Consider the following 126,805-nt stretch of genomic DNA (forward strand, 5'->3'; position numbering starts at 1 on the left):
TCTGCCCGGCCGCCCTGTCTGGGAGGTGAGGAGCGCCTCTGCCCGGCCGCCACCCCGTCTGGGAGGAAGTGAGGAGCGTCTCTGCCCGGCTGCCCCATCTGGGAAGTGAGGAGCGCCTCTGCCCGGCCGCCCCATCTGGGAGGTGAGGAGCGCCTCTGCCCGGCTGCCACCCGGTCTGGGAGGAAGTGAGGAGCGCCTCTGCCCGGGCGGCCCGGTCTGGGAAGCGAGGAGCGCCTCTGCCCGGGCGGCCCCGTCTGGGAAGCGAGGAGCGCCTCTGCCCGGGCGGCCCCGTCTGGGAAGCGAGGAGCGCCTCTGCCCGGCCGCCCTGTCTGGGAGGTGTACCCAACAGCTCCGAAGAGACAGCGACCATCGGGAGCCGGCCATGAGGACGATGGCGGTTTTGTTGAAAGGAAGGGGGGGGGGAAGTGTGGGGAAAGGAAGGAGAGATCAGATTGTTGCTGTGTCTGTGTAGAAAGGGGTGGGCATAGGAGATTCCATTTTGTTCTGACTAGGAGAAATTCTTCTGCCTTGGGATGCTGTTGATCTATGGCCTTTCCCCCAGCCCCATGCTCTCTGAAACATATGCTGTGTCAACTCAGGGTTAAATGGATTAAGGGCGGTGCAAGATGTACTTTGTTAAACAGATGCTTGAAGGCAGCATGCTCTTTAAGAGTCATCACCACTCCCTAATCTCCAGTACCCAGGGGCACAAACACTGCAGAAGGCCGCAGGGTCCTCTGCCTAGGAAAACCAGAGACCTTTGTTCATGTGTTTATCTCCTGACCTTCTCTCCACTATTATCCTATGACCCTCCCATATCCCCCTCTCCGAGAAACACCCAAGAATCATCAATAAATACTTCATAAATTTAAAAAATAATAATAATAAAAAAAAAAAAAAAAAAAAAAAGTATGGTCAGGTTACTTACCCTGCAATCTAAAAATGTCCCAGTGATCTGTGTGAGTAAACTACTTAATTATGTATTAGATGCCTAGATTTTCAGAGCACCACAGACATTTACATTAGTTCTACTTACCTCCTGGCTTCTTAGAGCCGTAATTTTAAAATCAGGATTTCACCAAACGTCAAAGTTTTTAGTTTATTGCTAAACAACTTTATAGAAAACCATAAACTTACACTTCCACCAGCACTATACAAAAGGTCTCACTGAAAAATTGCCAACTTGACAGACATACTATTTAAATTTGCTTTTTAAAGCTCAACAGTTATTCACTTTTGTTGCCTATTTACTTTAGGACATTTTCCTCCCTCAACTGTATGAGCTCTATTAAGTACATTATATACTGGTTGTAAATACTGGTACATATTGAACTTTTTATAATTACTGCACTGTAATTTTTTTACTTATTCTTGCCCTTATTTGGGGGCTTATCATGCACTTCAATTATGCCGTGTCCCTTACTATTAGGAAGAAACCCCCTGGATGTACACATCAGCACATCAAGTGTGTGACACTCCTTACTTAACCAACCTTATTCAAATGTACATTTTAGTTGTTTTCAGTTCCTTAAACAATTCTGCAAGAATCAACCTTGTACACAGAGGCAGCACAGTACAGAGTCTGGGAGAAACCCTCTGAAGCCACAAACCTCTGTATTCAAGAATCTCAGCTTTACAAATAATCAGCTGTGTTATCCTGGGCAATTTACTTATTAAGTGCTTCAGTTTCCTTATCTATAAAATTGTAAAGTGGTGCTAACAGTATCTACCCTTATGGTCATTATCAGAATTGATCCAATACTTGCAAACTGATTATAACAGGGCTTGGCACAAACACTACTTATCTGTGCCTACTCAGGTGCATTAATTTTAGTCATTAGCAAATCTCTAAAATGAAATTGTTTCTCCTTTATCTTATCAAACTAGTATTTCCTAGTATGGTACACTGCTAGGTGTCACCCCAAGTCGTCTTTCCTGTTTCTACTCTAAGTTTTTTCTTGAGCACGTGACCACACAGTTATGGAAGACAAACTGGCTTTCCCTGCAGCTAAACATAGCCTCAACACACAAACTAACCAATGGGATATTAGAAGTAATAAAATGTTAACATCATATATTAGCTTCAGTATCTCAGCATGTTTCCCAGACCCCCCTTCTCCTATTTCCTCAATTGGAGAATGAGCACCAGAGCAAGGAACTTTGGACTAGAAATGGAAGCTACCTTCTAAGTATGGCAGAATGCCTGCCTCTGAACAGCTACCCAAAATAAAGTACATGTTTTTTAGGGGTTCTTGTTTGCAGCACTTAATAGTCTGCAGCCTAATATACCTAGTAAATAACTTAACATGAGTACCAGAAACATAAAATAGAACATATGTTACAAAAAGTAGGGGGTGGGGGTGGGGGATCAATATCTAGTTTTTGTTTTTTGAGACTGCGTTTCGCGATCTCAGCTCACTGCAACCTCTGCCTCCCAAGTTCAACTGATTCTCCTGACAGCCTCCCGAGTAGCTGGAATTACAGGTGCCCCACACCATGCCTGGCTAATTTTTGTATTTTTAGTAGAGACGGGATTTCGCCATGTTGGCCAGGCTGGTCTTGAACTCCTGACCTCAGATGATCTGCCCACCTCAGCCTCCCAAAAGTGTTGGTATTACAGGCGTGAGCCACTGCATCTGCCCAATATCTAGTTTGAAACCATATTTTAAAGACAGCTAGAAATATAACTATATTTTTAAGCAGAAAAAACTTCCTTCTGATAGCATCATTAGTACAAGAAAACATTTCTAGTTCAGAATATTGAGTTGAAAATTAAGAATGTATATTATGGAATTTAAAAAATCTAAAAGCACAGGACACATTTTCAGAAGAGGAATTTTACTTTTACCCACTTATGGTAATATTTGCAATATTAGAATATAATTAGGTTAAATAAATCAAATAAAGAATCCAGAAGAAACTATTCTTGAGTTAAGCCAAGTACACACTGGCAATTTTGAGAAAGGAGAACTCTACACATTAACAAAAAGAACACACAAGCTCAAATGCAAGTTTATATGGTGAGTGTTTTTAAAGGATTTAAAAAGCATGCTCCATCAGCATAATAGCTTTTTCTCATTTATGTAACAGATGCACTTCTGTCTGCTTGTGTACAGCAAAGGGTTAGAACCTGAATAAACTTATGATTTCAGAAATGTGCTATTTTAGAAATGTACTCCATAGAATTTACTTCACTGCTCCTACCACTGATTCTTCAAATAAGCAAAGTACGGAAGGTCTTATCCCTTGAAAATGTTTTTAAACACTAGCACTTTAAATTGAAACATTGGTAGAAACGTAGCAATGTCAGGTACAATGCCTATACTTAGTCTTATTTAAAATAAGAATTGAAGGCACAACAGAAAATTTATCATTTTCTTTATCATTGGAGGGGAGGGAAAGAAAGCAAGCAGAGGTGGAGATATGGTTACACTATTTAAGAGCTGAATACAAAGACAATGAGTCTTTCATAGTCTCAACAACTCCACAATGAATAACTGTGGATTATCTCATTTATAATTCACACTGGATAAAAAAAAATTGGTTCCCCTCTGTGTATATCAATTTAATTCAAACCTTATCTTCAGAATACAAAGATGAATACTACAAGATAAACTAACTGCAATAGGTATTTTCTAAGTAGAAGACCAAACACCAAAGGGAATCCCTCTTTCCAATGTCTTCTAATACGCAAGATTTTGCCAGAATGGAAGTCTAACACTTAAATAAGCATTCTCTTGGCCAAGTAAGAAACTACAGTTGTTGTGGGTATTACCCTACAATTACCATATGTATTACATATTAAATTAAACTCAGCATTAAATATGCTTGTATAATTATGCTGTTAATGATAATAGCAGTGATGATGCTGGTGGAAGAAGCCTGTCTTTAGCCCAAGAAAAGTAAGGGAGACAAATGTAGCAAGCAGAAAGCAAACACAGAGTTGGGCAATTTTTCACTAGGAAAGAGAATTTTAAGCATAGAAATATAAAAAGAAAAGTACTACCTTATTTCCCTTACGTGGAAATAATATGAAATACTTATTAGATATACTGGACAACAAGAGAACTAAGTACTCCAACTCTACTGCAGCATTACAAAAAAAAATCATCCCTTCACCACAGTGTAAGATTTAAGGGCAACCTGCCCAAGGATGCATGTTATATCAAACACAGCAAGATTGCTGCTGCCCTGCAAAGTACTTCCAATCCCTACCCAGGTCCTACTGAAATACGGGTGGTCCCAATTAGTTTTATTGAAATAAATCTTTAAAGAAAAAAAGCATTTAAAAAGACAAGTCAAAATGCATCAGGAACCACATATCCAACACAAACTTTATCCTCAAATGAGTTATGTTTGCCTCACACTAATAACTTTTATTTCACTCAGAGCAGTAATCTTCCATACATAAGTATATTCCCTGCCCAATAATTCAAAGAAAAAAAATCCAAAATGATTAGTAAAGAAAAATATAAGAATTAACAGACCCTTTAAATTTGTTTTAAATATTTTGAAGATTTAAAAAGTGTTTAAAGTTTGTAATTCCTAGTAGGAAAACATTATCTGAATGAATACCCTAATGGCAAACCACTGTAAAATGCTTCAGCTGCATTTGGGGGAGAGGGGTAGGGATTATCTTCAAAGCACCCCAGCTCTCTTGATGAGAAGGTCAGAGGTACACTGGTTTGTATTATTGCGACATCCATAAGGTGATCTAGGTTGCTTTTCCTTCAGCAAGGGCTTTATTTATCAGAAGGGCATTACGCTTGACCTCCAAATTTGGCTGACAATTTACTGATGAGATTCATAACCTTTGGGTTGCTCTGGTATTTTGACATATTTGCTGGGTTCTGAGCCACATCCTGGAAAGCCACCATAACTTCTGGATCCTGAAAAGAAAGGGTTCGTTAGTATTTAAAAAGTGTCCTACTGGGTCAATAAGTTTATTATCCTAAATTCCATCTCTTATTTAGACCTGTAATTTGGTGATAGTTAAGTTAAATGGGGTTTAGACGAGTGCTTGAAGTATCAAAATCAAGCTGAATTATGTCATTTGAACTGTATGATGAAAAAAGCACAATTTTGATACAAAGAAAAGGACAACTGGATATAATTGCCAATTGTTACTAAGTATTTCTTAGTTTTAAAAATTTAAGTTATTCACTCTGCATAAAGAAAATAAATGTCATTCCTGCATAATTAGCTATTTGGTAACTGTGATAAATAAAAAATAGCTACGAGAGTAACCTTTGTCTCCACACAGAATTATGAAAGAATTGCCTTAATGATACAAAGTCCATAGTTTTTCTTCCAAGTCTTACCTGCATGGCTGCAAGAACCTCTGGATCACTAAGAATTTCATTGAGTCCAGGCATTCCGGCCATTCCAGGCATGCCCCCTCCCATTCCAGGCATTCCTCCGGGCAAATTACCAGGCATTCCCCCAGGAAAGCCACCTGTAATAAAAAATGAATAGACACTAATCATACTCCCAAATATTCCGACACAGTAATTCATCCACAAAAAGTAAAGGTTCAAAGAATAAGGGTGCCACTAAGCACAAAGTAGTCTGAAGAGTCTGAAAATTCTAACCAGACTGCAACAAGACACAAGTTATAGCTTCTAATTATCTCTTTAAAAACAAGTCTGTAAATCAGACTTTGTTACCTCCTGGATTAACTTTTTTCTAGTAATAACACTGTTTTTTATTTTTGTTTGTTTTGAGACAGAGTCTTGCTCTGTTGCCCAGGCTAGAGTGCAGTGGTGCCATCTCGGCTGACTGCAACCTCTGCCTCCCGGGTTTAAGCAATTCTCCTGCCTCAACCTTCTGAGTAGCTGAGACTACAGGCACGCACCACCATGCCTACTTTTTATATTTTTAGTAGAGACAGGGTTTCATCACGTTGGCCAGGCCGCTTTCCAACTCCTGACCCCAGGTGACCTGCCTGCCTCAACCTCCCAAAGTGCTGGGATTACCAGTGTGAGCCACCGTGCTCAGCAACTTTTTTCTAGTAATAACACTGTTAAAAAAGACTAATCTCACCTTAAAAACAAAGAGTCATCTAACAGTTCCTTAGATTATAAAGCTAGTCATTTTGATCATCTTTCAACTCTCCATTCTTGAATATTTGTCTGTTTCAATTTAAAATTAATTCATGAGTTTAGTTTAGGTTTTTGTTTCAACTATACTCATCTAGCACAGATCTTCCTTCAGTTAAGGACTACCTTAAAAGGCTTGTTTATCTATTGATTTTTCATTTCCATTTCAAATAAAATAAAAATTCTCTGAAAGTGTAACTGGAAACCTGGATTTTTAACAAGAATTCCTGGTGCTTCTTTACAGAAAATAATGCTCTAGCAAAAAGGATTTTATTCTCCCAGTATAATTTGTTAGATTATAAACCTAAATAATCTACTCTGTTCTTCAATATCATAAACCTGTATGTCTACTGGATATATTCTAAAATTACAATTAATAATATAGAGAAAGATGGCTGGGCGCGGTGGCTCAAGCCTGTAATCCCAGCACTTTGGGAGGCCAAGGCAGGCGGATCATGAGGTCAGGAGATCGAGACCATCCTGGCTAACACGGTGAAACCCCGTCTCTACTAAAAATACAAAAAAAAAAATTAGCCAGGCGTGGTGGCGGGTGCCTGTAGTCCCAGCTACTCAGGAGGCTGAGGCAGGAGAATGGCGTAAACCCGGTAGGCAGAGCTTGCAGTGAGCCAAGATCGCACCACTGCACTCCAGTCTGGGCGACAGAGCGAGACTCCGTCTCAAAAAAACATAATAATATAGAGAAAGATAACATTAATGTATTCGACAAAGGGTCACTGTAAGTAAAGCCATTTTAAAGAAGGAAACACATGATAAAGTCATTTCTACCTGCTTCAACAGTTAATTAAAATATGGCCATTAATAACTAACAATCACAGATGAAGAAATCTAAGGGGACCATAAAACAAACTTCTAGCTTCTCTTGCTGCCCCTACTTATCCCAATGCTACAAAATTACTGACCCAAAGCTTGTCAAATCTAAATAAAATGTACATAACAGAAAATTATCTCTAGTACTAGCCCAACATTAGCAGTCACTTTCTAAAACAAAGGTATCTGACAATAAGATTATTTATATTTTAAATAGGAAGTAAACTATGAGCTAAATTTAATTTCTTGCTTTTTCTTCAAACAGCAGGTCATCCTCAATATTTGTTCTGTTTTCTGTTGTGCACATACTCTTTCAGAATAAAGGCTAGATTTTCTAGCGTCAGATCATGACGCTAACCAATGACATATAACCAATGACATATAAGCATATGTAGCCTCTAAAAACTTTCCTTAAGAGAAAGCTAGTTACCATTAAACAACTGGAGACAGTTGTTTAAAAAACAAAAAATTAAGTCTTGTGCTGGTCTTTATACAAATTCCACACTGTCGTAATCAGGAAGTACTCAATAAATCTTCTACGTGCCTTTTCCGTCTCTTCTATCTCCATGTTAGTCCTGTCGTCTGTTATTCAAAGATTTGCCTCACTAGCAATTTCTGATCACATTTGAAAGAAAAATATGCTATTTTTACACTGGACAAAAAACATCATTTTTATGTCTAATAATTCCATCATTTCTTTTACCTAGGTTCTTCATGAATATCACTGTATAAGAAAACAAAATCAGCATATCACTTTATAATAAATATTAAGTATTATATTAAAATATCACTGTATAATAGAACAAAACAGTTTTAACTTTTCTTTAAACATACCTGGAAAAGAGCCATACTGAGCTCCTGACTGTCGTCTGGCTTCTTCCTCCTTTAATACAAAAGGAAATAAATTATATAATAGAAGAAGAATTGCTGTCCCCGCAACCTGTCCAAGCAAGACCATGAAAAAACTGTAAAATAACCTAGTAGATGGCAGTACTGAACTAAAGGATATACTCCATACCCCCTTCAAACATTTTTTCCAACTGGATTCTCAGTGGGCATTATTCTCGGTAATAATTTCAAGTAAAGTGTTTTACTTCTACTCTGCAAACAAGCAAACCTGGAAAACAATTTACAGTACTAATATGAAAACTCTAAATTCATCCTGGTTTTAAAACACCCATAGGGAAGGACATGGCTAGATTACCAAGACTACCATGACTTTTGTTTCCTAGGTACATCTTTTACATTGCTCTCCCTACATAATACAAATGTAGATTTATTGATTTGTTTTTGCTGCTTTTTAAAAGAGAAAATGAACAAAAAATAAATATCCCTCATATGTAGGTTTAAAATTATCGAGGAGATATATTGCTTTTAAATATCAAGGAGATAAATTACTTTTAAAGATTATAAACTATAACCTTAAAATCAAGTATGATGCTTAACATTAAATGGACAAAAAATTAGAATGTAACATATTATATAATACAGCCTTAGGTTCTTTCATGTTCTTTCATTCAACAATGTTAGAAATAAGTAGGTGAATTATTGTTATTTTTTAAAGAGATAGCATCACACTATGTTGCCCAGGCTAGTCTTGAACTCCTGGGCTCAAGTGAACCTCCCACCGCAGCCTCCCAAAGAGCTGGGACTATAGGCACTTGCCACCTTGCCCTGCTAGAATCAATTTTAAATAGCAACACATCCACTGCTGGAAGAGAGGAGGAATCATACATTTAATTAATCTGGCCAAGCATCCTCAAAAGATCAAACAATAATACTGTCACATTTCAATTACTTGACCTGGAAAAACTCCTGATTTTATAAAAACACAAACAAGAATATAAAATGGTGAAATAAAAGCTCACTGAATAATTTAAGACTAAAAATGTCCCCAAAATTAGACACAGTGAAAGGAGACTCCTTATAAGTAGTATCATTACTCTATAGAACTGTAGCCAGCATTAAATAAAAGAGCCAGGAATGACAATTTTAGTGTCCTAAAGCCTCTATAGAATTTGCTGTATTTCCCTTTCATGGCTTAGCTACAGGGAATTTACCCTCTGTGCTCTCTCATGCTCTTCTCGAGCCTTCTTAACTCGTTCTATTCTTTCTTTGATCTCTCGCTCTTCACGTTTTCGCTCATACTTTCTCCGATGTTCTGCAATTTTCTGTGCCTAGAAAAAAGAGCCATAGCAAAATAAGCTTGCTCCAAAAGCTGAATAACATCAACACAAATATTCTTTGTGGAGAGATGTTTAATTCAACATACAGTTCAGAAAAATGACAGACTTGTCTTATAGAAAAAGACCTAACACAAGCTAAGCCTTTAAAAAAACCAACCTCAACTGCATGAGGCACTGTAAAACAGAGTAAAGAGGCCTGGGGTTTGAAGTTAGAAATGTTATAATCTCAAAAATTAAGCTCAAAGATTAACAAATAGGTTTCTAAGTGCATGACAATTCTTGCCTGCTAGTTTCTATCAAATACACAGTGTTTATGTTTCAGAAGGACAGCTGAATTCAGTAGGAAGAGTATTATTACGGATGTCTGCCGTGGGACGGCAGAGACTGGGAACACATACCCCAAGTATATGCCACAGTATATTTAAGTTTCTGTATCCATAAAATAGGAGAGGAAGAAATATTTAGTATTATCAAATTGCTATAGGGATTAAGAGGGAAAAATGTAAATATGTGTACCAGACACTAGTAAGTAGTATCAAATAAATGCTCTGGATCTATTATTTCCTCAGAGAATAAAATACATTTAAGAGATTCATATTCAACTGTCACTTTAGCTTGTTTACACTTTGCTGACAAAGTTACAACTTTGCCCTATTTTAAGAAGAAAACAGAAAACCAAATGAACTCTCTGGCAGTAAATAATTAAATTCAATACAATTTCCACTATCTTAAAATCTCTGAGAGTAAATTCTTTACAGCTGAACTTCCCACAAAATGAAGGATTTACCATGTAAACACATTAAAATTATTTTAACCAACAATTTTAGAGAAAAATCATCCTTAAAAGCTGCGATGTTCTACTTTTGGGATTCAATATTATTATTTTTAAAAAATTGAAACTTCTTTGTTTTATTACGACAGCCTCGCTCTGTCACCCAGGCTGGAGTGCTGTGGCGTGATCTTGGCTCACTGCAACCTTCCACCTCCCAGGTTCAAGTGATTCTCCTGCCTCAGCCTCCCGAGTAGCTGGGACTACCTAAGTGCATGCCACCACACCTGGCTAATTTTTTGTATTTTTAGTAGAGACAGGGTTTCGCTATGTTGGCCAGGCTGGTCTTGAACTCCTGACCTCGTGATCCACCTGCCTCGGCCTCCCAAAGTGCTGGGATTACAGGCATGAGCCACCGCGCCCGGCCAGAAAGACTGAAACTTCTTAACTTCCACAAGGCCTTCTTGCTTTATAAAGTGGTTGTACACACCTATGATATATAAGAACACATCAGATTCAATCTTGGGTAATGCTAATTACAGATTTTCTATTTGTTTCCTTGTTGTAAACCTGATACCCCCTTTTCTAATTTTCTGGTTATAATTCCACTGCAGGCTTCCAAACAAAGTAACAGAGTTTGCTCTAATAATGCATGAGAAATGAAAGCATGAAAACCTAATGAGATCTCCAGAGTTGAGCACAAACTTCAGCAATTACAGGTTATATCTTCCAATGGTTTGATTCTTTGCCTGTTTTTCAGATGAATTATGGCTGTCGGGGGCTAAGCACTACAGCGAGGGAGTATTTAACTAATGACTTTCCCTTTCTCTACTTTGACATACCCTAGGTTGAACTTCTTTCAGCATTGCACTAGCATCTTCATCATAATCCAATTTACAGGCAAGGGCAAGATCATGGGCTGCTTCTTCCCAGTGGCCTAGAAGTCTGAAACAGATTCACACTCATTTTAGAAGCCTTTTATACATATTCACTTATGTGGCATGATATCTTTCCTCCTTACAAAAAAGGATTGTTCTAAAACAGGCTTCAGTTAAATATTAACTATAAACTTTCACCAACCAATTCAATTACTATATCCCACTTTAGTTAACTATAAAAACCTGAAAACATTTACATTTCCTCTATTTAAAGCTGCTTTTCTACTAAAAGCTAAAAAACAAACAAAATCTTTCTTAATTCAGAATATCGTAATTTTCTAAGAAGTATGTAGAGCAGTAACTTTCAACTCACCCAAACCAGGACTAACATAATGTGTTAGCTTTTAGCTACCTTCTATGTAAGACAAAAGAGAAAATAATACATGTGTACGGGCTTTACGAAAAACACAGAACAAGTAAACCAGAAACTAAAGGTTGGTGAGAGTAGGTGAGAATGGGGCAGAAGAGACAGCAACGAAAACTGAGAATTCTCTGGGTATACCTTTTAACTCAGGTGTAACTCTTTGAACATTTAAATGTTTTACATACTCAAAAAATAAAATCGGAAAAATGGAAATAAAGCAAATCTTAAACCTGAATACAAACAGAAATAAGAAGCTGTGTGGCTGGGCACGGTGGCTCACGTCTGTAATCCCAGCACTTTGGGAGGCCGAGGCGGGCAGATCGCGAGGTAAGGAGATCGAGACCATCCTGGCTAACACGGTGAAACCCCATCTCTACTAAAAATACAAAAAATTAACCAGGTGTGGTGGCAGGCGCCTGTAGTCCCATCTACTCGGGAGGCTGAGGCAGGAGAATGGCGTGAACCCAGGAGGTGGAGCTTGCAGTGAGCCAAGATCGCGCCACTGCACTCTGGCCTGGGTGACAGAGGAAGACGGAAGACTCCATCTCAAAAAAAAAAAAAAAAAAAAGAAAAAAGAAAAAAAAGAAATAAGCTGTGGCTAGGTGCGATGGCTCATGCCTGTTATCTTAGCACTTTGGGAGGCTGAGGCTGGTGGATCACCAGAGGTCAAGAGTTCAAGACCAGCCTGGCCAATGTGGCAAAACCCCATCTCTAAAATAAAAAATTTGCCAGACATGGTAGCCACACCTATAATCCCAGCTACTTGGGAGGCTAAGGCAGGAGAACCACTTGAGCCCAGGGCGGGTGCAGTGAGCCAAGATCGCACCACTTCACTCCAGCCTAGGTGAAGGAGCAAAATGCCTTAAAACAAAACAAAACAAAAAAAAAACTGTGTATTGCATTAACAACATAAGCTACACAGAAAAAAATGAATTCAGGTAACTTTTCATACAGTTATCTTGACTGTATATTTCAAGTGTTCTTATTCTTATTCTAAGAATAAGAACATCCTTGGGTCACACCTGTAATCCCAATGCTTTGGGAGGGGAAGGAGGGCAGATCACTTGAGGCCAGGAGTTTGAGAATAGCCTGGCTAAAAGGCGAAACCCCCTCTCTACCAAAAATACAAAACATTAGCTGGGCATGGTGGGGCGCGACTGTAAGTAATCCCAGCTACTCAGGAGGCTGACTGAAGCAGGATAATCACTTGAACCTGGGAGGTGAAGGTTGCAGTGAGCCAAGATCGCATCACCACACTCCAGCCTGGGCAACAGAGCGAGACTGTGTAGAAACAAAAGACAAAGCAAAACAAAAACTTCCCAAAAAACCTTCAAACTTTACTTAGAGTGTATACTGTTTTTAAGGTATTATAATTCTGAAAGAGTTTTATGTATATCACAGCATTGTAAGTAAATGTAAAACTAGTACAAAAATTTTGACCACACAAGTGTCAAAAATACAAACCAAAAGATAAAACAAAACATTTAATGTTAAATTTTAATAGAAAATATCGGTATACACTCATAATTTCAGGAATTTTTTTCCTTAAATTCATGATTTTTAAAATGTTTTTTTCTAGCTGTTCATTGAAACGACAGTACATACCAAAAGCAATGAACACACACAGTGATCAAATCTTAGTTTCCACTATAATGAACCATGATTTCCCACAGAAATAGCTTATTTTCAGTCTGAGACAAGCAAAGCACAAGATGGGACAACGCTGTCTTGTATTAGAAGGCAAAGAAATACTTGGACTAATGGGATTTCAAAAGGATCAACAGCAATGCATGGACTTTTCCTGTGCTGACACAGCATTAATAAATTTTATTTCAACTTTTAATGTTTATCTTTAACATGTGTCATAAAATCCACTAGAGCTACTCTGAGTCAGCTAATACAGTTGTCCTAAAAACATATCCATCTTTATCTCCATCCACATTTGAGCCCTTTCAACCCATGTAACATGTCAAAGTCACTGAACGCTTCATCCCCAAGATACAAATATTCCTAAGTTTTGCTGCAAGGTATAATTACTAATCTGGGTTAAATTCACCTCTTTATGCCCCCCCTCCTTTTCCTAATTTTTCAGGTGGCCTAGCAGTGACTTGAAGTAGTTTCAGGCTGGCATACTCCTTCTTCTGTAATACATTGGTGGTTCAATGCTAACTTACAGAGTCTGAAAGTAAGAGAAAATTTGTAAGGACACTGATAAAAGATCATTCTTTCTTTTCCTGGAATTAATTTTAAGTAAAAATCCTTACCTTATATTTGGCCATATGTAGTCAAAAACTGGTAAGAGTAGCTTTATTTGAATGAAAAAAATGAAAATACTTTTTATTTCTTCCTTCCTGTATTCTCACTTCTTTTTTTAAATTTTTTTTTCTTTTGCCTTTTAAGCAGCTGTCTACAAGCTATCTCACTTCTTGATACTAAGTACATACTAATTTGAAAATAAAGTCATTAGGAACTTTTGTGTTTTTGTTTAAACAAAGCATCTTAAAACATCAGATTTAAATGTAAAGAGTTCTGAAAATAATTAAATTCAATTACTTACCTGTGTGCTTTCCCCCGCCACTTGTAAGGCTGAGCTGAATCAGGATTTATTTCAATGGCTCTGTCACAGTCTCGGATGGCAGCATTTGGCTTCTGTAATTTGACGAAGACACTGAAAAATAAGGGTGTTATTAAAAAGTATTCATTTCAGTAAAAGTTTTGGGATCAACACAGAAGCAACTCTATTTAAACAAACGTGCAGAAATTATTTGCCACGGGATGCTTTTCTGTTTAGCGTTCTCACCTGGCCCTCTTGGCATACAAAATGGCCAAGCGAGGATTCAGCTTGATGGCATCTGTGAATAAGTCAATGGCTTTCTGGAGTTCACCTAAAGTGAAACAAAAGTTATCGAGAAATACTCAGAGGATAAAAATATTAATAAAAAGTTTTGATCTGTTATCCAGTTAAGTCTTTTACATTTTTCTTTTAATCAAGTAAAAATAAAAAAGACAACTAAGTTACACTAAAACTGGGTCTTGAAAGCAAATCTTACCACATCTATACTGTAACTCACGAGGTAAGACAATTTCTGGGTACGTAAGCCCCTAACTAACAACAGAATAGCACATTCTTAGTATGACCCATATTGATCTTGTTTAAGGAAAAAGTAGACGGGCACAGTGGCTCACGCCTGTAATCCCGGCACTTTGGGAGGCTGAGGCAGGCAGATCATGAGGTCAGGAGATCAAGACCATCCTGGCTAACACGGTGAAACCCCGTCTCTACTAAAAAATACAAAAAATTAGCTGGGCATGGGGGCGGGCACCTGTAGTCCCAGCTACTTGGGAGGCTGAGCAATGGCGCAAACCTGGGAGGCAGAGCTTGCAGTGAGGCGAGATCACGCCACTGCACTCCAGACTGGGTGACAGAGCGCGACTCTGTCTCAAAACAAATAAAAATAAAAGTAAAAAGATAAAATCAATTTAAAGGATAAGGTAAATTAATTTTATTCCATTGATTTTCTTTTAACCATTAAATTAAAAAGATAAAATTAAGCTTAGAAAGGAAAAGGAACCCATGCTAACTTCACAGGGCTGATTTTAAAAGAAAACAACAATATGCTTATTATTTGAATTCAAATAAATGGTACAAAAATTCAGGAAAACTAGAATTCATAAAAGACCATAACCTATACTTTAATTCATTTTGTCCTATTCTCATAGTTAGCTTCTTTACTAATCCCTTAAGTCATTCGACAAATAAAACACCCTATAGAATCAGAACAGTTCTTTGCACAAAGTCTAAATCTTGGGGAGGCAAGACAAATACAGAAATGTTTTTAAGAGACAGGGTCTAACTGTCACATAGGCTAGAGTATAGTGGCATGATCATAGCTCACAAGCTGAAGTGATCATCCCACCTCAGCTTCCTGAGTAGCTGGGAATACAAGCCCACAACACTAAACCTGGCTAATTAAAAAAAATTTTTTAGAGACTGGGCCTCACTGTGTCACCTAGGCTGCTCTCGAACTCCTGGGCTCCAGTGATCCCCCCAACTCAGTAGCTGGGATTCTGAGTAGCTGGGATTACCACTGTGCCAGGCTGAACACAGAAATTTTTAAATAAATGTCACAATTCACTGTGAAAGATACTTAGCCAGTTAGCAAATGAGTAAAGGACTTGAAAAGAACTCACGAAAACAACACAGAAAAATGCTCAGTCTTATTAATTACTACTACAGGTATCTATTATAGGTAATTACATTTAAATGTCTAATAAACAACTCAGACCTACCATGTTCGAAACCTAAATTTTTTTTATGACAGGGTCTTGGCCAGGCACAGTGGCTCACGCCTGTAATCTCAGCACTTTGGGAGGCCGAGGCAGGTGGATCACCTGAGGTCGGGAGTTCAAGACCAGCCTGACTAACATGGAGAAAACCCCGTCTCTACTAAAAATATAAAATTAGCCACGTATGGTGGCGCATGCCTGTAATCCCAGCTACTCTGGAAGCTGAGGCAGGAGAATCACTTGAACCCGGGAGGCGGAGGTTGTGGTGAGCCAAGATTGCACCATTGCACTCCAGTCTGGGCAACAAGACTGGAACTCCATCTCGAAAAAAAAAAAAGGTCTTGCTCTGTCACCCAGGTTGGAGTGCAGTGACACCATCACAGCTCACTGCACCCTCAACTTCCTGGGCTCAAAGGATCCTCCCAGCCTCAAGGGAACCTCCCATCTCAGCCTCTCAAGTAGCTCATATTACAGAAACGTACTACCACATCCAGCTAATTTTTTGTTTTTTTTTTTAAGAGATGGAGTCTCACTGTGTTGACCAGGCTATCTTGGACTCCTGGACTCAAGAGATCCTTTCACTTCGGCCCCTCAAAGTGCTGGGATTATAAGTGTGAACCACCACGCCCAGCCAAAATCGAAAAACTGAATTCCCATTTCTTACCCCATTTCCAAATCTATTCCCAATCTGTATCTTCCCAACTAAACAAATGGCTCCTCCATACATTTAGTTCAGGAGTTGGTAAACGTTTTCTGGAAAGGGCCAAATGAGAATTATTTTAATCTCTGCAGACCATACAATCTTTCATAACTACTCAATGATGCTGTTGTAGTGGGAAAGCAGCCACAGTTAAGTGCCAGACGTGGGATTCAAACCATACCACTCTGGCTCCATACTCCAGGTTTTAATTACATTCTCCAAACAAAATTGCCTTCACCAATCTTGGTGGGGCTTGGATTCACAGCCCCTGCTTTAGAATACTAATCTTTTATCCTTTGGAATACACTATAAAATTGCATAAATTCTAAAATCAGAACTAGATTAAATTTACAAAGGCACATGAACAGAGAGTTCAGGAAAAAAATGAGAAAACAAAAACATGATTAGGTGATAGCCTCATTTTCCTTTTGTTACATATTGCTGAGACAGTAAATTTTAAAATGGGCCAGGCACAGTGCCTCACACCTGTAATCCTAGCACTTTCGGAGGCTGAGCTTGGGAGGCCTGCTTGAGGCCAGGAATTCAAGACGAGCCTGGGCAACAGGATGAAACTCTATCTGTGCCACAAAAAAAAAAAAAAAAAAAAGAGATAATAATTAGCCAGGCATGGTGGCACGCACCTGTACTGCCAGCTACTCAGGAAGATTGCTTGAGCCTAGGAAACTTGAGGCTGCAGTGAGCCATGACCATGCCACTGCACTCCAAACTGAGTGGCAGAGTGAGACTCTCTCTCTTAAAATTTAGGTGGTAGGGAAATTAGCAAAAGTTTCATGTGAAGAAAAGGAATGGTACAGAAGAGCAATGGCTGGGAACAACTGATAAGTATCAATTAAAAGTTGAAATACGTGAAGAAAAGCTTTCCAGAGAAACAGTATAGCATAAATTAAAAAAATATTCTAGAACAGTAAAGTTTGACTGCAGAAAACAAGACTGGAGAGGTAAAATACGGGGTCTTAGTCTGGCAGGTCTATAATCCTCTGATGAAGATCTTAAATATATACGCAAAAGTTAGTCAAAGGTTACAAGCAAGAGTAGAATAAAAAACAGCTCTAAGAATAACCTAGGGAAAGTAAACAGAAAGCAATAAAGGAATAAATTTTTCAGGAAGGTAAACTATTAAGGCAACTGCAGTATAAAACAGTATAAACATGTTTTAAGGAGCTAAATTAATCAGGTGGTAGAATCACAAAATGTTTAAAATATGTACCAACTCGGAACATCAATACTGAACTCACTCTAAAAATAACTTCAGTCATCTTCTAAATCTAATAATGAAGTCCAAATGCACATGAGCACTATACAATAGCATCTAGTCAACTATGGCATTGTGACACACTATCACTGTTATAAAGAGTGAAATATTACTCAAGCAGCCACAGTACCCAAGTTTATACATGATTTGTTCTTACAAATTATAACCGATCAAACATTATATTTAATACTACCATGGGCGCAGTGGTTCGCGTCTGCAATCCCAGCACTTTGGGAGGCAGAGGCGGGCAGATCACTCGAGGTCAGGAATTTGAGACCAGCCTGGCCAACATGGTGAAACCCCCTCTCTACTAAAAATACAAAAATCAGCTAGAGATGGTAGCACACGCCTGTAATCCCAGCTACTAGGGAGGCTGAGGCAGGAGAATTGCTTGACTTGGGGTGGAGGTTGCGGAGAGCCGAGATCACACCACTGCATTCCAGCCTGGGCGACAAAGCACGACTCTGTCTCAAAAATAAAAAATAAAATAAAATACAACGGAAAAACAGAAAAAAGAAAAAAATTACCTATTGTTACCTTGGAGAGTTGAAAAAATAAATATATTAAAAAAAGAGGCTGGGCGCAGTGGCTCATGCCTGTTATCCCAGCACTTTGGGAGGCTGAGGCGGGCAGATCACGAGGTCATGAGTTCGAGAGCAGACTGGCCAGCATGGTGAAACCCCTTCTCTAACAAAAATACAAAAAATTAGCTGGGCATGGTGGTACGTGCTTGTAATCCCAGCTACTCGGGAGGCTGAGGCAGGAGGACTGCTTGAACCCGGGAGGCGGAGGTTGTAGTGAGCCGAGATCGTGCCACTGCACTCCAGCCTGGGCAACAGAGTGAGAATCCGTCTCAAAACAAACAAACAAACAAACAAAACAAAAAACAAAACCGAATACTATCACCACTTTCTCACTCTGAGGGGATTTTCTGAAGAGAATCTAACATGCTCTGACTAGGAATAAGATTGGTATGCCTATGAACATCATCTGTCAAGGGTATCAGTATGTAAAAAGTTAAGGGTCACTATTCTAATACTACTTTTTTTTTTTTTTTTAAAGGCTTTCACCTCTTTAAAGCCTCTTCTCAGTAGAAAAACACCACGATAGTGTCAGGAAATCAGAGGCACTGAATCAAATCAGGATCTGTCCTTGCAGAGAGAAGTGATTTCAGCCTCTTTTATCAATGAGGAAGGGGTGACTTGATAATAGGACACTATCTTCTCCAATACAGGACAGGTACATGTAACTTCTCTTCTACTTTACCACTATTTAAGTTACTGCAATAAATATTCTGACTATCATAGAAATGTAGCAAAAAGATTACTCACCATCATTTAGGGCTTCAATAGCAGCCACTTTTTTATCATTTGCCTGATCCATCATCTCCTCCGTTATCTAGGAAGAAAATAAAAATCATCTCAGAATTAGTAGAGAGAGAAGGAAGCAATTTGTACCTTCTTAGAGATGAAGTGCAGTCACAATACACATTTTCATTCATTCTTCTGTAGTCTCCAGAGAACAAAGAGACAATTATGATAACTCATTAGTGAGAAATTACATACGAGTTTTAACCTTTTATACTAAAACAAATTTCACTCCTACACTCTGCCCGAGACATAACCTTTGCTTAACCTTCCATCCCAACCAAAGCATACCAGCTCCTTCCCAGCTATCCATAAATATTAAACCCAATCTCCTCACAAAAAGATAACTAGCTCCTTTTAGGTTTGAATCCTCAGAAGAGAAAGGTCTCATTTCTTTGTTCCCACAAACAACTATTGAGCACCTATGCTATATAGATAGACCAAACACTGTACAAGATGCTGACAGTATAAAGATTAGTTAAGAACAAAAACATGTGCATCTGGGCAACAGAGGGAGATCCCACCCCTCCAAAAAAAAGAAAAAAAAAAAAAAAAAAAACAAGCTGGGCATGGTGGCACATGCATCTGGTCCCAGCTACTCAGAGGCTGAGTTAGGAGTATCACTTGAGCTCAGAAGTCAAGGCTGTAGTGAGTTGTGATTGTGTCACTGTACTCTAGCCTGGGTGACACAGAGCAAGACCATGTCTCACCCTACCCCTGCAAAAAAAGAACAAAACTTATAGCAAACATCCTCCTAAAATGGAAAGCTCAGGAGATCTTTAACCACAGGAAAAAAAATATACAACTCATGCCTCTAATCTCAGCACTTTGGGAGGCTGAGGCAGGTGGATCCCTGGAGCCCAGGAGTTCAAGACCAACCTGGGCAACATGGTGAAACCTCGTCTCTACAAAAAATAAACAGAAAAAATAAATATTAAATATAAAAATAATTTTTTCTTTATTTAAAGACAGGGTCTACCTCTGTCGCCCAAGCTCCGGTGCAGTGGTGCAATCACGGCTCACTGCAACCTCCATCTCCTGGGCTCAGCCTCTCCTCACGTGTAGCTGGAACTACATGCTCGCAACCCGCTAAATGTTTTGCATTTTTTTTATAGAGACGGGTTTTCGTCATGCTGCCTAGGCTGGTCTAGAACTCTTGGACTCAAGTGAGTTGCGTGCCTCAGTCTCCCAAAGTGCTGGGATTAGAAGCATGAGCCGCCACTCCTGGTTGCAATTTTATTTTGAAGGTAATGCAGGACACAGGATACAAAGTCTATATTCAGAGGAAGAGAATGTATGTGGTCTAACCAGACACCTTCCAAAATAAATCTGGAACTCCAAATGCTAATACCGGCAAGCATAATGGTATAAACCTGTCCTACAGAAACGGACAGTTGAGTAGTGAGATTAAAAGAACTTCCCCTGAAAATTCAGAGCCACAGCCAGCCTTTCATCTGGAATTCTGTATTACCAAAGTAATTGGAACAAACAAAAAAACACCATGCTGAGACTTTCAAGGGGTCCTTGAGTTGGTAGCACCAATTCAGAGACTTGATGGAAGCAATCACCTTCTTACCTAGGCCTCAAAATTTTTCTACAGATGAAGTTCCAAAGAACACATTTTCAAAATATCACACACAACACACAAACACACACATCATAAAGTAAACAAGGTACCTTAATGAGCAAGAGCCATGAAAAATAAGAGTAAGACCAGCAAAGAGTTCAACAAGGAATTTAATGTGTTTAATAAAAGTAAATTCTGAAAATGAGTAAAGAGCAAAAGACTTACAAATAACCAAGTAGACTTCAAAAAGATTTGAAGTACCAAAATGAAAAACACAAGCATTCCAATTCAAACATCAATGGAACAAAGAAAGCCTAGACTGCTTTTCAGCATACAGTGATAAAGAAATGAAACTTAATAACAAAAGTCTAACATTACCAGGGATCCAGAATTAGAGAATAAAGTAAACAAGAAGGAGGCAATATTTGAATGAAATAACAGCTGAAAATATTCTAGAGCTAAAGAAAGTTAACCCTAGAATTTGATGCTCAATGAATCCCAAGCAGGATAAATAAAAAATTATAAACCTAGACACATCATAAAAGAAGTAATACCATCAAGAAACATAACATTTAACCTTTTAAGTTTCCTTTGACGAATGGTGACAGAAAGTACTTACATTTGTTCTTAACAAAAATGCACAAGACTTAGGTCAGGTGCAGTGACTCATACCTGTAATCCTAGCACTCTGGAAAGCCAGGAGTTTGAAATTTTGTCTCTACTAAGAATTTTAAAAAATAAAAATAAAAAACTAGCTGGACATGGTGGTGCATGACTATAGTCCCAGCTGGTCGGAGGCTGAGGTGGGAGGATCACTTGAGCCCAGGGGGTCAAGGGCGCAGTGAGCTATGATTGTACCACTACACTCCAGCCTGGATGGAAGAGTGAGACACTGTCTCAAAAAAAACAAAGCACAAGACTTATGGGGAACACATTAGTAAGTTAATAAAATATTTTAAAAACACCTAAAAATTGGGCAGATAACATTATTTATGGATAGTTTATCTCAATGGTGAGGAGATATATTTTTTCCTGAACTTGATTTAGATTTAACACAATTCTAACAAAGGGGAAAAAAACCAGTGGGAGGGGGAAGACTTGATCAACCTATTTCTAAAATTTACTTGGAAAAACAAAAAGCCAAGAACAGCCAAAAGACTAAAAAGTTTTGGGGGTCCTTGTTCTACAAAATAACAAGACTTAGTATCAGACTATGTGGCATTAGTGAACAGAAAAAAAACAGACAAGCAGAACAATAGAGTCCTGAAACAGACCCACAATATTCAGAAAGTGTATTTTAGTATTGGTGGGACCGGTAGATTAAAGGTGAAAGGTGAGTGTATAAAATGTTCAGAAGTGAAAAGCAATGCACTACAGCAATTATAACCTTAAAGTAATAAGCAGAAAATATCTGCATTAAAAGATACTATTTTTGAAACAACATGAAGAAAGATGAGTGAAGATGAGTCACAAACTAGTAGAAAATATATGCAGCACTAGCAACAAATTATTAGCATCCAGAATATTGAAATGAAATACAAAGCAGTAAGAAAAAGATCCAGCAAAAAGTGGAAAAAGTTTAAACAGGAGTTCGCAAATGCCAGTGAACGGCAGGCCAATAAACATTTAAATATGCTCAGCCTCATTAGGAATCAGGAAAATGCATTTTTTTTTTTTTTAAAATAGAGTTTTGCTCTGTCGCTCAGGCTGGAGTGCAGGGGTGTGATCTCACCTCACTGCAACCTCTGCCTCCTGGGTTCAAGTGATTCTCCTGCCTCAGCCTCCCAAGTAGCTGGGATTACAGGCGTGCACCGCCATGCCTGGCTAATTTTTGTATTATTAGTAGAGACGGGGTTTCACCATGTTGGCCAGGCTAGTCTCAAACTCCTGACCTTAGATGATCCACCCACCTCAGCCTCCCAAAATGCTGGGATTACAGGCGTGAGCCACCCCGTCTGGCCAGGAAAATGCAAATTAAAAGCCACAAAAAGATACCATTTCCCACAATACTGGCAAAGATGAAATCTGATAATATCAAGTTCTGAGGATAAAAACCGATCTTTTAAAACTGCTATTACTATATTAGAGTGTTTCTCAAATCTTTTATCAGACACTAAGGAGCCTTTTTAGACATCTTTTCCTCATTTCCATATCCCCAATTTTAGTACCACAGATACACTACATATTAATATTCTATGAGTCTTTGGAGGACCACTAACCATTGTAATATGTAGAATTTTTTTCAAGCCCTCCTCCCAAGAACCAATTTTCACTCCCTTGAGGGCCCGTTATGACAAAACCATTTTGTAATACAATTTGGCATTAGATATTCCATCAAGAGCAATTCCACTAATAGGTATGTATTTTAAGTGAATTCTAGTAGATATGTATTTTAAGTGAATTCTACGTTACAGTGCAAGCAGTCACACCAGATGCAAACTTAAAAAACAGATAAAACAGAAAGTAACAGTATTTATTTTCACTAGTATTTTAAGTAGTAAAATACAATGCTTGCCTAAAATGCCTGAAGTCAGAGAAAGATTTACTATGCACTTTTCCTGGAAGAATCATGTCATAAAATCATTGCAACAGCAGGACCTTTCACATTTGTTAGAACAAGCAGGAAATCAAGTCACCGAACTTACCTCTGCATTTTCATCTCCCATTTCTTGAGGAGCATCAGTGTCTGGTTCAATCACACCTTCTTTATCAATTTCTGCCAAAGTCGAGAAAACGACAATAAGACCTGCACCGTACAATATAGTAGCCACTCCCAAGATTATTAAAAACTGACATACTATTACTACAATTAATTGAATATTTTAATTTTGATTTAAATATTGATGCATTTTAAAATATGTTCCCATTAAACATTTCATTACTTTGGTAACACTACACTTTACGTTAACTGTCACATCATGTAAGATATTTATTATCAGGTTGTAGTGGGGTTGTTGACATGTGCAGTTTCTAGTAGTACACCACTGATTTAGTCATTGTATATAAATACACCATTGTCAACAAACTGATTTAGTTCAAATAATTTTTTTCTACACACTGATGTACTATGTTTTTCAAAAATACTTTATGCAGGTAACACAAGCTACAGTGATACTTTAAGGTAAATCAAAATATTTTAATATAATTACATTCATTACTTTCCTTTTTTAAAATTAAAATAATTTTGGGGGGCACAGGATCTTACTATGTTGTCCAAGAAATCCTCCCACCTCGGCCTCCCAAAGCAGTAGGATTGCAAGCATGAGCCACTGCACCTGGTCCCTAATTATTTTCATTTTAAAAAGTAGCATGGACAAGTTTTAATTTTAAAATAAAGGCTTACTACTGATGCAAAATCAAGTAACAAGGCTAGATTTAAAAATAAATTTAGTTTCCATATGTACAGTAGTGACCAAAGCTAGTATTTACAACCAAAACAGTAAAGATTGAAAAGCACTATCTTGCAAGTTTCATGTTAAATGACAACTGTAATTTGTTCCAAGAGGAAAATGAGAGTTTTATATATATATACACACACACACCATTTAAAAAGAACACATTTGCAAATAGTTAATTTGATAAGAAGTTTCCTTAGTCAAAAAAAAAAAGAATTTAAAATCACCCACCTAAAATCAGAATTAGTATCCAGCAACAACAAAACGACGCATGGTGTACAATGCGATGTTTTAACATACAGGCATATCCTTTTTTGAGACGGAGTTTCGCTTTTGTTGCCGAGGTTGCAGTGCAGTGGCGCAACTGGCTCACCGTAACCTCTGCCTCCCAGGTTCAAGCGATTGTCCTGCCTCAGTCTCCCAAGTAGCTGGGATTACAAGCATGTGCCACCACGCCCGGCTAATTTTGTATTTTTAGTAGAGATGGGGTTTCTCCATGTTGGTCAGGCTGGTCTCGAACTCCCGACCTCAGGTGCTCCACCTGCCTCAGCCTCCCAAAGCGCTGGGATTACAGGCCTGAGTCACCACGCCCGACCTTAGGCATACCTCATTTTATTGTGTTTCACTTTACTGCACCTCACATAATGAAATGATTCTCACCCATCATATTAATAACCTATCCATCTCACATATTTGTTTATTTTTGGTGAGAACACTGAAGATCCAGTCTTTTAACAAATTTCAAGTATACAGTATTATAGTCATGCTGTATACTGGATCTCTGGAATTTATTCAGATTATAGCTCAAAGTTTATGCCCTTTAACACGGTAAAAAAATTTTAATCCATTTTTAACAGGAACTAAGCTTGTCTATCAAAGTTTGATTTGTACACAAAAAAGAAAACACTTTTAGGTAGAGAGTTGGATAAAAAATTTATTGTAGTTTCAGAAACTGGTAGAAAGTAAGACTAAAGAGGCATTTTATAAAAAGTAAAAGATCTTCAATTTAGCACTCGAACAACTGCCAATAGAATATAAGACCTCTAATGATATCAAAGATAATTTGATTTAGGCCAGGCCTGGTGGCTCACACCTGTAATCCCAGAACTCTGGGAGGCCAAGGTGGGCTGATCACTTGAGGTCAGAAGTTTGAGACCAGCCTGGCCAACATGGTGAAACTCTGTCTCTCCTGAAAATACAAAAAAATTAGCCAGGCATGGTGGCATACACCTGTAGTCCCAGCTACTAGGGAGGCTGAGGCAGGAGAATCGCTTGAACCAAGGAGGGAGAGGGTGCAGTGAGCCGAAACTGTGCCACCACACTCCAGCCTGGGTGGCAGAGCGAGACTCAAGTCTTCCAAAAAAAAAAAAAAAACAAAACTGATTCAACATTTGAAACATTTCAAGTACTTTTCTTCAGGTTCTGTGATATAACAGACTTCCAAATTCATGAAGAAACTTTGTCAATTTGTGGCCAAAAACCAACCAAACTCATAGCACAGATAACTGGTTCTAAATATGAACCAGTTTTCTCAACATGGTTGTAAGTACTAAAAAAATACTATTTTTTGGCACTCAATTCAGTTACGGGAAAACTTTTGGCTGCACGTGGTGGCTCACATATGTAATCCCAACACCTTGGGAGGCCAAGGTAGGTGGATCACCTGAGATCAGGAGTTCAAGACCAGCCTGACCAACACGGCAAAACCCTGTCTCTACAAAAAAAAAACACAAAAATTAGCCGTGCCTGGTGGCACACGCCTGTAGTCCCAGCTACTAGGGAGGCTGAGGCATGAGAATTGATTGAACCTGGGAGGCGGAGGTGGAGGCTGCAGTGAGCTGAGATCACGCCGCTGCACTCCAGCCTGGGCGACACAGTGAGACTCCGTCTCAAAAAAAGAAAAAAAAAAAAAAAAAAAGAAAACTTTTTAAGTATGCTTAGAACAACTTTAATATGTAACCCAACTTTTTCTAATACAAACATTATGAAGTCTGATTTATTATCAATGAAAATGTAAAACCTGAATTGAGGGGTGCCACATGTGTAAAATACCCTTTGGAGTTTGAATGCTATTTTAAAAAGAAGAAAAATAACTTATTAACAATATATCGAGGCCAGGTGCAGTGGCTCACACCTGTAATCTCAGCACTTTGGGAGGCTGAGGTGGGTGGATCACGAGGTCAGGAGTTCGAGGCCAGCCTGGCCAACATGGTGAAAGCCCGTCTTTACTAAAATTACAAAAATTAGCCGAGTGTGGTGGCAGGTGCCTGTAATGTAATCCCAGTTACTCGGGAGGCTCAGGCAGGAGAATGGCTTAAAACCGGGAGGCGGAGGTTGCAGTGAGCCGAGATTGTGCCAGTGCACTCCAGTCTGGGTGACAAGAGCACGACTCCATCTCAAAAAAAACAAAAAAAAATTGATTACACATGTCAATATTTCAACCAATATGCCATTAATATCTGAATTTATTTCATCTGTTTCCTTTTACTTTCTAAAATGTGACTACTAGAAGATTCTAAGTTTCATATGTGCCATTATATTTCTATTACACAGTGCTGATTTAAGTCACTTTAATAAAAATCAACAAAGTATTACATCATAGGTTTTCAAATACAAACCAACTACCGTCTCCTCACCTAGATCACTTTCCTCACTGGATGGTTCGTCTGCCTTTAAGTCTTCCTCCACCTTCTTACTATCAGGTTTTTCTTCCTAGCAAAGGGAAGACAAACAGTACTATCAGTATTTAATAACATACCCAATATTTATACTGGTTTCTACAAATCTATGTATAAACTGTCAAATATGTCCAGGCATGGTGGCTCATGCCTGGAATTCCAGCACTTTGGGAGGCTGGGGTGGGTGGATCATTTGAGGTTAGGAGTTCAAGACCAGCCTGCCCAACATGGTGAAACCATCTCTACTAAAAATACAAATTAGCTGGACATGGTGGTGCCTGCCTGTAATCCCAGCCACTTGGAAGGCTGAGGCAGGACAATCACTTGAACCTGGGAGGTGGAGGTTGCAGTCAGCTGAGATCATGCCACTGGACTCCAGCCTGGGCGACAGAGCAAGACTTTGTCTCAAAAACAACTGTTCAAAATAAAGTTTGAACATTGACAATAAACAGTTTAGAGATTATAAATAGCCTCATGTCCACTCACATTATATTTTATTGCCAAATTTAGTAAAAATCTTTATAAGGGTTTTTGAGTTTTAGAACTGCAAATAAGAACCTGTGGAATTACAATAACAAACAATGAAAACCCAAAGAATTTAAAAGTGCACGACATTATAGAAAGCAACATTTTCTTCCCATCCTGTAAGTAACCAGTATGGTTTCTTGTATATACGATTCCAGGATAGTCTCTCTATATATGAAACAACTCTATCCTTTGCCTTTTGCATTTAACAATGCTGTGTATCTTGTAAATTATATACCATTATCAGCCTACCTTCATCTATTCACTCAACCATATATAGTTAACCAGTTTTTTTAGGTTGCTTCCCTGGTACTTACAAAATTAGAACCAAGGCAGGGCGCGGTGGCTCATGCCTGTAATCCCAGCACTTTGGGAGTCCGTGGTGGGTGGATCACGACGTCAGGAGATTGAGACCATCCTGGCTAACACGGTGAAACCCCGTCTCCACTAAAAACACAAAAAAATTAGCCGGGCGTGGTGGTGGGCACCTGTAGTCCCAGCTACTCAGGAGGCTGAGGCAGGAGAAGGGCGTGAACCCGGGAGGCAGAGCTTGCAATGAGCCGAGATCGCACCACTGCACTCCAGCCTGGGCAACAGAGTGAGACTCTGTCTCAAAAAAAAAAAAGAACCAAAGACCTACCTTGTCACAAAATATTTATTGAGTCCCTATAAAATGTGCAAAGTCTAGGTATTCTAGAATATATTGAAAAGACAAGTCATAATTCTAATTTAGAATGTTTTTCTTACAAAAAATTTTCAGCTGACACATAGGTTAAATATAATTTTGCCTTCATACACATTTGCCAAATGGCAAAATATCTAGGGCTCAGAAAATACCACTCTGATAAATGACCCTTTTAAAAAAAAAGGTAACTACTTTTTGGGCTTTTGCTTACCTTTTCTCATTCTCCTTCTTAATAGACATAACTTCCACTTTAAGATCCAAATAGATAATAATGTTTAAGTTTATAAATAATAAAACAGCTATTTTCTTATCAATTTAAGACAGCTAATCAGAAAATTTGCTTAAAAAAAAAAAAAAAGCCTTTTAGATATGAAGGCAGAAGAGAGAAATAAAAATTTATGAAGAAAGCATTCTTGGCCAGGTGTGGTGGCTCATGCCTTAGTCCCAGCATTTTGGGAGGCTGAGGGATCACTTGAGGTCAGGAGTTCAAGACCCGCATGGCCAACATGGCGAAATCCCATTTCTACCAAAAATAGAAAAATTAGCCAGGCATGGTGGGATGCACCTGTAATCCCAGATACTCAGGAGAATGAAACAGGAGAATCGCTTGAACCCAGTAGGCTGACGTTGCAGTGAGCCGAGACTGTACCACTGCACTCGGACCTGGGTGACACAGTGAGACTTTGTCTCAGGAAAGAAAAAACAAACAAAAGAAAACATTCTTAAACATGTATTTTCCCCTTCATCTGTCTCTCAACTTCAGCTACTGGTAACCTTCTCCTAATCTTACACGTCCTTTAAGCAAATATGCTAACCCAACACCATGATTCACACTCAGAAATATCACTCAGGTAGTAGAGCAAAAAAATTAAATTACTGACCTGGGATACTTCTTCATTTACTCTGCAAATAATAAAGTACTTACAATGCATATGACACACTGTAAGGCAATGATGAAGCCTACAGATGCATACCATCACAGAGCTTACCACTTACAGGCCATACATGTAACTCTTATTGTCATGTATTCTAAAACAGTGAACATCCAACCCTAAATTCTCAGTTCTAAATCAGAATCCAGAGAATTCGGGTCTACAAAGTTATAAAGACAAAGAGGTCTTAAAAGATCTTATTTCCAACTGATCTTGGGGAAATCAGGAGTGATAACTGGAGAGCAGCAGTTTAAAAACAACCCCTAAGAAATCTTACAGTACTTTATCACGAAACATACAAATGAAATTAAAACTTACCTTGGTATTTTCTTCTGATTTAGCTTTCTGAGTAGCAGGTGGTACTTTACCTCCCATGCTTGAAGAAGATGAGAAAAAAGATATTTGTTTAGAAAATTAAAATTCACTGTCACGCAACATATTTATACTTAAAAAATAATGTTAGACATTTAGATGACTACCTTTTCAAAATTTAAAAGTAAACTCTCAATTAATCAGAATGCTGTGGTATTATTATGGTTAAATTTTTTCCAGCTTAAAATTTTATTTATTTTAAGGCTACTGGCTAATGAATCCCTTTCTTTGCCTCAATGAGTCTAATAAACAATGTATAGCTTCTCTGTGCCTCTTCCCAGAGGAAAAGAAGCAGATACGTCAACATGCAATGACAAAATCATTTGCACAAGCTGTTAACTTAGAATTCAACTCAGTAGGTATATCTGAATCCAAAATTTGAAACTTGAAATAAGAGTTCAATTAAATTCAAATATGCAGTTTATAAAATAACTATGCCGTCATGATATAATAATTCAAAATGTTTGTTTCCTGTGACTGAGACCTATGAGGATTTTTCTTGCTTATATTTGCATGCCCGTCACATTATAGATTTTCTCCTTATACACCCCTCCCAACCTCATCCGTTCATACTTCCTCCTGGCCCTACAAACCCTTCTTTCCCAAACAGTTCAGGGCAACACAATTCATTATAAGCAAATAACTAGAAGAAAAAAGACACAAAGAATTAGCGTTACATGCTCCATTTGGTGCAGACCCTATAGTATATGGGCTGCCTGCAACAATCCAGTGACTAAAATGGTTGATAGATTTAAGAGCACTCCACAACAGTTGGAAGCCACGTAGACATTATTAAAATTTGCCTTAAAAACAAACAACAAAAGCCATTAACTATGTAAAACAAGGGGATATATTAACTTTGAAAACAGAAAGGGTTGATTTTTTTTTTTTGAGACAGAGTCTCGCTCTGTCACCCAGGCTGTAGTGCAGTGGTGCGATCTTGGCTCACCGCAACCTCCACCTCCTGGGTTCAAGCGATTCTCCTGCCTCAGCCTCCCAAGTAGCTGGGACTACAGGTGCATGCCACCACGCCCGGCTAATTTTTTGTTTTAGTAGAGATGGGGTTTCACCGTGTTAGCCAGAATGGTCTTGATCTCCTGACCTCGTAATCCACCAGCCTTGGCCTCCCAAAGTGCTGGATTACAGGCGTGAGCCACTGCGCCCGGCCTGATTCTTTATAACTAGAGTTGTCATATCCACATTTACATTCATTTCAGTTGGGTGGAATCTGTGGTCATAAGGGTATGTGCAGGCTGAATTTAAATGGGCATCAGTTTTCCGAAGTTCTTTTATCAATTTACACTTTTATCAGCAACGTATGAGAATTCCAATTGTTTCATGCCTTGGCCAATGCTTAGCTATTGTCCATCTTAAAGATTTTTTAGCCATTCTGATAGGTGCCTACTGGCATCTCATTGCAGTTGAGTCCCTTTTCATATATTTACTGGTCATTTGAAAAGACTTTGTAAAGTTCAACTCTCATCCAGCTTTCTAATAGATTGTCCTTCTTTATTTGAAGGTGTTGTCTGTATTCTGCATATGAACCCTCTGTCAGCTTTATGTGTTGCAAATATTTTCTCCCACCCTGTGGCTTGCCTTTTTCACTCTCCTAGTATCATCTGAGGATCTCAATATGAAGCAAAAGTATAAATGCAAAGTAGCAGATGGAATGAAAAGAAACAGAATTTGGAATTTCTTATAAGCACCATTCAAACAAAGAAAATGTGCCTACTTTTTCCATTATGTTTAATATGATGGAAGAAAATGTTACTCAGTACCCTTAATATGGAATAGCTCCCATTTCAAACATAAAGATTATATGATCCAAAACATCCTCATCTGCAATTCGGCAAAGTAAAATGATTTAATAAGGAACAGGTATATAGACACCATAAAATTCTTTTCTATGGAAACACTACTTTGCAAAAGAGCACAGTAATCACCAGTTCTTTGTAGTTAAATTTTAATGAAGACACAGGGTTTCTTACACTGCGTTCTTCCTAAGTTTCAAAATGCAGCGTCAGGAATGTATTTAGGGTGACATCCCGACATAGTATAACTTACAGTACACTAACTTTGGGAAGTGATATTCCTGCCAAGAAATGTATTAAGCTAAATCCAATCCTGAGGGAAGGCCAGACAAACCCAAATTGAGAGAAAGTCTATAAAATAACTTGCCTGTAACATTCAAACTCTCAAGATCATGAAAGACTGAGGAACTGTTTCAGAATGGAGACTACGTGACATGGCAACTAAATGCAGCACATGAATCTGAGGATTAGATGGCATAAATGCATCAGCATTAGTTTCCTAAGTTTAATATTTGCATTGTAAAGACTTTGTAGAAAGTACACACTCACTGGTGTTGGGGTATAATGTTGGCAGCTTACTCTCAACTAGTTCAGAAAAAATTCCTTTGTACCATACCTGCAATTTTTCTGAGCTAGAAATTGTTGCAAAAAAAATAAAAACTTAAAAAAAAAAAAGGATTTACTCATAAGCTAGATTTAGTTTCTCCCATCCCAAATTCTAGTTAACTAATGGAGGAAAACACCAACTCGTAGGTACGAAATTTCGATTAATGCTTCCAAGGCTTAGAACAAGCTACTTTCTGGCCAAAAACTGCCACTTGGACTTTGGCACTACAGGCTTCCTTATGTTACACAATCAAGTAGGACCAGTGTAGAGACTTTTCTCACATAGGACCACACAAAACTTCATTCACAATTCTCTTAATTTGATAACCTTCTAATCTAATTTGTGCTATGGTTATTTGTACACATGTACAAAAAATTGGTTGCTACACTCTAAATTCTGTATTGAGGGTAGAAATGTATTCTGTTCATTTCCTTTACAACATTTAGGAAAAGCCATGTGCCACGTACTGTATTAGGGAGTAGAAAACAAAGACACTCTCTTCGATCTTAATTACCATCAAGTAAAGCCATGAAACCACATACAAGATACTAAATTGTTAAATGGGAGAAAATAGTGGGAGAATGCTTCTGTCTCTAAAAAGGGAAAAACAAAAATATCTCAAAACACAGTTCTTGAAAAGAACAGTCTCCCTGGATCCTCACTGACAACTAGTTCAGAAAGACTTTTTAGTATTTCTTTGTGCAATTTAAAAAGTTAAACTAATAAATCCTTATATCAAATAAAACTAAGCTATAAACAATGCTAGCAAGTATAGCAAATAGGCAGATGTACTGTTCTTCAACAGCTAAGCCTGTGAGAAACTGAGATGTTTTCAACTTGAGTAATCCTAATAGTAGCATCAGGCCTAGGAATACGTCTGGACCTAGAAGTCTCCACATTCAGCCCCATCTGCCACAATCTCGAACTGCAGACTGATGAAGGCAGAGAGAGAAACTGACAAAAACGCAAAGGCCTCAGTTTATAAAAATCTTAGTTTAAATACAGAAATAAAGAGAAAAAGCTTCTATATTAAATACCTCAATTTAAGTTCAGAATAAAGTCCCTACCTATGCCATGATGCTTCACCCCATACTTTAGCCAACTCAGGATGCCACAAGAATGTAAGTGGAATCAGAAAGAAAAATTGGAATTACCTATGTTAAAATAAGGTATATGACGATTTGTTGTTTTTGTTTGGGAGATAGTACTGCCTGACAAATATTTTGCAAACCTTAAAGTGGAATTCTCTACATAAGCACAATCACTCCAGCACAAGTCAGGAGGACACTGTTCTTACACGTGCTTTTAATTTCTTCTTCTGTGTCTCCTCTTCCTCACTAGTAAGAATGGAATAAAAACATTGTATCCACTTAATGTAAAGTGGAGCCAGCTCTTGGAGCCGGCTATTTTCTTCCTGTGATACTTGTCTACTTTACCTGGAATTTTAGGAAGAATTTATTAACTGCAGGTTCTTTCCTATAATTAAGATAAAAGCATACAAATATCTTACGGCTTTTGGATCATCAACCTGTTCAATAGAGAAAACGACTAAAATCTAGCCCTCAATTCCTAATCCTGACATTTCCCGGTTGAGGAGTTTGCAAAATACACTTCTTACCAATATTCATAAAGTTACTATTAACGTAGTAATATTAAATGGTCTCAGAATTTCACATATAAGTAAGTCTTCCAGTAGTTAGACAATTGGTGGGGAGCTAAAAATGGAAAAACTTCTGAGAGGAAAACAATACAATATACAACGCTGACAGATTGTAACGAGTTTTTTCCTTAGAATCAGCTTGTTGTTAAGAAATATTCTTTGAGCTATTTAGTAATCATGAGCTCATCTTCCCATATAAAAATATCAGGCTGGGTGAAGTGGCTCACGCCTGTAATACCACCACTTTGGGAGGCGTGGGAGTCCCTTGAGGCCAGGAGTTCAAGACAAGCCTGGGCAACTTAATGTGACCCCCACCTCTACAAAAAAATTAAATTAGCCAAGTATGGAGGCTCGATCCCGCACTGCTAGCCACCTGGGAGACTTAGGCAGGAGGATCGCTTGTGCCCAGGAATTGGAGGCTGCAGTGATCCCGCCACTGGATGCGGCCTGGACAATACCGCCAAACCCTGCCTCTAAAAGACAAAAATCACTGAACAAATAACGTTCACAGTAGCACTTCTTAGGAGTCGCAATGGTCTGCATAGTTGCTATTTATCCCTGTTTAGTGCAATTTGCATGTCATCTTTTCAGTTACCCATCAGTAATAATTTTTTAAAAAGTCATCTTAGGGAAGACTTCCCTCTCACTTTTTCTCTTCGGTGCTCCTTCAACACATAAAATGCTAATTACTATTATATAGTAAATATCAAAACGAACTTTTCTATTTAACCTTCTAAATAGACAGTACTTATACTGTTTCCTAGCACCAGGCACAATGCCTTGTCAACTCCTTGCAGGTAGCGAAGTACCCTACAGTTAAAGACAACAAGAATATATCCTGGAAACATGCCAGGCTTTAAGAAATTATTTTTCTCAGACGTGTTTGGAGTGATAACACTGCCAAGTAACGGAGGTATAAGAAGTGATTCTCAAGATAATTAATCCTACGCAGCTACAAGCGCTGTAAGGTAAAAACAATCATTTTTACAGTTATCATTTTTATTCTAACTTACTAGTTTTGTAACTTTTAACTCACTAGTGTTATATTATTATAACACCATGTAAAGGGATAGTGCGTAAACGAACTGCTATGTACCAATGAGACCTGAGCAGGGCACACAAGACTGAAAGAAAAACAACCCCACGCAAAAGCTGTCTTGCAGTTTTCACTCCTCGCGTCTCCAGTGTCCACGTATCCGCAGTCCTGTTTTTATATTTCGCCCAAGATACAACCCTGGGCAACCTCAGGGTGCGAGGAACCCAGCTCTGCCTCCTGCTCCCCGCGGCTCCCGTACTACCCAAGGCTCGCGATCTTCCATGACCCCTCGAAGTTGCCTCCCTTTCCCGGGCAAAGAAGGGGCGGCGACCCCGCCTCGCCCGCCGGCCCGAGCCAGGTCCGGCCCGGCTCCCCCGGGGGGCCGTGCTTCCCCCCACCCCCAACGGTCTTCAGGCCTGGGTCTCACCTCTCCACCCACTCCCTCAGGAAGCGCATTTCCTCGGTGTGCAGAACGCTCGGATCCTGCTTACACATTTTCACAAAGGCCCGAAGTTCGTTCACTTTGCGGGGGTCCATGGTAGAGAGGTGGTGGGCGAAACTGGGGGGCTACGGCCCGGTTCCAGGCCCAAGCGCTGGCTTGGCGTGACCGCGCAGAAGGGGGCGGCTGCCGCGAGACAGAACAGACTAGAACCTCCCCGGCCACTGGCTCCTCCCACCCAACGGTCTCGTGACCTCGGGTCCTCCGCCTGCTTATTCCCACTCCCTCTGCGCTGCTCCTGCGCGCTCCCTAGAATCTTCTAGAAGCGTGGCTGTTCGTGCTGTTGCCTGCCTCCCTGCTCATACATTCTCATATTCTTAACTAGGAACCAGCTCCCTGGATGGGGCAACCCCAGAAATGGGCGCCTTCAAGGAGGCGGGAGATAACATCTCCTCCAGGTAGAGACGTCCAAGAGCATATCGTGTGGGTGCGTGCACTGAGTAGAGCTCAACGCCCTGGACCTAAAAAAAGGGCGTGGAGCCGGAGGGGCGGTCCCAGCTCGGGGCATGACGTCACACCCTGCGTCGCCGCGCAAGGAAGGCCCGCTAGCCGCCTCCGCCGGAAGGGGAGGTGCGGCTGGCCTGGTTTCCTGGCGACGCGGCGCTGCAGGCGGTTGCATTCCCCATCGTTACCCTCTTTCTCTTCCCGACGCGTGAGTTAGGCCGTCATGCCTTGGCTGCTCTCAGCCCCCAAGCTGGTTCCCGCTGTAGCAAACGTCCGCGGCCTCTCAGGTTAGACTCTCCTCCCACGGTCTCCTCCCATGGTGTCCCCTGGAGGGACCCAAGTTGGTCTCAGGCGATCCCTGGTTCGGCTGACCCTTCTCCTGGTGGGGCCTCCGCTCCCCAACCCTCCGTGCTCTCCGCGGATTTCTTCTCTACCGGCTGCTCCTGGAAAGGGGTGGGCCCAGTGTGTTTTCTACCGTTGAGGTATTCTGTGAAGCCGAAATGACTGCAGAGAAAAAAGTGTGCCATCCCCCAGAGGGGCTGTCTTCCAAGTTACTCGGACTCCGAAGTTGTGGCAATTATCACACTTAAGTGACAAAGTGTCTCACATCAAGTAGCTCTTGTTTCTGTTAGGCATGAGAGCTTGCTCCAGAATATACACGAAGCATGTTTAGTAACACAAATTCTTTCAGCAGCTCGTCTTAGGAAAGGTAACTGTTTGGAAATACTTCTGGGGTATTCTGTTTCTGAAAGTCCTGTTTGTAAAGACAAGACGAAGGATAAGGAGAATAATTTTTTGTAAGGTGTCCTCTATTGCCAGCAATTAATTTGATGAACATAAAGCTTAAATCAGTGAAAACTGGATCACCTGCCTTGCAGGCGGATCTGCCATTGGATCGTGTTTCAGTTTTTTGGGCCAATATATGAACAATAAGAGAACCAGAACGTATGGTATTTGACATCAAAGCTATGTCTTGGCATATGTTTATGTTGATATACTTGAATTCATTTAAAATGGAATGTTAATTACGTCGACTTCTTACTATAAAAAAATAAAAAGTTATTGTCCAGTGCACAGAACTTGTTCTTCAGTTCTCATAGTAAAGCTGCAGAAAGACGTAACTCTCCGTGGGATTAGGTGAAAAGAAAGATGTGCAATTGTTCAGTCTTTTTTTGAGACAGGCTCTCATTCTGTCGCTCAGATTGGAGTGCAGTGGCAATCTCTGCTCATTTGCAACTTCTGCCTCCTGGGTTCAAGCAATTCTCGTGCCTCAGCCTCCCGAGGTAGCTGGGATTATAGGCGTGTGCCACCACGCCTGGCTAATTTTTGTAATTGTAGTAGAGACCAGATTTTGCCACGTTGGCCAAGCTGATCTCGAACTCCTGGCCTCAAGCAATCCACCCTCCTCTCTGAGCCACCGCACCCGGCCTGGAATTTGCTTTTATTTGAAAGGCTCTCACCAACCTGACTAAAGGAGCCATACTACCAGAAGGAACACTTGCAAAGGCACAGAACTCTGAAACGGGATGGCCAGCGCTAAGCGTTGCAATCGTTTAGTATGGCTGGAGAAGCTTTTTTTTTTTTGAGATAGAGTCTTGCTCTTGTTGCCCAGGCTGGAGTGCAGTGGCGCGATCTCTTGCCTCACTGCAACCTCCACCTCCCGAGTTCAAGCGATTCTCTTGCCTCAGCCTCCCGAGTAGCTAGGATTACAGGCCCCCGCCACCACGCCTGGCTAATTTATGTGTTTTTAGTAGAGATGGGATTTCACCATCTTGGCCAGGCTGGTTTTGAACTCCTGACCTCGTGATCCACCCGCCTAGGCCTCCCAAAGTGCTGGGATTACAGGCGTGAGCCACCGCGCCTGGCTTAGGAAAAGATTTTTTGAAAGATGCTCTCAGACAAAATAGTAGGCATTACACGAAAATGATTCTGTGATCAAATACTTTTGGGGAATGCTGCCTTTCATAATGTACATAATAGTTTAATTCTTTTTTTGGAGATGGGGTCTCGCCATGTTGCCCAAAGTAAACTTGAACTCTCACCTCAGCTTCTCAAAGTGTTGCGATTATAAGTGTGAGCCACTGCACCCAGCCCTTAATAGTCTAGGTTTCTAAGAGATGTGTTCCACAGTAATTTGCAAAATGTGTAAAAATGTATTTGACCATGAACCCCTTTTCTGTGATGAGTCTTGAACTGGTATCCCTGGAACAGATTTTGGGTAAAGTTGGGCTAGAGCATGAGTACAAGGAGCTGATAGGAAATCAAGTTGGGAAAAAAGCTGGTGGCTGGCTCGTGGAGGGCCTTGTGTATTATGTTAAGCAAACAATTAGCTTTTTCCTTTAGATGGTGGGAAAACTTTGAGGAATTTTAAGCTATTGAGTAAGATGATTAAATCTAAATTTTTGGTTTTCTGTTAAGAGGGAAGAAATGGACTACAGGCCATGTCATTACATTCTTAAATTTTCTGAGACACTGATTTTTGCTTTAGTTTTTGGAAAATTGCAATTTTTTTTTTCAACTTTACTACCACATACATGAAACAGATAAACTCTACTAAATATCATATGTTAGAAGCATTTAAAATACCCTGGGCTTTTATTATTTTATTTTCTGAAAATAAACTTTGAATACTAATTGTCCGCAGTCTCTTCTATAGAATAAATAACCTTTCCTTCTCCCATCTGCCCACTGAAAATCAAATACCAATACAAAACACAAGCTCTTGACTATAGCTGTCTTTTAAAAATAGCAGATATTATAATTTTTTTCTAATTTTGCATTTGTATTTGGCCAAAGGTGAATAAGTTTTAGTGCTGCTAGATGTAACTCAAACCATTTGCTCGAGATCTGATGTATTTGTAACCCAGCTGTTTTTCTTCCAACATGACTAAATTAAAATGGCTATAGGTGCTATTTTAGAGTAATGTATTTGTAGATTTTGTGTACAAACTCTAAACAAAAATAGAAAATTTCCTATCTGGAGTGATTCAGTGATGGCCTACCATACAGTCTGCTCTGAGGAATTCAGGGTAAGACTGGCCTTAAAAAAGTGTGGTAAAATATACTACATAAAATTTACCATGTTACCCGTTTTTTAATTTTTTTAATTTTCTATTTTTCTTTAGAGACAGGGTCACACTGTCAGCTGGAGTGCAATGGTAAGATCATAGCTCCCTACAACCTCAAACTCCTGGGCTCAAGCAATCCTCCCACCTCAGCCTCCTAAGTAGCTAGGACTACAGGCGTGTACCACCACACCCAGCTAAATTTTTTAAAAAGTTTTTTTATAGAGGACAGGTCTCATTATGTTACCTGGACTGTCGTGAAATTCTGACTTCAAGCAGCCCTCCTGCCTGGGCCTCCCAAGATGCTAGGATTACAGGTGTGAGCCACTGCACCCAGCTAAGTCTATTTTTAACTTAAAATACTTTATACTTTAATTTTTAATTTGTAGTACCTTTAAGTTATAATGCATCAAATGCTGTACCTCCATTGCAAAAAAGCCATTTCATGAATAATAGTGTAGTCTGAACCTGTGTGTCTTAATACATTCTTGTCTCCTAATGCTATGCATGTTTCAGAAGTTTGTATAGTGGTTTTAATTAGAAAAAAGAAAAATAGTCTGTAAACTCTACTAAAGAAAAATTCAAAAGTAAAAAACTCTTTGCAGTTTTCCAAATTCCTTTTTTTTTTTTTTTTAAGACAGGGTCTTACTTTGTCACCCAAGCTGGAGTGCAGTGGCGTGATCCCAGTACACTGCAACCTATGTCTCCCAGGCTCAAGCAGTCTTTCTACCAGCTTCCCGAGTAGCTGGGACTACAGGTGCGCACCATCACACTTGGCTAATTTTTAAATTTTTTGTAGAGAAAAGATCTCACTATACTGCCCAGGCAAATTCTTATTAGCACCAACTGTCACCACAAACTCATCCTTTTCTGACATACCCCATCAAAAAAGCTACTAACCAAATGTCCACAATCCTGCTAAAAGTGTTGAAAAGCTCTTAGTATAGTATTAAACAAGTGTTATCTACAAAATTTGTGATTAACCAAAACACACATAATTGTGTTCAAATGTTATATATATGAAGAGTCAATTTAACAATTCCTTTTGGTAGACTTCTTTTGCACCTCTTTACGCTTCTTTTTTTTCCTCTTACCACCCTCTTTGACTCCTGCTGAGAAAATAGGGGGATCCCGGTTGCTGGTAACACAAGATATACCTCCCTCATCATTGTCCACAAAAGTATATTGAGATACATGTTTGGAGCTGTGAGAATTTGGTGAATAGTTGTTGAATGACTGTCTTCTCCAGCTGCATTCTTCTGCAAAGCCCTCTTCATTGGCCACACTATTTACAAGAAAAAATGTCCACTCTCCATTATCTTCAGCTTCTCTTTCTTGATCACTTTCAATAATTTTCTTTGTATTAATATTTCTGCCATTAACAATTTTGTCTGAAGTTGTGACAGATATGTAGTTGTCCATCCCACTATCATCAAAAGCCAGGGAAGAGAAAGAAGTAAGGCCTTCATGCCCCAATGAACCCTGTGATGTATATCCTGTATCATATGAAGAAAATTTCTCAAAAATTGGATATTCACTGGCGGTAGAGAAAAAGGATCCTGCATCTTTGTTTCTGTTTCCATAGGAGCTTCTTGGACGATTTAACAGGTCCTCAAGCGAGTCTTCAAAGAAGTGAAAAGAGAATGGATCCCTTTCATGAAAAATTTCTTTAAAAACATCATCTGGCTTATGGAATGTGAAGTCATACTCACATTCGTCATCAAAATGACTTCCACCTCCGTTTAATCCTTCTGTGCCATATTTATCATAAATGTCCCGTTTTTCATCATTTGATAATACCTTGTATGCCTCAGCTACTTCTTTGAATTTTCTCTCTGCTTCTTCTTTATTTTCTGGATTTTTATCAGGGTGCCATTTAAGTGCCACTTTATGATAAGCTTTTTTAATGTCCTCAGGTGAAGCATATCTTTGCACTCCTAGAACTTCATAGTAATCCACCATGTTTTAACAGATAATTGGAAGTGGGTATGCTGGGTATTGAGAACCGTGGTTTCCTCAGCTCAGGCTCTGCTGGTGGTGGTGATAGAGGTAGTGACTGCAAATAGGTACATTTTTATGTTAAAGACGATGTTATTACCCTGTGCTAGGAGATGAGGATACTGATTATGTGGCAAGCAGGGTTACAAATATGTCAGAGAGGGCTGCATTATGGTGTCATTCTGGGGTCAGTGTAGGGACTGGACCTTCCAGATAGAGCTAGTCCAGAGTTGTAGCAGGCCATCCTGAATCCTCTGGACTGCTTCCCCTGTATATTTCCCTGGAAGCTTCAGGCAGTGCCTCATAAGCCAATGGAATCTGTTGCTAATAGCCACAGCATATCCCTTGCATAATATGACCTCTAGATTACTGGGCCTTAATTACTTCCCAGCTCTTCTATGCTTTGGTTTAGAAAAATGAAGTAGTGACTTACGGGTGAAGAAAGTATTCAAGCAGTTAACATATTTATTTCAGTCAAGAAACAGTTCAGTGGGAGATACAAACAAGTAACTTAGTTACAATATAATAGTTATGATGAGAGGAAGTACTGGATGCTAAACAATTATATGAGAGACAGCTCAGGCTGGGGGTGTCAATGAAAGCCTCTTGGAGGAAGTAGCCTGATACGTTAACTTTCTGCATGCCAGTGGTAAGTCATTTGAGATTATAGTATCTTTGTCCACCCAAGGTTTACTGCTATAAAACATGTAATTAAAGATTTGGAAAGTTGTGTGTTTATGTATTCACTGTATAATTATTGAATGTCTACTTTGTGCCAGGCACCGTTTTAGCCACTGGTGGTAACAGTATTGAACAAAAGACACCAGTTTTCCTGGTGCTTGCATTATAATAGAATACAAATAAGAGAACAAATAAAATAATTTGAGATAATGTGATATGTGCTCCAAAAAAAAATAAAGAGCAATGTGCTGGGGGCAGAGTGCTACTTTAGATTGGTTTTAGAAGGCTTCTTGAGGAGATGACATTATTGCTGAGACCTATATGACAGTCAGCCACATAGTGATCTAATATGGTAGCCACTGGCCATGTTGATGGACATTTTGGTTGTTGCCAGTTGGGGCTGTTGCACATAAAGCTAGCACTTATTTCAAGTACAGTGGGAAGCCTTTGTGGGGAGTGGGGAATATGCAAGTTTAATGATGTGATTTACATTTGTAATGGATCAGTGGCTACTATTTGGAAATTCAGTCATGTATGGGAAAGTAGAATTCGAGAGCCCAGTTAGGCCAAAGGTGATTTTCTTTGGGGATAAATTACCAGTAGTCTAGACCCGAATTTAAAGGTCTTATATTCTATACCTGGCTCATTTTATTGTCTCAGAAAATTCCCTATAATCTTTGTTTTTCCTCCTCTATGTTGTGTTTATTTTATTTTCCATCACATTTATAACCCCTCAGTTAAATGATACTCTAATGAAATCTAAAACTGTAGTGTATGTTTCCAGTCTTTCAAGACCATTCGTCAGGTCTGAATATTTTTTTGCTTTGCATTTTTTTATATACTCATTTTTGAGAGGTATTGTGAAATGCTTAAAACTCAATTTAAATTCTCTCCAGTATATGTGCTTACATGTACTTATGTGTGGCATACCCATGATTATAATTTGCCTACCACTGGAAATAATAACCAATAATGTCAAGAATTATTTGAGTACCCTCTGAGTCACACTGTAGCAAGTGCTCATTTAACTGACACAGCATTCTAGCAAAATAAATATTTTATGCCTGTAAGAAAACAGACGTTCTGAGAGAGAAAGTAATTTGTCTAAGGCTACATAGCTTGTTAGTGAAAAATCTGATTTTTAAACTTGAGTCTAATTTCAAGTTCTCCTCATTCCACTCTACTGCATTTCTCGGACTAGGACTTAAAGAGTTTAGGTTCTAGGCATTCCACAAACAGATACTGAGAACCTGCTGTTACCGGAAATGGGTCCCAATCCAGACCCCAAGAGGTGGTTCTTGGATCTCGTGCAAGAAAGAATTTGAGTGGAATCCACAGAGTAAAGTGAAAGCAAGTTTATTAAGAAAGTAAAGGAATAAAGAATGGCTAGTCCATAGGCAGAGCAGCCCCAAGGGCTGCTGGTTGCCCATTTTTATGGTTATTTCTTGATTATATCCTAAACAGGAAGTGGATTATTCATGCTTCCCCATTTCAGACCATATAGGATAACTTCCTGACATTGCCATGGCATCTGTAAACTCTTGGGGTGCTGGTGGGAGTGTAGCAGTGAGGACAATCACAGGTTACTGTCATTGCCATCTTAGTTTTAGTGGGGTTTGGCCAGCTCCTTTTTTTAAGAACATCACAGGTAAAGCGCACAGGAAGGTGACAGTCTAGGAGAAGATGTTTGCAATGTCTAAATTTGACAGGGACTTATTTTTATTTTATTTTATTATCATTATTATTGTTATTATTATTATTATTATTTGAGGTGGAGTTTCGCTCTTATTGCCCAGGCTGGAGTGCAATGGTGGGGTCTTGGCTCACTGCAACGTCTACCTCCCGGGTTCAAGCCATTCTCCTACCTCAGCCCGCTGAGTAGCTGGGATTACAGGCAAGCGCCATCACGCCCGGCTAATTTTGTATTTTTAGTAGAGAGGGGGTTTGTCCATGTTGGTCAGGCTGATCTCGAACTCCCAACCTCAGGTGATACGCCCGCCTCAGCCTCCCAAAGTGCTGGGATTACAGGCATGAGCCACCGCACCCAGCTGGCCAGCTTCTTTACTATAACCTATCTGTTTTATTAGCAGGGTTTTTATGTCCTGCATTTTGTGCTGACTTCCTATTTCATTCTGTGATTAAGACTGCCTTAACTTACTGGGAATGTAGCCCAGCAGGTCTTAGCCTTATTTTACCAAACCCCTAGTGAAGATGGAGTTGCTCTGGTTCAAACGCCTCTGACACTGATACAGAGAGAAGGTAGAAAATAGGAAATTCTGCTCTTAAGAAATTCATATAGTTTGAAAAAACTAATTTCAGTGGAGTGTAAAGTTATAATACGAGCACTTGTTTCTGCAGTTATACCCTTCTTTGTTGATTCTTTGCCTCCCAGCCATCTGCTGTGCCATTTTCTCTGCCTCTTCACAACAAAACTTATCCAGAGTATTGTCTCAGTGTCTTTGCTTTCTTACATCCTATTCCCTCCTTGGCACACTCCAATCTGTCTTCTGTCTTCTTTACTCTGTTAAAATTGCCAGGGTCTCCAGTGACTTTGATGTTACCATATCCAGTGGTTGTCCTTTTGGCTTCCTTATATTTTGAAGCACTTGCCACACTGTGAGCCCTCCCCTTTTTTTTTTTTTTTTTTTTTGAGATGGAGTTTCACTCTCGTTGCCCAGGCTAGAGTGCAGTGGTGTGATCTCGGCTCCCTACTGCAACCTCTACTTCCCAGGTTCAAGCCATTCTCCTGCCTCAGCCTCCCGAGTAGCTGGGATTACAGGCATGTGCCACCATGCCCAGCTAATTTTGTATTTTTAGTAGAGACAGGGTTTGTCCATGTTGGTCAGGCTGGTCTCGAACTCCCGACCTCAGGTGATCCACCCATCTCGGCCTCCCAAAGTGCTGGCATTACAGGTGTGAGCCACCACGCCTGGCATAGTCCTCCCCACTTCTTAAAACACTTGTTTTTTAACTTCTAAATACCACACTCTTTTTGTGGGGGGCGGCAGATAGAGACAGGGTTTAGCCATGTTGGCCAGGCTGGTCCTGAACTCCTGGCCTCAAGTGATCTGTCTGCCTGCCTCGGCCTCCCAAAGTGCTGGGATTACAAGTGTGAGCCACCACGCCTGGCCCTAAATACCATACTCTTCTAGTTTTCCTTCTTTCTCCTGTGCTCTTTCTCACTAAAATATTACAGTGCCAGGCTTTGTTCAGTCTTCCTGGGTAATACCCATTCCCAGGGCTTTAGATGCCATCTGTGTGCTTATAACACCCTAATTTATATATTTAGCCTAGCACTTTTCTCCCTGAAATTAAGGTTGCTCATTTGACCTCTCCATTAAATTTATTTCTAATAAATATCTCAGGCTTTCCTGTTTCATGTAATGGTTACAACCTTTTATTCACTTGTTCAAGTCAAAAACCAAGAATTATTCTTAATTCCTCTTTTTTCTTTATTTCTTATGTCCAATTAGAAGCCAGACTCATTGACTTTTAACTTCAAAATACATTCCAAATCAAGTCACTGGGAAAATAAAGTCAAATAACAAGTGATCTCTGCTTCCAAAGATTGTTCATAGTAGACTGGCAAACTAATTAGCAATTATGTGAAGTGTAGTAGGTATTAAAATAGAAATCATAGGAGCATTGAGGAAGACATCTGAAACAGAAGCAGAACAGAGGCAGTAGGTGTGAGAAGAGTAAGTCTCCTGCATAAGTGATGTTTGAGCCGATATTTTTTAGAATTTGTGTAATCATATAAGCAGGCAGTGTCCACTTTAGACTGAGAGAACTATATTTTTTAATGCAAATGCTATTATGATACAGAATGATTTAGCCGGGGTTCTTCAAGTAGCTTAGTGTGGCTGCAATAATGTTTTTTGAGGATTAGGTCAGATAAGGGAGCAGGATCCAAATCATGAAGTTTCCTAAGCAAAAGAGTTTGAAGCTTATGAACTGGATATTTTTGAAATAGGACTTAACACACCAGCTTTGCTGCTAATTATATGACTTCGGGCAAAAGATGTTTAATGTAAGTAAAAAGCTGTTGAGACCTTTTTTAAAAATTTACTGGGAATAAACATCTTAATTTATGTCTCCTGTTAAAGTGTTACTTGTTTGCTTTGAATTTATTAAAGTTAAGCTCCGTCTGCTTAAGAGTGGTTCAAAATAGAAGGATATGCTAGGATTATTTCATATGAGCATTGAAAAAGGAATCAGTTAACTTTTTATATTCTGAAATTTTACTCCCGAATGAGATTACAGAAGACACTATGTGTGCATGAGTATGTGTGTACAAGTGTGCATGTGGAGAAGGTGCAGGAGGAGAGAAAGAGAAATCACCAATGCAACAGCAGCCTACTCCACAGGGTTAGTGCTGCTGGAGGGAGATGAAAAGATTAGGAAGGTAAGAAAGCTTTGAAGTCTTTGTATTCTAAATTAAGGAATTAGATTTTTAACTGTCACGTGAGGTAGGCATTATCATCATTATTTTACAAACACAGAATCAGACTCAGAGAAGTAATCTGGACAAGGTTACAGTTAGTACCAGAGACGCTGAGATTCAAACTCAGGTTTATTTGACTTCATAATCTTTGCTCTTATCCCTCCCCCTTGCTGCTCACTAGGTCCTCTCTGTTTAATCTCAACAATCAATACTGTACAATCTCCTTGTGAACATACAAATTTCTGTAAGGACTATGAATTATGAATAATAATATATGTATTTGGGAGAGAAGAGTCTTAAAAGTTAATTCCAGTTAAGTTTGTAGAGGATTGTTAAGAAAAATCATAGCTTCTTCTAAAAAGATTTTAAAAAAAGAAAAATCATAGCTTCTAAGATGATTACAAAGAAATTGGTGTGGGTTTCCAACCTGGGCAACATAGTGAGACCTCATCTCTACCAAAAATAAAAAAAATTAACCAGGCTTGGTGGCACATACCTGTAGTCCCAGCTACTTGGGAGGCTGAGCCACTGACTCCAGCCTGGGCGACAGAGTGAAACTCTGTCTTAAAAATAAATAAATGAATAAATATTGAAGGAGAGAAGGAAGGAAATATTAGTTTGCATTTTTCTAAAGCATCCAAACTGCTGGAGATGGGTAAGTGCGTTTATACCATGAAGACTTTCTAGATGTATTGTTTCATTTCATTTATTGCCTAAGCCCAGAGGAACAAAGCTGCAGTGAGCTATGATCATGCCACTACACTCCAGCCTGGGCGACAGAGTGAGACCTGTCTCAAAAAAAAAACAAAAAAACCCAACAGACAAAACTCCTTATGTGTGAATCCACCATTGCATTCACCCTTTAAGATTGTAATGCTCTGTTTTGTCTCACCTCCACTAGACTGTGCATTCTTTAAAGACCACAGCATATAGCCTTGTCATTCATGTTTCTTTCTTTGCGCATGTTCCAATCATGTGCAAAGAGTTTTTTAATTAATGCTAATAACGGTAACATTTGTTGTACTCTATGATTAAGCATTTTTCATAAATTATTTTATCTAGCTCTAACATTCCAAGATTAAATGAGATAGCATGTGCATATTTTCTCATGCTTAACATAGTCTCAATAAAAAATGTTGATTATCTTTTCCTGAGTTTTAGGACACAGCTTTATGCTATCTCTGTGATATCCTTTCAGACTGCCTCTGTGATATCCTTCCCCTGCCTTTTTTGGTTCCTTTCTTCTGTTTTCATAGCTCCTTATTCATACCTTTATTTTATATGTGTGTGTGTGTGTGTGTGTGTGTGTGTGTGTGTATAAAATATTGTAGCAGACAAATGTCTCTGAGGGTAAAGATGATCTCATTTCTGTTTTCCTAGGGCCCGACACAGAGTCTGACACAGAGCAAAGGCCATATAGATATTGAAGGAGGGCCAGGTGCAGTGGCTCACGCCTGTAATCCAAACACTTTGGGAGGCCGAGGTGGGCTGATCACTTGAGGTCAAGAGTTCGAGACCAGCCTGGCCAACAGGATTAAACCCTATCTCTACAAAAATTAGCCAGGCATGGTGGCACGCACCTGTAATCCCAGCTATGTAGGAGGTTTGAGGCAGGAGAATCACTTGAACCCAGGAGGCGGAGGTTGCAGTGAGCTGAGATCACGCCACTGACTCCAGCCTGGGTGACAGAGTGAGACTCTGTCTTAAAAAAAAAATAAATGAATATTGAAGGAGAGAAGGAAGGAAATACTAGTTTGCGTTTTTCTAAAGCATCTAAACTGCTAGAGATAAGTGTGTTTATACCATGAAGACTTTCTAGATCTATTGTTTCATTTCATTCTCTTTATTCTTCATTCAGGATGTATGTTGTGTTCACAGCGAAGGTACTCCCTTCAGCCTGTCCCAGAAAGGAGGATTCCAAACAGATACTTAGGCCAGCCCAGCCCCTTTACACACCCACACCTCCTTAGACCAGGTAAGGCTTTTTAACTGTGCTATCTCCCCATTTAGGTTCTGTCTAGAGCAGTGCTATTCAGTAGAACTTCTTGCAGTAAGCTCTGGATCTGTGCTGTTGCATAAGGTAGCCACTAACCTCACATGGCCATTGTACACTAATAAGGTTGCTAGTAGAGCTGAGGAACTGAACTTTTTATTTTATTTAATTTTAATTAATTTAAATTTAAGCTTAACTACATTTAAATTTAAGCTTAACTACTGGTGCTTTATTGACAATACTAGTCTAGAACAAGGTTTAAATATGATAAACCTGATAATTCAGAATAATTAATGAAAGGTATGTATTTCAGGATGTTTTTAAAGCAAAGTTCTATTTTTAAGTCAGGTTTTAGGAATGTATACTATTGTGAATTACTGTGTTAAAGACATTTTAGAAAACATGTTTTTTCTTGAAATTATCAAATATTTACTTTAAAATTATAACTTATTTCTATGTAGATTAAGCAAGATTTCCAGATTTGTTTGTCACAGATTTGAGAGGTAGTATCCCATTTGATAAAGATGATGCAAAAAAATGATAAAGGTTTGTTTTACTAATTTTTTTTTCTGCGATAAGATCCCAGTGTTGCTGCCAGAAGATGTCTTATAACTGTTGCTCAAATTTAGACCTAAAGGTTTTTTGTTTTGATTTCTTGCACTTAAGGGGTGAACTATGACTAATGAATATCTCAAAGAGGAAGGTAGGGTAAAAGCAAACACATTGTAGAAAAAGCAATCAGGTTTTCAAGGAAAATTAATTGTTCTTTCTGCCATAAGAAATTAAATATGTATTTGCCATATAAGCATATATATTACTAATGTAAATTTACCTTTAGAAATATGTTCCTTTTTCACTATCCCTACTCAGTGAATGATATCAGTATGTTTCTCAGTGAGGGCTTCCTTTTGCTGATTTTTCATCAGACTCAAATTCCTGCTGGGAAGTCGGCTGAAGCTAAGGAAATGCAGCTCACCACTGAAACCCACAAGAAATCAGAGTTTTTCAAAGCTGTAAGGTAAGCTTAATAGCAACCCAGTTGGTATTAATTTTAGTATTTATCTACCCTATCAACCTACCTGTAGACTCGAGTTATTTTTTTAAGTGGAATTGATAGTTTTACCAGCTTTGAAAATTACTGATTTCTTGTGGTGAGATATTTTTACATGGTAAGCTGCATTTTCCAGGCCTTAAACCTAGTAATTATACTGTCAAGATAATGACCTCTGTATCTAGATTTTTTTGCTCTATACCTTAAGTGCATGTTAAGTATAAGTGAATGTAAATAAATATGCACACGTATATGTTCACATACATACATATGTGAATATCTGGGGGAAAAGGGATGCCTGTCCTAATTTTACTCTCCTAGACGTGGGATTTTGGGCATTGGGGTAAGTGAGAAGAGATGGAAGTAGATGGAATTTTAAAACAGAATTATTAGTATTTTAAACCTCAAACTATCAGATGTACCATTAGGTACAGATTTTTCTGCAGACAGAAGTATCAAAAGAATTAATCATTTGTGTTTCTCCTTCCAGAGATACAAAACTTGTGGAAGTGTTAAAATGATTGTAGGGTGAAGAAGAGTAAATTTTTAAGAAAAATTAAAGGGGCCGGGCGCAGTGGCTCACCTGTAATTCCAGCACTTTGGGAGGCCAAGGTGGGTGGATCACCTGAGGTCAGGAGTTTGAGACCAGCCTAACCAATATGGTGGAATCCTGTCTCTACTAAAAATACCCCCAAAAAAAAAAAATTAGCCAGGTGTGGTGGCATATGCCTATAATCTCAGCTACTGGGGAGGCTGAGGCAGGAGAATCACTTGAATCCGGGAGGCGGAGGTTGCAGTGAGCCAAAATTGTGCCACTGCACTCCAGCTTGGGGAACAGAGGGAGACTCTGTCTCCAAAAAAAAAAATAAAAGGAAAAAAATTAAAAGACATGTAATACTTAAAAAGTCTCTTTTAGGCCAGGTACAGTGTCTCATGCCTATAATCCCAACACTTTGGAAAGACAAGATGAGAGGATCACTTGAGGTTAGGAGTTCGAGATGAGCATAGGCAACATAGCAAGACCCTGTCTCTATAAGAAATAAAAAAAATTAGTGCTCATGCCTGTAGTCCCAGCTACTCGGGGGACTCGGGTGGGAGGATTGCATGAGCCCAGGAGGTCAAGGATGCAGTGAGCTGTGATCATGCCTCTGCACTCCATCTTGGGTGACAGAGTGAGACCGTGTCTCTCTCTCAAAAAAAAGTCTCTTACGCAGTTGGCTTGTTAGTTTAGGGTATAAAATTATGTAATGTGCTACTTGGTTTCTCCAAAAGGTTTCATGTTTTGCATATTTCTCTAGTACATGGCAGTATGTACTTAATACTTTTGGGAAACATCTCAATGCCTTTCCTAATTATTATGCAAGTTCTGTATGTACAGAAAAAGAGAATACAGGTAAGCATAGACTTTTTTTTTTTTTAACTACTAATAATCCCACAACTCAGAGAAAGCCACTGTTGAGAAGATTTTGGTATATGTTTCTTTTTGGTCCTATTTCTTACATAGGTGTGTGTGTAAGTGTACATGTGTACACACTCTTTGTATATTGCTCTATTATGTCCTTAAATTCTTAGAAGTGAAATTACTGAGGCCAGGCGCGGTGGCTCACACCTGTAATCCCAGCACTTTGGGAGGCTGAGGCGGATGGATCACGAGGTCAGGAGTTTGAGACCAGCCTGGCCAACATAGTGAAACCCCGTCTCTACTAAAAATAGAAAAATTAGCTGGGCATGGTGGCGCATGCCTGTAGTCCCAGCTACTCAGGAGGCTGAGGCAGGAGAATCACTTGAACCCAGGAGGCAGAGGTTGCAGTGAGCTGAGATCACGCCATTGCACTCCAGCTTGGGCAACAGAGTGAGACTTTGTCTCAAAAAAAAAAAAAAAACAAAAAGAAGTGAAATTACTGGGCCAGTTCCTCTGAATTCTTGGGAGCTATTTTTCCTAGATTTTTCTTTGCCATACCTACCTATCCAAGTTTCCTGAAGCATCAATAGCTTGGAAAATATTTAGCAGGATGACACTGGAAATAAAGAAATTCTGTTCTGGCTGTGCTACTGCTAGGTTCTAGTGATTTTCAAAACTTGTCATTTCCTTAAATCTGAGCACTGTAGACTATTTCTGCTTTTTATGACAGTGCCATCTCTGTGCTAAGGACTGTATCTGTAGAGATGGAAAATGTTGGTCAGTCTCTTTGATTACTACTGTGTCTCACACTTGACACTCAGGCATGAAAATGATTCCATATAGGAAGGCAAGTGGCATTCTGAACTGTGAGTCTACTTTTTTTTTTTTTGAAATGGAGTTTCACTCTTGTCACCCAGGCTGGAGTGCAATGACACAATCTCTGCTTACTGTAACCTCTGCCTCCCGGGTTAAAGCAGTTCTCCTGCCTCAGCCTCCCAAGTAGCTGGGATTACAGGCGCCTGCTACCACATCCGGCTAATTTTTGTATTTTTAGTAGAAATGGGGTTTCACCATGTTGGCCAGGCTAGTCTCGAACTCCTGACCTCAGGTGATCCACCCGCCTTGGCCTCCCAAAGTGCTGGGATTACAGGTGTGAGCCACCGTGCCCAGCGAGTCTACTTTTTATATTATCTGTACAAGAAAGATGCTTCCATGGTTCCCTGATTATTGCCAAAGGAGTAATGTTGTCATTAGCAGGACAGCAAGACATTCATCTCAAAAAAACACTGAAACATATCAGAGAATGACTGGGAAGAATCAGTGGGATGCCTAATGAAGCATTATTTCTAAAAATTTTTACATTCTTAAAATTAGTTTTAGAATATGTGGTATAGTTTGGAATGCTAGCTTTAAAAAGGGCTACTCAGGGAGTTGGGCTTGTCAGAATAACTTGTCTGACATATGTAGAACCACTTCATGGTTGTTGTTTTTTTCTTTTTTTTTTTTTTTGAGACAGAGTCTCGGTCTGTTGCCCAGGCTGGAGTGCAGTGGCATGATCCGGCTCACTGCAACCTCCACCTCCCAGATTCAAACAATTCTCCTGCCTCAGCCTCCCAAGTAGCTGGGACTACACGTGTGCGCCACCACGCCTGGCTAATTTTTGGATTTTTAGTAGAGACGGGGTTTCACCTGGCTGGTCTTGAACTCCTGACCTCGTGATCTGCCTGCCTTGGCCTCCCAAAGTGCTGGGATTACATGCGTGAGCCACCATGCCTGGCCCACTTCTTGGTTTTCAACTACAGCAGCAAACAGATTTTTAGGGAAATAATCAGAATGCAACTGTGTGGCATAAAATATAAGACAATGCTTTCACCATTTACCGTTTCATCTCTATCATCAACTATAATGGCAGAAGCCAGGTGCGGTGGCTCACGCCTGTAATCCCACCACTTTGGGAGGCCTGGGCAACATAGTGAGACCTTATCTCTACAAAAAAGTAAGCAAAATTAGCTGAGTGTGGTGACACATGCCTGTAGTCCTAGCTACGCCTATAATCCCAGCACTTTGGGAAGCTGAGGTAGGAGGATTGCTTGAGCCTGGGAAGTCAAGGCTGCAGTCAGCTGAGATTGTGCCACTCCACTTCAGCCTAGGCAACAGAGCAAGACCCTGTCTCAAAAATAAAACAAAATAGAAATAAAATAAATAAATAAATATGATGGCAGAGACAATACAGTTACAGTGAATATAATATTTAAAATGATGAAAATATTGATTCTAGAGTGGGTTATAGATAATAATCCCCAAATCTTTTTCCCTTAAGAGTTTCAAAATCAGCTGCCCATCTTTCAGTGATAATTTAATTGTAGCTGTCTGTTGAGCAAGGGATGCATTTTATTTTTAAAACTTGTTAAATATGGTTGATTTTAATAATATCTAAAAGACAAAGCTTATTTTGGTGGTGGTAAGATTTTTATACTATTTAAAAGATTAAAATGATGCTTGATAACAAGTTTGGGGAGTTAGGAAGAGAAATAAAAAATAAATAAAATGATGCTTGAGACCAGGAGGTCAAGGCCATAGTGAGCCATGATTGCGCCACTGCACTCCAGTATAAATAAAGAATAAAATAAATAAAATGATGCTTGAGCCCAGGAAGTCAAGGCCATAGTGAGCCATGATTGCACCACTGCACTCTAGCCTGGGTGACAGAGTGTTACCCTATCTCAGAAGAATTTTAAAAATTAAAAGGAATCAAGAAATAACAGAAATTGGAAGTGGTTTGAACCTGCCTAGACTGTTGGGTAAGCTTTTTCAAAATATACATACGTGCTAGGACTCTATAAAGAGCTGTTGAATGAAAATCTCAAAGGGAGGGCTTAGACCATGTGTTTTTGTTTTTGTTTTTTTGAGACAGGGTCTCACTCTGTCTCCAAGGTTGGAGTACAGTGCCGAGATCATGGCTCACTGGAGTCTTGACCTCCTGGGGTCAAACAATCTTCTTGTCTCAGCCTCCTGAATAGCCAGGACTACAGGCATGCGCCATCATGCCCAACTAATTTTTGTATTTTTTATAGAGATAGGGTCTCACTATGTTGCCCAGGCTGGTCTTGAACTCCTGGACTCAAGCAATTCTACCACCTTGGCCCCCCAAAGTGCTGGAATTATAGGCATGAGCCACCACACCCAACCGGAACATGTGTTTTGAAGAGCTCCCCGGGCGTTTCTCACATACACCACTGACCTAGTGGGTACTCATTTAGCTAGGTGCATGAGATACCTGATGACTTAAGGGGACAAGCCAGATCTGTGGCCATTGGCCATGTTTTAAAGCAGAGAATGTGCCTTCCGCATGCCTCTGTAGTCTCATCCCCAGTCACTCAGTCCTTAAATTCATTCACATCTTTATCATCATCACCACCACCAAATAAGTGATGATGTTACATTTATCTAACCATTTCAACACTTTTTTAATAGATTATACCTGATAGAATAGTAGACTAAAAGTTTTGTATCCTACAGGTTTTAAATTTAAGTTGAAGGTCTACTTTTTCTATACGTACTTCACCATGAAGCCCACCTGTTTTTATAAAGTAATATATTTTATTTTCTCATCCCAATGTACCTATGTAATTTTATTTGTTTTTGTTTTTGTTTTTGTTTTTTTCTGAGATAGGGTCTTGCTCTGTCTCCCAGGCTGAACTGCAGTGGCATGATCATATCTCACTGCAGTCTTGACCTCCCAAGCTATCCTCCCGCCTCAGTTTCCCAAGTAGCTAGGACTACAGGCATAAGCCACCATGCCTGGCTAATTTTTTAAATTTTTGTAGAGATGGGATCTCACTGTGTTGCTCAGGCTTACTTATATAATTTTTTTAAATCACTGTATTCATAGTGATTATATGTTTCCTCTTGTCTTCATCTCCTGATTCAATTTTAATGCAGAATAAATAATGTCTCTATGTAAATAAATTTATAGATGAATAAACCTGTTTTTTACTTACATGTCTAGTACATATTGGTAGACCATTTCAGGATGCCATTATACCAATAACCTGTAAACCGCCATCTAGTGAAGAATTATAGAGGATTTCCCTGTTTGTTTGTTTTTAAGCCCTAGGGAGAAATAGAAAATCTTGAAATATAATAAAGTTTTCATGTAGTATAAATACTAGAAAATTAAAAATAAATGACTTGGCTGGGCACGGTGTCTCACACCTATAATCCCAGCACTTTGGGAGGCCAAGGTGGGCCGATTGCTTGAGGCGTGGAGTTTGAGAACAGCCTGGCCAATGTAGCAAAACTCCGTCTCTACTAAAAAAAAAAAAAAAAAAAAAAAAATTAGCCGGGCATGGTGGTGCATGCCTGTAATCATGCATGATTACAATTACTCAGGAGACTAAGACATGAGAATCACTTGAACCCAGGAGGCAGAGGTTGTAGTGAGCTAAGATCACGCCACTGTGCTCCAGCCTAGGCAACAGAGCAAGACTCTGTCTCAAAAAATAAATAAATAAATGACATTTGTATTTCTCTTTTTTACCTTTGTGTGTAATCCTCATTAACACCGAGAAACTCTCTGAGATAAAGATTAGCAAGAATCAGCCCTAGACAAGAATCAGGAGCTACCTAAAGAAATGAATAATAATGAAAAGTTTCTAAATGGTCAATGGAGACTCATTCCTAACATGTGAAAAAGCCAAAGACTTCCAGGTCTTCTATGTAAATAATTATTTTGATTTCATTTGTTGTCATAATAGTGGTTGTCCATGTAAATTTTACCCTTCTAAGATCCTGCCTGGCTTTGGATTCCAGGATGACAACCAGTTGAAGTGTAAGTTTTTTATTTAGGTAATAATTATAGCTAATACTTATGTAGTGCTAAGTGTTATGTTTTCAGTGTTTTATTACTTAAATCCACTTAGGTGGATTATTGTATAATCCACATAACAACTTTGTGAAGTGAGTGCTATTGTTATTTCCATTTTACATGAGGAAACTGAGTCACAGAGAAGTTTGGTAGCTCTTTCCAAGTCACTCAGTGAATTGCTAAACCAGGATTCCAACTCACAAAAACCTAACTCAGAATCCACACTTTCAACGACAAAACAGTGCATAATACCTATGCCAAAAAATACTCTGGTAATATTTTTTAAAGTATTTTCTCATTACATTTTTTATAAGACATCCAACTGAGAGAAGTCTTAGTATAAAAGTTGTTTCAAGTTTGGAGAGTAGTATACTTTTTTTAAATCAGGTAAAATTTATATGCAGCGAATTTCACAGATCTTATATATGCAGTTCAGTGAACTTTAACAAAGGTAACCTACAGCTCAGTCAAGATACAGAACATTTCCATCGTCCTGGAAAGTTCCCTCATGCTCCTCCAGTCAGTCTCCACCTTCGTAGGCAGCCACTTTTTTGGTTTCTGTCATCATAGACTGTTTTGCCTTTTCTTGACTTCGTGTAAATAGAATCATACAGAATCATAATATGTATATGTAGCCTTTCTCTTTGTTTAGTTTTGCTCAATATATGCAAATCTATTTAGAGTATTTTTTATTCGGTCATTGCATTTTTTCTGAGAGGCCTGTTTTACATTATAAAGGAAACACTAGCTTTTTCTTTCACCCCATTCTCCAACTGCACAGTAATAGTTTATTAATTACATCCTTATATGCTGCGAAAACTACCTAATATTAAGCAGACTTCTTTTCAAAATCAGACCATGTTAAAATTCTAATCTAGTTAGTTTCAGGAAATAATTAAAAATACAAACCTAGATTGTAGCAAAGACCTGTATCATTTCATCCATTTTCAGTCTTTGTTATATCTTCCTTTCTGGGTGTTTTATGTAGCTGGTAAAATATGAAGAACATTATTGCTTTTCTCTTCGAGAGGCATGATCCTAAGTGTCCTGGAAGAGCTTTCCTTCTTGGTTGCAGAATCTCAGAACTGATAGTGAGACTTTGCAGAGTCCAGCTTCCAATATCTAGGCTTTTGATTGGCCCAATAAACTTATTAGAAGAGCCTTTCCATCTTAAGTGGTTCCACATCATAAAATGCTGACTTTGTTTTTTAATTCTTTACAGTTTTATCAAGTTGCCAGAGGATCTATTGAGATATAGTTTTATCAGAAGAAATTCAGGCCAGATTGACTATAAAGTTGAGTTCTGTGATCAAAGGCCGTAACACCTTCCAAGTTTACTCCTAGGGTTTAAAGGTCATTGCTTTAACACATTTTTTTTTCCTCCTTCACATGAAAAGGTTTCTTTTTTCTTGAGTAAATTTTTTGTTTCTGGGTACAGTGGCTCACGCCTGTAATCCCAGCATTTTGGGAGGCCAAGGCCGGTGGATCACCTGAGGTCGGGAGTTCAAGACCAGCCTGACCAACATGGTGAAACCCCGTCTCTACTAAAAATACAAAATTAGCTGGGCGTGGTGGCACATTCCTGTAATCCCAGCTACTTGGCAAGCTGGGGCAGGAGAATTGCTTGAACCTGGGAGGCGAAGGTTGCAGTGAGCCGAGATTGTGCCATTGCACTCCAGCCTGGGCAACAAAGAGTGAAGCTCTATCTCAAAAAAAAAAAAAAAAAAAAATTTGTTGTGATGGAGAGTGCTTTGTTGAGTTGAGATTTTAGAAGTTTAGAAGCATTTACTTAAAGATCACTAAATAGTGTTGATAATTAATAGGTTTGGGAAAATATAGCCAGTGTTTTAAATATTTCTCATGTAGTCAATTGTATGAAATTGGATTCAGCAAACATAGGAATACTTTGAAGGGTATAAAAGATGGTTTTTTTGATCCTGCTTTGATTTCCAAATAATTTTCTTGTTTTAGAAGTAACTTCCTGATATGTGTTAATGTATACTGTTACTAATGAAAATGAGAGATAACACATAAAGTTATTAAAATTATGGATTTTCTTATCTTCTGAAATTAAAAAAGAATTGATTTTTAAATTTCTTTCTTTCTTTCTTTTTTTTTGAGACGGAATCTCACTCTGTCACTCAGGCCGGAATGTAGTGGTGCGATCTCAGCTCACTGCAACCTCTGCCTCCTGGGTTCAAGCGATTCTCCTGCCTCACCCTCCCAAGTAGCTGGGACTACAGGTGTGTGCCACCATACCTGGCTAATTTTTTGTATTTTTAGTAGAGACAGGGTTTCATCGTGTTAGCCAGACTGGCCTTGAACTCCTGACCTCAGGTGATCTGCCTGCCTCGGCCTCTCAAAGTGCTAGGATTATAGGCGTGAGCTACCACACCCAGCCGATTTTTAAATTTCTTTTTGTTTTATGGACTATAGCTGTGAAATAGCCAAAAGCAAAGTTCAGGTAAGGAAGAAAATAAGATGAAAAAAAGGAGAGTTCAGATAATTAATCAGTTATAACCAGCCTCTGCTTTTGTAAGAGTATTTACTACTTGAGTAAATTAGGAAATTTTCAATGTTGAGTAACAGTGGCAGACTTAACATGAATAATTATCAAGGAAATAAATAGCTGTGGTACAAAGTTCAGTATTCTGCCTAAGAAACCTAGGAGACTCTCAGCCAGCTCAATCTTGAAAGAAAAAAATGTGATATGAGCTCTTCTTGGCCTCATTTTGTTGCTTCAGCTGCTTCACATTGGCCCATAAGGGCTCCACTTATCACTCTCTTTTATTTCTTGCCAACTTCATCAACAAAAACATAAATTTGTTTCTATTGTAGATGTCTGAAAAGTTAAATAAAAATATTTTATTAATGGAATACAAGTTACAGAATTTGCTGGTGAGATAAACTATATATAGGTAAAACAATTAGATCCTGGGCCATGGGACATGGGTCACACCTGTAAACCCAACACTTTGGGAGGCCAAGGCAGGCAGATTGCTTGAGGCTGGGAGTTCGAGACCAGGCTGGGCAACATGGTGAAACCCCGTCTCTACTAAAAATACAAAAATTAGGCCAGGCATGGTAGCTCATGCCTGTAATCCCAGCACTTTGGGAGGACTAGGCGGGCAGATCATTTGAGGTCAGGAGTTTGAAACCAGCCTGGACAACATGGTGAAATCTCGTCTCTACTGAAAATACAAAAATTAGCCAGGCCGTGTGGTACACACCTGTAATACTAGCTATAGAGAGGCTAAGGCAGGAGAATCGCTTGAACCGGGAAGTTGGAGGGTGCAGTGAGGTGAGATCGCGCCACTGCCCTCCAGCCTGGGTGACAGAGCAAGACTCTTTCTCAAAGAATAATAGCAATAAATAAATAAAAATACAAAAATAGTCAGGCCTGGTGGCTCACGCCTGTAATCCCAGCTATTTGGATAGCCGAGGCACAAGAATCACTTGAACCCAGGAGGTAGAGTTTCAGTGAGCCAGGATCATGCCACTGCTCTCCAGCCTGGGTGACAGAGCAGGACTCTGACTCCAAAAAAAAAAAAAAAAAAATTAGATCTGAGGTAATCATATACTGAACATGAGTACTAAGGAAATTCAAAGACCTTTGATCAAGCCATTTTTCTCCTGGGACTGTCCCCATAATAATTAAAGCACCGGTACATGGGACATAAAAGTACTAAGATATAAGTACAAAGATATTTATTATAGCAGCAAAAAGCTGAAAAGCAGTTTGAATTCCTACAGTATAGAAATGGCTGAATAAGTTATGGTCTATTCACCCCAAGAAATGTCTTGGAGACATCAAGCAGAATGAATTGAAGCTGTACCAAACGACTTGAAGGAAAAGAATTCCACGACATATTGTTCTGTTGGAAAAGGAAGATACTAAAAAGTGTGTGTAGTGTCCCATTTTGTAAAACAGTAGTGATCCAAAAAGTCCCAAATGCATGTATGTATGATTTTGTGAGAGTTGAGAAAACTCAGAAAAGATACATACTAGATTACAAACCTGGGCAAGGTGTTGATGTGAGTAGGAGAAGGGAATAGGAGTAAGGAGCCAAACAGTGAAGGAAAGAGGGAAAAACATTTATTGAAATAATTCAGTATTACATTTATCTACAACTGTACGGTGTGTGTATATAAGGAAGTGAAATTGTTACCTTTTTAAAATTAAGAGGGGGTCGGGCGCGGTGGCTTACACCTGTAACCCCAGCACTTTGGGAGGCTGAGGCAGGCCAAGATTGTGCCACTGCACTTCAGCCTGGGAGATAGCGAGACTCCCTCTCAAAAAAAAAAAAAAAAACAGTTGGCCAAGTCAGCAAAGGCCCTATATTGTATAGTTTCATTATATAAAATCTCTGCAATAGGCAAATCCATAGAGACAGATAATAGATTAGGAGTTGCCAAGGGCTGGGGGATTGTGAGAAAATGGGGAGTAACTGCTCATAAACATTTTTTTTTGTTATTGAAATGTTTTAAAATGCATTGTGGTGATGGTTGCACGATTCTGTGACTATACCAAAAACTCTTGAATTATGTGCTTTTACTTTTTTTAATTATTATTATTATTATTATTATTATTTTGAGATGGAGTCTTGCTTTGTCATGTAGGCTGGAGTGCAATGGCAGGATCTTGGCTCACTGCAACCTCCACCTCCCAGGTTCAAGCGATTCTCCTGCCTTAGCCTCCTGAGTAGCTGGGATTACAGGCATGCACCACCACACATGGCTAATTTTTGTGTTTTTTTAGTAGAGATGAGGTTTTACCATGTTGGCGGGGCTGGTCTTGAACTCCTGACCTCAGGTGATCTGCCTGCCTTGGCCTCCCAAAGTGCTGGGATTTCAGGCGTGAGCCACCTCAGCTAGTCGGGAGGCTGAGGTGGGAGAATTGCTTGAGCCTGGGAGGCAGAGGTTTCAGTGAGCCGAGATCATGCCACTGCACTCCAGCCTGGGCAACAAGAGCGAAACTCCATCTCAAAAAAAAAAAAAAATTATATTCAATGAATATAACTGAGTGAGTAAAAGAATGAGCCAAAGACCTGGAAGAGATCTAAGGGGTCCATGATTCCAGATTTCAGACGGGGCCACATTCAACTATCATTTCTTCCAAATTTTTGCAATGGAATAGAAATCTGAAACCTGGTTATCTCCTTAATTCTCCATGTGCTGTGAGGAGATTTGGCATAAATTGAACAATTGGACTTGAGTATTTCCATCTAATATTAAACTACCTTAAGTACTTTGGCACTGCAGAAATGTAAAGCATCCCTTTTATTTGTCATTTCTAGGGGAGGTAACTCCAGGACTATCTCAGGTGGAATATGCACTTCGCAGACACAAACTAATGTCTCTGATCCAGAAGGAAGCTCAAGGGCAGAGTGGGACAGACCAGACAGTGGTTGTGCTCTCCAACCCTACATACTACATGAGCAACGATATTCCCTATACTTTCCACCAAGACAACAATTTCCTGTACCTGTGTGGATTCCAAGAGCCTGATAGCATTCTTGTCCTTCAGAGCCTCCCTGGCAAACAATTACCATCACACAAAGCCATACTTTTTGTGCCTCGGCGAGATCCCAGTCGAGAACTTTGGGATGGTCCACGATCTGGCACTGATGGAGCAATAGCTCTAACTGGAGTAGACGAAGCCTATACGCTAGAAGAATTTCAACATCTTCTACCAAAAATGAAAGGTAACAAATGGGAGCAGAAGTCACATTACAAACCAGATTGGGATTAAAACCTTCCTTGCCTGTTGAGACAAGTCCTTAATTTCGTTATCGTAGTACCACCATGAAAAGACCATGAGCACCATGAAAGAAATGTAAAGTCTTTTTCAGAAGATTGAGCTTCTTTAAAGATTTCATTTATGCCTGGTGCATTGGCTCACACCTGTAATCCCAGCACTTTGAGAGGCTGAGGCAGACAGGTTCCTTGTGGCCAGGAGTTCAAGACCAACCTGGCCAACATGGCGAAACCCCGTCTCTACTAAAAATACAAAAATTAGCCAGGAATGGTGGCGGGTGCCTGTAATCCCAGCTACTCAGGTGGCTCAGGCAGGAGAATCACTTGAGCCTGGGAGGTGGAGGTTGCAGTGATCCGAGATCATGCCACTGCATTCCAGCCTGGGCAACAAAGCAAGACTGTCTTAAAAAAAAAAAAAAAAAAGATTCATTTATTCATTTGCAGGAGGTTACAGTGAGCCAAGATCCCGCCACTGCACTCCAGCCTAGGTGACAGAGCAAGACTCCATCTCAAAAAATAATAATAATAATAAAATGAAAGTATATAATTCAAGAGTTTTTGGTATAGTCATGGAATTGTGCAACCAGCACCACAATGAATTTTAGAACATTTCAATTAAAAAAAACTCCATGTTCACTAGGTTATTAATTAATCCAGTTAATGGATTAATGGAGACTGTTACCTATCCTAGTTTGAAATCTCAGAGAGAGAATTTTCTTTTAAAGCAAAGGATAAGCCAGACACAGTGGTGTACATCTGTAGTGGAGAGGCTGAGGTAGAAGGATCGCTTGAGGCCAGGAGTTCAGGTCCAGACTGCACAACGTAGTGAGACCCCATCTCCAAAAAATAAATAAAGGACGGGATGGGCATGCACCACTCTTCAAGATTACTGACCAGCTTCTTGATATTTGACTACTACTTCTTATCTTAGTGCTCTTGCCAACTCTTCAAAAGGAGGTACTGTTCTCCAAGAACGATCCATGCATCACAGCATCAGAATCACCTAGTAATGCATATTAAAATTAAAAATGCATAATACGTAATAGAAATTAAAATCTCAGGCCTCCACCCCCTATCTACTGAATCAGAATCTGCATTTTAACAAGATCTTTTGTGGTTCATATACAGTTGAGTTCTTTTTTTGTTTTTTTTTTTAGGCAGGGTCTCACTCTGTCACCCAGGTTGGGATGTAGGTATAGTGGCACACTCATGGCTCACTGCAACCTCGAATCCCAAAGCTCAAGCAGTCTTCCTGCCTCAGCCTCCAGAATACTGGGACTACCTGGGCACACCACCATGTCTGGCTAATTTTTTTAATTTTTTGTAGAGATGGAGTTTCACTTTGTTGCCTAGGCTGGTTTTGAACTCCTGGCCTCAAGTGAGCCTCCCACCTCAGCCTCCTGAAGTGCTGGGATTACAGGTGTGAGGCACCGTGCCTGACCACAGTTGAGTTCTTGTCCCTCAAAGAAATTACTTTCTCTACAGTTATTCTGGTGAAATTTTAATCAAGCCGAATGTTTTGAGATTTTTCTTCTGGGAATTTTTTCAGAACCTACACCACATTATAAACTATCTTTAGTAATTCTTAAAAAACTTTAGCTCTGGGAAGCATTTTATTTTTTGAAGTATCTTATTTGGAAAATAAGATAGATGCTCAAGTTTAAAAATACTGATTTTAGGCCAAGATAATGTATAATTATAAAGTTTTTGTTTGATTTTTCTTACATGGGTTACAAATCATTTCTGAAGTTAGCTTCTAAAAGAGAATTCCAAAAATGTTTTTCACAATCATGAAATATATTAGACTGTTTCCTGTAAAGCCTAATATGTAAGTTCTAATACATTTGATTAAATTCTTTTTATTACTTTATAGAAATGCTTTCCATTTTATAGATAATTAGCCTGTTGAATTCATTGAACTTTCTTATGTCTTCAAAATCCACATAAATGTGGGGCATAGAATCATTTTCTTTGTAGCTTTTTTATTTCTTACATTAGTTGCTACTTGTCATATTCTACTGTCTAAATTTTATTAATTCAGTATAGTTACAATCTCATGTAAAATACATTTCTCAAAAGTACTTTTCGGTCACCATTCCTTTTTTTTTTTTTTTGAGACAGAGTTTCACTCTTGCTCAGGCTGGAGTGCAGTGGCACGATCTCGGCTCACTGCAACTCCTGCCTCCCAGGTTCAAGCAATTCTCCTGCCTCAGCCTCCCGTGTAGCTGGGATTACAGGCACGCGCCACCACGCCCGGCTAATTTTTCTATTTTTTTAGTAGAGACAAGGTTTTACCATGTTAGTCAGGCTGGTCTCGAACTCCTGACCTCAGGTGATCCACACCCCTCCCCGGCCCGGCCTCCCAGGGTGCTGGGATTACAGGCGTTAGCCACCGCACCTGGCCGAAATCATATTTATTGAAAGGTTTAAAAACCTTTAAAAAGGTGAGCTATGATTTCATACACTTTGAACAGGTAGTAGGTGCGGTGGCTCACACCTGTAATCCCATCACTTTGGGAGGCCAAGGGAGGTGGATTGCCTGAGATCAGGAGTTCGAGACCAGTCTGGCCAACATGGTGAAACCCCATCTCTACTAAAAATACGAAAAAATTAGCTGGACGTTGTGGCATGCGCCTGTAATCCCAGCAACTTGGGAGGTTGAGGCAGGGGAATTGCTTGAACCAGGGAGGTGGAGGTTGCAGTGAGCCGAGATCGCACCACTGCACTCCAGCCTGGGTGACAGAGCAAGACTACGTCTCAAAAAAAAAAAAAATTACACGACAATTAAATTTCCATCTATCATAAGTAGGAAAGTGTTTCCCATGTAATATATATTTAGAACCATTTTTATTTTAAAAATGAAAATATGTAGGACATAGAATCACATAGGACATAGAATCAGTGCATATCCAATCAAAGTTTTCTGGATTTTTTCCCCTCTACTTTCCCCAAAGTATATGACTTTTTAGTCATATAAAATATTCAGACCTTCTCACTTGGATTGTTAGGAATACTGTTTGTAGCCTACTGTTAGAAAAAAAGAACAAATGCAGATCTGGTATTAAGTGCAAATCATTTTTATAATGAGCCTTTGTATCGTATATCTTAGGCAAATACAGACCATTTCCTTAGGTCTCTAAAGTTGAAAGCTGAACTGTGATTGTTTACAAAGAGAATGTATAGCAGATGCAAAGGGAGAAGTGAGGAACTATCAACTGTAGTTTTTCCATAGTAATTAATCATTGCTCCAGAATGGGAGGAGAACCTTTTCCTCTAGTACTGAGATCATTATGTGAAAGGATGGGACACTTTATCCATGAAGTCATGATCTGAGTATGTTTTTCTGTCCTTCTGTGTGCAATTATTCAACAAGTGCCTCTAGCTCAGTAAGTGGTGGTGAAGAACAGTTGTTTTAATTGTTTAATAATGAAGGCCGGGCATGGTGGTTCACCCCTGTAATCCCAGCACTTTGAGAGACTGAGGCAGGTGGATCACAAGTCAGGAGTTCGAGACCAGCCTGACCAATATGGTGAAACCTCATCTCTACTGAAAATACAAAAATTAGCTGGGCATGGTGGCGGGTGCCTGTAGTCCCAGCTACTTGGGAGGCTGAGGCAGAAGAATCGCTTGAATCTGGGAGGTGGAGGTTGCAGTGAGCCGAGATCGTGCCACTGCACTCCAGCCTGGGCAACAGAGCAAGACTCTGTCTCAAAAATAGAGAGAGAGAAAATCAAAGCTCGAATAAAGCTTTAGTCCCATGTATCGTCCTTTATAAAGAACACTGAGGTTTAGGGGCAGAAAAGCTGTATATTCAGTCTTAGAACATCTTGCCATTTCCAGGGAATGACCCTTCTAGTGATTTATAATCAAACCTTTATTGCTTCAGTCCTGAGAGAGTCTTAACTCTCAACACTTTAGAGTTCCACGTTACAGGTTTTATAGTTTTGACTCTTGTTCAAGTCGTTATGACAGTTGATATTTCTTGTTGCTGGTAGTTTTGTTTTAAATTTATTTTTTGGCTTCTCATTCTAAGCTGAGACGAACATGGTTTGGTATGACTGGATGAGGCCCTCACATGCACAGCTTCACTCTGACTATATGCAGCCCCTGACTGAGGCCAAAGCCAAGAGCAAGAACAAGGTTCGGGGTGTTCAGCAGCTGATACAGCGCCTCCGGCTGATCAAATCTCCTGCAGAAATTGAACGAATGCAGATTGCTGGGAAGCTGACATCACAGGTATGATTCCTATTGAAAAAGTTTTTTCCAGCCGGGCGCAGTGGCTCACGCCTGTAATCCAAGCACTTTGGGAGGCCGAGGTGGGTGGATCACAAGGTCAGGAGATTGAGACCATCCTGGCTAACATGGTGAAACCCCGTCTCTACTAAAAAAACATAAAAAATTAGCTGGGCATGGTGGCGGACGCCTGTAGTCCCAGCTACTCGGTAGGCTGAGGCAGGAGAATGGTGTGAACCCGGGAGGCGGAGCTTGCGGTGAGCTGAGATCGGGCCACTGCACTCCAGCCTGGGTGACAGAGCAAGACTCCGTCTCAGGAAAAAAAAAAAAAAGAAAAAGTTTTTTCCAGATTGGAAAAATTGTAAGCTCTTGAGGTCGTATACCCAATGCAGCAGTCTCCTCACCGCAGAAGGGCATCTAGCTTCTGCTCCAGTGTGTAGTGAACATACCTAGAGACTTGCTGAATACCTTGCAAGACAAAGTAAATCTGCCTTCTGTTAAGATGGTTCTTTTACCCATCAATCTTAATTATTTCTCCTTAGAATGACAGAAATTAATACTGTTGCTTTTCCTTATAGTTACACTAATAGTGTCAGTTAAACAGTTTGGTTCTAAGAAAGACTCAGGACCCAAAGTGACAATGCTTACAGATCTGCAGTTTATTATAGGGAAAGGGTAAAAAATAACCATAATACGAAAGTAAGGATATCTATCACAGCCAATGGCTGTCTCAAAGCAAGGAGTCTAGAGAAGCCAGGTGCAGGCTTCTATGGTCCTCCCTAGGTAAGGGCCAGGCAGGATGTATCTTTCTCTTACAGATTAGGAATCACCAGTGTTGTCATACTCTGCTCAGGCTGCCATTACAAAATATCACAGTCTGCATGGCTTAAACAAGAGAAATGTATTGTCTCATAATTTTGCAGTCTGGAAGTCCGAGATCAAGGTGCCATCACGGTCCATTTCTGGTGAGGGCTCTCCTGGCTTACAGAAGGCCGCTTTCTTGCTGTGTCCTTACATGACAGTGAAAGAGGGCCTTTTTACAAGGCCATAGTCCTATCAAATTAGAGCCCCACCCTTAGTTACCTAATTTAACTGTAACTACCTCCTAAAGACATAGAGATTAGAACTTCAACACATTAATTCTGGGGGAAACACAATTCAGTCCATGGCACATGCAACAGAATACCTCAGAATCAGAGACTCCAAAATGGAATCCCAGCTAGGGATTTTTGTTTTTTTGGTCACATAATCATATTCCTGCTACATAACAGTAAAGCCCCCCGAGAGTTTTCACAGAGACCAAGTGTAAACCATAAATCTCACTGGCAAACTGATAGAAACTACCCCAAAACTCCTTATTTCATTTATTCTCTCCAAGGTGTTGGCCATTGACTTAATTTAAAAAAATTTTTTTACTGTGGGGAAATATGCATAACATAAAATATATCATTTTAACCATTTTTAAGTATGCTATTCAATGACATTAAGTACATTCATATTGTTGTGCCCACTTTTTCCCAACTTTTTCCATCATTCCAAATAGAAACTATACAGATAAATAATAACTTCCCATTCTCCCCTCCTCCAGCCCCCAGTAACCTCTACTTTCTCTATGAATCTACCTATTCTAGCTACTTCATATAAATGGAATCATACAACATTTGGCTTTTTGTGACTGGCTTATCTCACTTAGCATAATGTTTTTAAGGATCTTCCATAAAAATTTCATTCTTTTTTTTTTAGATAGAGTCTCGCTTTGTTGCCCAGACTAGAGTGCAGTAGCATGATCATAGCTCACTGCAGTCTCGACCTCCTGGGTTCAAGTGATCCTCCCACCTTAGCCTCCCAAGTAGCTGGGACCATGGGTGCATGCCACCATGCCTGCTAATTTTTTAAATTTTTTGTAGAGACAGGGTTTCTCAGTGTTGGCCAGTCTAGTCTCGAACTCCTGAGCTCAAGCAGTCCGCCCACCTCGACCTCCCAAAGTGCTGGGATTACAGGTATGAGCTGCCGTGCCCAGCTTCATTCTTTTTAAAGACTGAATAATATTCCATTGTATGCGTATGCCATATTTTATTTGTTCATCCATTGATAAACATTTGGTTTCTTTGTGTTCAAGTCTCTTTTAATTCCATTTGGTATATACACACAACTGGAGTTGCTAGATCAAATGGTAATTTTATGTTTAATATTTTGAGGACCACCATACTGTTATCCATAGTGGCTGCACCATTTCAGATTCCCACTGGCAACGCACCAAGGGTTCCAATTTCTCCATTCTACACCAACATTTGTTCTGTTTTTGTGGTAATAGCCAGTCCTAATGTGTGTGAAGTGGTATCTTATCGTAGTTTGGATTTGTATTTCCCTAATGATTAGTGGTGTTGGGCATCTTTTTGTGTGCTTCCTGCCTTCCTAATGGTTTTGTTTTGTTTTGTTTTGTTTTGTTTTTTCTTTTTGAGACAGTGTCTCACTATCGCTCGGGTTGGAGTGCATGGTGAGATCATAGCTTACTGCAGCCTTGAATTCCTGGACTTAGGGGATACTCTTGCCTCAGCCTCCTGAGTAGCTTGGATTACAGGCACATACCACCATGCCTGGCTAATTTTTTAGGTTTTTGTAGAGATGGGGTCTCACTATATTACCCAGGCTGGTGTTGAACTCCTGGCCTCAAGAGATCTTCCATCCTCAGCCTCCCAAAACACTAAGATCACAGGCATGAGCCACCACGTCCAGCATCCTCTTAACACTTTCAGTCAGTATGTTTCCTGCCACACCTTGACCAAGGAAGGAACTTTAGCAAAATAGCTCTGGCTAATTCTAAGCCTGGAATTAGCACAACAGTTCACTCTACCCCCATAACCAATATTAACTCTATTTTTTGATAAAACAGTAATCCTGAGTTGACAACAGTTACTTCACTTCTCAATATCATATAGATAATCAAAATACATAGACAAGCAGGGCATAGTGGCTCACCCCTATAATCTCAGCACTGAGGCCAAGGTGGGAGGATCACGTGAGGCAGCGAGGAGTTAGAGACCAGCCTGGCAACGTGGCAAGACCTCACCTCTACAAAAAAATATATTTTAATTAGCCAGGCATTGTGGCATATGCCTGTAGTCCTAGCTACTCTGGAGGCTGAGGCAGAAGGATCACTTGAGCCCAAAAGTTTAAGGTTACAGTGAAGTATTATCACATCACTGCACTCCAGCCTGGGTGACAGAGCAAACCCTGTCTCTAAAAAAATGCATACACAGAATCCAAACATTTACAGTGATCAGTGAAGGGTTGGTACTGATTTAAACAGACAGCTGAATTATCCAATTATACTTTCTTGTGTTTTTGTACGAACTGTACGGTCCTTTGGCCTCCTTGATCCACAATTTTCTGCACTTTATGGTATATATCTGCTGAGTTATTAAAAATAATAATTAGGGCCGGGCATGGTGGCTCACGCCTGTAATCCCAGCACTTTGGGAGGCCGAGGCGGGCGGATCACCTGAGGTCAGGAGTTCGAGACCAGCCTCAACATGGAGAAACCCCATCTCTACTAAAAATACAAAATTAGCCGGGCGTGGTGGTGCATGCCTGTAATCCCAGCTACTCGGGAGGCTGAGGCAGGAGAATTGCTTGAACCTGGGAGGCGAAGGTTGCGGTGAGCCGAGATCGTGCCATTGCACTCCAGCCTCGGCAACAAGAGCAAAACTCTGTCTCAAAAAAATAATAATAATCTATCATTAATCAAGTCTAAATATTCATCAAGCCAATTCTCCTCCACAGGGATAACATCCCAACAGGACTTTAATTCAGTCTCTCAGTATATTTGATCATCATCATCAGTATTATACTAAATTTTATAAGCTCCTAAAATATTAATTTTACCTGACCCCTGTATTACATCATATAGCAGTACCATTGAAGTGAGAAGTCAGACAAAATTTAGCTGCTAAAGGCTTACATTAAAATAAAAATTAAGGCCAGGTGTGGTGGCTCACACCTGTAATCCCAGCACTTTGGGAGGCTGAGGCAGGAGAATCACTTAAGCTTAGGAGTTCAAGACTAGCCTGGGCAACATGTAGAGACCCCCATCTCTACAAAAAATTTTTAAAAATAGCCAGGTGTGGTGGTCCCAGCTGCTTGGGAGGCTGAGGTAGGAGGATCACTTGAACTGGGGCAGTTGAAGCTGCGATGAGATGTGATCGTGCCACTGCACTCCAGCCTGGGCAACAGAGTGAGACCACATCTCAAAAAAGAATAATAAAATTTTAAAAAATAAAATTAACAAATAAGACGGCTGGATGCAGTGGCTTACGCCTATAATCTCAACATTTTGGGAGGCCAAGGCGGGCAGATCACTTGAGCCCAGGAGTTCAAGATCAGCCTGGGCAACATGGTGAAACCCTGTCTCTGCAAAATACGAAAAAATTAGCTGGGCATGGTGGTACGCACCTGTAGTCCCATCTACTCAGGAGGCTGAAATGGGAGGATCACATGAGCCCAGGGAGGTCGAGGCTGCAGTGAGCTGAGATTGCACCACTGCACTCCAGTCTGGGTGACAGAGTGAGACCCTGTCTCAATAAAGAAATAAAGAAATAAAAGAAGACAAAATCATGGTGTAATTATTTTGTCCCTCCCTATGCAATTTACCTCTTCTCATATACTGTATATTATTTCTCATAGGAGTCTAGATCAGAGGTCATATCTCTGCTCTTTCAAGATTCAAAACATCTTGAAAACAGCCAGATTTCCTTCTCAAAAAGTTACATGATTTGGCCAGATGTGGTGACTCATACCTATAATCCTAGCACTTCGGGAGGCCAAGACGGGTGGATCACTTGAGCCCAGGAGATTGAAACCAACCTAGGCCTCATAGTAAGACCCCATTTCTACAAAAAAAAAAAAACCAAAGTTTTTAATTAGCTGGATGTGGTGGCACATGCCTGTAGTCCCAGCTACTTGGGAGGCTGACATGGGAAGATCACTTGAGCCCAGGAAGTCAAGGCTGCAGTAAGCCACGATCATGCCACTGCACTCTGGCATGGGTGACAGAGACCCTGCCTCAAAAAGTTACGTGGTTTAGCTGGGCGTGGTGGCTCACACCTGTAATCCCAGCACTTTGGGAGGCCAAGGCGGGTGGATCACAAGGTCAGGAGTTCGAGACCAGCCTGGCCTATATGGTGAAACCCCGTCTCTACTAAAAATACAAAAATTAGCTGGGCGTGGTGGCAGGCGCCTGTAGTCCCAGCTACTTGGGAGGCTGAGGCAGGGGAATCACTTGAACCCGGGAGGCGGAAGTTGCAGTGAGCAGAGATCGCACCTCTGCACTCCAGCCTGGGTGACAGAGTGAGACTCCGTCTCAAAAAAAAAAAAAAGTTACATGGTTTGACAGATGTTGATTCTCAGTGAGAAGGATCCTGCAACAGAACTCATTTATCTACCACAGAAAACACTAGTCCTGTTTAAAGTTTGTCCAGGATCCACAAACTGCACTACAGGAAAAGAATGCTTGGCACTCAGTTGCATTGTTGGAGCTGTTAAAAAGCACCTCAACAGGTTGCATCCTTTAGTTAGAATTTCCATAGACCAGAGGTTCCGTGAGTCTCCCATGCATGCACAACGTGGGTTTCTGCCATGGGAGTCACTGGCAGTCATGCTTGGGATACCTTGGACTCCATTTAAATTAAGATATCTGTAATGCAGCTTGTGTTAACATGCAAGCTTATTCCCGTTGTTGGGTTGGTTTGGGCATGCTGTCATAGTGCGTGCTGTAAATTGTTAAGACCCATTTTGATTGCACTGTCCATCATTTCAAACAGCTTGCCACTTTTATTCTTACTCCTGAAATAGGATGCCTTCAAGGCACACTATTGGCATTGGCAAATCTATTTCTTTTTTTTTTTTTTGAGACAGAATCTCGCTCTGTCACCAGGCTGGAGAGTAGTGGCACAATCTTGGCTCACTGCAACCTCCGCCTCCCAGGTTCAAGCGATTCTTCTGCCTTAGCCTCCCACATAGCTGGGACTACAGGCGTGCATGACCATGCCCAGCTAACGTTTTTGTATTTTTAGTAGAGACGGGGTTTCACCATGTTGGCCAGGATGGTCTCAATTTCTTGACCTTGTGATCCGCCCGCCTCGGCCTCCCAAAGTGCTGGGATTACAGGCGTGAGCCACCGCGCCTGGCTGGCAAATCTATTTCATCAGTATGTCTTTCCTCATTAAAAACAAATCCACCTGGCCAGTTGCTCCTAGCCTGGCTCCTAATTCCACTAAGGCTCTCTTATTTTGAGGGTGGGAACATGACATGTTGTCGCCATTAAATATTAGTACAACTAATATTTGTACAACTGTTTCATTTGTACAACTGCTTTACTACAACTAGAAAATAAATTTGGGACCCCAAAATATTGAGTCCCCCAGGTTTAGGTCATATGAGTGGTAGTCACACCTAAATAGACTCATTTGAATGTACTTTCCAGAGTCATCCACATTGAATTTTGAATTCTCAGGAATATAGGCCCACCAAGTTATACCTTATTTATTTTTGTCACTGAGCCAAGTGTCCCAGTTTTCTCTCCACCTCCTTATGCCTATTTACCCACAATAACAATGCAAATAACTCTTTTTACACATACTATAACAGATGGAACATGGCATGAGACAGCATTCTATCATCATATTCTGGTAACCTTTGTAAAACCGTTACCATCTTAATGGTTATATGTGTTACTGACATTATTATCCGTTGATTTTCAAATTTAACTGGCTAAATTTGAAATATTATTTATATTATATATTTATTTTATATATAAATATAAAATATTATATAATATATATTTATATATTATAATATTATAATATAATTAATATGCATAACAGGTTGCTTTCCCAACACAGATCCTTTTTAATAGATACATCCGGCCGGGCGCTTATGCCTGTAATCCCAGCACGTTGGGAGGCCAAGGCAGGCAGATCACCTGAGGCCGGGAGTTCGAAACCAGCCTGACTAATACGGAGAAACCCAGTCTCTACTAAAATACAAAATTAGCCGGGCATGGTGGTGCATCCCTGTAATCCCAGCTACTCGGGAGGCTGAGGCAGGAGAATCTTTGAACCCAGGAGGTGGAGGTTGCAGTCAGCCGAGATATTGCCCAGGCTGGAGTGCAATGGCACTAAGAGTGAAACTCTATCCCAAAAAAAAAAAAAAAAAAAAGATGCATCCTGTGAAACAGGAATCAAGATATAGCCTTATTTATATTATTCCACATAGTCATGGATAGCTGTCACATTTTCTTTTTTGTTTTTTGTGTTTTGAGATGGAGTTTCACTTTTGTTGCCCTGGCTGGAGTGCAATGGCATGATCTCAGCTCACCACAACCTCCACCTCCACCTCCCAGGTTCAGGTGATTCTCCTGCCTCTGCCTCCGGGTAGCTGGGATTACAGGCATGTGCCACTACGCCTGGCTGATTTTGTATTTTTAGTAGAGATGAGGTTTCTCCATATTGGTCAGGCTGATCTAGAACTCCCAACCTCAGGTGATCTGCCCACCTCGGCCTCCCAAAGTTCTGGGTTTACAGGTGTGAGCCACTGCGCCCAGCAGCTGTCCCATTTCTTCATCCATTTTGAGGACATACATCACTCCCGGAAGTGTGCTTGTTAGATGGGCTATTGCCTAGCTGTCTTTTTGGCTCTTCAAAAGAGGAGGAGAATGCCAGACATGGTGGTGATGCCAGTAGTCCCAACTACCCAGGAGGCTGAGGGCAGGAGGATCACTTGAGGCCAGGAGTTAGAAGCTATAGTAGACCATGATACAGGTGCTGCTATGATCGTTTCTGTGAGTAGCCACTGCACTCACAGGCAACACAGCAAGACTCCGTTTCTTAAAAAAGGGGATTTCATAAGTTCTTTACCCCAAGGGGTATCTGAGTTAAAGCAAAGAGAGAATATTATTCTCTTGCTTTAAGCATCTCTTGAGACTCCAGAAGCATCTGTTGAGCTTCTGTACCACTCATTTATTGACTTCTTTCCCCTTAGCAACAACCTTGCCTTTCTTAATCATTTTTTAATTTTTTTATTTATATATAAAGTGTACAACATATTTTGATATGCCTATGCATAATACAGTGGTTACTGCAGTCAAGCAAATGCATTTATATTAATTTGAATGCAAACCTTTCCCGCTGAAGGAAACTTCCTCAGACAGCTATTGAGCTAGTCTAATCATAGGGAGATAAATTGGATAAATACAGAAAATGGCACTATACTGTTGGCAGCCAGGACAATTTTTATTAATAGTTTAAGCTTCAGTGGAGCCCACTGGTATATGTCATTGTTCAGTGCGTCACTGGCTGGCTTGAGTTCCTCCACCCATTTCATAGACTTGGTTGCCATTTCAAGAGATCAAGTTAGGCCATCAACTGTTGGTTCCAATCACCTTAAAATTCTGGCACAGAGTTTCTTTGGGATCAGCATGCCCTACTTTGATTTTTCCTTTAGAATTTTCATAGAGATTTCCAAAGAGCAGCTCCTCACATGGAGGGCCCTTTTATTGTCCAGTTATTTGTGACCCACTTGTTAGACCAATTGCAAGTCCATTAGTGACAGCCCAAGAATCAATATTTACCCAAATAATAGGGCTTTTGTGTCCAGTTCTTCTATCAGGACTATGATTGTAGCCTATAATTCAGCCCTGTTGACCAACTTGTTCTTAACTTTTTCCATAGGATTTTACTTTCTGCTGGACTCTGAACATCTACTTTTCGTACAGAATTGCCCTCAGTTCTAGAATAGCCATCTGTGAACCAGTCCAATTGCCTGGCATCCATGGGCAAATAATTGAAAGGAGGGATCCTAGGAGGAAAAGACTACTTGCTCATGAATCTGATGATTCTTTCACGTAGATCCCCTGGTAGCATGCTGCATATAGTTCATTTCCATTTTATGACACAACTTCTTTGGACATTGTCCATCTTATTGAAATGCATTTCTTTTTTTCTTTTTTTTTCCAATAGAGATTAGTACTTTTCTTTTCTTTTTTTTTGAGACAGAGTTTTGATCTGTCGCCCAGGCTGGAGTGCAATGGCCCCATCCTGGCTCACTGCAACCTCTGCTTCCCGGGTTCAAGTGATTCTCCTGCCTCAGCCTCCCAAGTAGCTGGGATTACAGACGCCCACCACCACGCCTGGCTTATTTTTGTATTTTTAGTAGAGACAGGGTTTCACCATATTGCCCAGGCTAATCTTGAACTCCTGACCTCAGGTGATCCACCCACCTCAGCCTCCCAAAGTACTGGGATTACAAGCATGAGCCACCGTGCCTGGCCCAGACTTTTTTAAATTAAAAAATTTATAACTTTTTTAAAAAATTGAATTATAGACTTGAACCCTGGACTCTCACATTAAAAATCTGATGCTCGACCAACTGAGCTACACAGACTTCTAACCAGACTTTTTATCCCTTTCACAGCAGCATCCCCACATCCCCTGAGTTAATTCTGTTATTCTTAAGTGCTTCATTAAGAGGCCCAGACAGTATTGTACACTGTCCTACTCCATCCAGTAGATGTAAAAGAGTTTCTTCTCCACCTCCAGGCCATTTTACTGACACATTTGTGAAAGATCTTGTGTTCCCTGCCAGGAGTTGGGATTATGAGATCCTGGCCTATATATCAATGTTCTTCATCTATTACCATGCTGATATTAAAACACAGCATTTTGACATCTGATGTTAGAGACTCATTGGAACCTTTCTCTTTCTAAAATTCCTTTAAACTCAGATAATAAACATATCTGCCTTGGGATTTTTATAGTCTGAGGAGTTTAATGACAGGCAGTTGTGGATCCCAAACCTTCCTGTAAAATTCTATCAGGGTTGGCCCTCTGTCAATTTTTTTTATCATTATTTTTGGAGAAACAGGGTTTCACCATGTTGGCCGTGTGAGCTCCTGAGCTCGAGCACTCTGCCCACCTCGGCCTCCCAAAGTGCTGGGATTACAGGCAAGAGTCACCATGCCTGGCCTCTATGTGTTTTTTATTTAATCGTGGTGAGATGCATATAAAATGTTACCATTTTAGGCCTAGCACGGTGGCACATGCCTGTAATCCCAGCACTCTGGGAGGCTGAGGCAGGTGAATCACTTGAGGCCAGGAGTTTGAGACCAGCCTGGGCAACAAGGCGAAACCCCGTCTCTACTAAAAATACGTAAAATTAGCCAGGTGTGAGACACATGCCTGAATTCCAGCAACTTGGGAGGTGGAGGTTGCAGTGAGCCGAGATTATGCTATTGCGCTCCAGACTAGGCAACAGAGAGAGACTCTGCAAAAAAAAAATTTACCATTTTAGCCATTTTTAAGTGTATGTCTTAATTCATTCACACTGTGTGTGACTATTACTACTATCTTTTTTCAGACTTTTTTATCATCCCAAATAGAAATTGTACTCAATAAATAATAACTTCCCATTCTTCTCTCCTCCCAGCCCCTGGTAACTTTTACTTTTTCTGTGACTCTGCCTATTCTAGTTACTTCATGTAAGTAGAATCATACAGTATTTGTCTTTGTGACTGGCTTACTTCACTTAGTAAAATGTTTTCAAAGTTCATCCATGTTGTAGCATTTTTCAGAATGACATTCCTCTGCGGCTGAATGGTATTCCATTGTATGTATAGACAATGTTTACTTCATCTTTTTTTTTTTTTTTTTTTTTTTTTTTGAGACGGAGTCTCGCTGTCACCCAGGCTGGAGTGCAGTGGCGCAATCTCGGCTCACTGCAGGCTCCGCCTCCCGGGTTCACGTTTATTCTCCTGCCTCAGCCTCCCGAGTAGCTGGGACTAAAGGCGCCTGCCATCACACCCGGCTAATTTTTTTGTATTTTTAGTAGAGATGGGGTTTCACTGTGTTAGCCAGAATGGTCTCGATCTCCTGACCTCGTGATCCGCCCACCTCGGCCTCCCAAAGTGCTGGGATAACAGGCGTGAGCCACCGCGCCCGGCCTCCTTCATCTTTTCATCTGTTGTTGGACACTTGGGTTGTTTCCGTCTTTTGGGCTATGGTGACTAATGCTGCTATGTACCTGGGTTTACAAATAATTATTCAGGTCCCTGCTTTCAGTTCTTTGGGGTATATACCCAGAAGTAGAATTGTTAGATCTGTGGTGAGTCTGTGTTGTTGTTGTTTTTTTCTTTTTTTGAGACAGAGTCTCCATTTGTTCCCAGGCTGGAGTGCAGCAGCACCATCTTAGCTCACTGCAGCCTCGAACTCCTGGGCTCATGTGATCTTCCCACCTCAGCCTCCTGATTATATATTTAATTTTTTGAGAAACCACCATATAGTTTTCCACAGCAAATGGACCATTTCACATTTCTACCAGCAATGCACAAGGGTTCCAGTTTTTCTACATTCTTGCCAATCGATACTTGTTATTTTCTGCCTTTTGAGTACTAGCCATCTTAATGGGTGTGAAATGACATCTCATAGTTTTTATTTGCATTTCATTAATAGTTAGTGATATTGAGCATATTTTCATGTGTTTATTGGTTATTTGTATATCTTATTTGGAGAAATACCTGTTCAGTTCCTTTGCCCATTTTTTAAATTGGGTTGGATTTTTTTGTTGTTGAGTTGTGGGAATTCCTTATATGTTTTTGATATTAACTCTTAATCTGGTATATGGTTTGCACATATTCTCCCATTATGAGGGTTGGCTTTTTACTATTGATAGCGTCCTTTAATGCTCAAAATGTTTTAATTTTTATAAAGTCCAGTTTGTTTTTTTGTTGTTAACTGTGCTTTTGGTGTCATATCCAAGAAAATATTACCAAATCCAGTGTCATAAAGATATTCCCGTGTGTTTTCTTCTAAGAGTTTTATAGTTTTATGTTTAGGTCTTTGACGCATTTTGAGTTAATATTTATATATGGTGTAAACTAAGGGTCTAACCTTATTCTTTTTCATGCCCCGTTTCTTTCTTGATTTTATTTCTTTTATAAAGTCCTAAATTTACTATCTTTTTATTATCCAGGAAGTTGGGATAAAAGATCTTAAACTGCCTTTTTACATCTTCCTGAGATCTAACAGCAAAGTCACATATGAAGTTCATGCTGGTGGATGCCTTTTATCACAGTATCAGTCATAACCTGGGTGAGGGGTATCCCATAATGGAGTTCATTTATGTCCTCGTACAACCAGAACCGTACTGTCTGCATCCACAGCATTTCTGTAGCTTCAGGAGGCACTGATTATGTGACGAGGGAGGGGCAGGACAGTTGCCCATATCTAGATACGTATGATAGGCCCCTCCCTTCATCCATTTTAATAAACTAGGGGTTTCCCTGCGAACCTTTCTCTCTCACTCAGCAATATTCAAAATGAGAGATACTGTTCTTTGATCTAAAATTCTCAGGAACCATTTTTGAAGAGTTCCTCAGGGTATTGCATGTAATAATCTAGAAAATGGCTCATTTTCTCCACTGAATAGCCCCTTACGTCCATGGTTTTTTACCCATCGCTGTCAACTTGCCACTAGAATTATTTTAGCTGTGGTTGGTCTCAGTTAACTCATCAAAAATGATAGTAGCCCAGTTTCTTTGGGTTAGAGCTCCATCTGTTGATCAAAAGGAAGCTCTGCTAAAAGAGATTCTGAGCTTACTTTCAGCCAGCACTGAAGGCACTAACCAAACTAGTGAATATTTAGCAGACCTACCAGCGATTCAGAATTCCCTCCCAATCCATTTTGCTAGCTCGTGAAGTTCAGGGTCTATCATTTCCACATTCCATGATTTCAAAGCATGTGTCATATCAAACCAAGGATGAATTTTTTTAAAAATGAGTTATTTCTGCTGGGACAGATGGATATCCACATGCAAAAGAATGAAGTTGTGCCTGGGCACGGTGGCTCACACCTGTAATCCCAGCATTTTGGGAGGCCAAGGTGGGTGGATCACGAGGTTAAGAGATAAGACCATCCTGGCCAACCTGGTGAAACCTCATCTCTACTAAAAATACAAAAATTAGCTGGATGTGGTGGTGGGCGCCTGTAATCCCAGCTACTTGGGAGGCTGAGACAGGAGAATTGCTTGAACCTGGGAGGTGGAGGTTGCAGTGAGCCGAGATCACGCTACTGCACTTCAGCCTGGTGACGGAGCGAGACTCTATCTCAAAAACAAAAAAAGGAATGAAGTTGTACCCCTACTTCACACCTTATCTAAAAATTAACTTAATTAGCCAGCTGTGGTGGCATATGCCTGTAATCCGGAGTACGCGGGAGGCAGTCTCCCTTTGTTCCCAGGCTGCAGTGTGGCGATAGGAGAATCACTTGATCCTAGGAGGCGGAGATTGCAGTGAGCCAAGATTACACCACTGCATTCCAGCCTGGGCAACAGAGCAAGACTCGGTCTCACAAATTAAATAAATACATAAATAAAATGGATCAGTGACCTAAACTTAAGAGCTCAAATTATAAAACTATTAGGAAAAAACATAAGAGTGACTCTTCATGACCTTAGCTTTGCCAAAGGATTCTTAAATATGATACCGAAAGTACAGGCAACAAAAGAAAAAGTAGATAAATTAGAATTTATCAATGTTTAAAACTTCTGTACATCAAAGGGCACCTTTCTCACACTGAGAAACAGCCTTAGGGGAAAAAAAAAAAAAAAAAGGTCAGGCGCGGTGACCCACGCCTATAATCCCAGTACTTTGGGAGGCTGAGGCCGGTGGATCACCTGAGGTCAGGAGTTCGAGACCAGCCTGGCCAACATAGTGAAACCCCATCTCTATTAAAAATACAAAAAATTAGCCAAGCATGGTGGCGGGTGCCTGTAATCCCAGCTACTTGGGAGGCTGAGGCAGGAGAATTGCTTGAACCTGGTAGGCGGAGGTTGTCGTGAACCGAGATCGCACCACCGCGTTCCAGCCTGGGCAACAGAGCAAGACTCTGTCTCAAAAAACATTAATTAATTAAACTTAATTTAAGAATAAATTAAAAGGCTAAGCGCGGTGGCTCATGCCTGTAATCCCAACACTTTTGGAGGCCAAGGGGCGGATCTCTTGAGCCCAGGAGTTTGAGACCAGCCTGGGCAACATGGCAAAACCCCATCTCTATGAAAAATACAAAAATAAGTTAGCTGGGTGTGGTGGCATGTTCCTGTAGTTTCAGCTACTCACGAGGCTGAGGTGGGAGGATCACCCGAGGCTGAGGTGGGAGGATCACCAGAGCCTGGGTGGCAGAGGCTTCAGTGAGCCGAGATCGCAGCACTGCACTTCAGCTTGGGTAACAGAGTGAGACCCTGTCTCAAAACAATAATAATCTTAAAAAATAATAAAAAACAAAGGGACTGGGCGTGGGTGGCTCATACCTGTAATCCCTGCACTTTGGGAGGCCAAGGCAAGGAAGATCAGTTGAACTCAGGAGTTCAAGAGCAGCCTGGGCAACATAGTGAGACCTCCTCTCTTTTTATTAAAAAAAAGAATTTAAAATAAAAAACTTTAAAAAATTGTTTAAAAGGACACTATCAAGAAAGTGAAAAACGGAATGAGAGAAAATATTTGCAAATCATATATCTGATAAGGTTCTAGTATCTAGAATATTTGAAGAACTTTTTTTTTTTTTTTTTTTTTGAGATGGAGTTTCACTCTTGTCGCCCAGGCTGGAGTGCAATGGCCCAATCTCGGCTCACCTCAACCTCCACCTCCCAGGTTGAAGCAGTTCTCTTGCCTCAGCCTCCCAAGTAGCTGGGAATACAGGCATGCGCCACTACACCCGGCTAATTTTTGTATATTTAGTAGAGATGGGATTTCTCCATGTTGGTCAGGCTGGTCTCTAACTCCTGACCTCAGGTGATCCACTCGCCTCAGCCTTCCAAAGTGCTGGAATTACAGGCATGAGCCACCACGCCTGGCCTATTTAAAGAACTCTTACAGTTCAACAACAGGCCAGGAACAGTGGCTCATGCCTGTAGGCCCAGCTACTTGAGAGGCGGAGCTACTCGCGCTACCACGCCTGGCTAATTTTTGTATTTTTTGTAAAGACCGGGTTTCACCATGTTGCCAAGGCTGGGCGTTTCGAACTGCTGGACTCAAGCAATCCACCCACCGAAGTGCTGGGACTACAGGCGTGAGCCACTGCGTCCGGCTGTATGACTCCATTTATATGAAATATCTGGAATAGGTAAACCCGTAGAGACGAAAAGCAGATTAGAGGATATCAGGGAATAGGGTGAGAGGAGAATGAGAATTAACTGCTTAATGGGTAAGGGATTTTCTTTTCTGGTGACGAAAATGTTTTGGAACTAGAGAGAGGTGGTGGTTGCAAAACATTGTGAAAATACTAAATGTCACTAGTTTGTTCACTTTATTGGTTAATTTATATGATGTGAATTTTATCTCAGTAAAAAATCAAGAATGAATTAGGTGTCTTCTAAACATTCCTTACTTTTTTTTTTTTTTTTTTTTTTTTTTTGAGGTGGAGTCTCGCTCTGTTGCCCAGGCTAGAGTGTGGTGGCGCGATCTCGGCTCACTGCAACCTCCGCCTCCCGGGTTCAAGCGATTCTCCTGCCTCCTGCCTCAACCTCCCAAGCAGCTGGGATTACAGGCGCCCGCCACCACGCCTGGCTAATTTTTTTTTTTTTTTGAGGTGGAGTCTTGCTCTGTTGCCCAGGTGCCCAGGCTGGAGTGCAGTAGCGTGATCTTGGCTTACTGCAAGCTCCACCTCCGGGGTTCACACCATTCTCCTGCCTCAGCCTCCCGAATAGCTGGGACTACAGGCGCCTGCCACACGCCCGGCTAATTTTTTTGTATTTTTAGTAGAGATGGGGTTTCACCATGTTAGCCAGGATGGTCTCGATCTCCTGACCTCATGATCCGCCCACCTCGGCCTCCCAAAGTGCTGGGATTACAGGCGTGAGCCACCACGCCCGGCCAATTTTTGTATTTTTAGCAGAGATGGGGTTTCACCATGTTGGTCAGGCTGGTTTCAAACTCCTGACCTCGTGATCCGCCTGCCTCGGCCTCCCGAAGTGTTGGGATTACAGGCGTGAGCCACCATGCCTGGCCAACATTCCTACTTCTAAGCGGCAGTTAAATAGAGTTCAATTGTTAAAGAAGACCTAGAGATAGTGCTTGCAAATACACAGTCATTACAAGAAAAAGGTTTCATATAGCAACTGCATTAAAGTTAAAGATATATATCACAGCCTGTGGCTGTCTCACAGCAAGGAGTCTGGAGAAGCCAGGTGCAGGCTCCTGTTTTGCTCCCTACGTAAGGGCTTGGTGGTTCTCTCACAGACCAGGAACCAGTGATGAATGCCCAGAACACCTTAGAACCCAAGAGCCTAAAATGGAATCTCACTTAGGATTTTTGATTTTGGTCACATACGCATATCCCTGCTACATAATAGTAAAGCCCTCTGATGAGCTCATGGAGACCCAGTACAAAGCGTTGATCTGTTATCAGTACTGACAAGCTGATACAAACTGCTCTGAAACTCCCTGCAACACTGTTTATCAGTATGCTTCAGGCCTTGGCCCAAATCAGTGTCATACAGGAACTTTAGCAGAACAGCTCAGGCTAATTTCAGACCTGCTGGAATTAAGCCTCACAGCATAATAGCACACAAACATTTCAGGCCTGCTTCTCTATATTCTACCTTTAGTCTTCCAAAGTTAAATGTTCTGTTTTCCTTAACCATTCCTCATATGTTATATTTCCCCTCATTTTGGTAACCCTCTTCTGTTGTGCTCTCTAGTTTGTTAATATCCTTCAAGTACAGTGTTCACTGCTAGCCCCAGCCAGACCAGCAAAGACTACTTAATACTTAAACAAATGTGATGGATGTACATCTGTGTCTTTCTTCAAGTCATTGATTTTTTTTTTTTTTTTTTTTTAAGATGGAGTCTTACTCTGTCGCCCAGGCTGGAGTGCAGTGGTGCGATCTAGGCTCACTGCAACCTCTGCCTCCCGGGTTCAAGCAATTCTCTGCCTCAGCCTCCCAAGTAGCTGGAATTACAGGTGCCCGCCACCATGCCCGGCTAATTTTTGTATTTTTAGTAAAGACAGGATTTCACCATTTTGGCCAAGCAGGTCTTGAACTCCTCACCTCGTTATCTACCTGCCTCAGCCTCCCAAAGTGATGGGATTACAGGTGTGAGCCACTGTGCCCAGCCTCAGATCATTGATTTTTAAAATAAGGAAGCTAAGAAAAGATCCATGGGACAATGTTAAGGGATCCCTCCCCCCATCTCTCTCTCTGTCACACACACACACACAACTTTCATGAAATAGTTTGTGAAATGCTTTTTCTCTCTACTCTCCCTTCTCCATTAGCTTTACAGTGTTCATTTGTGATGTGTTCTGATTATGAGATGCAGGGTGAAATGCAAAGAAAGCCCATTTTACATTTTTTAACAGTCAAAATACAAACATTCAGGTAGCACTTAGTGAAGTAAGAGTGTTAAATCTTTATTGGGAGTATGGGCTACGTTGTGACAAGACAGTCCTAAGAAGTGCCAATCATAAAGTCTAACTCTTGATCTTTACTGAAAGGACATCAAGCATATAGTCAGGATAGGTAGCATTTGAACTGCGTATCATGTGTACCTGGAATGCTCTGTAAAGAAATTGACTCATAGGAGGCGCATTCATTGCAAAACGAAGTAAAGCAAGATTAGGCATTTGATCACCTAGGAAGGAGGAGGAACTTTTCTATCCTGTTGAGTCTGCATAACAGTTTGAAAGAGTCACGACTGTCCTGGCACAATGGTGTGCACCTACGGTCCCAGCTACTCAGGAGGCTGAAGCAGAAGGATCGCTTGAGCCCAGGAGTTCAAGGCAGTAGTGCACCATGATTGTGCCTGTGAATAGCCACTGCCCTCCAGTGTGGGCAACATAGCAAGACCCCATCTCTTAAAAAAAAAAAAATTTAAGCCATGACATCAACAATTATCTATGCCAGGCAATAAGGGTTCAAAGCAAAATTAATAAAAAGACAAATCCCTCTTTTGAGTGAATGAAGCCACTAGGACTGCCATATTTTTTAGGTTTCATGCTAAAAATACAGTGCTGAATAAGTTATTTGTCAACATTTGTGATTGTGTGTGCAAGTGTCCTTTAATTGATTTTTTGATTTTTTTTTTTTTTTGAGATGGAGTCTTGCTGTGGTACCCATGCTGGAGTGCAGTGGCACGATCTCAGCTCACTGCCACCTCCACCTTCCATGTACAAGTGATTCTCCTACTTCAGCCTCCTGAGCAGCTGGGATTACAGGTGCCCACCACTATGCCCAGCTAATTTTTTGTATTTATAGTGGAGACAGCAGGATTTCACCATGTTGGCCAGGCTGGTCTCGAACTCCTGGCCACAAGTGATCTACCTGCCTCAGCTTCTCAAAGTGGGATTACAGGAGTGAGCCACCACACCCAGCCGTTTAATTTTTTTTTTTTTTTTAATTTTTTTTTGAGATGGAGTCTCACTCTTGTCACCCAGGCTGGAGTGCAGTGGCATAATCTCGGCTCACTGCAACCTCTACCTCCCAGGTTCAAGCGATTCTCCTGCCTCAGCCTCCTGAGTAACTAGGACCACAGGCGCGTACCACCACGCCCAGCTAATTTTTTGTATTTGTAGTAGAGACCGTGTTTCACTGTGTTAGCCAGGATGATCTTGATCTCTCGACCTTGTGATCCGCCACCTCGGCTTCCCAAAGTGCTGGGATCACAGGCATGAGCCACCATGCCCGGCGCCTTTAATTGATTTTAATTGCTCATTATCCAGCAGATATTTACTGAACACCAGCTGTGTGCCAGGTGCTGCTCTGGGTTCTGAGGATACATTAGTGAGCACAATAGACTATCCATGCTCACTCTTCACAGTTACATTCTGGTGGAGGAGAGACAGTAAGCAAACAAGACATGAAGTCATCTGGAATTAAATGCTATGAAGAAAAATGAAGCAGTGAAGGGGGATGAAATGTGATGGAAGGTGCTAATTTAGATGGGAGAGTCGGGAAGGGCCTCTATGAGGAGGAAACATTTGAGGAAAGATTTGAATGAAGAAAGGGAGCAAGCCATGTAAATATTCCCACCATTGCACCACTTCTTTTACTCTTTTGGGCATTTTGGCAATGCTGTTACCTCATACTATGAAATGTTTTCATGTTTTCTTTTTTTTTAGACAGAGTCTCGCACTGTGTCCTGGGCTGTAGTGCAGTGGCACGATCTCGGCTCACTGCAACCTCTGCCTCCCAGTTCACGTGATTCTCCGGTCCCAGCTTCCTGAGTAGCTGGGATTACAGGTGCACACCACCACACCCAGCTGATTTTTTGTATTTTTAGTAGAGATGGGGTTTCCCTATGTTGGACAGACTGGACTTGAATTCTTGACCTCATGATCTGTCCGCCTCAGCCTCCCAAAGTGCTGGGATTACAGGCTTGAGCCAACGCACCCAGCCTGTTTGTTTGTTTGTTTTTAGAGAGATAGTGTTGTTGCCCAGGCTGATCTCGAGCTCCTGAGCTCAAGTGATCCTCTCACCTCAGCGTCCTAAAGTGCTGGGTTACAGGTGTGAGCCACCCTGGGAGGCTGAAAACATTAAAAATTATGAAAAATTTAAAATTAGCTGGGCATGGTGGCATGCATCTGTAGACCCAGCTACTTAGGAGGCTAAGGCGGGAGGATCACTTGAGCCCAGGAGTTTGAGGCTGCAGTGAGTTCTGATCTCTCCACTGCACTCCAGCCTATGGGATGGAGTGAGACTCTGTCTCAAAAAAAAAAAAAAAATGCACACACATATAGTGTGGTTCTCACAGAGAATTAATAAAATTACTTATACTAATAGGTCAGTGGTTCTCAGTGGGGGAGCAGTGTTGTCCCCTAGGGAGCGTTTTGATAGTGTCCTGTTGTCACAATTGGGAATGCTTCTGGCATCCTACATTGAACAGGACAGCTCTCCCACAAGGAATTATCTGGCCCCAAATGTCAGTAGTACTGAGGTTGGGAAACGTTGCTATAGACTAGGCCATTCAATCCATAATTTCATACATGGGGCTATTGAGGCATTTTGTTACATAAATAACAAATGTATATCTTAGTATGTTTGTGCTGCTATTACAAAGTACCTGAGATTGGATAATTTATAAGCAATAGAAATGTATTTCCTCATAGTTCTGGAGGCTGGGAAGTCCAAGGTCAAGGTGCCAGCAGATTCAGTGTCTGGCGAAGGGAAGTTCCTGACAGGTGGCACCCTCTAGGTATCCTCATATGGCAGAAGGGACAGAAAATCAAGAGGGGCCAAACTCACTCCGCCAAGCCCCTTTAGAGCCCCTGTGATTTAATCACTACCCAGAAGGCCCCACTTCTTACTATCACCCCAATGGGGATTAAATTGCAACGTGAATTTTGGAGGGGACACATTCAAATCAAAGCAAAATGTTTTCCTTTCAGAAATCTATATTATTGGCCGGGCACAGCGGCTCACGCCTGTAATCCCATCACTTTGGGAGGCCGAGGTAGGCGGATCACGAGGTCAGGAGATCGAGACCATCCTGGCTAACACAGTGAAACCCCGACTCTACTAAAAATACAAAAAATTAGCCGGGTGTGGTGGCGGGCGCCTGTAGTCCCAGCTACTCGGGAGGCTGAGGCAGGAGAATGGCGTGAACCCAGGAGGCGGAGCTTGCAGTGAGCCAAGATCGCGCCACTCTCCAGCCTGGGCAACAGAGCGAGACTCCGTCTCAAAAAAAAAAAAAAAAAAAGCTGTATTATTACCCCCAGTAGGTCAAACTTCAGGTTGACGAAATTGTGGGGAAAGGTGCTTTTCATTTGAGCTCCAGTATTTTAAATGTTCGAGTAAGCAACATAGAATGAGATCGTGTTCTTTTCATCCTCCTTTCTCTTTGCAGGCTTTCATAGAAACCATGTTCGCCAGTAAAGCCCCTGTGGAAGAAGGCTTTCTTTATGCTAAGGTGAGATTCAGATGGTTAGCTTCACCATCTTGTTGGAGGTGAATATAATAATTTGATTTGCAGAAATGGCAGTGCAGTCTGCTTTCATGATAGTGATGACCAGCATGTCATTGGAGAGGATTTGGTTCTGAAATATCACTGGTCATTTATAAGTCTAAAATATACTGTGTTACAATTAAAGGAAGAAAATTGCAAAGTAGCACAGATGGTGATGAAGGGAAGATTTAGCAATGTGAGGTGACAAAAGTAATACTGTTTAGGTCAATGTAAAGAAGAGGCTGAGGGCTGGGCTTGGAGCTCATGCCTGTAATCCCAGCACTGTGGGAGGCCAAGGCAGGCAGATCACTTCAGGCCAGGAGTTTGAGACCAGCCTGGCCAACATGGCAAAACCCCATCTCTACTAAAAATACAAAAATTAACTGAGTTTGGTAACGTATGCCTGTAATCCCAGCTATTCAAGTGGCTGAGACACGAGAATCACTTAAACCTGGGAGGCTCAGGTTGCAGTGAGCCAAGATCATGCCACTGCACTGCACTCTAGCCTGGGCAACGGAGCAAGACTGTTTCAAAAAAAAAAAAAAGAGGCTGAGGCCAGGCATGGTGGCACATGCCTGTAATTCCATTACTTTGGAAGGCCAAGATGGGAGGATCACGTGAGCCCAGGAGTTTGAGACCAGCCTGGGCAACATACTGAGACCTCATCTCTATAAAAATAAAAAAAAATTAGTTGGGCATGGTAGCACACCTGTAGTCCAGTTACTCTGGAGGCTGAGGTGGGTGGATGGCTTGAGCCTGGAAGGTTCAGGCTATAATGAACTATGATTACCCCACTGCACTCCAGCCTGAGTGACAGCAATACCATGTCTCAAAAAAAAAAATAGAGGTTGAGAAAGTGCTGTATGTAGATAGTAGCAGATACTCACCAACCTCCAGCTCCATCCTGTATCCTGGAACGTAGTGAAATTAGTAGGACTGCAATTTTCCTAGCATCCTTTTTCACTTTTCCAGAACATTTAGATTTGTAGCTATTTGAAAGATTGGAATTAGTAATTTAGAGCTGTTGTTAAAAATGTAAGTCACATTTCAGTGTTTAGCTAAATAAGAATAAACAAATAGTAACCTTACATGATTGTATTTCAAGGCTCAGCCTTCATCATAGTTTTCTATCTTCTGGACTTAATTTGAAAATTATAAGAAATTTAGAGAACACAAAAAAGAACAGATTTAATAATAGGGTTGAAATAACAGGATTTGTGGGAATAAAAAAAAGTATACTTACATGGATTATAGTACATGGGGTGAGAATAAAAGAAATGGACTGAAATTACAGCATAAAAGGTTTGGTTAGATATGATGAATAGCTTCCCAGTAATGACTTAAGATAAGTACTGGTATGGAGGTATGGGCTGTTGAAGAGAGCCTGGGCTGGGGCAGCCCTACAGAAACGCTTTGAGTCATACCTTGCTGTTGTTATTCACAGTTTGAATTTGAATGCCGGGCTCGTGGCGCAGACATCTTAGCCTATCCACCTGTGGTGGCTGGTGGTAATCGGTCAAACACTTTGCACTATGTGAAAAATAATCAACTCATCAAGGTATGTGAGATGCCCTCAGTGCTACTCCCACTAGATCCAGATAGCCTAGTAGAAAACCTGCTAACCTCATGGTCCTCTCACCTTCAGCTTTCACAAATTAGCTGACATTTTAAAAGTATTTTATTGCTTATAAAATGGTTTTACAGACATTATCTCATTTTGTCCTTAAATTAGCTCTGTTAGAAAGGAGGAATTATTAACATGCCTCTTTAATAGATGAGGAAAATGAACTTCAAAAAATAAAACAACATAGGCCAGGCGTGGTGGCTCAGGCCTGTAATCCTAGCACTTTGAGAGACCAAGGCGGGTGAATCGCTTGAGGTCAGGAGTTCGAGACCAGCCTGGCCAACATGGTGAAACCATGTCTCTACTAAAAATACAAAAATTAGCTAGGCGTGGTGGCACGTGCTTGTAATCCCAGCTACTCTGGAGGCTGAGGCAGGAGAATTGCTTGAGCCCGGGAGGCATAAGTTGTAGTCAGCCGAGATCACACCACTGCACTCCAGTGTTCCAGCCTGGGCTACGGAGCAAGACCCTGTCTCTAAATAAATAAATATTTAAATATTTAAAAACCTAAAACAACATATTAGTGCAGAGCCAAGTATTCTACTCTAAAGCCTCTGCTCATTTCATTATAACTCTCCTTCTCTGAGGACTTGCGGCAACAACAGTGAGCCAAGCAGATTTCCTGGGCAGAAAGATTTTAAGAAATCGCTCTTAGCTGTGAGGGAACATATCTTCTATGATTTTCTTCCCATGTGACTATACAAGTGAAGGAATTGTGTATTCCTTTATTAAGTCCATTTCTTTACTGATTTAGTGTTCAGTATATCCAAAAGAAAAAAATATAGCAAACATGTAGATTATACAGCATAATTTAAAAAAACAAAAATAAAAACGAATACCCATGAACCAAGCAGTCGATTTTAGAGCTAGAACAGTAGCAATACAGCACACCTACCCTTATGCTGTCCCATCCCACTTCCTCCCTGGTAACTGGTAACCTAAATTTTGTCTTTCCCTTGACTTTTAAGAAATAGTTGAATTACATATATATGACTCCCCAAACAGTATTAATTAGCTACTACTTGTTTATAAACTCTATGCAAATTGTATGCTCTATATGTAGTTTGGAGGGATTTTTTTAACTCCTAAATATCATAGGCTGGGTGAGGTGGCTCAAATCTGTAATCCCAGCACTTGGGGGGAGGTCAAGGCGGGCAGATCCCTTGAACACAGGAGTTCAAGACTGGCCTGGGCGACATAGCGAAACCCTAGCTCTACCAAAAAAAATACAAAAATGAACCAGGCATGATGGCACATGCCTCTAGTCCGTTACTTGGGAGGCTAAGGTGGGAAGAATCATCTGAGCCTGGGGAGTTCAAGGTTGCAGTGAGCTGTGATCATGCCACTGCACTCCAGCCTGGGCAACAGAGCAAGACCCTGTCTTTAAAAAAAATAAAATATAGGCCGGGCACAGTGGCTCACACCTGTAATCCCAGCACTTTGGGAGGCCGGGGCGGGTGAATCACGAGGTCAGGAGTTCGAGACCATCCTGGCCAACATGGTGAAACTCCGTCTCTACTAAAAATACAAAAAAAAATTAGCTGGGTGTGGTGGCGTGGCCTGTAATCCCAGCTACTCGGGAGGCTGAGGCAGGAAAATCACTTGAACCAGGGAGTCGGAGGTTGCAATGAGCCGAGATCGCGCCACTGCACTCCAGCCTGGCGACGGAGCGAGACTCCGTCTCAAAAAATAAATAATAAATAAAATATATATGATGATATAAACCTTTTCTGACTGTTTGTATCTGTTTATACTTCACTAGCAGTATGCAATTCTGTCAGCCACATCCTCTCCATCCCCTGGTATTATCAGACCTCTTAATTTCTGCCATTCTACTTGGTATAACATAGCATCTCTTTGTGGTCTTAATTTTTATTACCTTAATTACCAATGAAATTGAGCATCATTTCTTTTCTTTAGCACTATTCATTTCAACTTAATAATACTTAGTTTAGGATATTCAGATCTGTGTTCATGAGTGAGTTTGGCCTATATAATTTCTTTCTTATGCTGTCTTTTTCTGGTTTTCATATCAAGGTCAAACTAAGCTCAGAAAAATTAATAGTCTCATTCTTAGTATTATGGAATTACTTGAATTAATGTTTCTTGAAAATTTGGTAAACACATGTAGAACTCTTTGGGCCTGATATTTTCCTTTGTGCACTTTTAAACTCCTAATTCAGTATCTCTCATATATTGAGGCATTTTCTTTCTTCTTGCATTTTTTTTTTTTTTTCAGGTGGAGTTTCACTCTTGTCACCCAAACTGGAGTGCAATAGTGCAGTCTCGGCTCACTGCAACCTCCCTCTACCTCCCAGGTTCAAGCGATTCTCATTCCTCAGCCTCCTGAGTAGCTGGGATTACAGGCGCCCACCATGCCTGGCTATTTTTGTATTTTTAGTAGAGACAAGGTTTCACCATGTTGGCCAGGCTGGTCTCAAACTCCTGGCCTCAAGTGATCTGCCCGCCTTGGCCTCCCAAAGCGCTGGGATTACAGGCATGAGCCACCATGCCTGGCCTATTTTAATTCCTATAGTATAGAGCAGCAGTTAGTGTGGTTCATGAAGTTAAATATATTGTCATAAGAACACAGACATTCTCTTACTAGTGTACACTGGAGTATCCCAGAAGTTTTATAATGATAACACAAAAGACTGAATGCACAGGCAGTATGAGATTCCAGCTGTCTTCTGTGACACTAGACAAAAGAATTTAGAAAATGCAAACAATGCCAATTTTCTATTTATATTTAGAAAAATAGTTTTTTTCATAAAAATGTTGTTTATGTTCACATGTAATGGGTTTATTTTTAAGTGAATTTAATAAATATTATAAAATTTTATCAGTTTTAATTTCTTAGTATGATAAATATTCATAGATAGACATTTATGATTTTTCCAGATTCTTACTTTGATCATTCTTGTGCATTTTTCCTGGTATACAAGTTACCAAGTTTGTCTAAGGGACACCTAATAATGGAATTGCTGGGTCATAGGATATACATATCTGCAACTGTGATAGTACCAAACATTTCCAAAGAGATTATGTCAATTTATACTTCTACTCTTCCTAAGACAGTTTCGTAAGTTATATGTTTCTACCATTTTGTCCATTTTGTCTAAATTACTCACAGTATTGTCTTACATTTTAAGCTACTTTGTATTTATAGTTATGTACCCTTTTATATTCTTGATATATTTTTGCCTTTTCTCCTTACTCTAGTAAATCTCATTAGATGGTTTCTTTAAAAAGTAAACATACAGGGCCAGGCACCCCAGTGGCTCATGCCTGTAATCCCAGCACTTTGGGAGGCTGAGGCAGGTGGATCACTTGAAGCCAGGAGTTCAAGACCATCCTGGCCAACATGGTGAAACCCCGTCTCTACTAAAAATACAAAAATTAGCTGGGCGTTGTGGCATGTGCCTGTAGTCCCAGCTACTCAGGAGGCTGAGGCAGGAGAATCGCTGGAACCCAGGAGGCAGAGATTGCAGTGAGCCAAGGTTGCGCCACTGCACTCCAGCTCTGGGCAATAAAGCAAGATTCCATCTCAAAAAAAAAAGAAGTCAACATTTCATAAAATACATTTTATCCAGGATTTAGTTGTTTACTAGCAGAAATTTATTCCATCTTTTGCCAAAAATGAAAAACCACATCCATCATTTTAAGTTGCCATTACTATATGTTATCATTTACCCATTCTACTGTTTGTCAAATTTTGTACTTACTTAGATATGAATAACATATACTCTGTCTTCAAGGGCATAGAGAGATTATTTCAGCATAACATGACAATTAGAAAGTTAGAGATATACTTAAAGTTTTCTTCTTTCCCTACATATATTATGATGGAGAGCAAAAGGGGAAGTGGGGCCTGGCGCGGTGGCTCATGCCTGTAATTCCAGCACTTTGGGAGGCCGAGGCAGGCGGATTACGAGGTCAAGAGATCGAGACCATCCTGGCCAACATAGTTAGCCAGGCGTGGTGGCGGGCACCTGTAATCCCAGCTACTTGGGAGGCTGAGGCAGGAGAATTGCTTGAACCCAGGAGGTGGAGGTTGCAGTGAGTGAGATCACGCCACTGCACTCCAGCCTGGGCAACAGAGCAAGACTCTGTCTAAAAAAAAAAAAAAAAAAAAAGAGGGAAGTGATATTCCAAGGTTAAATGTTTAAGGGGTGGCTGTGTTTGAATAAGGCCCGGCATACCAATGTATATAGGATTGTTTTTTTCTCTTGTTTCATAAAGCAAAGCCATATGGGTTTTTTTTTCTTAAAAAAATGATAATAGTGATATTTATGATGTGCTAATGTTTACACCTAGTAATTCAATCCCAAGGAGTCTGGTTCCAAAGCCTATACACTGAAACAGTACGCATTGCCAACTTTCTTGTGGCAGGGTGAATTCATCTGAAAAGTTTTGTTTTGTTTTCACATGCCCCCTGTTTCAAACATCTGAAAAGTTTAGATGCTGTGTAGATAAATAGAAGAAACCAGCAATTAGTGTCCTTTAAATTAGAGCTTTAAAAAAATAAAATGGACCAAGTGCAGTGGCTCACGCCCGTAATCCCCGCACTTTGGGAGGCCGAGGTGGGCAGATCATCTGAGGTCGGAAGTTTGAGACATCCTGACCAATATGGAGAAACCCCGTCCCTACTAAAAATACAAAATTAGCCAGGTGTGGTGGCAAGCGCCTGTAATCCCAGCTACTCAGAGGCTGAGGCAGGAGAATCGCTTGAACGCAGGAAGCGGAGGTTGTGGTGAGCCGAGATCATGCCATTGCGCTCCAACCTGGGCAACAAGAGTGAAACTGCATCTCAGAAAAAGAAAAAAAAGAAACGCATACTTTGGATTACTAGAAACAACTTATAATCACGAGCTTATCCACTTTAACCTGTCTTACTTTGTTCCAGGATGGGGAAATGGTGCTTCTGGATGGAGGTTGTGAGTCTTCCTGCTATGTGAGTGACATCACACGTACGTGGCCAGTCAATGGCAGGTAGGGCTTCTACAGAGTAACATATCCCACTGCTTCTTAGGAGTATGAGTTGGAATATGGCTATATTTGGAATGAATGACTAAAGAAATATTATAGGTCCATTTCTGGTCAAGTTAGGTTGCAAAGCTCCTTATTATTTTCAAAGACTGTTTTGTTCATCATATCACAGAATGAGGCACATAGAAACACCTAGGTAACTAACACACACAGAGGTTTGTTTTTTTTTTTTTGGTAAGAGACAAGGTCTCGCTGTGTCATCCAGGCTGGAGTGCAGTGGCTATTCACAGGCCAGATCATAGCTCACTGCAGCCTCGAACTCCTGTCCTGAAGTGATCCTCTTTTCTCAGACCTCCTAAGTAGCTGGGACTATAGGCACATTGCCACCATGCCTGACTCACAGACATTTTTTAAAAAATAAAGTTGATTTTTTAAAATACAGAAGTAATATTCAGGTTATGTAGAAAGCTTGATTGGATTAATCCTCCATAGATAATAATTATAAAATCTGGACAAAATATTAAAAATAACTATTTAAAGGCACCAGAGATCCCTTTGTAGCTCATGAGTGATGATTGGGTGTTCATGTGCAGGTATGAGATGTGCTACCCTCAAACCTTCTTACAAAGTCAGCACATTACCCATCTGACATGAAAAAAATAAAAATAACAGGCACCAGAGAGCTTTCAAAAATAGCCAGAAACTGTACAAGTCCATTCTTTTTTTTTTTTTTGAGACGGAGTCTCGCTCTGGCACCCAGGCTGGAGTGCAGTGGCGTGATCTCAGCTCACTGCTAGCTCCACCTCCCAGGTTCACACCATTCTCCTGCTTCAGCCTCCCGAGTAGCTGGGACTACAGGCACCCGCCACCACGCCCGGCTAATTTTTTGTATTTTTCGTAGAGATGGGATTTCACCATGTTAGCCAAGTACAAGTCCATTCTTAAAAACCTATAATGGGCCGGGCCTGGTGGCTCATACCTGTAATCCCAGCACTTTGGGAGGCTGAGGCAGGCAGATCACCTGAGGTCAGGAGTTCAGGACCAGCCTGACCAAAATGGTGAAACCCTGTCTCTACTAAAAATACAAAAATTAGCCTGGGAATGGTACTCGGGAGGCTGAAGCAGGAGAATCGCTTGAACCAAGGGGACGGAGGTTGCAGTGAGCTAAGATTGGACTCTGCACTCCAGCCTGGGTGACAGAGTGAGACTCTATCTCAAAAAAAAAAAAAAAGAAAAACTATAATGGATAAATGTGGTGATTAGGGCTTTTTGCCTGAGGACATTGCCCAATGCACATAGCTTGGGCAGCAGAAAGCCATAGCCTTATTGATTTAAGATATCAAATGATAGATTTAGGTGCTGACAGAACAGCCAGAAAGATGAAGGAAAATCCTTGACGAGAAGGGCTTGCGGAAACTGTGAGCCCCAAAATCTGCATACAGAATATTTAAAAATCCTTGGCTGATCACTGAACTATGTGTTCTGAGGAGGCCTCACGAGGCTCAGCAAAATACCAGCAGTTAGAAGCAGAATAAACTGAGCAGAGATTTTAGTTGCTTCCCAGTGAGAACAGAGTTTGTAGTTTGAAGCTATCCAAGTTAACAAAATTTCTAGACATGAGAAGAAACTGGTAATTGTGACCTGTAATCAAGAAAATCTGATCATGAAATAATCCTGGCCAGGTGCAGTGGCTCACGCCTGTAATTCTAGCACTTTGGGAGGCTGAGGTGGGCAGATTACTTGAAGTCAGGAGTTCAAGACCAGCCTGGCCAAAATGTGAAACCCTGTCTCTACTAAAAATACAAAAATTAGCTGGGCGTGGTGGTGGGCACCTGTAATCCCACCTACTCGAGAGGCTGAGGCAGGAAGATCGCTTGAACTGGGAAGGGGGAGGTTGCAGTGAGCCGAGATTGTACCACTGCACTCCAGCTTGAGCGACAGAGTGAGACTCCATCTCAAAAAAAAGAAAAAAAAAGAAAGAAATGATCCTAATGTTCCAATTAGCAGAAGGACTCTAAAGTAGCTGTTATAGATATGTTAAAGGAAGATATAGACATACTGAGCAAACAGATGGAGAATCTCAATGAGAAATAGAAACAAAAAAGAACCAGAGATTCTGGGAAGGTGGCAGCAGCAGGATAGTTTTTCAAACTTTCCAAATTGTCAAATAAACATAGAGCAACTAGCTAACAAAACCAAACACTAGGTAGTATTTGTTACCTCAAAATAATTACCTCCTAATTCACAAACATTCAGTCTGTAACTGCGCAGTTAGCAAAATCTAGACTGATAAACTCTATGTCAAGCAGCCCGGATTCTTTAACAAATAAGTTACAAGGAAATGAAAAGAGGTGGTGGAGGAGCCTACTAACTAAAAGAGATTTTAGTTATATCAAATATATTACAAATGAGCACAAAGAAAATTATCTTGGGGTGAATATTTGGGTGATAAAAATATTTTTAAAAACACAAAGGACAGCCAGGCGAGGTGCCTCATGTAATCCCAGCACTTTGGGAGGCAGGACAGGAGGATCACTTGAGCTCAGGAGTTCAAGACCAACATGGGCAACATAGTGAAACCCAGTCTTTACAAAAAATACAAAAAAATTAGCCAGGCGTGGTGGCACATGCCTGTAGTCCCAGCTACTCAAGAGGCTGAGGTGGGAGGATTGCTTGAGCCCAGGAGACAGAGGTTGCAGTGAGCCGAGATTGCACCATTGCAGTCCAGCCTGGGTGACAGAGCCAGACCCTGTCGCAAAAAGAAAGAAAAAGAAAAATCCCTGCAATGACCAAGCATAGTGGCATGCACCTATAGTCTCAGCTACTCAGGAGGCTGAGGCAGGAGGATCACTTGAGTCCAGGAGTTCTAAGCTGCAGTCCACTATGTTAATCAGGTGTCTGCAACAAGTTAGAGGTTTTTACACGTTACCTAAGGAGGGCTGAACTGGCCCAGGTCAGAAACAGAGCAGGTCACAACTCTTGTACTGATCAGTAATGGGAACAAGCTTGTGAATAGCCGGTACACTCCAGCCTGGGCAACAGAGCAAGACCCCATCTGTAAAAAAAGGAAAAATTTTAATTAAAATTTTAAAAAAACACAAGGAATAGGGAGTGACTGCTAACAGATACAAGATTTGGGAGGAGATGGTAATGAAAATTTTCTGGAATTAGTAGTAGTGGTGATTGTACAACATTGTGAATATACTTAAAACCACTGAATTGTACACTTTTTTAAGTGAAGGAATTTTATGATAAGTGAATTATATATTAATAAAAATGATAAATTCGGTCAGGCATTGTGGTTCATCCTGTAATCCCAGCACTTTGGGAGGCCAAGGCAAGCAGATGACTTGAGCCCAGGAGTTCCAGACCAGCCTGGGCAACATGGCAAAACCCCATCTCTACAAAAAAACATTAAAAGTGCTTCCTTCAGCAACACATATACTAAAATTGGAACAATACAGAGATTAGCATGGCCCCTGTGCAAGGATGACATGCAAATTTGTGAAGCGTTCCATATATAATCATGAAAGAAAAAAAATAGCTGGATATGGTAGCATAGGCCTGTAGTCCCAGCTACTAGAGAGACTAAAGTGGGAGGATCACCTGAGCCCGGGAAGTCGAGGCTGCAGTGAGCTGTGACTGCACTACTGCACTCCAGCCTAGGCAGCAGAGTGAGACCCTGTCTAAAAAAAAAAAAAATCATCTGTAAATAACAGTACACACAAATAAAAAAAATCACAATTAACTGACTACAAACTGATATGGCTAGCATGGTGGCTCACACTGGTAATCCCAGTGTTTTGGGAGGCTGAGGCAGGAGGATCAGTTGAGGCCAGGAGTTCAAAACCAGTCTGGGCAACACAGCAAGACCTCTATATCTACAAAAAATACAAAAAATTGGCCAACTATGGTGGCATGCACCTGTAATCCCAGCTACTTAGGAGGCTGAGGTGCCAAAATCACTTGACCCCTGAAATTTTTGGTTACAGTGAACTATGATCCCATCACTGTGCTCTAGCCTAGGTAACAGAGCAAGGCCCTGTCTCCAAAATAAAAAAGTTAGGCCAGGCACGGTGGCTCACGCCTGTAATCCCAGCACTTTGGGAGGCCAAGGCAGGTGGATCACCTGAGGTCAGGAGTTTGAGACCAGCCTAGCCAACATAGTGAAACCCCGTCTCTACTAAACACACACACACACACACACACACACACAAAATCAGCTGGGCATGGTGGTGGGTGCCTGCAGTCCCAGCTACTCAGGTGGCTGAGGCAGGAGAATCACTTGAACCCGGGAGGTGGAGGTCGCAGTGAGCCGAGATCACACCACTGTACTCCAGCCTGGGCAACAGACCGAGACTCCATCTCAAAAAAAAAAGTTAGGACGAGGGTTATTTGTTGGTAAGATTGTCATTATTCTGGGACCTATAGAAGGGTATTCTGGGATAGTCTGCCAAGTTTTGGTGGGGTTTTTTGTTGTTGTTGTTTTATCTGACTGGTATTCACCTTATAATATTTGTTTTCTTTTTTTTTTTTGAGACGGAGTCCTGCTCTGTCGCCCAGGTTGGAGTGCAGTGGCTCAATCTTGGCTCACTGCAACCTCCGGCTCCCAGGTTCAAGCAATTCTCCTGCCTCAGCCTCCCAAGTAGCTGGGACTACAGGCAGATGCCACCCCGCCTGGCTAATTTTTGTATTTTTAATACAGCCACTGAATAATTTCTTAAGGTTTATGTTTGATTGATTTGTTTGGCTTTCTATATCTGTGTTTTGTTTTACAATTAAAAAATTTTTAAATTTTTAAATGACAGTTTTAAAGCTGAAAAGTACATTAACTGAAACAGGAAATTCACTAGGTAGACTTAACTGTAGATTGGAGACAGCAGAAGTTTGCAAACTTGAAGATAAATAGAAATTATCCAGCTGGAAGAATAGAAGTACATTGTAAAAAGGCCAGGTGCAGTGGCTCACACCTGTAATCCCAGCACTTTGGGAGGCCAAGGCGAGTGGATCACTTGAGGTCATGAGTTCGAGACCAGTCTAACCAACATAGTGAAACCCCGTCCATACTAAAATAACAAAAATTAGCTGGGTGTGGTGGCAGGTGCCTGTAATCTCAGCTACTTGGTTGGCTGAGGCAGAGAGTGATCCTCACATCTCAACCTCCCAAGTAGCTGGGATTATAGGCACGTGCCACCATGCCTGGCTAATATTTTGTTTTTTTGTAGAGACAGGGTTTTGCTATGTTGCCCAGGCTGGTCTGCAACTCCTGGGCTCAAACGATCCTCTTGCCTTGACCTGCCAAAACACTGGAATTATAGGCATGAGCCACTATGCCCAGCCAAATTCTAGGTATTTAAGAGAAATGAAAACATTTCTCAACAAAAAGAGTTACACAAGGACATTCATAACAGCGTTTATTCACAATAGTATAACAACCAAAATGTCCATCAACAGGAGAATGAATATGCAAATTGTGGTCTGTTCATACAATGGAATACCACTCAGTAATAAAAAAGAACATTTTAATTACTGATTGAATGTTTTTTGTTACTGATTGAAGCACCACCATGGATGTACTGCATAGACATCCTTCTACCCTCACTGAGCATAGATTATGTTCAGTGAAGGAAGCCAGACACAAAAGAGTATATATTATATGATTCCATTTATATGATGTTCTAGATTAGGCAAACTAAGGTCAAAATAATCACAACAGCATTTGCCTTGGAAAGTAGGGATATTGATTAGAAATGGACATGAGGGCCAGGCGTGGTGACTCATGCCTGTAATCCTAGGACTTTGGGAGGCCAAGGTGGGTGGATCACCTGAGGTCAGGAGTTCAAGACCAGCCTGGCCAACATGGCAAAAACCCATCTCTACTCAAAATACAAAAATTAGCCGGGCGTGGTGGTGGACGCCTATAATCCCAGCTACTTGGGAGGCTGAGGCAGGAGAATCACTTGAGCCCGGTGGGGGCAGAGGTTGCAGTGAGCCGAGATCGCACCACTTCACTCCAGCCTGGGTGAAAGAGCGAAACTCCGTCTCAAAAAAAAAAAAGAAATGAACATGAGGAAGCTTTCAGGAGAGATGGAAATGGTCTGTATAAGGCTTGAGTCCAAAATCTGTAGGGCAGACTTCAGTCCAAACTCAGGCAGGGTTTATATTATAGTCTTGAGGCAGAATTCCTTCTCCAGTATACCAAAGCAGTTGTGGCATTTGTGTTTATGTATTGTGGGTTACCTTTTGGTTTGTGTTTCAGCCAGCTAGGCAACCAAACTGTTAGAACTTTTCTGACCCCTTCAGCTGCAACATTGAATCCAGAATCTCTGATTAGTGGACCCATATCAGTAAAGTTGCCTGATGCAACTATGTTCCTTCTACCATTATCCCACAACATAAATATTCATTCCCACCCATATTCCCAGATTTTTGTCTTTCGGAAATTGGAAACCTCATGCAGTTCTTTTTTTGTTTTGTTTTTTTGAGACGGAATTTCACTCTTGTTGCCCAGGCTGGAGTGCAATGGCGCGATCTCGGCTCACCGCAACCTCCACTTCCCAGTTTCAAGCGATTCTCCTGCCTCAGCCTCCCGAGTAGCTGGAATTACAGACATGCACCACCATGCCCAGCTAATTTTGTATTTTTAGTAGAGACGGGATTTCTCCATGTTGGTCAGGCTGGTCTCGAACTCCCGACCTCAGGTGATCCACCCGCCTCAGCCTCCCAAAGTGTTGGGATTACAGGCGTGAGCCACCGCGCCCAGCCCCTCATGCAGTTGTTTTTGGAGTGGAGTGGACCTCCTCATAGGTCACACTTTCTGCCTAACTTGGAGCCTGCTGGGACTTGAGTGTAGTTACAGTTCTAGTAGAACCAAGGCAACTGCCTCAAGGGACATACCTACAGGTTTTCAGGCAAAACAGGGTTAACTTTCTCAGATGGGGGTGGAAGGGCTGCTTCTGCTGGCAACGAAGACTCAGCAGAATTTAGGAGTTCATTGTCCCCAGCTTCAATAGGTTTGGTACATGCATTTGTCAAAATTGTACCGTTCAAATGTATGCATTTTAGTGTATATAAAGACACTTTGGGAGGCCAAGGCAGGAGGATCGTTTGAGCTGAGGAGTTCCAGACCAACCTGGGCAACATAGTGAGACCTTGTCTCTAAAAAAAAAAAAAAAAAAAAACTGTTACAAAAATAATTATTTAGTAATACTGTGGTGGGCTGGGGTATGGGTACATTATGCTGTGGGTTCCTTATGCTATTATAGTTAACCATTCTTCTATTAGGGGACATTTAGAGTTTGTCTAATAATTTACAATTATAAAATTACAGTGAACATTTTAGTATCTTCAGCTTTTTTGAATTTCAAATATTTTCTTTGGATATATTAGAGTAGAATTATAAGCTCTAGTTGTATGAGCATCTTTAAGGCCTTTGATGTAATTGGCTGTATTAATTTACACTCCTATCAACAGTATGTGAGAATACATATCATGTATCATCCCAGGTCACTTTTTTTAATCTCGCAATTGCTAAAGAAACTGTTATTCTAAAGACACTTAAGTGCTAGTACATTACTAGTAGCCGAAATGTTGACTAGTATATCCCATGGTATCTGCTTCACCTGTCAGAAGTGGGTCCCTTAGGCTTTCTTGCCTTTTTTTTAATGGTAGTCTATGCTGTAAGGGATTAAACAGGATCATGGCTGAGCCTCGTCTGCCCACTGACTGCACTCATGGCTCAGTGCTTCTTTTGGCCCTACTTCATGTCTCTCCTGACCATTTGAAGAAGAGACTGTGTTGCTGCTCCAGCTTGAAGGATTGTTGCCCTTCCTACTGAGCACCTAGGACATGATTGAGCTCCTGGCCGTATTGATAGATTGGTACTTACTAAACATCAACAGTGCCCCAGCAGCAGCAGCATCTTGGAGTTTTTCTAATCAAATTTAGTAGCAAACTTCTTAGAATATCAGATTATCTAAGTTCAGGTTCTTTGGTTTTCCCGTCCGCAGGTTTACTGCACCTCAGGCAGAACTCTATGAAGCCATTCTAGAGATCCAGAGAGATTGTTTGGCCCTCTGCTTCCCTGGGACAAGCTTGGAGAACATCTACAGCATGATGCTGACCCTGATAGGACAGAAGCTTAAAGACTTGGGGATCATGAAGAACATTAAGGAAAATAATGCCTTCAAGGTACTTCATTCTCTTGACCCCAGTTCTCAAGAACACCTAGCATGCTGCTAGGTTTTTACCCTATATAAAGCTAATTAGATTTAGAAATGGGACAGATGCAGTGATTCATGCCTGTAATCCCAGTAGTTCAGGAGGCTGAGGCAGGAGGATTGCTTGAAGCCAGCCTGGGCAACATAGCAAGCAAGACCCATCTGTATACATGTAGATACATACACACACACACACACACATATATATATATATATATATTATATATATATACACACACACACACATACGTAGATATATATACATACACACGGGGTTTTTTAAGTAAAAAGAAAAGATTTAGAAATCATCTTTGTGATCTATAAAAGGGATTTAGCTTTAACATGGATTAAAACAAAGGAAGTCAGTACTTATTTCTTCCAGAAGATGGCAGCACATTCTGATTCATTACATGCTGCATAACTAGCTCAGTATTCAGAAAACGTAAAATGAAGTCTGGTGCCGACAGGGTGAAAAAGGAAACAAGAAATGAGGAGAAGCCTGGGAAACATAGCAAGACCCTATCTCTACAAAAAATTTAAAAGTTAGCCAGGTGTGGTGGCACACACCTCTAGTCTCAGCTACTTGGGAGGTTGAGGTGGGAGGATCACTTGACCCCAGGAGTTCAAGGCTGCAGTGAGCTATGATCGCACCACTGCACTCTAACCTGGGCCACAGAACAAGGCCCTGTGTCAAAAAAAAAAAGAGAGATTAACTTTTAATCTTTTTATGGGTTATTCTGTAGGTCAAAGGAGAAGGTATGTGTTGTTTAAGTGACATTTTCGAGACTTCAGCAATATTCCCAAAGACCATGTCATTAGTGAATTATTTTTCTGCATCCAAAATGTGATGGTATTCAGTAAAAATGTAAAACCTCAGCTTTAAAATTAAGATGCTAGATGTCTAAGTCAGATAGACCATTAGGCATCTCCTACCTACCAGTTAAGCCTGCTAGGACTTCTGTTATCAATAAAAATGAAGCTATAAATTGGCTGTTGCTCGGGCCAACAAATCTTTAACTAACTGACGGAAATATCCAAGCTGGCTGTGCACAGTGGCTCACACCCGTAATCCCAGCACTTTAGGAGGCTGAGGCAGGTGGATCACATGAGGTCAGGAGTTCGAGACCAACCTGGCCAACATGGTAAAACCCTGTCTCTACTGAAAATACAAAAATTAGCCAGGCATGGTGGTACATGGCTATAATCCCAGCTACTTGGGAGGCTGAGGCGGGAGAATAGCTTGAACCCAGGAGACAGAGTTTGCAGTGAGCCAAGATCGCACCACTGCACTCCAGCCTGGGCAACAGAGCAGGACTCCATCTCAAAAAAAAAGAAAGAAATACCCAAGCTGGTAGGTGCCCAAAAGTATGCCTTCTCCACAAGTTGCTGTGAGATATTTAGGGTCTCCAGAGTAGATTCCTGAGAGGGATGTGTGAACGAACATTGGAAAGAGAACTGTGGTAATAGTCATCCTCTCTTTCCCAAGAAAAGAGATTTTTCTTTTATTTTTACCTTTCCTGTGGTACTGAAGAAAAGAGAATTTGCCACAGTCATTAGTTGGGATTACTCAAGTCAGCATGTATGTAGTATATTAAATAGCGGGAATGGAAATGTGGATTGATGAGAATGCCATTGGCAGAATTGCATGTAAGAGGTCGCAGTTTTTCAGGTGCCTTTAAGTATTAGCCCAAGGAGGGATTAAACTGAAGTGGCAGAACCATGGGGAGATAAGAACACATATCTCACTGATTTATACTTGCCCAGCATTCCCTGTAAGAGGTCATTGCTCTAATGATACTGTGATAATTATCTTTTCCAGGCTGCTCGAAAATACTGCCCTCATCATGTTGGCCACTACCTCGGGATGGATGTCCATGACACTCCAGACATGCCCCGTTCCCTCCCTCTGCAGCCTGGGATGGTAATCACAATTGAGCCAGGTAAGGAGAGGTGTTACAATAGTAGTATGAGGTAAATGTTTGTTTGTTTGTTTGTTTTTGAGATGGAGTTTTGCTCTTTCGCCCAGGCTGGAGTGAAGTGGTGTGATCTTCATTCACTGCAACCTCCGCCCCCCAGGTTCAGCAATTCTCCTGCCTCAGCCTCCTGAGTATCTGGGATTACAGGTGTCGGCCACCACGCCTGGCTAGTTTTTATATTTTTAGTAGAGACGGGGTTTCGCCATGTTGGCCAGGCTGGTCTCGAACTCCTGACCTCAGGTGATCCACCTATCTCGGTCTCCCAAAGTGCTAGGATTATACATGAGCCACCACGCCCAGCCACATTGTTTGTTTTTACCTCAACCAATGTAATTAACTTAGAAGAGACAGGAAAAAAAGTCCAGTATGGAAGATAATTTTATTTTAGATTTATCTTTCGTATTCTTATTTAACATCACACAATTTGTTCAATTTGACTCCTCCAATAAACAACAGATGGGGAATACTTCCTATAAGTAGATATTAAGAAATGAATCTTTTTTAATCCTGCCTTTCCCAGGGCCAGTTTGTACTGGTCTCCCATTTAGTAGTGGGGGGCTGCTCAAGCTTCCAAAGCCCCCGGTGTTTGTGTGCAGAGAGACAGGCAGACACACTATGCTCTCAGTTTCAACACCTCTGCAAGCTGCATTGAACTACCCAGCACCATCCCACTCCTTAATATCCATCGCCTTCCTCATAAGCTTCAGAGAAAGCTAACAGTCGGATACGTTACCTAACTTGAATGGTCCTGGGTGTTGGGCAGGATTCTGAAGAGAAGCGGTGGCCACAGTGGTGTGTGAAGATTGATGTTGTCAGAGTTGATGGTTAAATACTTATGCTGGTTTTGTTTTGAAAACAGATCTAAATTTTAGATTTCAAGTATTTTAATCTCTATATAAATTATGGCTGTGAAATGTCTTTTATGCCACCCTTTGAACCTAGTCATACATTGCTATCTGTGGCCATAGGTATATCATTTAGTTCAATCTGGTTGGTACATGGGCGCTTCCTTAGACTGCGCTACATTTTCCTTTGCTGATCTTTCTTTTTTTTTAATCGCAGAGCAGTATCTGTGAGGATAGTGGAGGAAGTTTACAACTTGTTTAATATAAAAAGCCCTGGTATGTGTCTAACTTCATGATTAGAAAGGGTACCTGGGGTTTCTACATTTTTCCAAATGTACATTAAAGTCTTTCAGTTTCTCTTGTATTTTATATTATGTACATCAGATATATTTAAGTCTTATAATGACTATCTCTGCAGCTTCCAGTTGTCAAGGCTAATAATCTCTAAATGTTTCTTTTAATACAGTTTAAATATATTCTGTCTTTATTTTTGCAAAGTGCTGTTTTTCCAAGGGACTCTTAGGCAGGGGAAGAATGCACTTATATAATCTGCTTGTCCCCCACATATATTGATGTACTTTTAAATTAAGTAACTTTATTGGCCTTCTTGAGCCACCAGAATATGACAGAATCATGATCAGCATTGCCATAGTTGTATTTAGCTTGTAGTCCAATATAAAGATAACCACAATAATAATTTTAGTAATGATACCAACATGTGTTGACCATTATATGCCAGGCACTTTGACATGTATTATCTCATTTAATCCTCACAGCTTTACTAGGTAGGTACCATAAAGATCCAGTATTACAGAGGAAGGAATTTTAACCCAGAGGTTAACTTACTTGCCCCAAACCACCCAGTTACTATCATTCCTGAACAACATGTTCTTCTTTCTACTTCACAGGCATTTATATTCCAGAGGATGACAAAGATGCCCCAGAGAAGTTTCGGGGTCTTGGTGTACGAATTGAGGATGATGTAGTGGTGACTCAGGACTCACCTCTCATCCTTTCTGCAGACTGTCCCAAAGAGATGAATGACATTGAACAGATATGCAGCCGGGCTTCTTGACCTTCACTGCGGCCCACATGCACCTCAGGTTCAAGATGGGTGTCTGCTGGTAGCCCTGCACGTGTGCTTTCTGAGTGTCTCTGTGTGTGCATTAATATATGCATTCCATTTGGGAGCATAGCAGCTGTGTGAATGTATGTAATCGTGTATGGGGGTTTTTTTGTTTTAAGTAGTTAGAAGTCTGGAAAAATGAATTTTTGAATAGTATGTTACTGCAGCTTTGGTAACATTAATTCTATAGAATTAATGACCAGAGCAAGTTTAATTTTTAAACATAAAGGTCTTGGTTACATATGTCCATGCATTCCAGTTAACACATTTAAACATATAGAAAATTCACTTCTTCTTTCAAGTCCTTCCCTTTCTATACTTTTGCTGAGATCCAGCCAATATCATAAGAAGTTTGTGTGATGCCTGTATTTTTAGCTAATTACCAAGGTCTCTGCCTATGCGAAAATTCATCTTTTGGTGATTGTGGGTGGCCAATACATACCTTCTGTAACTCCTCCCTACCTATTCTAGATCCTGCATATCTACTGGAGCCATATGAGCCCTCAGGGGCACTGGTGTCCTGCAGTCTTACTAGTCAGCCACAGTCCAGGTTCCAGCAACACTAGCTACCTACCAAACAAAACACTTTTGAGCTTTTCTTGCCATTTGGTTGCCTGGGACCTGGAAAGTGTTTAGATTCTTGATAAAGAAGGAAATGGAAGAGAAAGAAAATTATATATATATATATATACTAAAGATCCAGACATCAGGGCTGGGTACAGTGGCTCCACCTGTAATCCCAGCACTTTGGGAGGTCCAGGCAGGTGGATCTCTTGAGACCAGGAGGTCAAGACCAGCCTGGCCAACGTGGTGAAACACTGTCTCTACTAAAAATACAAAAATGAGCTGGGTGTGGTGATACATGTCTGTAATCCTGGCTACTTGGGAGGCTGAGGCATGAGAATTTCTTGAACCTGGGAGATGGAGGTTGCAGTGAGCTGAGCTCATGCGACTGCACTCCAGCCTGGGTGACTGAGCAAGACTCTGCCTCAAAAAAAAAAAAAAAATCCTGACATCCTGCCATCTTTTCTCTTCAGTTTAAAGATGATTTATTAATGATGGCTTCAAAAATTAATAAAAAGAAAAGAAAAAAATGATTTCTGGCTGGGTGTGGTGGCTCAATCCTGTAATCCCAGCACTTTGGGAGGCCGAGGCGGGCGGATCACGGGGTCAGGAGATCGAGACCATCCTGGCTAACAACAGTGAAACCCCGTCTCTACTAAAAATACAAAAAAAATTAGCCGGGCGTGGTGGCAGGTGCCTGTAGTCCCAGCTACTCAGGAGGCTGAGGCAGGAGAATGGCGTGAACCCGGGAGGCAGAGCTTGCAGTGAGCCGAGATCACGCCACTGCACTCCAGCCTGGGCGACAGAGCGAGACTCTGTCTCAAAAAAAAAAAAAAAATTATTTCTTTCCCAGACATCCCTGCTCCCTCTATAGATTCTTAATGCACTGACCCTCACGGGTTACCCTTGTAGCTGTTGTGCTGTGCAGAAGCAGATCCTCTACTTACGTACCCTGTCAGAGTCACAGTAGTGGTGCCCAATTTTCAGAGAAGTACCCCTGTTATCATTCTGTGATTTCCTCTAGTGCTAATAGAAACAAAATACAGAATCTACCAAGTACCCGTAAATATTACATGATTCTTATCTTTCTTTGATACTAGCACTGGGAGTGCAGTGGTAAAGAGTCATACTTCTTTTTTTTTTTTTTTTTTGGAGACAGAGTCTCGCTCTGTCGCCTGGGCTGGATGGAGTGCAGTGGCGTAATCTCGGCTCTCTACAACCTCCACCACCTGGGTTCAGGCAATTCTCCTGCCTCAGCCTCCCAAGTAACTGGGACTACAGGTGCACGCCGCCATGCCCAGCTAATTTTTTGTATTTTAATTTTTTGTATTTTAGTAGAGACAGGGTTTCACCCTGTTGCCCAGGCTGGTCTCAAACTCCTGAGCTCAGGCAATCCGCCCACCTCAGCCTCCCAAAGTGCTAGGATTACAGGCATGAGCCACCGTGCCTGGTGTAAGAGTCATATTTTTTTAAACACAAACATTGGATACAATTATACAGCAACTCAGTTTGCAAGGTGAACAGGGCTAGATTACCACAGATAGCTTATTTAGGAGCTTCTATGATAGAGGGAAGCTTTAAGAACCAGTGTGTTCACCTCCTTTAAACCTGGATATGAGCTCAAGATGTATAAAACATGCCAATTGTTAGAACACAAATTTGAGGGTTTCTTAAAAAAACAATTTGTATTAGGGAAGCACAAGCTAGGGGATTAACAATCTCTACAATGCTGGAAGTTTGCCTATCTTATCAGGGAAACCCAGGGTACAGAGTGAAAAGCAGACAGGCAGTGAGTTCCTCAAGAGACAGATAATGTGAAAACAAAAGTGATACAAATCATATCCTGACAGTGCTAGCCTAGGAATGCCTGGCTTTGCACACCTTATCTAAGCAGCTCTCAGAATGGAGGCTGCACAGCTGGAGTCTCCATCCCCCATACCAACCTTCCCACCTCCCTCCAATTTCTCAATCCAGTGCTTTTTAAAAGAAGGGGAGGGAAATAACTCCACGACTCTGGCTGCTCACTTCCCAGGCTCTGTGCCCCCAACAGCCCTTTCCTTGGATTGTGTTTCCTTTGTTCATTTGTAATCCAGGAATAAGGAATTTCCTTTTCTTCTTGTATCATTTTCTTTTCTTTTTTTTTTTGAGACAGAGTCTCACAATGTCACCTGAGCTGGTGTGCAATAGCAAGATCTCAGCTCCCTGCAACCTCCACCTCCCAGGTTCAAGCGATTCTCCTGCCTCAGCCTCCCAAATAGCTAGGATTACAGGCGCCTGCCACCACACCCGGCTATTTTTTTGTATTTTAAATAGAGACAAGGTTTCACTATGTTGGCCAGGCTGGTCTCGAACTCCTGACCTCATGATCTGCCCGCCTCGGCCTCCCTAAGTGCTGCAATTACAGACGTGAGCCACTGTGCCTCCTGTATCATTTTCTATGGTCTAAACTTTTCTAGCTAAAAGCCTAGGTAGCTTGTATGTATAGCAGCATACTTAGACATGAAACAGACTTCTGGTTAGATTCCAGTCAAGTTCTATAGATGTTATTGGTAGGCAGAAAGGCTGTTGTGGAATTCTGGTGATTTTCAGTCCCTGACCCAGGTATATTGTCCTTTGAGTCCCAGATTAACTAACTATAGCAGCTAAGCATTTGAATCAGACTTCTCATAGCAATGTTATGGGCTGTCTGATATATTCAGGATTTGTTGAGCAGATAAGCTGTGTATGATCTTATTCATTCTCAGCCATGCCACAGACATACCCATTTCCCTTTAGTTATTTTTTTAATACAGAGAATGCTATTAACTGTTATTGGATATCAAATAATTTTATTTTTCTAATGTCAGGAAATGACCCATTTCACTTAAGTGAGTTTTCCAAATAATTAAAATGTAATACTTCAAGAATAAAATGTTTCCAAATATTTCTTAAAATTCTTAAAATTTAGGTTAAAGTTTGCTGATCTCTTACATTTAATAAAGCTGGGACTTGAAGACTTACCATAGTTTTCAACTGCCTTGCAAGTTCATAAACTTCTAAAGGTAAAAAGTGAATAAGATAAATTCAGAGTTTTAAGGTAAGGGCTTTATATTAGCTTTTTTTTTTTTTTTTTTAAGTTTTTTTTTTTTTTTTGAGACGGAGTCTCGCTCTGTCACCCAGGCTGGAGTGCAGTGGCACGATCTTGGCTCACTGCAACCTCCATCTCCTGGGTTCAGGCAGTTCTTCTGCCTCAGCCTCCTGAGTAGCTGGGACTACAGGCGCGTGCCACCATGCCCGGCTAGTTTTTTGTATTTTTAGTAGAGACGGGGTTTCACTATGTTAGCCAGGATGGTCTCAATCTCCTGACCTCATAATCCGCCCACCTCAGCCTCCCAAAGTGCTGGGATTACAGGCGTGAGCCACTGCACCCGGCCTTTTTAAAGTTTTTAATTGACATATAATTGTACATATTTACAGGGTACATGATGATGTTTTGATACATATAATATATAATTATCAGATCAGAACAATTAGCATATCCATCACATTGAACATTTATCATTTCTTTGTGTTGAGCCTTTAGTTCTTTTTTTTTTTTTTTTTTTTGAGATAGAGTCTCACTGTGTCACCCAGGCTGGAGTACAGTGGTGTGATCTTGGCTCACTGCAACCTCCACCCACCAGATTCAACCAATTCTCCTGCCTCGGCCTCCCTAGTAGCTGGGATTACAGGCACCTGCCACCACACCCAATTTTTGTATTTTTAGTAGAGACAGGGTTTCACCATCTTGGCCAGGCCAGGCTGGTCTTGATCTCCTGACCTTGTGATCCACCCACCTCAGCCTCCCAAACTGCTGGGATTACAGGCGTGAGCCACGGCGCCCGGCCAGAGACAGTCTTGCTTTGTCTCCAGGCTGGAGTGCAGTGGCGCCATCTTGGCTCACTGCAACCTCCAACTCCCTGGTTCAAGCAGTTCTCCTGCCTCAGCCTCCCAAGTAGCTGGGATTATAGGCACGCACCACCATGCCCAGCTAATTTTTGTATTTTTAGTAGAGACAGGGTTTCACCATGTTGGCCAGGATGGTCTTGATCTCCTGACCTCGTGATCTGCCCACCTTGTCCTCCCAAAGTGCTGAGATTACAGGCGTGAGCCACCATGCCCAGCCAAGCCTTTAGTTCTAAGTATAATAAATAATATATATACCAGGCATTCCTATTAAAAATCTTAACTTAAAAAAAATTACTCAAATGTTACCACTGGAATTTTTCGAATTGAAGATACATGGTTAGATCATTAACAGTACCATCTAAATGAAAGAAACATATCTGGATATCCAGTGTCACATACTTTTATGTATTTATTTCAGGAATTACTATTTTGTCACCATAATTGGGAAACAGACTGTGTTCTTTATTTGAAACACAACAGTATAACTACTGTAGTAAAGTTGGGTGCAGTGGATCACGGCTGTAATCCCAGCACTTTGGGAGGCCAAGGAGGGATGGTCACTTGAGCCCAGGAGTTTGAGACCAGCCTAGGCAACATAGAGAGAGACCTTGTCTCAACAAAAAAATGTGAAGTTAGCCAGGTGTGGTGGTTTGCACCTATAGTCCCACCTACTCAGGAGGCTGAGGTGGGAGGATCGCTTGAGCTTCGGAGGTCAAGGCTGCAGTGAGCCATGATTGTGCCACTTCACTCCACCCTGGGCAACAGAGCAAGACCCTGTCTCAATAAAAAAAGAAGAGAAAAACTGGAGTGAGAACTCTCCTCCTCTCATAATCATAGTATCCACGTTAGGAAAATGCTTCTGAGAGTAACTTAAAGTACTCTGTGTGCATCTTCCTTCAAAAACCTTGCTTTTTTCTCAGTTTTTGTAAGGTGAGAAAGGGAAAAACCTTCACCATAGAAATACTTTCTTAATTAAGATCCAAATAAAACATGTTAAACCTCCATATAAAGACATTGCAACTTATTAAAACAGAAAAATGTACCTTTGTTATGTCTTTCCAAATATCCACACCCCCACCCTGTTCAGCTGTGTTAATAATACAGAGATCACAAATGTGAAGCACAAATGCTGCTTCTCCCCCTCCTGTTCCCATGTCAGAGATGGAGAAGAAAGCACAGTGAGCTGTTCACCAGTCCAGCAGTGACCTCGGAGTCCTTTGTAACAGTGTTTCCAATAACTGCTGCCAATAAAACAGTTAGAATTTGAGTTAGAAGCTATCTGCTGTCCCTCAACTAGTATCTGATAGCTGAGAATGTAATTCGTTTGTGTGTCTATTAGAAAATTAGGCAGGCACCACAGACAGTACCAGCATAAAGGAACCTGCTTAGAAGAGATTTTTATGGTGTGATTGTGTTTTTTTTTTTTAATTTTTGTTTCCTGAAGTAGAATCCATAGCTCAAAACAAGTTTTAAGCCTGAGAAAATATAATTTGAGGTGTTTTTTATGCTCCTAATGAAAAAATGAATGAATGCATCATTAAACCTTAACAGTAGAGCAGAATTTCACTGTTACAAACCGCGTGGGTTCTCCTGGTTGTGGTGCTGTTCTCTACCTGTGTGTCACTGAGTTTGAGCATCATTATTGTTTGAATCAGAGGACCCACTGGAATCAAGGCTTCTTGGAGTTGCTGCGCAAGAATCTGAGAAAACTTCAATCTTTACTAGCATTTCTTAATGCTTTCCATGACTTTTGTGCAATTATATAAGTTCAGTTTAGACAAAATGCTGTTACTTTTTAAGGCATTACTAATAACTAAAAATAGTTACGTCATTGCCCATCAAGGGAAAAGCATTTGTAACTGTCATTTAAAAAAAATAAAACTATAAAACAATATAGAGGTGTATGGTGTGTGTGTGTTACTTTAGAATGTAGAGTTTACAGTCTATTTAGTATAAACGTGAGACCATGTGGTTTTACAAAATAATTTACAAAGTATTCATTAGCTGCTGTCACAAAATCATGATAGCAAACTTGAAATGATTTTATCAGTCTTGTACAGGAAGAATCTGGTGGATTTGATCCAGCCTATTAAAAGGTTGACACAAAACTGACTGAAAGGTCTCCAGAAAGTTCCCATAACACTCAAGACTGTAAACTGTAGCCATGCACATTTTATGAAGGATGAATTTTGTGGGGAAATAGGATCAAGTTGCAAAATTATGAATATTTTAACTTTGTCAACCATATAATGAATCGTAAGTGTAGCCATCTCTCTCTCCCTGTTAGGAACCATCTTTAAAATCTGAGACTGTCTATGAGGAGTACCTTTAACATTTCTCACATTCTGGCAGGCACAAAAAGATACTTTGTATGGCACAATGGAACAAATTTGAGGGGGCTGAGTGGTAAGTACATATGACTTGGAGAAAAAAAATTATACATCCTTTAACTATGATAAGAAAAATATGTACAGTGAGCCACCATGGCTGACCAACAAACATGAAATTTCTTATAATGGGAATGGATTTCTAATCCAGTTGAAATATTTTATATCAAATATTTCAAAATAATGAAGCTATAATTTGCAGCATATACATGTATTGCTAGAACAGTCACCCTGCTCACAGACTCCACTAAGAAGTACTTCATCCACGAAAGTCGTAAGTATCCAGCATATGTAAAGCAGAGATCTGGGCTGTCTGAGGCTGCATCTGGAAGCAGCCCTGGCCCAGTCTTCAGCCCCCATGACACCTATGGCTAGCAGCCCTTACACATCTGAAACACCAACCACTCTAGCTAAATTCCATGACATCCTTGTCTTTCATGTGAAACTGTGCTCAACAGCTGCCACTGAAGTAGATGACCAAATGGTAACACCCCTCCTTCTCCATATTTCAGTGAGCTCTTGAAAAATAATTCTAGATCTTATGACCCTAAATTAAATACCCTAATTGAAATATCATTTAGGGTATTTAATTTAGGGTCATAAGATGTAGAATTATACCGGTAAGAATTACTCTGGACATAAAAATTGGTGTGACTGGTCAGGTGTGGTGGCTCATGCATGTAATCCTAGCACTTTTGGAGGCTGAGGTGGGAGGATCACTGGAAGCCAGATATTCAAGGCCAACCTGGGCAACATAGCTAGATCCCCATCTCTACAAAAATATTAGGTGTGATGGTGCATGCATGTAGCCCCAGCTACTTAGGAGGTTGAGGTGGGAGGATCACTTGAGCCGAGGAGTCCGAGGCCCAAAGCTGCAACAAGCTGTGATCATACCACTACACTTGAGTGACAAGGGCAAGATCCTGTCTCTAAAAAAAAGTATCTGTCACTGTGTAATACTGATCTAGATTTCCACCAGTTTTTAAACCCCATTGGTTCTGAATGGTTGCCACTAAATATTACATTTTCCTAGGAAACAAAGTTGAAAGTGGGAAGCCTACAAAGTTAGAACAAACGTTTTTATTAAAATATTCATCTTGGAGGGGCAGCGGGAGGGAGAGCATCAGGATAAACAGCTAATGCATGCAGAGCTTAATACTTCGGTGATGGGTTAATAGGTGCAGCAAACCACCATGGCAAACGTTTACCCATGTAACAAACCTGCACATTCTGCACAGTTCTGCACATGTATCCGGGAACTTAAAAAAAAAAAAAATGGCCAGGCACAGTGGCTCACGCCTGTATTCTAGCACCTTCAGAGGCCAAGGCGGGCGGATTGCCTGAGCTCAGGAGTTCGAGACCAGCCTGGTCGACATGGTGAAACTCCGTCTCTACTAAAATACAAAATTAGCTGGGCATGGTGGTGGGAGCCTGTAGTCCCAACTACTCGGGAGGCTGAGGCAGGAGAATTGCTTGAACTCGAGAGGCGGAAGTTGCCGTGAGCCGAGATCAAGCCACTGCACTCCAGTCTGGGAGAGCAAAACTGTCTCAAAAAAAAAATTTTTTTTTTAATTTTTAAAATTTCACATTTTAGCAATTAAAAAAATACTCATCTTGAAAGATGTTATTAAATATTTTATTGAGGCCAGGTGTGGTGGCTCACACCTCTAATCCCAGCACTTTGGGAGGCTGGGTCAGGCGGATCACCTGAGGTCAGGAGTTCGAGAGCAGCCTGGCCAACATGGTGAAACCTCTCTACTAAAAATACAAAAATTAGCCGGGCTTGGCCAGGCATGGTGGCTCACGCCTGTAATCCCAGCGCTTTGGGAGGCCGAAGCGGGAGGATCACGAAGTCGGGAGATTGAGACCATCCTGGCTAACAGTGAAACCCCATCTCTACTAAAAATACAAAAAAAATTAGCCGGGCGTGGTGGCGGGCGCCTGCAGTCCCAGCTACTCGGGAGGCTGAGGCAGGAGAATGGCGTAAACCCCGGAGGTGGAGCTTGCAGTGAGCCGAGATTGCGCCACTGCACTCCAGCCTGGGCTACAGACGGAGACTCCGTCTCAAAAAAAAAAAAAAAAAAAAAAAAAAAAAATTAGTCGGGCATGCTGGCAAGCACCTGTAGTCCCAGCTACTCGGGAGGCTGAGACAGGAGAATCGGTTGAACCTGGGGGGCAGAGGTTGCAGTGCGCCAGTGCACTCTAGCCTGGGCGACAGAGCAAAACTCAGTCTCAAAAAAAAAAAAAATTGAAAGCAGGGACTCGGTTATTCGTACACCAATGTTCAGTGCAGCATTATTCACAATAGCCAAAAGGTAGAAAAATCCAAATATCGATTGATGGATGAATGGATAAACAAAATGTGTAAACATGCAATGAAATATTATTCAATTTTCTGGCCGGGCGCGGTGGCTCAAGCCTGTAATCCCAGCACTTTGGGAGGCCGAGGCGGGCGGATCACGAGGTCAGGAGATCAAGACCATCCTGGCTAACACGGTGAAACCCCGTCTCTACTAAAAATACAAAAAAATTAGCCGGGCATGGTGGCGGGCGCCTGTAGTCCCAGCTACTCCGGAGGCTGAGGCAGGAGAATGGCATGAACCCTGGAGGCGGAGCTTGCAATGAGCCAAGATGGCGCCACTGCACTCCAGCCTGGGCTATAGAGTGAGACTCAAAATAAGATGGTTAAAATTATATTCTCACTGGTCGGGTGCGGTGGCTTACGCCTGTAATCCCAACACTTTGGGAGGCCAAGGCGGGCAGATCACGAGTTCAGGAAATCGAGACCATTCTGGCTAACACGGTGAAACCCCATCTCTACTAAAAATACAAAAAATTAGCCGGGCGTGGTGGCGGGCGCCTGTAGTCCCAGCTATTCAGGAGGCTGAGACAGGAGAATGGCGTGAACCCGGGAGGTGGAGCTTGCAGTGAGCCGATTTCGCGCCACTGCACTCTAGCCTGGGCGACAAGGCGCGACTCCATCTCAAAAAAAAAAATTATATTCTCACTTATAAGTGAGAGCTAAACATTGAGTACACATGGATCCAAAGAAGGGAACAATAGATACCGGTGTCTACTCAAGGCTGAAACAAGGAGGGTGAGGATCGAAAAATCAGCTGTCAGGTACTAGGCTCATTACCTCAGTGACAAAATAATCTGCGCACCAAACTCCAGTGTTGAGCAATTTACCCATGTAACAATCATGCACAGGTGCCCTTTGAACTTAAAAATTTGAAATAAAGAAAAATGGGTAACATTCGGAAATTGTATGTACATTTTGCCACAATAAAATAAAATTGGGAAATTGTATGTACATTTTGCCACAATAAAATAAAATTGGGAAATTGTATGTACATTTTGCCACAATAATTTTTTTTTTTTTTTTTTTTTTTTTTTTTGAGACGGAAGTCTTGCTCTGTCGCCCAGGCTGGAGTGCAGTGGCACGATCTCAGCTCACTGCAAGCTCCGCCTCCCGGGTTCACGCCATTCTGCCTCAGACTCCTGAGTAGCTGGGACTACAGGTGCCCGCCACCACACCCGGCTAATTTTTTTGTATTTTTTTTTTTAGTAGAGACGGGGTTCCACCGTGTTAGCCAGGATGTGGTCTCGATCTCCTGACCTCGTGATCCGCCCGCCTCGACCTCCCAAAGTGCTGTGATCACAGGCTTGAGCCACCGCACCCGGCAATAAAAAAAATTTGTTTTTTTGAGACGGAGTCTCTCCCTGTTCCCCAGGCTGGAGTGCAGTGGCACGATCTCGTCTCACTGCAAGCTCCGCCTCCCGGGTTCATGCCATTCCCCTGCCTCAGCCTCCCAAGTGGCTGGCACTACAGGCGCCCGCCAGCACACCTGGCTAATTTTTTGTATTTTTAGTAGAGACGGGGTTTCACTGTTAGCCAGGATGGTCTCGATCTTCTGACCTCGTGATCCGCCCGCCTCGGCCTCCCAAAGTGCTGGGATTACAGGCTTGAGCCACCGCGCCCAGCAATAAAAATTTTTAATAAAAGAACTGTATCTGCGGGAGGCTGAGGCAGGAGAATCGCTTGAACCCAAGAGACAGAGGTTTCGGTGAGCTGAGATCTCGCCATTGCACTCCAGCCTGGGCAAGGAGAGCGAAACTCTGTCTCAAAAAAAAAAAAAAAAAAAAGAACTATATCTGCATGTGGGCAACAGAAAGAGGAGGACTAAAGGCAGATTGAGGTTGACAGTATTTAAGTAACTAAAATGAGAATAAAATCAAATAGCAGGAGTTTGGCCAGGCGCAGTGGCTCATGCCTATAACACCACCACTTTGGGAGGCCGAGACAGGCAGATCACCTGAACACAGGAGTTCAAGACAAGCTTAGGCAATATGGTGAAACCCCGTCTCTACAAAAAAAAAAAAAAATCAAAAATTTTGGTGGTGCCCGCCTGTAGTCTCAGCTACTTGGGAGGCTGAAGCATGAGAATCGCTTGAACCCAGGAGGCAGAGGTTGCAGTGAGCCGAGATCACGCCACTGCACTCCAGCCTGGGTGGCAGAGTGAGACTCTGTCTCAAAAAAAATACAAAAAATTAAAACAAAACCCAGGAGTTTATAATCTCATGGTCCCCTGCAATAATTAGATTATTATGTCTGAAGTATCATGTGCATTTTGGGGCACTTGTTTTTAAAAAGATATGCCGGCCGGGCACAGTGGCTCATGCCTGTATTCCCAGCACTTTGGGAGGCCGAGGTGGGCAGATCACCCGAGGTCAGGAGCTGGAGACCAGCCTGGCCAACATGGCAAAACCCTGTCTCTACTAAAAATACAAAAATTAGTCGGGCATGATAGTGGGTGCCTGGAATCCCAGCTACTTGGGGAGGCTGATGCTTGGACCCGGGAGGCGGAGGTTGCAGTGAGCCGAGATGGCGCCACTGCACTCCAGCCTGGGCAACAGAGTGAGACTGTGTCTCAAAAAAAAAAAAAGAAAAGAAAGAATGTTAAGTAAATAGAATCACATCATACAGTGTGTAACCTTGAGGGACTGGCTTTTTTTTTTTAATTCAGCAGAATTCTCTGGAGATTCCTCCCGTTGTTGCATATCAATAGTCCATTCCTTTTTATTGCAGAGTGGTATGGATTTACCAGTTTAGCCACTGAAGGATATCTGGCTACTAAGAATAAAACTGCTATAAACATTTATGCATAGGTTTTATGTAAATAGAGGTCTTCATTTCTCTGGAATAAATGCCAGGAGTGCAATAGCTGGGGTTTTTTGTTTCCATTTTGTTCTCTTTTAGAGTCAAGACCTCACTCTATCGCCCAGGCTAGAATGCAGTGGTACAATCACAGCTCAAAGGAATGCAGCCTCAAATTCCTGGGTCCAGGTGATCCTCCAGCTTCAGCCTCCTGAGTAACTAGGACTAGGCACTTGTCACCACACTCAATAAAGAGAGTGTGTGTGTCTGTGTGTGACAGAGAGAGAGAGAGAGTTTAGAGACAGGGTGGAGAGTCTCGCTATGTTGCCTAGGCTAGTCTCAAACTCCTAGTCTCAAGCAATCCTCCCACCTCTGCCTGCTTTATTTTGTAAAAATACAAAAAATTAGCCAGGCATGGTGGCGCGTGCCATAGCCCCAGCCACTCAGAAGGCTGAGGTGGGAGGATCGCTTGAGCCAGGGGCTGTCAAGGCTGCAGTGAGCTGTGATCATGCCACTGCACTCCAGCCAGGGCAACAAGAGAGATACCCTGTCTCAGAAACAAAACAAAACAAAACACTACCGCCAGGCGCAGTGGTGCATGCCTGTAATCCCAGCACTTTGGGAGGCCGAGGTGGGTGGATCACCTGAAGTCAGGAGTTCAAGACCAGCCTGACCAACATGGTGAAACCCCTACTAAATCTCTACTAAATACAAAAAATTAGCCAGGTGTGGTGGCGCATGCCTGTAATCCCAGCTACTTGGGAGGCTGAGGCAGGAGAATCACTTGAACCCAGGAGGCGGAGGTTGCAGTGAGCCAAGATCACACCATTGCACTCCATCCTGGGCAACAAAAGCAAAACTCTATCTAAAAAAAAAAAAAAAAAGATACTGGAAAGATACTGGCAAACTTTTTCCAAAGTGACTATACCATTTTGCATTTCTACCTGCAATATATGAGTCATTCCGTTTTTCCACATCCTCACCAGCATTTGGTGTTGTCACAGTTTTTTTGTTTTTGTTTGGTTTTGGGTTTTTTTGGCCATTCTGATGGGTAGTGATATCTCATTGTAGTTTTAATTTGCATTTCTCTGATGGCTAATGGTATTGAACATCTCTTCATCTGCTTACTTGCCATTTGTATTACATATATCCTATCCTCTCCAGTGAAATATCTTTTCATGCCATTTGCTCATGTTCTAATTGGACTGTTTCTTGACAGCTGAATTTTAAGAATTCTTTCTTTATATATTCTACCTATTAGTGCTTTGTCAGATACGTGGTTTGCAAATTCTTTCTCCCACTCTATAGCTGTCTGTTCCTCCTCTTAACTGGCCCTTTCACAGAGCAAAAGTTTTAAATTCTAACGTTCAATTTATCAATTGTTCCACTTATAGATCATGCTATTATTGGTGCCAAGTCTAAGAATTCTGTCTGGCCCTAGATCCTGCAAATTTTCTCCTCTTTCATTCTAAGTTTTGTTTTTTTGTTTTTTTTTTTTTCTGGCTTTTTTTTGTTGTTGTTGTTTGTTTTTGAGACAGAGTCTCACTCTGTCACCCAGGCTATAGTGCAGTGGCACTATCTCGGCTCGCTGCAACCCCTGCCTCCCAGGTTCAAGCGATTCTCATGCCTCTCAGTCTCCCAGGGAGCTGGGATTACAGGTGCCCGCCACCCTGCCCGGCTAATTTTTGTATTTTTAGTAGAGATGGGGTTTCTCCATGTTGGCCAGGCTGGTCTTGAACTCCTAGCCTCAAGTGATCCACCCATCTTGGCCTCCCAAAGTGCTAGGATTACAGGCATGAGCCACCACGCCTAGCCTTAATTCTGTAAGTTTTATAGTTTTAGGTTTAAGTTCATGATACATGTTGAGTTAATTTTTGAATAACATGTGAGACATAGGTCGAGGGTTTTTTGTTTTGGTTTGGTTTTTGTTTGCCTATAGATGTTCAATTGCTCCATCACCATTTGTTAAAAATGGTGCGTTTTTCCTCTACTGAATTACTTTTGTACCTCTGTCAAAATTCAGTAGGGCATATTTGAGTGAGTCTTTCTCCGGGTTCTCTATTCTGTTCCATTGGTCTATGTGTCTATCCTCCACCAACACCAGTCTTGATTACTGCAGTCGTAAAAAATAAGTCTTGAAAGCAGGTAAAGAGATTCCTCCCACTTTATTTTTCCTTTCCAAAATTGTTCTAGCTATTCTAGTTCCTTTGCCTTTTAATGTAAATTTTAGAATAGGCCCGGCTCAGTGGCTCATGCCTATAATCCCAGCACTTCGGGAGGTGGAGGCAGGCAGATCATCTGAGGTCAGGAGTTTGAGACCAGCGCAGCCAACATGGTGAAACCCCATCTCTACTAAAAAAATACAAAAATTGGCTGGGCGCGGTGGCTCACGCCTGTAATCTCAGCACTTTGGGAGGCTGAGGCGGGCAGACCACCATGGATGAAACCCCATCTCTACTAAAAATACAAAAATTAGCTGGGTGTGGTGGCGGGCGCCTGTAGTCCCAGGCGTAGTGGTGGACACCTGTAGTCCCAGCTACTCAGAAGGGTGAGACAAGAGAATTGCTTGAACCCGGGAGGCAGAGGTTGCAGTGAGCCAAGATCATGCCACTGCACTCCAGCCTGGGCGACAGAATGAGACTCTGTCTCAAAAAAAATAAAAATAAAAATTAGCCAGGCATGGTGGTGGGTACCTGTAATCCCAGCTAGTTGGGAGGCTGAGGCAGGAGAATCACTTGAACCTGGGAGGTGGAGGTTGCAGTGAACCGAGATCCCGCCACTCCACTTCAGCCTGGGTGACAGAGCGAGACTCTGTCTCTAAAAAGAAAAAAATAAAATAATCATCTTGTCTATAAATAGAAAAAAAAAACTTACTGGGATTTTGATAGGAATTTTGTTAAACTGTAAATCAATTTGATGAAAACTGACATCTTTACAATATTGAATCTTCCAACCCATGAACACTGTATGTCTATTTATTTAAAAAAAAAATGTTTAGACCAGGTATGGTAGCTCATGCCTGTCATCTCAGCACTTTGGGAGGCTGAGGAGCGATGATTGCTTGAGGCCAAGAGTTGGAGACCAGCCTGGGAAACTTGGTGAGACACATTTCTACAAAAAATTAGCTGGGCATGGTGACACATGCCTATAGTCCCAGCTACTTGGAACACTGAGGGAAGAGGATTGTTTGAGCCCAGGAGTCCAAGGTTGCAGGGAGCTGAGATCACACCACTGCACTCCAGCCTGGGCAACAAAGGGAGCTTGTGTCTCAAAAATATACATATATTTTTTATTTCTCTTATCAGTGTTGTGTAGTTTTCAGCACACAAGTCTGAAGTATGTTTTGTTAGATTTACACCTAACTATTTCACTTTTTGGATGATTAGAACTGGCATATTCCTTTCAATTTCAGTGTCCATATGTTCTTAGCTAGTATATACAAATACAATTGATTTTGGTATGTTTATCATGTATTCTGTAACCTTGCTGAACTCACTTAGTTGTAAGAGTTTTGCTAGATTCCTTGAGATTTTCTACATAAACCGTGTGTCATCTAAAAATGGGACAGTTTTATTTCCTCCTTTCCAACCTGTATGCCTTTTACTTCCTTTTTGTGTGTGTGTGTGTTTTTGAGACAGAGTCTCAATCTGTCACCCAGGCTGGAGCGCAATGGTGCAATCTGGGCTCACTGCAACCTCCGGCTCCCTGGTTCATGCGATTCTCCTGCCTCAGCCTCCTGAGTAGCTGGGATTACAGGTGTACACCACCACATCTGGCTAATTTTTGTATTTTTGGTAGGGACGGGGTTTCACCATGTTGGCCAGGCTGGTCTGGAACTCCTGATCTCAGGTGATCCACCCGCCTCAGCCTCCCAAAGTGCTGGGATTACAGGTGTGAGCCAGTGAGCCACTGCACCTGGCTACTTCCTTTTTTTTTTTTTTTTTTTTTTTTTTTGGTCTTGTTCCATTGGCTGGAAGTTCCAGTGCTATAATAAATAAGAGTGAAAGAGTGATGAGGCCTTTCTTGCCTTGTTCCCAATTTTAGGAGAAAGTATTCAGCATTTCACCATTAAGTACACTTGTCCCTTGATGTCCATGGGGGATTGGCTCCAGGATCCCCCACGTATACCAAAATCCCAGGATCTTCAAGTCCCTGAGATAAAATGGTGTAGTATTTGCATATAACCTAGGCATATCTTCCTGCATACTTTAAATTATCTCTAGATTACTTATAATACAATGTAAACACTATGTAAATAGTTGACATACCATATAGTCTAGGTAGGAAATAATGACAAGGAAAAAAAGGCTGTACATGTTCAGTACAAACACAACATCCTTATTGGGTTTTTTCCCCCAAGTATTTTTGATCCCTCGTTGGTTGAATCCACAGATACAGAGGACCAGATGTATAACATTGGCGGGTTTTTGTACATGCTCCTTGTCAAATTGAGGAAGTTCCCCTTCTATTTCTGTTTTTCTGAGAATTTATATCATGAATAGATGTTTAATTTTGCAAATGTTTTGTGTGCACCTATTGACATAATCATGTGATATTTCTTCTTGAGCCCATTAATATGAAAGAATCCATTGATTTATTTTGAAATATTAAACCAGCCTTGCATCCCTGGAAAACCCCCACTTGGCCATGGTGAATAATTATTTTTATATTTGCTAATATTTTGTCCCATTAACAAACATTTTTTAAATGTTTGTAGGTATCATTTGCTAATATTTTGTTGCAGATTTTTGTGTGTATATTCATGACAGTTATTGTTTCTGTAGTTTTCTTTTTTGTACTCTCTTTCTCTGGTTTTGTTATCAGGGTAAAACTAGCTTCATAAAATTATAGATGATCCTCAACTTTTTGTTTTTTCCTTTGAGACAAGTTCTGGGTCTATTGCCCAGGCTGGAGTGCAGTAGCACGATCTCAGCTCACTGCAGTTTCCACCTCCTGGGCTCACACTTGTAATCCCAGCACTTTGGGAGGCCAAGGAGGGTATATCACTTAAGGTCAGTAGTTTGACACCAGCCTGAGCAACATGGCAAAACCCCGCCTCTACTAAAAATACAAAAATTAGCCAGGCATGGTGGCATGTGCCTGCAGTCCCAGCTGCTCAGGAGGCTGAAGCACAAGAATCACTTGAAGCTGGGAGGCAGAGTTTGCAGTGAGCCGAGATCACACCACTGCACTCCAGCCAGGGCAACAGAGTGAGATTCTGTCTCAAAAAAAAAAAAAAAAATTATAGGGCTATTCAAATTATTTCATCTTGGATGACTTGTGGTAACTTGTTTTTGAGGAAGTGATCAATTTTGCCTAAGTCATTAGATTTTTTTTTGAAACAGGGTCTCACTCTGTTACCCAGCTGTAGTGCAGTGGTGCAATCACGGCTTACTGCAGCCTCGACCTCCCAGGCTCAAGAGATCCTCCCACCTCAGCCTCCCATGTAGCTGAGACCACAGGTGTGTGGCACCATGCCTGGCTAACTTTTTTTTATTTTTTGTGAGGCAGGGTCTCACTATGTTGCCCAGACCAGTCAACTCCTATGTTCAAGCAATCCTCCCACTTCGGCCTCCCAAAGTGCTGGGATTACAGGTGTGAGCCACCGTACCTGGCTTGGACTTATCTATTTCTACTTTTAGGTCTGTCAGTTTTCACTTCACATGTTTTGCAGTGCTGTTTTTTAGTGCATACACATTTAGGATTGCTATGTCTTCTTAGTGGATTGACTCTTTTAGTGTCATATAATGTCCCGCTCTTTCTACGTTAATTTTCTTTGCTCCAAAGTCCACTTTAGTTTATTTTAGTATAGTCACTCTTGCTTTCCTTTGATGAATGCTTGTATGACACAACTTTTTCCAACCTTTTACTTGCAACTTGCCTATATCATATTTGTAGTGAATTTCTTGCAGATAGCATACAACTGGTTTTTTTTTTAAATCTACTCTGCCAACTTCTGTCTTTTAATTGGCGTATTTAGACCATTTGCATTTAATGCAATTGTTGATATGTTAGGGCTGAAGTCTGTCATTTTATTTTTTTCTATTTTTCTAATCGGCTTCCTCAGGTTGAAGTGATTATTTTATTTTTGAGACAAGGTATCACTCTATCACTTACACTAGAGTATAGTGCCGAAATCGCAGCTCACGGCAGTCTTGACATTGGTGGGCTCAAGTCATCCTCCTGCCTCAGCCTCCCAAGTAGTTAAGAATACAGTTGTGCACGACCACACTCATGTTTGTGTGTGTGTGTGTGTATTGTTTGTAGAGATGAGGTCTCATTACGTTGCCAAGGCTGGTCTCGAACTCCTGGGCTCAAGGGATCGTCTTGCCTTGGCCTCCCAAAGTGCTGGGATTACAGATGGGAGCCACTGTGTCCCACCTCATTTTATTTTTTGTTTTCTGCTTGTTCTCTGTTTTTCTGCCTTTCTGTGTTAAACATTTTTTAGAATTCCATTTTATCTATAGTGTTTCTCTTCTGAGTGTGTCTCTTTGTATAGCTTTTTAAGTGGCGGCTCATATATACATGACTTATGACAGTCTACTAATGTCATCATTTTACCACTTTGAGAGAAATATAAAAACCTTACCTCCCTCTGTGTCCCTTCACCCTTCCCAATTTATACAATAATTGTTTTAAGTATTTTCTCCATATAGATTTAGGACTATATTAGATAATGCTATAATTTTTTTTTTTTGGAGACAGTCTCGCTCTGTCACCCAGACTGGAGTGCAGTGGCACGATCTCAGCACACTGCAACCTCTGCCTCTCGGGTAACTGGGATTATAGGCATGTGCCACCATGCCCAGCTAATTTTTTTTTTTTTTAAGTAGAGATGGGGTTTCACCTTGTTGGCCAGGCTGGTCTCGAATTCCTTTTTTTTTTTTTTTTTTTTTTTTTTTTTGAAACGGAGTCTCGCTCTGTCACCCAGGCTGGAGGGCAGTGGTGTGATCTCAGCTCACTGCAAGCTCTGCCTCCCGGATTCACGCCATTCTCCTGCCTCAGCCTCCCAAGTAGCTGGGACTACAGATGCCTGCCACTACACCCGGCTAATTTTTTTGTATTTTTAGTAGAGACGGGGTTTCACCATGTTAGCCAGGATGGTCTCGATCTCCTGACCTCGTGATCCACCCGCCTCGGCTTCCCAAAGTGCTGGGATTACAGGCGTGAGCCACTGCGCCCGGCCTCGAATTCCTGACCTCAGGTGATCTGCCTGCCTCGGCCTCCCAAGGTGCTGGATTACACGCATGAGCCACTGCACCCGGCCTAAAGTAAAAATTATAGCATTCCCAGCACTTTGGGAGGCTGAGGTGGGCAGATCATGAGGTCAAGAGATTGAGACCATCTTGGCTAACACAGTGAAACCCCATCTCTACTAAAAATACAAAAAATTAGCCAGGCGTGGTGGCATGTACCTGTAGTCCCAGCTTCTTGGGAGGCTGAGGCATGAGAATTGCTTGAACCTGGGAGGTGGAGGTTGTAGTGAGCCGAGATGGCGCCACTGCACTCCAGCCTGGGCAGCAGAGCAAGACTCTGTCTCCAAAAAAAATTTTTACTTCAACTGTCATACATAATTTAGAAAACTCAAAAGGAGAAGAAAATCTTATTGTATTTGCCCATATTTTTACTTTCTGTGTTTGTTTTTTCTTTCTAATTTTCCAAGGTCCCTGTTTTATTGTTTTCTTTCTTTTTAGAGAACTTCCTTTAGCCCTTTCTGGGGGAAGGCCTACTGGTGACAAATTCTCTTAGTTTTCCTTCTGAGAATGTCTTGATTCCCCCTTGATTCCTGAAGGACATTTTCACTACGTATAGCATTCTGAGTTGATAGGTGTTTTTTTGTATTCGCTTTTTGCATGAAAAACATTTTGCCACTTCTGCTGGCCTCTGTGGTTTGCGGTGAGAAATCTGCCATTCAAATGATTTTTCGTCTTTAGGTAAGGTGTTTTCTCTGGCTGCTGTCGAAATTTCTTCTCTCTTTAGTTTTCAGAAGTTTAACTGTGATGTGTTGTCGCATGGATTTCTATGGGTGTATTCTGTGTAGTGTTTGCTCAGCTTCTTGAATCTACAGATTTTTCTTGCCAAAGTTGGCAAGTATCCAGCCATTACTTCGCTAATTACCTTTTCAACCTGGCCCTCTTTATTCTCTCCTCCTGGAACCCTGATTACACAAATATTAGATCTTTTGTAGTATTTCCACAGGTCCACAGGCTGTTTTTAATTTTGTTTTCAATCTGTTTTCTCTTTCTTGTTCAGATCAGGTAATTACTATTGTTTTGGTTTTTTGTTTGTTTGTTTGTTTTTTGGAGACAGTCTTACTCCATTGCCCAAGCTGGAGTGCAGTGGTGCAATCTCAGCTCACTGCAACATCCGCCTCCCAGGTTCAAGTGATTCTCCTGCCTCAGCCTCCCGAGTAGCTGGGAATACAGGCACGCACTACCACACCTGGCCAATTTTTTGTACTTTTAGTAGGGACAGGGTTTCACCATGTTGCCCAGGCTGGTCTCGAACTCCCGAGCTCAGACAATCCACCTGCCTCAGCTTCCCAAAGTGCTGGGATTAAAGGTGTGAGCCACCATGCCCAGCCTTATGTCTATTGTTCTATCCTCCAGTTCAGTTATTTTTTTTCTTCTGTCACTTCCATGTCTTTTTTCCCTCCCAGCTTCTGTTGGGAAAAACGTCACTTCCATTCTGTTATTGATCCCATCCACTGAGAGTTTTTAAATTTAGTTATTAGCATATTTCAGTTCTAAGACTTTTGTTCTTTTTTTTTTTTTTTTTTGAGACAGAGTCTTTCTCTGTTGCTCAGGTTGGAGTGCAGTGGCACGATCTCAGCTCACTGCAACCTCTGCCTCCTGGGTTCAAGCGATTCTCTTGCCTCAGCCTCCCAAGTAGCTGGAATTACAGGCGCGAGCCACCACACCTGGCTAATTTTTTATATTTTTGGTAGAGATGAGGTTTCACCATGCTGGCCAGGCTGGTCTCGAACTCCTGACCTAAAGTGATCTGCCCGCCTCGGACTTCCAAAGTGCTGGGATTACAGGCGCAAGCCACTCTGCCTGGCGGATACCTGAGCTAAAAATACAAAAACTTACCCAGGTGTCGTGGCGGGTGCCTATAATCCCAGCTACAGGGGAGGCTGCAGAAGGAGAATCGCTTGAACCCAGGAGTCGGAGGCTGCAGTGAGCTGAGAGCTGAGATTACACCACTGCACTCCAGCCTGGGCAAGAGAGCAAGACTGTCAAAAAAAAAAACAAATCTTCAATGCCTTCCCATAAGATCTGTAATAAAATCCCTGCATGCTCTGGCCCCTGCCTGCCTCTCTGACATCTCTTACTACTTTCTGCTTGCTCAGTAAGCTCCAAATTTATTTACTCAACACATAATGAGCACATACAATGTACTAGTTTTTGTTACCAATAAACAAATCAAAACTCCCTTTTCTTGCTGAGGACACACAAAAAACAATAATCCTAATACACGAGTAAATGTCAAAATATGTTTGTTAGGAGATAGGGTCTTGCTCTGTCACTCAGGCTGGAGTGCAGTGGTGCAATTTCAGCTCACTGCAGCCTCGAATTCCCAGGTTCAAGGGATGCTCCCACCTCCTTAGCTTCCTGAGTAGCTGGCACCACATGCCCAACTTAGAAAAAATATGTTAGAAGGTATATGTAAATTGGATGGGAAGTAGATCATGTAGGGCCATTTAAAGGATTTCAGCTTAAATGTCACTCTTCACAGAAACCTTATTTAATCACCCAATTTACTGTTGCCTCCTCCTCCCCTCAATCTCATTACCTTGTTTTCTTCATAGCACTTATTGATACCTGAGACTTTTTTTTTTTTTTTTTGAGACAGAGTTCCACTCTGTCACTCAGGCTGGAGTGCAATGGCACAATCTTGGCTCACTGCAACTGCCACGTCCTGGGTTCAAGCAAATTCTCCTGCCTCAGCCTCCCAAGTAGCTCGGATTACAGGTGCAAGCCACCACACCTGGTTAAATTTTGTATTTTGGGTAGAGACAGGGTTTTGCCATGTTGGCTAGGCTGGTCTCGAACTCCTGATCTCAGGTAATCCACCCACCTCGGCCTCCCAAAGTGCTGGGATTACAGGCATGAGCCACCGCGCCCAGCCAGAGAGTTTTTTCAATGCGGCATTTTTTATTAATTTATTATGAGATACGGTCTCACTCTGTCACCCAGGCTGGTATGCAGTGGCACCATCTCAGCTCACTGCAACCTCCATGTACAGGCTCAAGTAATCCTCCCCCCTCAGCCTCCAGAGTAGCTGGGACTACAGGCATGTGCCACCACGCCTAGCTAATTTTTGTATTTTTTGTAGAGACGTTTCACCATGTTGGCCAGGCTGGTCTGGAATTCCTGGACTCAAGTGATCCAGCCGCCTTTGCCTCCTGAAGTGCTGGGATTACAGGCCTGAGCCACCCCGCCTGGCGGATACCTGAAACTTTTTTCTTTTTGACATAGACTCTCGCTT

The 126,805-nt window shown here is 41.1% G+C and overlaps 3 protein-coding genes and 2 non-coding genes across 14 annotated transcripts; 3 read left to right on the top strand and 2 right to left on the bottom strand.

Moving 5' to 3' along the window:
- Positions 1-4,350: 4,350 nt before the first annotated feature.
- On the bottom strand, positions 4,351-35,147 carry ST13 (ST13 Hsp70 interacting protein). Its single transcript, XM_054469606.2, has 12 exons — positions 34,506-35,147; positions 28,911-28,968; positions 26,409-26,484; positions 23,023-23,093; positions 18,775-18,841; positions 13,984-14,068; positions 13,741-13,851; positions 10,724-10,826; positions 8,987-9,103; positions 7,761-7,809; positions 5,322-5,455; positions 4,351-4,889 (listed from the first exon to the last, which is right to left on the bottom strand). Exons 1-12 carry the CDS (start codon positions 34,613-34,615, stop codon positions 4,761-4,763), a joined length of 1,110 nt encoding a protein of 369 aa, XP_054325581.1. The 5' UTR covers positions 34,616-35,147; the 3' UTR covers positions 4,351-4,760.
- A 13-nt stretch (positions 35,148-35,160) lies between these two features.
- XPNPEP3 (X-prolyl aminopeptidase 3) lies at positions 35,161-110,662 on the top strand. 10 transcript variants are annotated; one of them, XM_063662954.1, is made up of 11 exons: positions 35,193-35,308; positions 38,724-38,843; positions 47,068-47,184; positions 59,820-60,227; positions 64,313-64,515; positions 85,401-85,463; positions 86,944-87,057; positions 92,030-92,115; positions 100,122-100,302; positions 102,151-102,271; positions 104,061-110,662. In XM_063662954.1, the coding sequence occupies exons 3-11, from the start codon at positions 47,073-47,075 to the stop codon at positions 104,225-104,227; spliced, it is 1,455 nt and encodes a 484-aa protein (XP_063519024.1). In that variant the 5' UTR covers positions 35,193-35,308; positions 38,724-38,843; positions 47,068-47,072; the 3' UTR covers positions 104,228-110,662. The 10 variants fall into 10 exon arrangements, with proteins under 10 accessions (XP_054325574.1, XP_054325571.1, XP_054325575.1 ...); XM_063662956.1 differs by lacking the exons at positions 35,193-35,308; positions 38,724-38,843 and adding exons at positions 48,129-48,220; positions 48,744-48,865; XM_054469596.2 differs by lacking the exon at positions 38,724-38,843 and having other exon boundaries at positions 35,174-35,308.
- Positions 38,789-40,048, bottom strand: DNAJB7 (DnaJ heat shock protein family (Hsp40) member B7). The gene has a single exon (XM_054469607.2). The coding sequence runs from the start codon at positions 40,046-40,048 to the stop codon at positions 39,119-39,121; it is 930 nt and encodes a 309-aa protein (XP_054325582.1). The 3' UTR covers positions 38,789-39,118.
- LOC129023774 (small nucleolar RNA U13) lies at positions 92,662-92,763 on the top strand. The gene has a single exon (XR_008496921.1). It is a non-coding gene; the product is annotated as a small nucleolar RNA U13 (small nucleolar RNA).
- LOC129023742 (U6 spliceosomal RNA) lies at positions 95,533-95,636 on the top strand. The gene has a single exon (XR_008496891.1). It is a non-coding gene; the product is annotated as a U6 spliceosomal RNA (small nuclear RNA).
- Positions 110,663-126,805: the final 16,143 nt, after the last annotated feature.

Source organism: Pongo pygmaeus, chromosome 23, assembly GCF_028885625.2.
Source record: "Pongo pygmaeus isolate AG05252 chromosome 23, NHGRI_mPonPyg2-v2.0_pri, whole genome shotgun sequence".
NCBI lineage: Eukaryota > Metazoa > Chordata > Mammalia > Primates > Hominidae > Pongo > Pongo pygmaeus.

Excerpts from the sequence above, each read along its gene's own strand:
- ST13 (XM_054469606.2), bottom strand. The coding sequence starts at position 34,615 with ATGGACCCCCGCAAAGTGAACGAACTTCGGGCCTTTGTGAAAATGTGT. Across the intron at positions 26,485-28,910 it reads AATCAGAAGAAAATACCAAG|GAAGAAAAACCTGATAGTAA; the intron begins GTAAGTTTTAAT and ends TCCCTTTGCTAG. Across the intron at positions 23,094-26,408 it reads CAGTGAGGAAAGTGATCTAG|AAATTGATAAAGAAGGTGTG; the intron begins GTGAGGAGACGG and ends CGACTTTGGCAG.
- DNAJB7 (XM_054469607.2), bottom strand. The coding sequence starts at position 40,048 with ATGGTGGATTACTATGAAGTTCTAGGAGTGCAAAGATATGCTTCACCT.
- XPNPEP3 (XM_054469596.2), top strand. The coding sequence starts at position 35,245 with ATGCCTTGGCTGCTCTCAGCCCCCAAGCTGGTTCCCGCTGTAGCAAAC. Across the intron at positions 47,185-59,819 it reads CCCACACCTCCTTAGACCAG|GGGAGGTAACTCCAGGACTA; the intron begins GTAAGGCTTTTT and ends TGTCATTTCTAG. Across the intron at positions 102,272-104,060 it reads GGTAATCACAATTGAGCCAG|GCATTTATATTCCAGAGGAT; the intron begins GTAAGGAGAGGT and ends TCTACTTCACAG.